The following is a 121,896-nucleotide window of genomic DNA, read 5'->3' on the forward strand; positions in this document are numbered from 1 at the left end:
AAGTCATTGGCTGAGAATACATGTGGATCGTCGATTAATCGATACATTCAACTTGTTCACCTGCATGTATTGAATCTAACTCATATTTACCAGCACAGTTTTGAGGCTCTGATTTTGTATGTGTTTACTTCTATTTTATGCCCCTTGTTCTTCTCCTCTACAGTTATCTGACAGGTTAAATTTATTGATACTTTAAATTGTAACTCGTTCCATTGTGTCCAAACTGGAGGAACCTTTCTTGCCTAAAAACAACTAAAATTTGGTCAAATATATGTTTTTTGTCAATAATGGTATCGTTATCCAAACTCTACCTCCAATATTTATCCCCATTTATGAAATACTGCCCTATGCAAATGGTGTATTTGAATACGTTTTTGTGAATTCTATGGGGAATCTGGATGACTATGAGGATCCTGGCAGTATACAGTATTTTCTTTGACTATGAGCCTAGGAGCAGACAAATTAGTGCATTGATAAATCAGAATAAACATTCATCCATTCATCCATCCATCCACCGACCAACCCATCCATGCATCCATCCGACAGAGTTGGTTAGAGCTCAACCTGCCCCACTCGTATATTTACGGTAACTTCCGACGAAAGACGCTCAAGGCTGCCTCTAGCGGCTGCATTAAAGAATACACCAACTCCACAGTTGCTGGAAAGTTTTTAGTTCGAGTTTGAACAATCAGCTCAAAACGAGACAATAGGATTAATTTAATAACAAATAAAAACTACTGGTCGCAGATGTAGAAATGAAGAAAGAGAATGACAGTTCCATAATATCCTGAAACGGGAGGAGGAAACTTTGGAGAACTCTCTCTTTCTTCACCAAAACTTTTTCCATAGTCCCTCCCCCTCCTCCTCCTCCTCCTCCTCCTCCAGCTGTGTCTCCTCTCCGGACGGGTTGTCTCGGGGGCCATGGCGCAGCTCTCTGTCCCTCTCTCTGTATACGTGGCGTTTCATTTAGTTCTCGGGGCATCCCTCCATGTCTCCGCTGTGGCTCCGGCCGCGGGCAGCGCCACCCTCCCGGCTCTCCTGCAGCCTTATGACCGCATGTACTACAGCGGGGTCCGGGCGTACTTCGGTGAGGAGTGGGCGAAGGCTGCGGAGCTGCTGGAGAAATCCATCCTGACCAAGCAGTCTCTGCACAGGGTGCGCAGGCAGTGCCATGCGGAGTGTGAGGCAGCAGGGACACAGGGGCTGTCTGAACTGGGTAAGTGCGAGATGTGAGTCCCGTTCAACACTTCTTCATTTGTCGTTTGATTAAATTCACATTAAAGGTTCAGTGTGTAGAATTTAGTGACATCTAGTGGTGGCGTTTCATGTTCATGTTCATGTTCAGAATTCTTTATAATTGGCAAGTATATTTACACCTACAGGAAATTGCCTTGGTGTGGTTGGTGCATTGGACATAAAACAACAATATATACAGTTAGAACAATAAGTTATGGGCACGTGCAGTGCTAAGGTGCAGTGATTGGTTTCGGGATAGTGCCAATAATATATAAATTATGTGCGGGGGGGGGCAGAGTCAGTGGGATGCAGGGGGCTTGTTTGTGAGCCCCACTGCCATGGGTGAAAAAACTGTTCAGGTGGCGCAAGGTTGTTTTTTTTTTGCAGCTGAATACCCATCACCTCACCCTCCCCTTCCAAACATGTGGTAGCTTCAGTTGTCATAAAAACTCAAAAGCTTTTGTAGTAGTTGTGTTTAAAAGTGAACCAATATGAAGTATATCTTAAGAACATTTTCTTTTTCATTTTTTCATTTGATATAAAAATGCCAATAGCAATGGTTACTAAGTTACAGTCACTGCTTTGGGGCAGCTTTGATTTATAGTCAGAAGTAATTATAGTCTATCTGTAGCTTGGTGGGTAAACTATCCTGCTAAATTAGTATATTTCTCAATAAGTGACAGACGAAACAGAGAAAACCAAAGGGTTTAATAAAAAAATTCAGAGAATCAGTTCAGAATTCAAAGATTCAGATTCAGAGTCATCCCAAACAAGGGCAGGAGTATCACCATAATGGTTGATAAGATTCATTCAAACGTTGAAACCTCCTCAAGAGGGTTGACAGAAGCAGAACAATGGGGATTGTTAGGTTTGGGCAACTCGATGAAGACACAAAAGTTACGCTGCAGAGCTGCTTTTAAACTTGATGTCAACCCTTTTCACAGTTTTGATAAGACATGTGAAACACAGAGTTAGAGAGTCGAGGAGGAACAGTCTCCCATGGTTCTGCTGAGGATCTGCACGTTCCACCTGCCGAGCAGTCGTTCCACTGACAACAACATATTTAATGTGAGAGAGGTTGCAGTGAGTCTCAGGGCTTCCCTCTCAAGCTGCTCGCAAGAAACCTATTTCACACTCTCAACGACTATTATTATCATTCTTATTAGACATTATCATCCTGAGCAATGGTATATTTCACCTTTGAAAATGATGCATGTGTTTCTTGTGTTAGACTCTGCGGAGGGGAGTCTGTGGGACCTTGGGACCTTGGATTGGGTGCAGCAGAGGGCTGAGTGTTTGAGGTTCTGTGTCGGACGCTCCGTCAGCCCTGCAGCGCAGCTCCCGGTTTCCTCAGACATAGAATATGAATTCGGCACTCGCAACCCTTACAATTATCTGCAGGTCACATACTACAAGGTAAGCGGTTCTCCAGGCCCTCATACAGTTCTGTGACGTTCTAATAACTGGTCGTATCTCATCGCCCCTGATAGACGTGCAAGTGGGCTTATCTGAAAGTGGCATAACCAGCTTCAACTCTCCCATTCACACTCTCCTCTTCATCCACATCAGTTGGATAAGTTGCAGAAGGCAGCGTCAGCAGCTCACACGTACTTTGTGGCCAATCCCAGTCACCTGGAGATGAGGAACAACATTGAGAAGTACAGGCGGATGGAAGGAGTTACCGAAGAAGCCTTCCAGGACAGAGAGCTCGAGAACGAGAAGCACTGGGTGAGTGAGGAAGAAAAAAGGCACTAAGACTTTATATATTGAACATCTGCAGTGGGTTATTTATCCAGAAAGTCAAAGTCAAATTAAGGAATATTTGTATAATAGTTTAATATTTGAAATTTTGATTTGAATTAATAAATGTACACTCTTACCAACATGTCAGGAGTTCAGATTTTCTTTTGGCAAATGGACTTTGACGTTATCAAAGTGTATTCGAAGAGAAATATTCTGAATTTTTAACTAGGGGAGCCAACTATAGCCTGAGGGATGGCATTTCTCTCTCTCTCTCGCTCTCTCTCTCTCTCTCACCGTCACTCTCACTCTCACATTCACTTTGTGGAATTCAGCAATGCTCACAGAAGGCCTCTGTCTCAGCCACTGATTTACTCTCCTCAGACTCACTTGTTATAACATGACCCAGCTTGTCTGAAATAAGTTCCAATCCTCCATGTATTAGTATCTCCTAACGTCTCACAATTCATCCACCTCTTACCTTTAAATCAACTGAACTTCTTTATGTTCTAAAGTTTATATTATTCTAACAAACGCTACTGAGGAAGTATCTCCATCTTTAATAGAAAACATATTCTTCTCGAACCCATTAACCCCAGGTCCTTTATGATGCTGCAGTCCAGTATGAGGCCTCCTCTGACTGGAGGCAAGCGTCAGAGCAATGGAAGGCGTGTGTGAATGAAACCCTGCGGCAGACGGAGGAGTGCAGGGTGCAGTGTGAGGTGGCCGCCCAGCTGCTGCCCGAGGACAGGGGAGTGGGCAGTGTGGACGGTGTGTTCCAGAAGGCTGCAGGTAAAAGAGAGAGAGAAAAGACTAAATCTTTATCTGTGACACAAACATAGAGAAAAGACATGGCGGCCATTTTTGCTTTTGTTTTCTTTCCCCTCCAGCTCTGTCTCTCTCCCTGTTCTCGTGCCGGCAGTTCTGTGTGACTCAGGTCGCCACACGACCCGGAAGGATTTCTGCTCAGGAGGACTACCTGCCCACACAGCTGGAACATCTGCACATTGCACAGTTTAAAGGTCGGGGGTTTAAAGTTGATTAATTTATGATGCTTTTGTGGGCAGATGCCAACACTGATATTAAGAATTAAACCATTTCTGATACTGATATATTGATTGATATAAATATATATATCATAAAAAAGGCTATGATTATTTTTGGCTTGATGCGTCATCTTCCTCCAAATTTTCTTCATCTTAATATGGTAACACATTCATTTTGAATCTACAAGTGTGGCTGTCGCTCAGGAGGTAAAACAGGTCGTCCACTAGCTAGACGGTGGTTCGATCCCCAGCTCCTTCAGTCTGCAGATTGGGCCTGGTGGCCATGCCGGCAGTGTGTGAATGTGCATCTACTGTGAAGCACTTTGAGAGGTCGATAAAACTAGAAAAGTGTTATATAAATACTGTCTGTTGACTTTTATTCATTTTTCCATGCACGCTTCCCAACAGCTGGTGATATTAGTGGAGCCGTGCAGACGCTGCGTTCTCTTCTCCTGTTTTACCCCACGGATAAGGACTCATTAAACAACCTGCAGTTCTACTATGAGACACTAGGAGGTGACACAGAGTCACAAGGCACACCGCCTGCGCAGGTACAGCTCCATGTCCTTTTATATTGAAATCACAACTGTAGTGATCATAATTATGTCAGTGATTGATTTATTCTCTTAATTCATAAATATACTCAGCTGGAAGGTTCATAAGTGAACTGGGAGCCAACAATTCTTGGTGCCAAATGTTTTTGTCCTTTCTTTATCCATGAGAGAATGTGTGGAATCGCTGTGAGTCATTTCATACATGTACACAAGACCTGTTAATTTTTGACCAAACGTTTGTATGTGTATTATACAGGAAATTGTCCGATACATCAGTCGCTCTTTGCAGGAGAAGAAGCTCCTGTATTTCGGGATGGAGAGCCTCGACCTCAGTTTTACCGACCCAGTAAGTATCCATGCCAAATAAACAATGCTTCTGATGCACGTGCGTGAGAATTTTTAAACTTGAATAATTGTTTCTCATGTAGGATCTTTGGACTCCTGAGGATGTTGTACCTGAATCGCTGAGGGAGGCTTGGAGGTGAGAAATTAAGATAAGGAAATATGAGCTGGAGCTTTTGTTTATACAATGTTGACAGATTGTTTTGTTTTTTACTGTCAGAGCTGAAAAAGAGAAAATAAACGAGAAAATAAATAAGGGCGATCAGGAGGAGGAAGTGGATGACAGTGGCTTTTTCGCAGGTGAGAGAGTCATTCCAACTCTTTTCTGGTAGCGGTTTATAATTCACGACTTTCCTCTCTCAACCTTTCTTACTCGACCTCTCTCCAGGTGGTTCGGTCCCTCGGGTGGGCGTGACCATCACCATGGACGACCAGATCTTGAAGGGGACCAATCGTGTAGCATTAGACGGAGTCATGACTGAGAAGGAGTGTGACAGAATACTGCAGCTAGCAGCGGTAAGTTCACGATGTATGAGTGTCAGACATCGATCAGAAAGAATCAGGAACACTCGCTTTTCATTTCCTCTCGTCTCCGATAGGCTGCGGCATCAGTTGGTGATGGTTACCGAGGACGACGGTCTCCGCACACACCGCATGAGACGTTTGAGGGCCTGACTGTGCTCAGGGCTTTAAAGGTAATAACCTCATGAACTAAATGTGATCACAGTATAAGGCGGTGCAGTGTATTCATTGTAATTTTTACCTTTTTTTACAGCTGGCTCAGGACGGCCTGGTCAACCAATCCGATGCCAGACTGTTACACGAGCTGGGCGAGCGAGCCAGAGACCTGCTGCATTCCTACTTCAGGAGCCCCTCGGGACTCTTCGTGTCGTTCACACACCTGGTCTGCCGCAGTGCCATCGCAGGTAACTACCAAACCAAACGAAAACGACTGCAGCGTTTCCCCTGTCGTCTGATTACTTGAATTTAATGTGTCCTGTTGTTTTGGGCCAGTGATACATTGAGTTTGTTTGATTTTCTGTGCTCTCAGGGCACCAGGAGGGCAGATTGGACCTGTCCCACCCCGTCCACGTCGACAACTGCCTCCTTGAGCCGGAGACAAAACAGTGCTGGAAAGAGCCGCCAGCGTTCATACACAGAGACCTGAGGTACACACAAATACCTTCACTCAGTAATTTATGATTCATGTGGTCACAAACTTCTCATATTTATAATTAAATCTTCAGACAAAATGAGAAAATGTAGTTTTATTCGAATTAACATTTCTGAATCAAGTGATAATACAAAGATATTTTGGTATTTGACTCATTCACATAGAAGAAGGGAGAGAAAATAGTTCTGTTTGTTTGTTTGTCTGGTAGTTAGCATGATTATGCAAAAACTACTGGACGGATTATGCTAAGGATGTGGTATGGGTCAAGAAGGAAGTTCATTTTTCAACTTTCTCCTTGATTTCTTAGAGAATAATCATTTGGATCTTGATGAAAACATTCTGGCATGTTAAGGATATGTATGAGTATGCGGAATTTAGTGCAGATTCAAAAAAAATATCTAGATCTAGTGAATTTAAGGGGACTGGATTTATGAACTCTGTTAGGGTTATTATAGTTTTGCTGTCACGCACTTCATACCTGTTTCTATCACAGTGCTATTCTCTACCTGAACGACAACTTTGATGGCGGAGAGCTGTTTTTCACGAACAGGGATGCCAAGACAGTAACTGTAAGTCACTTTTCAACATTTCCTATTAGAAAATCATTTAAAAATCAAGTTAATAATTTTCCTCTCCATGCCTCCAGGCTCAAGTCAAACCAAGCTGTGGTCGACTGGTGGGCTTCTCCTCAGGTCCAGTGAATCCCCATGGTGTCACTGCGGTGACCAGGGGCCGGAGGTGCTCGCTCGCCCTGTGGTTTACAAAGGAGAAGCTCTACAGGGATATGGTGAGCATGACGATGACACTCGGCAGTGACCTCCTCCTCCTGCAGTCGTGAGAGAGTTGAGGTTGTGAGATCAGCTGGAGAGCAATGCAAATCCAGTGGTTGTTTACATGTTCTGTCAAAGACACTTTGGTCACACCATGTCAGGGGCCTTTTGGTTCAGCGTGGTGTTTATTCTCCTGGGGAAAATGATTTATCAATTTGTAAACTACTGATATTTAAGCTTCATAATTTGGTTTGAATTCAGGAAATCAATTTTGAGTGTAGTGCAGTGTCCTTATCTGGAAAAATACCAGATGCTCCTCTAATAAGTTTCATAGCTGAGTCAAAAGGTGATCTTGAAATAGTCCCAGTAGCTCTCCCAGTTCCATGCTCTGTCATGTTGAGCATCATCAGGCCTGTTTCATATTACCACAGGGGCCGTCAGGAAAAGTTCCAGAAAGTGTCGGGTTGATCATACTCTGACATTCGCGTTCTCGCTATTCCAGAAAATTCCAGGAAAACATTGGGAGTTCAGTTAGACTCATCTTTACTTTTAAAAGAAGAAAAAATACATTCTCCTTCTTGAAGATAAAAAGTCAAATTCACAAGCCAGAAAACAAACTCTCACTCAGATCAGTGCCCTCAGACAGATTGTTTTGTTTTTTACTGTCAGAGCTGAAAAAGAGAAAATAAACGAGAAAATAAATTAGGGCGATCAGGAGGAGGAAGTGGATGACAGTGGCTTTTGAGAGGTGAGAGAGTCATTCCAACTTTTTTCTGGTAGCGGTTATAATTCACGCCTTTCCTCTCTCAACCTTTCTTATTCGTCCTCTCTCCAGGTGGTTCGGTCCCTCGGGTGGGTGTGACCATCACCATGAACGACCAGATTTTGTTTATTCCCCTGGGGAAAATGATTTATCAATTTGTAAACTACTGATATTTAAGCTTCATAATTTGGTTTGAATTCAGGCAATCAATTTTGAGTGTAGTGCAGTGTCCTCATCTGGAAAAATACCAGATGCTCCTCTAATAAGTTTCATAGCTGAGTCAAAAGGTGATCTTGAAATAGTCCCAGTAGCTCTCCCAGTTCCATGCTTTGTCACGTTGAGCATCATCAGGCCTGTTAAAAGAAGAAAAAACACTTTCTCCTTCTTGAAGATAAAATGTCAAATTCAGAAGCCAGAAAACAAACCCTCACTCAGATCAGTGCCCTCAGAGGTTTTTGCTGCTGTGGCCTTATTTGGTCTGCTAGGACCAGGAGCTTAAGGTGGCTAATATTAGCCAATGTTAGTGAGGTTTATGGAAGTATTGGTGTGTAACAGGCATTAGTGAGTCCGTTTTCTGACCTTATGAGACTCGTCCATCAGTGGTACTGTTCCTCCAGACCTTCTTTTTCATGCCCCAGGAAAACAATCCTTGATCTTTCATCCCTGTATTTCTGTTTCTCTCCCTCAGGAGCGAGAGGAGGCCGAGGCCTTGTGGGCCGCAGACGGGCAGAGTGTGGTGAAGAAGGACGAGGAAGGCGGGAAGGGCGGCAGCACCACTGCCACCAGGAACGCTCGGAGCCAAGCATCAAGTGAGAGGAGCCGAGGGAGAGGCAGGGTGACCGGGGCCAAAGACGAGCTGTGAGAGACCGAACTAACATGAAGAGACTAAAACTGGAACACATTCTCATTTGCTGCCATTCCAGTGGAAAATACATCATCCCATAAACAGAACCAAAACACCAAAAACATTTCCACTCATCTGATTTTAAAACATGTTTTTTTCATTTTTTTAACATTCACTCTCTTCATCTTGCTGCGTTTTTCATGTGAAGCTGGCATGTATATACTGTATCTATATTGTATATGATGAAGGTAAGGGAGGGAAAATGAAGAGAATAAAAGAGGAAATGAATGTGACTTTTTTTGCATAAGTGAGCCGTATCCAGTGAAGTGAGGTGCAGAAAGAGCAAGAGAGAACAAAAACAATTGGCAAAGGGAAAGCAAAGTTGTGTAAACTGTTAAGCGATGACCTGAGGTCTTTCTGCGGCTGCCGGCTGATTAAACATGAAAAATGGAAGAATTAAGGTTCATCTCAGTTTTCGGATGAGAGTTGAAACGTGATCAGACAGCAACACCACAGCAGGTGACTGAAAGTAATTACATCGGTAACTAGAGTTCAAGGCAGTAGAAGGGAGAGGAGGGAACATAGAGAGAGAGAGAAAGAGGTGCACAGGGGGGAGGATAGAAATAGAGAGATTACTGTTAATCCCTCATAAATGAGTGCATTTGTTTATGAAGCTTAAAAAATCTCCCATTTAGAATATGGAATAGTAATCCAGCAAGAGATCATTTAATCATTCACGTCTAGTGGAGTGACACTCAACCACCCACTTCCATCTTATCCCTCCCATTACAACCAGTGTCCTCCTGTCGGGCCCCCTCCTCTGCCACCGTCTCGTGCATTAGGTACAGAGCCAAGTACTGTTTATGGCCCATATTAACACTCTCTCTCCCCCCTGTGTTATAATCCCCCCGCCGCTGCAGAATTGGGTCGGCAAGACTGTTTAATGGAGCCTTGGCTTTAACCTTTTCCCTCCCTCACATGCTGAAACCCCGCGGCACCCTTAAAAGTCTGCATTAATCTCTGCGTAAGTAGGTGTTATTTCTGTATAATGCATCTAAGTTGTAACCCCCTAACCCCTACCCCTGTCCTCGCACTCAGCGCCCTCACACCCCAGCCGGCTACTGTTCCAATTACACACTGGTCAGAAAAACATAAAGTTTATAGTGGCGTGATGGGACGTGACGTCATACTTTGCATCTTTTTTATCATTAGCAGAAATTATGTAAGGACTAACAGCGCGGTTATTAAACTGAAATAGCAACATCCTGCCATCATTAGACCTGAGTGCTGTGTGTAGTGAGCAGTCGACAGGATCACTCATCCCTTGTGGTGCACTTCCACTATCCCACTATTTTAGGCCGACACCATTATCGAGTGGTTTCTGACGTCACTGGATGATGCCTTACACCACTTTGAGGTGTAATAATGACATAGAGTTTCGATAATATGAGTATGAAGAGGAGCATTCCTGTCACAATGTGTAATTTAATTCCAGTGGCCACACCCCTCTATCACACTCACTTCCTGCAAATCATTCATTCAAAACAAGGTCAAAGGTCTGAGCCTTTATGGACCAAACCAAGTCTACTCTCCTAACAATGAGAAGGCTTTGTTGTAACCCTCTTATCGTCTCACTTTAAAAATAAAGCCACAAATAGTGAAATAACAGATGTTATAGAAATAACCCGACTGGTCTTTTAATAGTAACTGAAAGTAACTCTGTGTGTCTTTATCCTGGTGTGTGTCTGTGCGTCTGCTCCCAAATCTATTTCTTCTGTTTTTGGTTTAATCTCGATCTTCCTCTCCGTCTCTGAATCCAGAGTCGGCTCAGTCAGAGTGGTCCGACTGTCTCTGTCAACACCTCAAGGGTCAACACTTCTTAACTGAATTCATCCAAACTGAATCATAGAATAAACTCAGGAAGCAGCCGAAACACACACGTACACACACTCGTGCACGTGTCCATGACTTCAGAGGACATTACACAGACTTAATCTAACCTTAACCATAGTAACTATTTCCCTAACTCTAATTTTAACCTTAAACTTAACTTACACAAACATTAAAACTTGTCAACACCTTCAAATGTTATGATTTGCATTATAAAGATGTGCTTCTTGTTCCCATAAGGAAGACAGGTCCACACAATGTGAATGTAAACATATTTAGGTCCCCAAAACAGCAGTAGAACCTGAGCCACACACACTTCAAGCCTTTGTCTTCCACAGAAATGAATGCAAGTGCGCAAACATACAAAGACTCCTAATCTTCGGTATCAGTGGAACTATGAGGCTGGATAATCGTCTGAATCTTTTGCCTCCAGGGTTTTGCACAGAAAGTAATTATGTGATATTTGTTCCTCGCAAGAAACTTTACTTTCTGAGGTCAAAGGTCACGATCAGCTACAGCAGCCTCCTGGGGTACGTGGATTGTTTTTCCAACCCAGTTTAAATTAAATGACGCCAACTTGGTTATGACGAAAACCTATAGCGACCAAATATCTTACTGATATTCTTCTGTACCTCTGCATGGACGTATTACTTGTTACATCATGTTGTCGTCAAAGCAAACAAGCTATGTATTCTAGACACGGTAGACATTATGCAAAAAAGTAAACATAGCTGCTGACTCACTAGGCTCAGTGTCACCGGAGCATCGCAAAGGTCTTCAGTGGACGCACACTTCCAACACTGAGACCCTCCTCTTGCTCACCGGCACTTCAGCTGATTCCAGGGGCTGAGACCACATGGATTTGCTATCTCATGACAGTGAGCACAAGCTGTGCTGTTTCATAACTAATTCAGGTGATTTACTGTGTTGGATGATGTGCAGCAGCAGTATGGGACACACTCTCTAATGGGCAAGGGGCAAACATCTAAAAGAGGGAGGTCTGAGTTCAGGGGATTGTTTTGTACTCAGGTTCCACCGGAGCAGAACTCCAGGCCGCCTTGTGTGGCATTTGGTTAAATCGCTAAAAATGACACTCAAAACAAAGAGGTCAGAGACGGGTGAAAAAGAAGTTAGTAGGACTGAGCATGAATTGAGCAGAAAGACGCCTCTCCTCTATCCTGCAGCCATTTCTTTTATTATCATCGTGCCCTGTCTGATTTCCCTCTCTGCCCCTAAATGTTCTAATATTAACTTAACTCCAGGTTTACCCAACACAAACCCCTCTGCCAGAACCAGATCTTAGAAACACCAGCTCAGCACCATAAAAAGCCATGTTCCCGACTCCTCTACTTATCATCCTTCCCCTCCCCTCCATGGTTTCCATCTCTTGGTTTCTGATTCGGATTCACCCAGGCCCTGCGTGTCTTGTGACCCTATAACCGTGCTCTGCACCTTGTTTGGTTTCCCCCCACCGTCTCCTCTCCCTTTCTGTATCTTTCAACCCCCCACCCCACCCCACTCCACTAACCCCCTCCCACCCATCTTTCTGTCCATCCCAGGGTTTATCCCCTCATCACTGATCTCCCTTCATCCCTCCAATCCTCATCTGTTCCTCATAGGAGCGGTGGAGAGAGTGAGTGACGGAGGAATATCCCGCTGTGTGCGACGCCAAAGGTGAACAAAGAGGTAGAAAGTGTGGTGAACTTATGACAACGAGCAGAGGGAGACCGCTGGAGGAAGAGTGACTGAAGATCCACCGCCGCACCTTGAGAGGAGGCTCCTCATTGGTGAGTGGATGGTGCGACTGGATGCTGCTGTGTACACACTCTGTTCTTGGCAGTTGTGTTAATGTGTGTGTGTGTGTGTGTGTTTGTGTATGTGTGCAGGTCCTTCATGCTGCTAAGATGATGGATCATATCAAAATTGAGCTTGAATCTGAAAACATGTTTATCAATCGCATCCTCAACAATTTGGCCAAATCCTTCAGCTTTATGGTGTTTTTTTGACTGTCATGATCATAAATCTTCAAATGATACGATCCAAAACGGTTCCAAAAAGTTGAGGATCTTTAAAAATTCAACAACGTCATAGACTTGTGATCTTGCAGCGTAGGCCGTTCAAAATAATGTTGACCCACACTTTATGAACTTGTGTGTTTTTTCGTGGCAGACACAGCAGAGGGATTTACATGGGATCAACATACAATGCTGGTTTTGTCGTGTCGACTGATAATCTGAGTAAAAAAAAAACAAATTCCTCTTCCTAATACTGTCAGACATAATCTGCATAATAAAACACTGTGGTAAATTGTTTTCGTGGATGTAGGATATATGGGGGTAAAATGTATAAGCTGTGGGGGAACATCTATCTGAATCAGAAGTGTATTCAGCAGAGAGAAAATTATTTAGTCATATAGGTTAAAATGATATGGTTATATAGATAAAATCTTCTATTACATGTGATAATTATAATGTATTATTATGTGATTCGATGTTATGATACTGATCATATGATATAATGAAGCTTTTGAAACTGGATGCAAATAACCAGACTGATATGTTAAATTGTTGCTACGACACTAAAAAAAACCCTGAAAAACAAGGTACTTTATCACATTTAAGGCAAAGTCATGTAAATCCAAATTTACTAGAAAGCATCATTGACTGCAACAGTCTTATACACCCAGAGATACGTCACTCTTAGCTACCAAAGAGCAAACAACGTGTGTTGGTAGACAAATATGATTTATCTCTTGTGGCACGCATGTTTATACCATCATGTTCTCCAACAATAGAACAACCCAATGTTTATCTTTGCAAATATTGCAAATATAAACCGCTCCAACAATAGAGGGTTGAACTCTATGTTCTTTTATAATCAAACAAACAAGAGACATATTTAAATGTTTACACATGAAACTGGACTTGTTTGTGTCGTCCAGTGGCCGATGTACAACTCACGACCATGACCTGGATTCAGAGACGTGATTTTGACCGGTCGGGCCTGAGCTCTCAAACTGAACAGTATCGGTGTCGATGGTCAAACTCAAGTTCGTAGGCCCAGCGGCCCTGAAAACCCTCCTCACAACTCTCTCCGCCTCCTCCATACGCCCCCTCCCTCATTCTCATCCTGCTCTCTGCTCCCCCACCCCCCGCCCGCCCCGCCATCCTCTCCTCCAGCTCTTATCCAGATGCAAAGAGCAGTCAGTAATCGGATGAGAGCAGATTTGATTCAAAAGGCTTCCCTTAAAATCTCAGCCAGTCGGATTTAAAACTCACTCTCCTGCCTCGCCCCTTACCCTCCCTCCCTCCCTCCCTCCACCCTCCCTCCCTCCACTTTTCTCTGGCTGTGTTAATGCACTTCACCATCCAGCAACCCCCAGCAGTCATTTAATCACACAGAACAATGGCAGGTTCCCAGGGACAGAATGGCAAAAGGGTAATAGCACGACTAAAACACTCAAGCATTCATCACAACCCTCATTATTGAAGCAATTTCCCATCTGGAACAAAGGCCTACAACAATCCCTTGTTCCCAACTTCAGATACAATGCAGTCATCATCAGTCTCAGACAGGACACCCACACATTATATGTTTTGTATCGCGCCGCAATAAAAGTCCACACATCAGCTCTGTAACTTCATTTCACCATGTTTTTATGCCATCTTCCATTGAACACAGTGTGGAACAATTAAAGCAAATCTCTTTCTTTTCCCGAGGCTCTCCCACCTTCGCTCCCTTCCTCTCCTTTTCGCTTCAAACAAATTAGAGGCAAATCAACTAGGTCATGTGTTTTGACAGGGACTCTCATTCAAATAGTGAGAGAGAGAGCGAGAGAGCGAGAGAGAGAGAGAGAGAGATATTGCTGTAGGACCGCAAACGATAAGATCAACACCAGTATCCCCTCTTCCGATCAGTACTCAAGGTAAGACGGAGGAAATGTCAGCGTGGCGGTTTATTGCGTCACAAGAAAAGAGGAGTCGGTTCTGCCTGTGTTCAGGAGGAAGAGGAGGAGGAGGAGGAAGGTGGTTTTATTTCTGTTGATGTTGGTTATATTGTGCCGCCTCACCGTGAACTCAGAGTCATTTCCGTGCACCTGTAAAGTCAGATGGTGACTCGGCCTTTCCTCTCAGGCCTCGATTACATTTGTCACACTGTATGAGTTTGTCCATTAGGTGATTGCTCCACTCATTTAATCATGACATTACCAAATTCAATAGTCATCAACATAAGTCGACGAGTGCACTGAAGTGTTAAGTGGCACAGACTCCCCCCCCCCATCAGTGTTGCGAGCTGCGTATTACAGGACATACTGGTTTGTGTGTACATTCAGGGTGAGGATGTGTGCTCACAACTTCATCTGAAGAACAAATACTTTCACTGTTAATGTCATGCTCGAATATTCATACTCTCCCCGTGTATTTGTGTGCGTGCTAGTGTGTGTGTGTAGGCGTGTTTTGTGGGTTTCTGTGTGCTCCTGCGTGTTTATTAAGTTTGCAAAGTAGACAAGGGCCAGTTTGACTTGCAAAGCAGCGCTTACTTGGAATCGTTCAGGTAGGTGCAGGTCAAACTCCAGCATGAAGCATTAGTGCAGGCACAGCTGCTACTGCAGGATAAAGGTATGATGACAACGATTTTCTGGAACTAATTTCTCGTGAACTGATGTCTGTTTTGTTTTTTTCTTCTGGTTACTTTCAGGGTTATCTGCTTTCCTGACATCTCTCCCCGTGTCCATTAGCGACCGAACCTAACAACCATCGTCATGGGTGAAATGGAGCAATTGCGAAAGGAGGCGGACAGTCTCAAAGACCAGATCACTGTGAGTAGGCTCATCCCGTTTCTTTGTAATTAACCAAGAAAACAACATGGTCGTCCATGATATCAAGTGACTTCTGTTTCTCGCTGTGACCTGAAGTCCTGTTAAAACAAGTTCTGCTATTATCCTGCTATTACTGCTCTGTGGATTAACACTGGAAGTGACCCGATCCCCTTGTGTTTGCGTCTGCGCCCCAGGCCGCTCGTAAGGCCGGGCAGGACACCTCGCTGCAGGAGGCGGTGGCTGGGATCACCGTGGTGGGCCGTGTCCAGTTGAAGACCAGGAAAACACTAAGGGGTCACCTTGCCAAGATCTACGCTATGCACTGGGGCACTGACACCGTGTAAATACCCAACATGTTGTGCATAAGTTGACAGAACACCTGCTGTTTTATTTAATAGCCAAGCTCAGATGGTTTCATATTGAATTTGAACTAACTTAGAGTGAATAGAAAACTAAGTTAGATTTGTTACATACACATATTGCTTTAAAATGGACGAACTAGCAGGAGCACGGTGTACACCTTATGGTAATTCTTTCAGCTGACAAATTCAATGTTTGCTTCTCTCTCAACCTCTGTTAATGTGACCCCCCCCCGCAGGCTGTGTGTCAGCGCTTCGCAAGATGGAAAACTCATAGTGTGGGACACCATCACCACCAACAAGGTGAGAAAGAGTAAAAGAGACATAGTGTCATAGTGACTGTTGGAAACAGGCAGATAGACATGATATTTAGCCATGAATGATCTCTAAGCTCCAAGTAACTGTGGAAACAACCCCGCAGCATGTTTTTACCCTCAAATGCACCAAAATATACATGAAAGCTAATTTCTTAAAAGATATGAACGTTTCAAATCCAAAGCATTTTTCCATAACATTACATATTTTTAACTAAACCAGCAATATGCGTTTGTTCGTGCCGATCTGCTTCTTTACAATTGTGCTGAAGTAATTTAAGATCAAGTCGACAGTGACAATAACAACATACCATAAACATCAGATTCTGATTTGCGTGTTGCTGAAGCCTGATTGGTTCAGAGAAGCAGGTGACATCTCACCACAAACCAGTGAGAGAGGTGCAGACAATAACAATCGAAAAACAGAGATCTCGAATTTCATATACGAAAAAACATTTCTAATGTTGGCAAAAATTTAGAGAGTATTTAAAAATGTAAGAACAATGATTAATAATAATAAAAAACAGTTTAGAGGGTTAAATGTTTGTAGCTTCCATCCAGATAAAGGGGTTTGAGTTTGTGGTGTTTTGATGGGAAAGAGTTCAAACAGCCCTCTGTGTGTCCTCAGGTGAACGCCATCCCCCTCAAGTCATCGTGGGTGATGACGTGCGCCTACGCACCCTCGGGGAACATGGTGGCTTGTGGTGGTCTGGACAACATGTGCTCCATCTACAATCTCAAGGGCAAGGACGGGAACGTCAAGGTCATGCGTGAGCTGGCGGCGCACACAGGTTCGGACATCACAGCTCGGAAATTAAATCTCTTGAGATCACTCTGCCGTCGGGTCCTTGTTGCGTTGGCTATTATTTCCTCTCCCTTTCGTTTGTAGTTTATCCTAATGCATTTCTTTGGTTGCCCAGGTTACCTGTCCTGCTGTCGTTTCATTAGCGACAGTGAGATCATCACCAGTTCTGGCGACTGCACTTGGTAAGAATATCGTACGAGTAATTGAATTAAAAAGAATTTTGCAATCTTAATTTCTGACGTTAAAATTGAAATGCGTGGCGCTTTTCACAGCGTACTATGGGACATTGAGACAGGAACCCAAAAGACGGTCTTTGCAGGACACCAGGGAGACTGCATGTCCCTGGCTGTGTCCCCAGACTTCAAGTTTTTCATCTCAGGGGCGTGCGACTTCACCGCCAAGCTCTGGGACATCAGGGAGGACGCCTGCAGGCAGACCTTCTCGGGCCATGAGAGTGACATCAACGCAATTGGGGTGAGAATGAAGAAGATTCCCAGCTCCATTTTCTGAAAAGTGATTGTCTCAAAGGAGACCGACTTTCTGATAACTTCTCTTGTCTTTCACAGTTCTTCCCAAACGGTAACGCAGTAATAACCGGGTCTGATGACGCTACCTGCAAGTTGTACGACCTGCGAGCAGACCAGGAGCTCATCACCTACCAGGACTCCAGCATCATGTGTGGGGTGACCTCCCTGGCGCCCTCCGTGTCCGGACGCCTGATACTGGCTGGCTATGACGACTTCAACGTCAACATCTGGGACACGCTGAAAGCTGAGAGAGTCGGTGAGTTCAGAGGGAAAATATATAGTTAAATTACCAACAGGAAGCATATGATGTGGCAGGGAAAAAAGGGGAAGTTCTGATTTAATCTCAAGTGATTGATACATGACTTCTCTTCTGTGTGGTGGCCCAGGAGTGCTGGCAGGTCACGACAACAGAGTGAGCTGCATCGGAGTGTCCACCGATGGAATGGCGTGTTGCACGGGGTCCTGGGACAGCTTCCTCAAGATATGGAACTGAGGCCGTTCCTCACCAGTGAGCAGAGAGAGAGCAGTTAGACATCTGCCGGGAGAGAAATTGGAGAAGATAAAAAATAAGAAATTGGAGTTTGAGGGAGGGAGGTGGCGCCCCGAGATGAGAAGAGGGTATTTTAATTGTGCCAAGTCCTATCTGATGTTGGAGAGGGGTTGTAATGTGGAAAAAAAAAAGATAAAAAGTGTCCTCTCTCTCTGTCACATTGCACTCTCACCTGTTTTCTCACGATATGGGTGAATTTGCTGTGGGATATTGGGTGTGGGGTTTCGTAAAAGACCATTCCTCTCATTAGTGAATTCTATTGTGGTTCAAATTAATAACACATGCACATTTACTGCAGCAATTCAATTGTCATCTGCTGAGGTCAGTTGCCAAATGGAAATGGTAGCACACTGGACGAGATAGAACTGAATACGTGTCAAGTTACAGCCTGTGTAGTTTTACACCCGCTCTGCTAATATGCTGTATCAGAGCCTAAGTTAAGTCATATGAAGAATATGAGCATTTTGTTTTGTTTCAGACTGTTGTTTGTTCTTAGTTTTGGTAGATTCCCTCCACGCTTAAGTTTAAATTCTTTACACTTTCTAATTTTAAATGAATTCTAGTTTGCAGATGTCTACATTAGTGTTTGAGTTGTTTTGTATGTGATTGATGGACAATATTCACCAGGATGTGTGGGCTCTAACCAGCGGGTTAGGCCTGAAAGTGCTTTGTGTAAACTGTTGAACTGACAGATGGGATAATAAAATGATTTCACGGTTCATTAAGCACTAACAAAAAAAAAAAAAAAAGCGAGATGACCCATTTGTCTCAGGACAGGACTTTTTATAGGAGTGTTGTTTTTTTCCCCTGGATAAATGCTATTGTGTGGTTGTGTGAGCAATACATCTGAATCTGTATATATGAGCTTGACATTTCCTCTGCATGAGAACGGATTATCTTGAAGGAACGTTTGTGTAAATACAGAAAAAGGATCTGCACGCTGTGACTTGGATTTGGACCTCTCTTTACACTGTTGAGTAAAATCAATATGACCTTTCTGAAAGACTGTCTAATAAACCTGGGATTCTGCATTATACAAGTATATGCTGTTCACTTCTTTTACACGCCGACTGCAGTTCTAACATTGTGTTTAACACGATTATTTTAAAATCCCACTGGATTTGGATTGAGCCGTTAAATAATATGGCATCATGCTGCTGAAACACCATTTAAAAAAAACTTCAGTATATTGAAGTAATTTAGTTTGATAAAAATAAAGCAAGTTCCTGTTTTATTTACTGACAGTTATGCAGCTTCATTGTTATTTTTGACTCCAAAACAGAGACAAATAATTGTTCCAAAGCCTGGAGCTGTGAGACTCAGATAGCACCTGGCCATGAAATGAAAAAAGTAATTGTTACAAATGAAGAAATATTTATTTTGTTTGTTCAAGAAATTTTACATTTTTGCCACAGGGGAAAAAATAACACAAGAAAAAAGGACAATAGAAACAATAGAAAGGGAAATAATCCTTAAAAAAATAAAGATTAAAAGCTGAAGTATGAATGCAAATAATTTTCTTTATATTTACAAAAACCATAAAATAGCAGTTAAAAATAATTACACAAAAGGACAGAAATCCGCTTTAGAAAACTGTACACATAAAAGAATGTTTTAAGAGATATAAAAGTAGCAGAAATCTGTACATGGCTGCATTGAATCATCTGTTCTCCTTGTCCAGAGCCACTGCCAGCACTCTGCGGTCCATCGGCCCCTGTCTCTGCTTATCTGGGGTGGAGGCCTTCAGCTTCATCTGGAAGGTTAGCGCAGAGATTGATTTACTTTGTGTTCAGATGCACTTTTGAACGATTAAATAACCAAGTATCGATGTAAATTTAGTTTGAGTGAATATGGATCAATAGTAGCATGTGCTTTCTTGACTACAATACCTGAGAACGGTCTCTGGGCGAGTTGCTCTCCTTGAGGATCTGCAGGGGGGAGCGGCCTTCAGTACCTGGAGAAGAATAACAAAATGTCAGTCAACAATATCTTATTTAAGATCACGCAAAGACACAAGCAATTTACGCACCTTTCTGCTTCAGTTTTCCAGTCAGTCCCTTATTTTCCTTGGTTGCGTTCTTGACGGTCACGCGGACGGCGAGGGGGGAGGAGCCTCTCTTGCCAGCCTTCACCGCTCGGACTCTCAGCCCCGAGGCACCGAAGCCTTTTCCCAACCACTGCGGTTTGAACACCACCTGACTGGGACTCTTTGGGTCGAAGGTGGGGCAGCGGATGCCAGTGCAGACCTGCTGCAGCTGCTCTGGGCTGGGGGTGACTGGTGGCGGCTCTGATGAAACAGATGCAGGAGGCAAAGAACCTGCTTCAACTAGCTCTTTGGTTTCTTCAGAGGGGGGTGGTTGCTCTGCTTCCTCTGGCTGTGCAGGGGTCGTCTCCACTGGTGAATCAGCTTCAGCGGTGGTTGGTGAAGGCTCAACAACGGACTCTGGCTCAACTGGGCTGCTAGGAAGCGCATAAGCGTGATCAGAGCCAGCGCTGAGAGGCTCCACCCCCACAGTAGAAAGAGGAGAAGCAAAGTCTTGGTGCACGTCAGCAAAGATCTGTGATGAGGTGGCTCCCTCGTGGTAGGTGATCAGGCTCATGCTCAGTCGCTTGTGAAGAGGAGTCTCCCTCGCCTCTTCCGCCTCCTCCAGGGTGGCTTCTGTATCTATCTCCACCTCCGCCTGGGGCTCGTTGAGAACAACAAAGGGGCTGGAGTCGACCGCGCCCTGGAGGGGGCGTGGCACAGGGGTGGCAAGGAGGTCGGCATGCTCGGCCAGGGAGCTGAGAATTTCGGATGACTGAGAAGTGGGAAGGGGCTGGATGGAAGCCGGCTCCTCTGGCTTGTAGATCTCTTCCTCGACTATACTGAAGCGTTTCTCGGGGGTCTCAGAGACTCTGCCGTCAGCCTCGTTGTGGAGCAGCAGGCCCAGGCGGCGAGCGAAGGACCCGACTTTCGCTGTGGGGACAAGCGGGAGAACGTCACATCACAAGTTGCTTCTGAGGTGAGAAATCTCAAGCTGCAGCTTCTCAATACGTACCTCTCATGACATCTCTGACAGGGGTGCGGCTGATATCAATGGAAGGTGAGCGGGGATCGGTGAACGCCAGGGGACACTCCCCTTTCCCCATAGCAGAAGGTTTGGTCACAGGCCCACCAACCTGGAAGAAACATGTGTTATGATTAGGGTTGCAAAGGGGCGGAAAGTTTCCGGTAAATTTCCGGAAACTTAAAATATATTAGCATGCTGATTGAGGATTGTTCATCTAGCCTATTTCCATTAATTTATCCATCAATTGTAAAATATTTTTACAGACTATTCCAATTGTTTGGCTAACTGTTTATATCTCTGGCATTGCATTAGTGTTTTTTTACAAACTTTTTTCTCATCTTATTCTACAGAACAATGCCACGTGCACTCATGTGTAAAGGCATTTCACCCCATCCAATGTAGAAGGAAAGGCTGTCTACATTTGCAAATACTGTGCAAAGACCTATGTTAAGAATGACAAAAAGATGCAGAAGCATATAGAATACAGTTAGTATAAATTACCCACGACATTTCCAGTTTATTCCCGTTAATTCCCATGGAAAGTTTCCAACTTTGAATATTCCCCGAATTTTGCAACCCTAGTTATGATCAGTTTAAAAAATGCTTCCCACAGCTCACAGAATGACGACTCCTGGGAGGAAACATGGCCACCTACCTGAATGGGAGTACGGTCGACTCCTACTGACGGAGAGCGTGGATCTGCCAGGTCACCGAGGTGATGGTTTTTGATGGCAGGCTCTGGTTTGACTGGTGCAGGCTCTGGTTTGACTGGTGCAGACACGGGCATCTTGCTCTCACTGGATCCCATGATGCTTATCGACGGTTAACTGAATCACAGGTAAACAGAAGAGAATCTTTACTCCACTGAAACCATAAACAACAGTATCACATCAGATTCAACACACACAGTAAGGGCTGGGTGATATCGCCAAAGATTATAAAAACAAACATTTTCATTATCAGTCAATATTGAAAATGATCAAAAGAAGCATCTCATTATTATTTCTTTTAAATTTCAAGATTGATTTTTGCTCCAGACTGAACCTGGTGGTTTTTAACAATTAGCAGCAAAACATTTTACAAGTCTGAGGTTGAATATTTCGGTGTTATAGCTCCTCACTGTGTTAGAACAATGCATAAGCAATACATCGATTTATATATTGGACTTAAATTGCTATCGATGAAAATGATATCGTGATAGCAATTGATAAGAGTTTTATTTTCCAGTCCTAACACACGATGCAGGATTTGTTGAAAATGTCTAAATTCACACGAGTAACACATTTATATACAGTGGAGAAACTTGCCCTCGTGGCTGCTACACACTCACATGTATACAAAACGTGTTTCATACAAACAGGAAACTACAAAAAGACGTTAAACAAGGGGACGTTAGTTTTGAGTCTTTTTATAAACTTAATCTACAGATCGCACAATATCAACACACACAACACGAACCCACGACAACACAACATTGTAGTTTTAACAAATATCATGTGACGATGAAGTCACAGAAACGTGCAGAAAGCTAACAACAAGCTAGCACAGCCAACGTCAGTTTGCTCGTTTCCTTATCCCGTTCTTAATTTAAAGGTAACAGCTCTAACAGGTAAAGGTTTAGCACGGTAGAAAGTGTTAACCCGGGATAACTGAGACTTTTCCTCTTTACGTGAGTCGTGTGTTTCTTTACTCACCTCGAGGAGAAGGAGGAAGTGTTGTGCGGCTCAAAGAATCGTCTCTGACTCCACAGCAGAAACACAGCGAGTTAAAACACACGAGTTCGAATCACAAGTCTTTAAGGTTTGAATCGTAGACATTTAAATGGCGGGTGTCGTGCGTGTTATTTTTGAACGGACCAATCAGCTCGCACGTCCTCTCCGCTGATTGGTCGCTCAGAGGGAAGGCGTTCTAGAGACTGGGCGTGGCGTTGTGCTGATAACACATTTGAAAGTTGCAATAATCGAGAGCTTTGTTTTTCTCATCTGGAGAAAAGTGGAACGTTACATTGGAACAGGCGTGACCCGGAGTCATGTGATGCTTCAACACGGAACTCAGGGAAAACAAGGCTCAATAAATAATCTTCTACTTTAAATACTGTGGAATATGAAAGATGCAGCTTCTCCATTTAAATCAATCCATTTGAAACAATGCAATTTAGCAGATATTTACTGGAAAGCAGTTATTCACTTCTGTGTAAAGTGCCTTGAAATAATGTTTAAAATAAAATGTATTCAAATAAAATTGAATTGAAATTGAATTTCCATCTGAACAGTTCTATAGAGCTATAATCAGTACTTTGATACGTTTCAAAAAATATTTCAATTTAAATAAAAAATAATACATTAAAGTAAAAAAATTAAAAAAGATTGTCAAAAGATTATTCTAATTTTCAATCAATTCATTTGCTCTTCATGTCTTGGCAGGATGAATGAACAAGTTACATTCATCCTTTAAAATTGTACATTGCTTTTTTATTCAATTTATTAATCTCAGTTTCATCTTCACAATCTACTCTGATCCACTTGTGATCACTTCAGTTTAAAAAATGTTCTCTGGAGCTTCAATAATGGGAAATTTAAAACCTAAAGTCAAAATTTTGCAGGCCACATGAGAAACTAAACATATCAAGAAGATGGACAAATTATTTTGTGTGTGTCATTCTATGCTGCTTTTGATTCACATTTCAGAGAAAACCATTGTATTTTCTACTTTACTACATATATTTGACAACCTTACTTAAAAGTTACTTTTACATTTTTGGATTTTAGATACTGGATGATTTAACATGCTTTAAAAACCTATTGTTGAAAATAACCCAGTAGTTTACAACCTTGGCTTCTGAAGCCTTACAAGAATCACAGTGTGGGACACATTTCATTTAATATAATTCTGAAAAGTCATGCAAAACCTTCTAGTTCAAATTGAACCTGGTTTGGTTCTCCATGCTACAGACACACTACCTGAAAAGACTAGCTTCTTTCTATTTATTTTACAGGTAAAAACTCCACTTTTCAAATCTGTAAACAATTTTTCTTCTCTTATATAATATTCACTCTTACACTGTAAATGTTCCAAAGTGAAAGCAGTCCTAACTTTGAAACTCTTCCTTTATCTACTGCTTGAATCTGATATTTATTAAATAGTTCTCTTTTTCTGCTTACCACACCTTCCTGTGACATTTGGACAGTTTGTCCAATACCGGTTACTGCAGAAACAACAAAAACATGTTCTGGAATCAAAGCTTTATTGCTGAATATTATATTAAACATTGCAGTCAGGATAGAAGTAGCCTGAAAACAATTATAGTGCAACAATTATTTTACAATACACAATATGGCATATAGCATTATTTTACAATGAAGCAAATTGTTTTACAAGAGCGATATGAAAAAGAGCAGGAAATCATCCTCAACGATATTACAATTATATGTTCTTATCATCCAATGCAGGATTAATATCACCCACCCAAGCCCGAACACACAAACATCCTGTACACACACATACACACACCGTTATCATTACAGTAACAGTCCTGCTGGTTGTCAGTTCATTGTCCCGGCTGATAAATGATTACTAAAAAATTAAATAAGATAGAGGTAAATAAAGAAACAAGCCATTATAGCACTTCTGACTACTGTTTGTTATCGGCAGCTTTCTCTTGAGAGCACTTTTGATAAAAGCAGTGCTCTATTCAATGTCACTGAAATACTGTACCTTTAATTTACATAACCGTAGAGACTAACAGTTCAATCTACAATCTGTTGTTGTTAAAGAATATGAGAGGGCATGAAAAACATAACTAACTGTCCATACAGCTGGTTACTGAGTACAGAGGGAAGTCACTCATTCTTCTTCAAGAACAAATTTCAGATGGAGCCCAGTTCCCCAGATCAAGGCAATGAAGAAAATCCCGAACATTTAAAAATACAGTGACATGTCTGTAGTACTGCTGACTGGTTCTCTTCTCAGGTACAGACTGCAATGTTTGATACAAGTCACTTAAACATACACAAGCACAGGATGATGCCTCTGGGACGGTGGATAATTCACAGTGTCTCCATTTCCCTCGAACTGTTACCACTCGGATTCCTCTCTGCTTCATTCAGTCACCCAAACATTTCCCTCCCAGCAAAACACATTCACACTCAATAAGCGCCCCCCTGGCTGGTTTTCATTCAGTCCCACCCTCCACCTCTCTCTGGCAGAAGTGAGCCAACAATGTGTCCAAGTCCCGGCGATCGGCGGCGGTGTACAGAGAGCTCTCGCCCATCATGCTGAGAGCCATGCGCAAGGTGGACCAGATGTTGTCGGACATCATGGTGGCTGCAGCTCCTCCAGGGCCCCGGGCAGCTCTCGCCCCATCGCTGGCCGCCTGGCGCTGTAGAGACAGAGCTTCGAGGAAATGCTCCACTGCCTCTCTGAGGATATCAAAGAAGGAAAGCAGGGCAGAGTGACGAGAAGATTTCAAGTAGTTTATCTTTTACATTAGCTGTACTATTCTGTTATAAATCAAATTAAGAACGCCTTGGTCATAGGCAGGCTGGGAACCGAGTGAACACAAGGATGAGTCAACACCACACACAGATTTAAGCTGTGTTTTTATGGTCTTTTGAACAATGTGATAAGAAACATCTGTATAACCAGCCTGATTGAATTTAGTCATATTATAACAAAAACTCTTCAAAGCTAAAACTGGACAAATAAGCTTTCTATGGCTTTGTTCATACTTGGTATTAACATCGTCGATCTTTGCATGTCAAACGCCACCTGGCATAGAAATATATCTCTGCATGTGTCCCAGGAGGCCACTTGTGATTAGATCTCATTTCTCCACTCAATATATACGACATTTCTGTTTGCAAAAATCCAATTATGTTGCTTGTTCCCAGATGGGTCCATTGTTTTCAGTGTGCGTGAGAGAGCTGGGCACACTGGGGCTGAGTGAATCAAAGCTCTACAATAAATAAGATTTTACTTATTTGAAATTATTTTTAAAAAAAATCAATATGTGGCCACGAGTCCCAGTCCAGCTCTGAATGTGGTCTGTCATGTCTAATCATCCGTGATGGATGTAAATACCAGGTATTGGGTTTCTCTTTTAGTTTTTTTGTATTTAAAAATTGCCTCTTCACCTGTGTACTCCCAAATTGACACAACTAATCCCCAAGTTGTAGCGACTACGGATGAAACCTGGCTGCAGCTCCAGAGCTCTCCTGTAGGCGGCCACTGCCTCCTCTGAGCGGCTTCCATTAGCCAGCGTGGCACCCAACTTGTTCCACAGCAGATAGTCCTGATGGAGAGAGAGAAGAGAAGAAGGAGAGGTCATAAAAAAACCAGAGTGAAAACAGACGTTAAGACCTCCACAGTGGCTTCTACACTAACCTGTGGTGTGACAGACAGAGCAGCACTGAAACAGTCCACCGCCTTGTCATACTCTCCGCTGAGGTTGAAGAGAACTCCGAGACCACACTGCAGCTGGGGGTCCACCTGGGCGGGGTCCGCGTTGGCTGCAAGCAGGAAAAGGGACTGGACGTCTGAAAACAAAGATCTGTGCAAAAGCAAGAAAAAAAGAGTCGGAAAGATCAGGTTATTACACATTACTACAAATATATGGGTATCCTCTCTATCTTGTGTTTTAAAGCTGGAATCCTACTCACTCTGGCAGCAGTGACCCGAACCTCTCCCGCTCCTTCTCCCGATCTCTGGCACCGTCCTTTTGGCGTTCAAGCTCGTTCTGGTCCCAGACAGAGCGGTAGTCTGGATTGTGTTTGAGCCAATCCCGAAGAGTCTCACAGGCCTGCCTGTGCAGCGACTCGTTCGTGAAACTGACAGCCAACGCCATTAGAGCAATCAGATTGTCGTTCTTCAGCTCTATACATCTAATGGAGGAAACATGATTATGAAAAAACACTAATGAATAAAATACTTAATAAATAAATTCAGGATAGGATAAATATGACTTTAAGTTAATCATAGAACTAGATCCAGTCTCTAAAATAACCTTGATCATCGCTCACTGCATGTCTTACTGCATATCAGTCATTATTTAAAAATGTCAAACATGGAAAACTGTTGTCACTATATTTAATTATTTATAATACACATAATGCCTCCTGACATCCAGAGGAGCAGCATGTATGTTTACGGTTTCCTATTGCTACTGAAGCCAGTGTATGAACTTGCACCACTACACTCATTTTGCAATTCTGGTTTCTGACCTGCGGAGTGCGCTGATTGCAGCAAATTCCTGCTCGTTCTCAGCCTGACAGGTTCCCAGATATTGCCAAGCCTGCAATTAAGAGAAAACAGATGCAGCCACAACAGAGAATCATTACAATTGCTTTCAGTCGGCGGCATAAATCCAAGTAACTTACAAGCAAAGAGATTTATTGGGCTGTTTTCGTGAGGGATTGAAGAATTAAAAAAAAAGGAAAATGCAAATTCGTTTTTAAGGGTCTCACCAGCTGGTTGCCAGGTTCTGACTGTACGGCACTTTCAAAGAAGCGCACGGCACCAGGGATGTCCCCCGCCTCCATCCTCGTCACTCCCTCGGACAAAGGGTCCGGGTGAGATAAGTAGGGGTTGTCCTCTTCAAACTGATAACCCTGCGATAAACACAAGAATAACACACGGTCTATTTCTGTGTGTAGTGTTGAAACAGAGGAGCCTGCAGAGTCACGTACGCAAACAGCAGTCACGTATTGAACACAGAAACCAAGGAGAGATTTATGAGCAAAAGCTGAAATCCTCAAACACAATAACTCTCTAAACAGATGGCTACCTTGTCGTAAGAAGTGCTGAGCAGCTGATCGAAGTCAGACAGCCAGGGATGGCTCTCTGCGTCCCTCTTCGCCATCTCCTCCCACTCCGTTTGCAGCTTCTCCCAGAAATCCACATCACTCTGAGAAAATGACAGAGATACACATCATTACCTCACTCCTCTTATCACACCTCATCCTGTGTTATAGACCCGTTTGACCTCTACTTCTCCGAGTGAGAAACGACTGTGCACAGAACTGAGTCCAAAGAGAGAGACGGTGGTTTGTTTGTTTTTCTCTGATGGGATTAAGTGACTTTATCAAAGGCACCTTGATCCTGAGAGTTTCCATTTCAAACCCCAGCCTCCCAGGACACATCGAGCTGTAACCTCTCCCTTCTCACTGCTCCCAATTAACACACAGCGTCTTAAGCTTTGGTTTCAGGGTGTGTGTTTTCAGTAATTCTCGTCTCACCTCCACTGCAGCCTTGGCTTGTTGGAAATCTGGTCCTGCCGTGGCGAACTCATCAACCCAGGCTTCGGCCGACTCCTCCGACACCTGAATAGCAATGAGGAGCATCGACAGGGGTTGACTGAAGTCTGCATGCACTGGCTACGCAAACTGTTATTTGAAGTCAGGATGGTTACAGCAAAACAGGAAAAAATATAGAGGGAAGTGAATGGAGAAGAGGAAAAGAGCAAACGAAGAGACAGCACAGCACAGAAGAAGCTAGTTTTCTCCTACTGCTTCCTTGGATTTGGTCCAAATTAAATGTTTTTAAAATCAGATCGAAAATGCACTCAACAGCAAAGGAATTTAATGCTGAGTGTATCCTTTTTCTTCTTTGTAGAAAACAACTTCCATATAGCCTTTCATATTACTGCAGCTACAAATCGTAACACCTATCACTGCTGAGACCACAGAGGTCCTACCTGCTGGACGACCTGGGCCCACTGCTCTGCCTGTTTAGCTTTAGTTTTCGAAATCTTCTCATTCCGCTCTGGGGTTTCCAGGGGAAGACTCCCTCCCCCCGTCTTCGTCAGGAACTATGGCGGAAGGCGAGGAGGCAGGTGGCGGGATGGCGGCAGGGAATGGGGCAATGTTTTGAGGAGGAGGGAGCAGTTGGTGAGGAGGGTTTTTTTGGAAGGGGGTCGGGCGGAGTAGAAGTTATTTTAAGTAGTAGGAGGAGTAATTGAATGGCGGTTGTTAATTGAGGGAATGGGAAGCCAAGAGTTCGAAGGCAGGTAAAAAAAATGGGAAAAGTAAATGTCAAAGTTAGAGGGCAACGGATTACAATGGAGCCAGGTTGCAGCACATGCACAGTAAAATATGGAAGCCATTTTCTGCCAGCAGAAAAAAAAACACTAGATGAAAGTTAGGAAAGATAAAAATAAAATGTTGACACACTACTCCAAAGATTTGACATATTGAGTAAATTGTCAAAAGATTTTAAGTATGATATCCAAAATTATTACAGATAAAAATGTTGAATTCATTATCGGACAATAAGTCACAATTTAATAGCCAGTCAGATTTTTTAAGTTAATAATTTAGACTTTTATCTTTTTAAGAGTATTTGCATTAGATCATATCTAACTTTTGATCTATTGCTTTCTTTTCTTGGTGGAAAGGGGCCTCCACAGAATTGTGTCTTTTGGATGAATGTAGCTAGAATTTAAAACCTGGCAATAGCCTTTTTCTGACAGAACTGATTGTTATGGCGAAGTCATAGAGAACAAGATTTAGATCACTTAATTTGGAGTTTGACTGCGTGTCTTAAAAACTGAATGCATAAGAAGAGAAGCAGACAGTCATAGGAGGCCTCTCTTTGCCAAACAGATTCCATCTGCACTGCTGCTCAGCACTGAGCTTCATATTACAGGCCGTGTAGTGGCTGTTTTTGGTTACATTTCTGGAAAATGTTACTCTGCATCAGATACTGGGCTGATGAGTCACGAGTCAGAGCCTATACTGTGTAGAAGTGAGCAGAAGTGCTTTCCCCGGTGTATCCCCTGGTGCAACCATCCCCTCTCCTCAGTGGGCAGAGACTCGTACCTGGTTGAGGTTGGAGGCCCAGTTCTGAGCCTCCTGGGCCTGAGCTTTATCTGTGAGCTGTCTGTCTGTTTTGCTCTCCACTGTGACACTGCCCTCGCCAATCTGCCTAACGAATCGCAGGAACTACACAACATCGGAAAAAAAGGAAAAAAAACATTTACTATTACCATTGCTAAGTGGTCAGGTTTTTACTAATACACTGCGGGTTTCTTTCCACACAAAGACAACAACCTTGAAAAACCTTCAGGGGATAAACATTAGCAATGTACTGTGCTCCCAAGAAACTATACACTAAGAAGGTGTTGAAGAAAAAGAGAGAGGATATGGTGATAGATACAAAACAACAAATGACATATGGTATTAACAGGATCCAATGACAATGTCAGACAGAAACGCACACACTGCTCACCTCTGTGTTTTGTAACTTAGGGTCATCGACCTTTGCGACAAGTTCATTGGCCGTCTCCCTCAGCTCCTCCCCTGGTTCATACTCTTTTGTCCTGTAAAGTTAAAAACACACGTCATAAAATGATAAGATCAGAAGAGACAGCACATTGGTTTATTCTATATATATATATAGTTTGGAGCAAGTCAATTCAAGCTGTAGAATGTGCTTTGCATTGTTGTAAAAGTCAGTTCTTGAGGTCAGTGCATGTCGATGATTAGACATCTAGGCAGTATAATTTACACCAGCTCTCACGGACTGCTTCATTGCCTTTTGACACCACTCACAGTTGGATAAGTTCCACATCATCAGACAAGATTAAAAGTATAAAAGAATCAAATCCTTGAGCCGTACAGACAAGAACATTATCAAAGTGTAGACATATTTTAAAATCTACCATCTTTGTCCCTTTTACACAGATGTCTTGTCTATGCTCCACATTTATTGCAGTGTCCCTAAAGTTTGCCATTCATACAAGCCATTTTTCTTCTGCATACTTTCAACACTCTCAATCCATTTCCCCAGCCGCTTTTCTAACCATTCGTTTTCCTTGTCTCCGAGGTCTCCGAGCCACAACTTCTCCTCTGACTGCTCCAGATACTCCTCTGCCCAGCGTCCAGGATCTGGATTTAAAGAAAATACAAAGAAAGAAAAAACACACACAGCAGGAGACACATTGTGAAAAGGACAAACTTGGCAAAAAATTACAGGCTTTTTACAAAGCAGCTGTTAGATGTCAGCTAAACTTCATGATAAATGACAGACTGATGACGACTCCAGAAACTTGAAGAACACAGCCTGTTTCTAGAGTGAAAGAAAGAGGAAGTCTACCTGCAGCCTCAGCGATAAACTCCCTCGTCCAATCAGCGTCTGCTGCATCGCCGAGAGCGATGAGTCCCGGGGGGGCGGCGGGGTCCGAACTCGAGACGAACTCGGACGCCCAGTCACCGGAGAGGGCCAACGCTGCCACATCTGGAGCTGTGACATCCATGGATACAGTGTATTAAACATTAAAAACTGTTTGAAATACCTGAACCTGGTAAACACAATAACTATAATAATATTGATAATATTAATAAGGTGGTATACCTCTCTGTGGTGCTTGTCTGTAGCTCTGCTGGTCAATCTGCTGCATTTCCTCAAGCAGTTGACCCATGTCAAATGTGTGTGGCGCCCGTGGGGGGGCCTGAAGGAACTCATTCACCAGCTGAGACAAAATTAAAATGATAAAACTTACTATAGTTTTTTTAGATCAAACATTATCCTGCATACAGAGAGGAACATGATCACTAACCTCTTCTTCAGTTGATATTTCAATAGGAGTCGGGGGAATCTGAGAAAAACAATAAAATATCAAGCGTCATGACTTGGCTGAATTATTCATGTTTTGTATAAACTTATTTTTTATGCAAACTAAACTACCAACTTGTATCTACAAATCACTCACTGTAGGTGTTGAGCGGTGCCGCCATGCCCCCCCTTCCTTGGTCATGTGACTGGTCAGCTTCATGAGGGGATTGGCTCCCCCACATTCTGCCTCCACCAACTCCCGCATCGCCATGGCAACACAAGGATGAGGCAAACCCAATCAGACCACCTGAGAACTGAAGAGGTTGAATCGATGCATTATTCGTTTTTTGTGGAGTTTGTTTTGGACAATTGCACACGATTCAATCTCAATTCGAGAAAGTTAATGGAATCGTATTTTTAGCCACTTCCCAGTCGCACTGAGGCACAGCACATGCATCACTTGGTTTTGTCTGATCCCTGTAGGGACTGACAGGTCAGAGGAGTTGAAAACCTCGAGGGGCGTCCACACACGCACGGCACAGTTAGGCCCATGGCACATTACAAAATTCAAGCTTCATGCCTCCATCTGCTGTTTTCCATGTCATCCCCTGGCTTTGGATGAACCATAAATAATGTGGATGTGATGGTTCGGCAGGCACAGATATTCACTGCACATTTCACCCGGCTCGTGCAGTAAGTTTAGCAGATTTTACCTCTTGATTTTACTGTTCATACAGTAAGAAAAAGACAAGATTTAAAGCTAGATTATGATCTTGTTAAAACCATAATAACAGACTATAATTAGTGCCACAGAGGTCAGGTGCTGAAACTAAATACTTCTTTGGGACTGACTGAAATATGTACTACTTGACTGAAGATCAGAAACTGTAGTGAAATTAAAAGAAATAGTTTACTTTTCTTTGATCAAATATTTTGCAAAGTATATCATTTGGCTAAAGTTCTTTTACACTTTGACTTTGTAAAAAGAAATCAAGGGTTTTGTATTAAAACCTGGTTAAACATCCAGACAAGGTACTGGACAAGTAGCCAGACGTTCTGGTGTCATACCAGGGCTAAAATGAAAGATAATAACATAATAATACAAAGCCTTCGTATCACAGCCTCAACTTTGACATCAGGTCCCATTTGTTTCCTCTTTGTCTGATGATCGCTCACTCACCTAATCCTCAGACAGCAAAGCAGTAAAAACAGGAAAACCTCCTTCAGAGACAGATTTAGAGCCTAAATTCAATCCCGGGAAATATTTTGTCCATGAGAAAACCATCCTGCTCGACTCACTGGCCCATATCCAGTCCCAGAGATGAACAGATGACAGATCTGTTATGTATGCTGGCCTACTCAACTTCTCTAGCCCCCCCGGAGGGATTCGCGATGGTTACACTTTTCATAACGAGCTGTCAGGAATAGAAATGTAACTCCCCGTCTACTCTCCATAGCAGGGTTCAGCTGAACATGAGAAGAAAAGGACCCACTAGTCTACAGGTGGACTCGGATAGATTTAAAGATGTTTTATTCCCAAACAGCTGCTGAGTGATGATTAGGGTCAAATGTAAAGAGGATTAAACTAAGATATTAATACAGACAGTGTCACAGACTTCTTACATGACTCAGTGCAGGAAGGTTGTGTTTGTGTCCTGCACACACACACACACGTTATATTTTGAAATACGGTTCATATAGACTTGCATGCAAAGACTCGTTGTCCTCCTCCTGGTGCAGACAGACTGGTTTGAAGTCAAACACTGTGGGACCAGTTCACTGTTGAACTGGGAACACCACAGCTCTGTTTGCCTGATGCTAACTGTAGCTCCACTCACAAACTGCAACATTAGCTCAGTCCACGTTGTTTCTCTCCACCCGCCGACATGTGGCTAATTAAAAAGCAAGTTTAAAAAGAGAGATGTGGTAATAATGAACGAGCAGTTTGTCTTTTCTCTGCAGCTCCAGCAGCTAGCAGAGGCTAACGGTGGCTAGCTCCAGCAGGGCCAGCAGGGCCAGTGCAGTGTGCGGCCACAGAGGCATGAAGACCCGGGTAGCACGGTGCTCACCTCGCCTCACAGCCGACGGACCGACCCTCCTCTCCGGCTGACTTCAACCACCGTGTCGGGCCAGAAGCTGCCGGGAAAACGTGTCCAAGCTCCCGGGGAAACGTGCGAGTGCAGCCGCCGTGTGTAACCAGCGCGTCTCCTTTATTTACCTTCCTCCTCCATGACCCACAAAACACTCCACCACCGCCGATCCTCCGAGCGTAAGATGCGGAGGTTTCAGGATTCTCCAACGGGGTTTACGTAAGAGCACGTCAGCTCGAGGGGGGAAAGGAACGGTGACCGACCTCAAGGGCTTTACGTAAAAAAAGCTATTGTTAAATGTGCTGTCTATGATTTGTATGAACAGAGGCAACAAATTATATAAAATACTTTCACTTAAAATACAATAAAATTATATAAAATAAAATAAAATTGTACTAAGGTTAGTTTTTCATCTTCTTTTCTAATTCATTAATATGAATAATATTTGTATATTACTTTAATTCCATGCATACTTTGTTCAAAGCTCGCTCAGAGCTTCATCTTTTTCACTGGCGTTATTACAATGACACTTCAAGTTGTATCATTTTTGTCATTTGTTACTATTTTACCGCTACAATGTTTTACTTTAACTTGTAATGGAGTATTTTTGATTATACAGGGGGTAGATTCTACTTAATAAACTATACTTTCACTACTGACTGTGTACTGTAATACTTGATTGTTATAATGCTGCATTAATATGCAGCATTTGACTTTTGACGCTGTTGGAGTTTGTCTTAATTACATTTTTATAGTGTTGTTTTGTTAAAACTATTCTGCTTCATGTAATATGTTTTGCCTTGTACGTAACAACTGGAAAGTAACTAGAAAGTACTTTTTGATAAAAATAGAAGTATCACAATGAAATAAACTTTAAAGTACATATATCTTAGATTTATAGTCGAGTTATGATATTTTGTTACCCCAACTATTGGAGTCATATAAACAGTAGTAATATTATATGACTTCACTCAGTGTGAACTCTATTCTTCCAAGAAATCTTTCCCATGGAGACGTCATATAGTGTTTTTATTATGAATTTGGTAATGTTTTCTGACAGTTCTCAATAACAATTAGTCAGCATATTCCATGTCATCATTGTATCAATAATTACAGGTAATGTTCCAATAGTAACATAGTAATAATATAAGTTATTAATCGATGCAATGTTTATTCCTTCTTAACATCACACTCAAAAACAACAGGCTTTATTTACTGACAGGTTTAGCACTGCACATTGATAGGCTACACAGACAGACAGCAAGAGACGCACAGGGGGGAGGGGCAGGTGAGGAGAAGCACACAGTTGTTCATTTGTTGAACCAAAAGATATCAGATGTGGAAAGTAAATAGAATTTCTTTTTAAAAGTTTCGGAATGTCATGTGAAAAAAATCACAGAGAGGTGGCAAAGATAAAATGAGTGAGACGTATTTAAGTATCACAACGATGTGCCCTCCTTTTTTTTGTGATTGAGATATTGACAAATTCTTAAATTACAACAATATTACACACAAATTAAGAGACACTCATCAAGCCAGGGATTTTCATCCTTATCACTACTACTATTATTATTATTACACGGGTTTTCTGATGCTGTAAAGGTGACGACTCAAATAAAGTGAAAAAAGAAACAGACAATCATAATCTGCTCCCTCTCAGAGTGTGCAGAAGAACAGAAAGAGTGGCTGCAATAATAATAGTAATAACAATAATATTGTATTATTCATCACTGTATGTACAGAAAAATTTATTACAATCAATACAATCAAAACTGCCCAAGCTGAGCTGACATTCTGGAGACAGCAGGGGTAGCGTTATGGAGTGTGTGCATGTGTGTGTGTGTGTGTGTTTGCACGTGTTGTGTTGCAGTTATTGAAAGAGCAGTGTGCAGTGAGTGAAACAGTTCAGTGAGTCATTTAGAGACATTCCAGTGGTCACTAGGAGACAGGGGGGTCAGAGGTCATGTTACACCATAGTCATTTAGTGGCACAAGTTGAAACTTTGCAAAGTGAAACCAGAATCCGTACAGACAACAACGCCGTGGACTCAACACCAAGACGATGCTATTCAGGGTGGTTTGAATATTGCAAGAGAACCAACTTGTGCCGAGGGCGAGGTTTATTAGCTCATATACCTCAAATATTATCATCAGCCCCAGATAAAGTATATAGTTACGACCTGGAGCACTGAAGATGTCACAATATTGAAAGTAAAATACCTGCAAAGCGTATCATCTTTTCATATTTTCTGAAGTTGGAGAGTGATGGTAATGTGTGACCTCACTGTCTTCACTCTGCGGGTGAAGGAATGTGTCGAGAGAGGACACAAAAGAGGGAGAGAAGAGCTTGTGCACAGACTTCTGGAGTCAGTCTAACGAGGGAGCGAGGCGACGAGTCGGGATCAAGGCTTGTGTCGTTGTCTACAGATCTACTCAAGGCCTGCATGTTGTGGAGTTGTAAAGAGTCCATTCTGTGTTCTATAGCAAAGACAGAATACAATCGGTTTTTTTTTCTTCTTCCAAACAAACGAACAAAGAAACCTCATTCAGCCGGTGTAACACTAAACATCACATGACCGTCGTGGGATTCGGAACTGGGGCACCACGTACAATTTGGTGGGGTTTGCTCAGGCGGTTAAATTACATTAACTGTATACATTGTGCCATTGAACATTTAGGTGAAGAACAACAGCCTGTTGTTGGCTATAGGTCACATATGGTGTCGAGTGTCAAGAGTATTACAGTGACTGTGTTGTGCGTCGTGTTTGTAAGCATACATTCCTTATACTAGTGGTGTCAGCAGTCGTTGATATTAAAAGTATGTGTGTGTGTGAGACTGGTGAGCCGGTTTGTGGTTTCCATGAGAACTGGTGTAGATATACATTGTGGCTCAGTAGCGACGGGCGGTGCCGTCTCTCCCCTCTTTCTTGATGATGATTCGCTGGTCGTCGCTGGCGTCGTCAGGTGACTCCGCCCCCTCCTCTTCCTCCTCCACCTCCCCTTCGTTGTCGGTGCAGATTCCCATGCGAGACTCGTAGGTCTGTGGAAAAAAGAAAAGACCAACGTGTGGATGAAAACAAGAGCCGAGCAGGAATCATCAGTCAACTATCAATTACTGATCTGGATCTTACCTCCATCGGGTTGACGATGATGGTGAGGGCAGAGTCGTCCCATTGGCTGCTACCTTCCTTAGCCCCGCCCCTGGCGCCTTCACCACGCCGATGGATGGAGCGAATTCGGAAAACGCCCAGGATTACCATGACAACCAGGAAACCCACGCACACCATTATGATGACGGTAGCTGCTCCTGGTACAACTGTGAATAACGTATAGAGATAATTATACATTGAAAATAAACCACATTTAAAAGACATTTTTTTAATAAATGAACAATGTGTGTATCCAAAGACGTTCTACTATTATATATATTATTATCCCAAAACTAATCCATAACATAAAAAATAATCCACACTGTTGCTCTGGGCCACACATTCTATCATTACAGTGAAAACTGCACCTTTACACATCCCCCTCATTTTACAAATGCTCACTGGAACGTGAACTAATCCATGATTTGAAAATAGAACCCACTGATGCACCATTTATCTATTTTTGTAGAATTGAAGTAAATATTTCTCATCACTATTTAAAGCGTTATGTTTGAGTGGGAAAAAATGGGCTTCAGGCTTAGTACCAAAGAAAATTAAGTTTTCGCAAAATGCTTCTAAATTTAAAGTGTCTTTAATACAACCACACCTTTTGGTCTCCGCATAATGTATTAATTGAAAGCCTGTAGGTTAATAAGAATCTCTTTTTCCCCACTTTGGATACAAAAGTATAAAAACTGACCATTTCCCTAAAGGCAGAATTTAAATTCTAGGCTGTTAAGTCTGTGTGGGCACCACCATGACTCAACCTGATCATTTTATCATCCTGAAGTGATTGCAGAGCTGAAACACCAGGCGTCTGCTACGCTGTGCACACACTGTTTGTTCAAATTCAGAATTTAATCTTGTAATTGCTTTTAGAGCTCTGCATGGTCAGACAACTGCACCAACATTAAACAATCTGCTGCCGCCTGGAGGGTGTCTGGGGTCGTTTGATAAGGATCTGTTAGTTCCTTTCTCCTGGATTAAAACTAAAGATAACTGTTTCTTTAAAGTGAATCCGAGACTTTGGAACCCTCACCCTTTAGATGTAAGATTTGTGAACACAATGGAAACCTTTCTTTTGTCTTTTATTTGAAGCATTTTGTGGCATCTGTTCCAGAAAGGAGCTGAATGAATAAGTGTTTTTTCATTGAGCGCCAGTAAGAGGGAAATGTCACCTGAGTTGCGGTGTGGATTGGGAAGGGTGTGTCCACTCAGCTCCCCAGCATGGTGGGACGGATGAAGAAACTGCTGCTGGGAGGCCAGCAGGTGGGACGGGTGGTACAGACTGTCCAGAGAGTGGAGGAAGTTCACCTGAGGAGGGAAGGAGGAGAACTATGTTTGAAGTTCTTGTACAAAACACATCTTTTTCCTCACACTGTCCACTGCAGCAGCATACACAACATATACTACCAACACAAAACACTTTATTAGACACAGGAGAAAAAGAAACACTTAAAAGGCATCTGCTGTCTCAACCAGCTGCTGTTGTGTGAGTTATGTTTTCCCTCACCTCCAGAGTCAACTCGTTGCTGGTGTATCTTCCATTCATCTCGGAGCAGGACAGGCGGAACCGCCTCTCAAAGCGGGCTGAGCCTTTGGCCAGTCGGTAGCGGACCGAGCGAAGGACGTCCTCGTACACAGAGATGGATTCGGCACCTGAGAGAAGTGAAGGACAAAAGGAGAGGAGCATAAAAAGAAGACAGGGAGTCGATACTGAGACGATAAGGAGGAGGAGAGAAAAGTGGTCTGCAGCTGCTTATTGACAGCTGGGGGAGGCTTTCATTGGATGGATGACTTTAACTTTTAAGGTCATTATGACTATTACATCGAATTTCAAAGAAGTAAATGAAAAAGTTTGGAAGGCCCTGAAAAATTATTTTATAGATTTTTATAAAAACCAGGTTTGGGATTATTTCAAGTTAGTGTTTTATGTATCTTTTGTTTTCTTTTTTAATATCTTTTAAAGATAGAATTTTGCCTTACCTGTGATGGCAATATAAGCTGTGGTATTGATGATTTCCAGTCCCCTCTCTCGCACCACATCCATGTCCACCAGAAGCTCCTCCCTCTCTGGGTTGAGCTCCTCCCCCAGTGGTTGCACCTCACAGCCGTCCAAGGTGTGAGCCACAGCGTCGGACATCAGAGCTGAGAGTCGACGGATATGGAGGAAGACAAAAGACAACGTCATTCAGAATGCACCGTGGCTCTTCTGGAATCCGTTAATTTCTATAAATATAAAAAATATCCTCGTACGATTCATGACTGACTGACCTCCACCCTCCATCCCCTGTGCAGCCGTGTTGACAGCGTGCGACAGGGAGCAGACGATGCGGAGCTCTGGGAACAGTGGGACACCGCGGGGGGCCTCGAACTCAGGGGCAGGACGAGCCAGATGAGGGCCGACGCCAGACAGAGAGATCTGCGGGGCGTCGGGCTGGAGGACCACCAGGTATCCCTCCAGCTGTTTGAGCGACAGGCAGCTCTCCTCGTTGAAACATCTGGCAGGCAGAGAGGAAGAGAGTGCTGGAGTGAATGTCAATGGAACAAGTGGCAGCACTACAGCATCATTAGATAACCTGACTGTCTATCACAAGCCGGTGTTTTAATCTATGGAGCTCAGTCACATTGGTCTTGAACTGAAATAACTCTTCAGTAATTTGCAGGGGTGTTTTAACATGGTAGGCAAAGAAGCCAATTGCCTAGGGCACAAGACAATGGCTAAATACGTTTTTCCACAAGTAGGACGATTCTGTGAGGACCACCTTAAATCAAATGATTGTCTTCATACAGGACACTGCAACGACACCATGGTCAGAAACCCCCCCATGCTATTAACTTTCTGCCAAAGGCATGGCGATTGTTTGTTAGAAGACCAGAACGTCTAAATGCTTGTGTGCACACGTGGTGTATAATTTTGGCCCCTTGAAACACTCCTTATTATTGGATGGATCGTTATGAGGAGAAATTCTTCAGATAATAATTAACGGCACACCAAGGGGACAATGCCAGGCAGCGGAAACAACAGGCAGCCAAACCCATGAGGGATTGTTGAAGTAAAACAGAGAACAGACCGGTATAAAACCAGGAGGACACAAAGAGGGAGTGTGCGAGACAGACATATAGGGTGAGTCTATAGGTGAACCATCAGGTCAACATCAGTTTTTCTTGACGCATTGCCATGACAATCCAGGATATACATGAACAACACTCTCAGGGTGAATTACAACTTCGGTCACTGTGATCATGTGACTCAACTCAAAACACCAAGAGCTTGGCTGCAGACTCTTCTTAATTTAGCATCAATGCGACCGAGGGATGTTGCTAAAGATGGCCCAGGGATCCGCTACAAAAAGGTCAAAATCCAGTCCAGAGTTTTCACGATCCACTTCCCTAATTCCACCGGGACTGCGGCAAACTTTTGTCTGTTGTGACAAATGTCAAACCGTAGTAGCCATGCTGTTACAAAACTGAATTTTCCTGCCAAAAAAAGGAGAGCGAATCAGATTGATGACAGGCTGCTTACATATACTTATTCATCTGCACTATAACTCAGCGTCATATTTGAAAGGGGATTAAGCTGAGCGACAGAGTGCATTTGTGTGTGTGTGTGTGTTTGTGACACATTTCCACTATCAGAGTGAGCAGCTGCTTATATCGTCCTCTCCAGAAGGGCCTGCTGTTCAGCCATCTGGGTAACTCCTGGCCTCAAATCAGTCTAATCTTTACACACGCAATAAAAGATGCTGAAGAAAAAAAGAGGGGGAAAAAACCTCTGGTGCACTTGAGCAGAGACCAAGAGAAAAAAAAAATCGGTCTTTGACCTTGAATCACTGCAATCTTACAAACAGTCGGTAGGGGAAAAAAGCAGCTTAATCACTTTAATCTTATAAACAAGTGACAAAAACAACTGTCCCCAAAGACAGTGATAACAAGATGTGCACAGTCTGATGCCATCCAACTGGTCAGCAAGCTGCTGGTATTAGAACAACACAATGTACCACATATGTACGCCATGGACTGTTCTTCCCAAGGTGAATGAATATTTCATCAGCTAAAAGTGACTGCTAAAGCCAGCGAGCCGGTTCACAGTTGTTAAGCATGACTGAGCACTGACCCGGAAACAGAGTTAGTGCGCTTTTTATTTCACGGCCCGGTGATTCGGTGCGATGATGCACAGGGAAGCAGCATGGGATAGTTGTCAGGGTCCGTGCAGGAGCTGAACAGTTGTGTGTTAGTCATAGCCACCCACCACATTAAAGGTAACAATCTAAGATACAGACTGGGTTTAATCCTACAAAGACAACAGCTAAACACGTCCAACCATCCATTATCTATACCGCTCATCCTGTAAGGGTTGTGTGTGTGTGTGTGTGTGTGTGTGTATGTGTGTGTGTGCTTGAGACAATCCCAGCGGAATTGGGCGAGAAGCGCGGTACGTCCTGGACATTTAGAGACGAAAATGCATTAACGGTCATATTCACCTTAGAGTCTCCAATCAACCTAACCGTGCTAAAAACATGCAAATGATAACAAAGTATGGTTCTACACTCATTGCACTACACCATAGACTGCGTTTAAGATGGACGGCATGCCAGCTCTGCAAAAGTGGAGCTGAAACGTCTTGATCGCCACCTGGTGGCTGGCTGCAGTAGAGATAAAACCCTGCCTCCTCCATGTAAATAAAAGGGACATGAACCAAACTAAAAGGATCACGTTAAAGAGGATTTCTTTCATCTACAGTTGTCCTTATCACACTGATGTTTGTTCATGTAATCATGTGTCTGATAAGTTTGGTTTCGATTGGTAATTTGATGCTATAGAAATAGGGTGGAACGTCATGAGCAAACACGTGTCCCAGTGGGACTTTGACGGCTCCATCCCATAATCACTACTGCACAGAATCTGACAGTAAAATGCTCAAGTTGACGCTGTTAGTATCCAGGATGGATGGAGACGTGTCATCCATTTTGAAATACTGACAATGCTCTAAAGGGAACGAGCAGTGAAACAGTCACTTCATCCTTTAACAACTTCAGTTCCTGTAAAACCAGGCTAACGGAATTCGGTGCCTGCAGTTTATTCTATTGAAGCCAAAGTTTCTTGGTTTGTGAAAGTACAAAGAGATAAGACATTCCCTGTTATCTCTCGCTTTGACACATTCTCCATACAATCATTTTTCTTTCAGGCCACACCAGTCCTTATCACAGCCGAGGCACAAGGTCCATGTTTGATGAGTTCAATGTCAAAGACGTCAGCAGCAGCAGAGACCGGAGAGTGATTCTTCATCTGTCAACTGCAAACTGCTGCAGGACGACTGCCAGGCGCACAGAAGACTGTCTGATGTAACATCTGTGATGCTGAGAATGTTTCCGTTTAGCTTGTGTGGTGTCGCCGTGGTTGCATCATCGTCTTCTACTGATGAAGTTCATCTCGAGGATTTTACAGGATTACTTGATATGAATAAATTGTAGGAAATTTAAATACTAATTTATGCTTTGGTTGCAGTCTTGGGTTTGCATTTTCATTATCTACAGACGGTGGTGAATCAGTAACTCCACCTCCTGTATGATTATTGATTTTTATCTGTGTGGTTGTTGAAAAGAGCCCTTATCCATCTGTGTGCATGTGTGTGCTTGTGTGTGTGTTTGTGTGTGTTTGTGCGTGTGTGTGCGTGTGTGTATGTGTACCTGAGTGAGGTGCTCAGTTTGAGGGGTCGGACTCCAGGGGTGGCGAAGCGGAGAGAGTTTCTGTAGGTGACCTGCTGCACGGCCCGGTTAAAGCTCTCGATGTCGTCTCCTTCCAGCACCAACACCGACTGACTGGGGTTCACGTGAACCTGCAAGGTCAAAGTTCACACGTTCATTTGCACATTCAGACTTTATGTCCTTAAATCCAGTTCAACAAACAAAAGGTAAGGAAATAATGGTATTAAGAGACTTTTCAACATCTCGTACACACAGTATTGACATGATCAGATGAACAATACAGAACAGAAATGGATTTTAAAAAGTATCTCAAACACACACATATCTGATCACAGAAAACACCAGCAATAGTTTAAAAAAACACAATGGCCAACAATACCCCATAAACACAGAGTATGTAAACAAGACTAAACTTGCAAAAACAAGTGAAACCAGGAAGTGTGATGAATACATTAAACACAAAGGAAATGGTTTCAGCCCTTCTGGCAAAACTGTCATGTGCTTGATATCCAACAGGTTCTTAAAAAAAAAATCCCACTCGACAGCTCATCCATAAACATGGCAGAGTTTGCCTCAAGTTAGAGATGATCCGACAGTAAAGTAAAAATACATAAAAAAAACTATTACCATAAAGCTACTTACTGAACAGGGAACAAGTGAAGGTGTGTTTAATGATAATGTTACCAGTTGACATTTGAAGAGTAAAGAATTTATTGCACTGACAAACGATTCAATTACTTTATTTAGCTTTAATAATTAATGGGATATTTTCTTTGTTAACAGTATTTCTAAAAGCCGGTTGTTATGTCATGTACTTTGAATTTGCAGTCATTACCATTGTCAAAGTGATAATTATTTTGTTATCAGGATTGTGCAAAAACTACTGAACTGATTTCCATAAAACTATACACTCTACTGGGTGTAATTCTGGTTCTGGTCTTAGATGTGAGTGTATATTAAACATCTAGGATATGTGTATATATTGGGGATTTGTGTTAATTCCAGATGTAAACTGGATCTTCTGAGCATCCTCTCTTTACTGTGGTATAGTCCATCTCTCTGAGGTGTGTTACCTTCATGCCAGAGCCCAGAGTCTCCAGGTCTCCAAAGTCCAGCCCCTCCCTGCAGGCGTACAGACACTCCACCACGCTGTGAGGCTCCACGCTGCCAGGACGCACCGTCACCCCCGACAACAGGCCGTGGTAACCGCCCACATACTTCACTAAACACCAGAGAAAATCAAGTGATAATCCAATTCACAGATGATGAAGCAACACCGCCATGCCAACAAGAGAGTGAAAACAAGGAGGTCACCTGAGTCTTTCCCCTCTGGGATGGTGTTGTTCAGTATTTCCTTCTGCTTCTCCTCGAGCTCTGCAGAGGGAATAACAAACAGAAGAGAAAACACAATGAGAGAGGCACTTAAATGGGCAATAAGGTAGTAACAGGAAGTGAGAGGAAGAGTGGAGGTGTCAGAGATTGACAGGCAGAGTGAAAAATAAAAAGTCATAAATAAAGTTAGCAGGCTTGAGTGAGACAATAAAGACAAAGGAGCTGCAGACGATAGTTTAAAAATGCACCAACTCCTCATTATCGAGTAGCAGCTGCTGCCATGCAGGCAGCGAGGAGACTTCCACTGTGGATGTGAGAGCGTGAACGCATGTATTTGTGCGTGTGTGTGTGTGTCAGTGTGTTCGTGTGTGTTTTTCAGTGCTAATTGGCAGCCAGAGTTTCCCATTTTAACCAGTGGTTGGGCTGATAGCTGTCTGGCCCTAGTGTTGCTCTGCCGTCCTGAATAATTGATATGACACTCATATTATTAGCCCTTCAAGACAAAATGCATCAGCTAAATTATAACTGAGTGAAATGAGGGAGTGAGATGTGGAGGCGGAAAACGTCTCGGCATATTGTCTCATGGTTCCTCATGAGGGTCTGTAACTTCCCCACCGCTCCTGCAGAAGATGGAGATCGGCTGTCTTCGGTGATGTGTGATGTAAACAACATTTTGGTGATGGAGGAATGCAGAGAAAGCAACACACAATTGCTGCTCGTAGATTCGTAAAAAAAAAATCGGGATTCCTCGCTCGCCTCTGTTTGCAGTCGTTTCTGTCAAAATCCTTCATTAAGCTGGAATGAAATGTGTGTCAGTCTTGAATTCACTCTGCATAAATTTCCCTTTCACTTCTTACCCCAGCAAGCGCCGATGGACATCCTCTGGCGGGGGGCGGGGTTGGGGATGGCACCGTTGTCATGGATGAGAGCGGGGTCGAAGGTCACGCCGTCCACATACAGGGTCACAGAGGGGAACTGGACGCTGAGCGAGAGGTGATGCCACTCGCTGTCGCACACCTGTCGGACGGAGTTGACATGAGTGTGAACAAAGGAAACTGGTAAAATATATTTTATCATTCACAGGTTCATAAACATCAGGGGAAATAATTTTTACACCTTAACATGAGTAAAATTTGCGATAAAACAAAAAATACTCATAAATGTTATTCAATAAAAGCAAGTAGGTATTAGCAGTAAATTGTATTTGAATATTAACAATACAAATACTCATTCAGCAAACAAATGGTTCCTGGAAATGATATATTATCGTATTTATCATTATATACAGTATATTAACCATAAATTGTACATTAAGATGGACGATATGACAGCTGCCTTCCAGTGAAGCCAAAGAGCCTTGATCGCCACCTGGTGGATGGCTGCAGTATAAGTCTTAAATCCTGCCTCCTCCATGTTAATAGATGAGCAAAAACAACGTAAAAGTTCAAGTCAAAAACAAATTCATAATTTTTTTCACTTTGATGTTTGTTCAAGTGTTTCAATAAGGACGCTTTAAAAAAGGGGGGGAAACATCATGGTTGACAGCTGACACTGCAGCTCTGAATCGCTACTACGCAGAAGTGGAGACGTCCATCTTTATTTACAGTCTATGATATTAACATAGTTCTTAGCTAGTTTGTTTTAATTTATGTGCAGTTGGATAATTGAGCACAGGGTTTAATATTAGTATTTGAGTAAATATATTAAGTTGTTTTCCACCATAAATTAATGTTTGATGAGTGTAGATTCCTGCAGACATTTGTTTTATCTTTTTTTAAGTACAGTGGAAAGCAACGGAATCCGAAAAGAAAACACAGGAGCATTACACTGACAGGAGGGGGCAGAAAAGAGAGACCGGGATAATAAGATCCTGTGGTTCAGACAGAAGGATTTAACAAATCTTCTCTATATCAGCTCATCCTCCTTTAATCCAGGCTGCTTCAATCTGTCTGGGACCAGTAGCTTCAGTCAAAACAAACCCCCGTCAGCCGCCAGCCTCCTCAACAAACCTCATTATACTCCCATGCAGGCAGGTATGCACATGATCAATATTCAAGACTTTCTAGGACACAGTCTCTCCTCTATTTCATGCATTCTGATGCATGTGCCACTGTGAAGCATATATGCATGTCTGGCATAATCATATGTAAATGTGGTGGAAAATTCTGTTGTATCTAACTCATCTTAGAAACTGTATTCTACCAGGTAATATTGAAAGTCTGAAAATGAGTTATATTTGCTGAATCCTGCAAAAAGGCTGATTCAGCTGTTGACATATAAATTAGTTGTATGAGCTTGTGACCTGGAGAAATAGAGGGAGTAGAGAGAGTTATCCCTTTATCGCTGTAAACCTATTCAGTAGAAATGTTTCCACATAAACATGTTATTTGAAAGTAGATAGAATCACTTTTAATGTTATAAGTGATGTTCTCATTTTTATGTTAAGCTTATAGCTCTGTTCTGATTTAATGTTGTATTTCATTTTATTTCACTTTATATTCCTTTGTGTTTTTATGTTGTATTTTATGACGTGTATGTGGATGAATGACAATAAAAGTAGATCTGACTTTTTGTTTGTCTATTACCAGAAGATGCATGTTTTAAAAAAAAGAGCAGTGACAGATGGACAAGACGACACAAAGATAATAAATAACCGACTATTGTGTTTCCTCTGTTTCAGTTTGACTTCAAGGTACAAACACAAAGGAAACGGTGCGGGTGAGCACATCAAAGCTGAGTGTTGCCGTTCCCCCAGTACCTGCTCCAGTTTCCACAAGAACTTGACGGGCCGTGCAGCCGAGACGTCGGGCCAGTAGAAGAGAGAGAGGCGACATCCGTGGACGGAGAGGGAGTAGTGGGAGAAGGAGTCGTCTGTAGCGCAGGAGACCAGGAGAGAAACACAAGATAACTGGAGGTCAGTGTCATCTAGTCAAAACATCTGGACACTACCAGGCCTTTTAAACACAGTAGGAGACAAAAAAACATGCAGTGACTTTATTATAGATTTGAATCTGTGGTATTTCTTCTTTTCATTCCAGTTTTTGTTGAACATGATGCACACAACATTCTGCCTGGCACCGTTACAGCTCTTTCCGTCGTCCACTCGGCTGCCTGAGTGGGGCAGCTGGGGGTTAAGTGCTTCTCTCAAGAGCACCTTAAATGTAGTGGTCGAGGCAATAAACAGTTTAGAGTATTTTTTCAGGGCGTGATTTTCCCTGCAGCTCTGGGGATTTGAATGGGTGACCTTCAGGCTGTGAGAAGATAAAGCAACAGTTCTTCAGCCCTATTTTGAAAAAGTGCCCATTGTAAACTACACACATTTGAAAGCACTATTAAAATGTTATTAGACCCCCGACACTGTGATATAACGCACCGTTCTTGACAGTGCTGCACACGATGGTCTCCTCGTCTTTGCGACTTCCTCTGGTCGGAGTGGTCGAGGGCTGGATGTTGGCGCCGCCCCTTCGAATCCACAGCTGCAAGGTGAAGTGGTCGCCTGACAACGCTGAGACAACCGAGTCCGGCACCACGGCAACGTGGTTGGATCCGTTGAAGGAGAAGACCAGTGACGAGTCGGAGGAGGGCAGAGTGGGCAGAGCTGAGGTCCAGTTGGCAGCAGGAGATGGAGGCGGGAGGAGGTCGACTTCACCCCTGACGGCACCTGGTACCAGAAACATTTAATAAAGATATTAATAAAATAGATTCTTACTCCCTGGTTAGTCATACGTTTGATGACATATAAAGCAGAACTCACCACACAGTCTGCGCACGGATCTGTCCGAGTAGCTGTCTCTGTCACAGCCCTTCCCGATGTGGCCGGTCTGGAGGTCTACGGTGGCCTGGATGTTCCACACGGTCTCTTCGCACGTCTCCAAATGCAAACTGGGAAACAGGGGGATGCTACCTGACCCGGGTGTGTACTCCACACGCTTGGTCCATCCTGAAAACAGTGAGACACACTGAGATCGTTAAAAACTGATCATCTCATCTCAAAATGTAAAAAGTAGGAATCTATTGAGAAGGAGGGAATAATATTTGTAGGTGGCCGAGACGTCACTAAGAGAAAACAGGAAACACGATCTAAACGGAAATGATACGGAAATTGACAATCAAACAAGCTGCTGCTGGGGTGAGCCAGTAACCACTTCAAAATTGATGGCTTGACTGGGATTTAACCATAGACTGTGCAAACCACAGCTCACTTGACTGCAGAAAGAGAAGAAATTGACGATAAAAGTAACTCTGCCCATTTCTTTGTCAACATCCGTTGTCGCCTGCTTCCGTTGTGATTGTGTTTCGGACCTGTCGTCTTGGTAACTAGCTACGGTCCTGTTTATGTGAATTATTCAACCCTTATTCACTTGCTGCTTCTAAACAATTACAAATATTTGATACATAATGTACTTCGAGCTACAAAATGTCAAGTTAGTCAGAAACAGAAACACATTCTGTTTTCAATGACGAAGACCCATCGCAGTACAATTAATAGACCACTGTTGTGAATGATGCTATAAATATTTTGTAACACTTAAATTAATTACCTCCCCTTCATATTACTCATTATTCAGCACAGCCTCTTTGAAACTCAGCTCTTTATATAACACACGCACAAAGGTGATTCATCCAAGCAGCCTCCCACACACACTCCAACTCAAACAGTTTTAACCACAAAGCAACAGATCAAATCGACACAACACATCCACGCAGCCTCAAGAGACCAAAACCCAGGATCATAACCAGGGCAGAAACCAGGGATGACCCACCGATCCATCCCGGTTTGCAGGACGGCTTCACCGTGACCACGACCTGAGCGTCGGCCTGGGCGCGGTTCTTTCCACAGTCGAAGGCGGTCACCCAGAAGGTGTGGACGCGCTGATGCTTGGAATCCAAGGGCTCAGTGTTCTTAATGTTACCTAGAATCGAGAGACAAGGAGAGAACACAAGGAGAGAACAGAAGGGAAACAGAAATAGAAGAATTAGTCATCAAACGCCCGGCACAAACAAATGAAGCACTCATTGATAAAGCTCTGATCAGGACACGTACACATAAACAGACCTACTGTCATGTTCAGGGCCCGGGGATCACAAATAACAGCACAGGACAGGTTCCAGTAAACAGAATGAAAGCTGAAGGGGTTTCCTGTTCGCTGAGATAAAGGTAACAGCGAGTGTCTGTGATAGGCTGACAGCGCTCAGCACGCCAGCTGACAAACAACAGGTGAGAGAGGAGACGCTGTGACATGGTGAGCGGAGCAGCGGAGGGATGAAAGAGAGAGTGGTGGAACCAGAGAAGAAACAAAGTAAACGGGGAAAAGGAAAACAGACGGTGACAAGCCTGCAGCTTCGGAAAACAAGGTTGGAACAAAAGGTCTCTGTGCTGAGATACCGATCTGATCCCAAATCATGAAAGCAGCCTTCAAAAAAATAACACCTCGGAGTCAATTCTGCAGCGTCATCCTAATTCAGTCTGCTGTGTCATGTTATAAAATGGCCACGATTGATCTCCCAGTCGATGAACAACTCGTGACACTAATTCGCTTCCTGAGGAGGAATTTGGGGAATCTACGAGCAGCCGGGGAACAAAAGGATGTTATATCAAACAGCTGCTGCGGTGTTTATGCAGAGACAGAACAATCGTCCTCCCACACAAACTCTATTTTAACATCTTTTGGTTTCTACCTGGGAGAGAAATCAGGTACCTGCCGGTCTTTTTTCTCTGTCGCTACGCAGGCAGCACTATCGCTGCAGCGTCTGGTGTGTTTCTCATCTACTGGAGTTTAGCTGAATACTGAACTGCAGATGGAATCCTTGTGATTTTCATGCTCGCCACCAAGGCCAAAGAGAAGAAAGGACTCATAGAGCAAATAAGCAGAGTAACCTGGTGACTGGTGGGAGGATTGTGTTTCTGTCGCAGGCAATGACGACAATAACGTGTCCATGATTCCTGCAGCTTCTGATAAAAACATGTCTCACCGTCGTTGTCAATGGCGAAGGGCACATTGGGAGTGATGATGTCATAGAAGCAGATCTGGCTGTACTGGGGGGAGCAGTCGGCGTCCAGGGCCTCCACACGCACGATCCGATCAAACAGACGGCCCTCTGGGACGGACGCCTCGTAGCGGCGCTCCACGAACACGGGGGAGAACTCATTGACGTCATTAACACGGACGTGCACGGTGGCCCTGAGAGAAGCAGAGAGAGAGAGACAGACAATGAGAGGGAGGCGGATTATTGTAACAACAGGAAGCATCAATGGCTGCATAGTCGTCACAGCAAACAGCCAGAGGAAAACTGAGACAGTGACTGTAATCGTTGTTAAAAACATGAAATCTCTTCTATTTAGATTGAATGTGAGGAGAAGGAGGCGTGTGCTCGGACTTGTGGGATTTCTTGCTGTTGACTCCATCAGGTCCCTCGCCGCAGTCGTAGGCCTGGATGGTGAAGCTGTGCTCGCGCTGGCTCTCGCAGTCCAGCGGCTCCTTGGAGCGGACCAGGCCCTCGCCGGTGGAGCGGTCCAGGACCACGGCTTCAAACTGGACAGACCCCGAACCGGAGGGACCATTGTGGACCCGGAAGCCACAGATCTCACCTGGGAGAGGGAGGGAGGAAGATATTAGATCGGATCAGGGCTGGTCAATAAGCTGAAGAATTTCAATAAATAAATCTGAATCTGAATCATACTTAAATATATGTACGTTTTTTTAATCTTTCTCTGGCTTTAATAAAATTAAAAATCTCATACAAAATGCTGCAGAGAACAAACATAAGTCAAATTTGGACCTTTAGGATTTACTATTAAAAATCTCCACCGTCAGGCTCCCGCATTCATTTATGAGCTTTTGTGCCTTTATATACAGTTACATCACATAGGGCATTTAAACTAAAGATTTTTTGTCAATTACCCAAAGTCTGGACCAGGCTAACTCTTGAATGTTGTCTTAATGGCTCAGGCCTTTCCTACAAATTCTCTGCATTAAATAGTCCTTCATCTCTGTTATTCCCATTCAATATTCATATTTCTGTAAAGCAGTCTCAACTTGAGAGGTTATAATTATAGCCACATAATAAAGCAGAGATAAGCCTCTGTGAGAAGAGAACTATCATGCATGGATGCCTTCAGACGATTCTTAGGTCACATCCACGAACCTTATATCTGAAGAAAGCACAGATATATCTGGAGGTTCCTTTAAACACCATTTTATCTTACAGGATCAGCCATCAAAAGAATTGGAGAGACCAGTCTGCAGCTGGTGCTCAAAATAAAACCCCCCAGAACAGCAGTTAATCTCGGCTGCCTGACACCAGTCGAAGGTGTGGAAGGTTTGTGCTCAAAGAGCTCATTTTCTCCTCCTGCTTGACACGAGCCCAATAAATATCAGGGAGGCCCGGAGTAATTTAAGTTGATCTGCTGTAATTGGACTGAAGACGGTTATTTCCAGGACTCTGAGTGCAAACACGATAACCTTATTCCACGAGGCTGCAGAGGCAGGAGTGCTGCCGAGTGCTCTCGCCGTGACGGGTTGAATTACACTATGATGGCCTAAAAATAGTGGAGTACGTTGCCTTTAATATTCAGACTATTTGGAAATGTGGCTGCCAACTGCTCCAAACCTCTTTCTATAATAATAATAGTAATAAGAGTCATGTTTACTATCAATAAATCATATCCTGGAATTGGTCTCACAGCTGCAGTGTCATTCCAGTCAAAGTTTTTCATTTTTGGCCCGGTGGCACGACTTTCAATTTGTCCCTGCAAACACCCAGTTTGACCTATTTTCCACTGGAGCCAGATCATTCATGCACTAGTTTAAATATCTGAGAGCAGTTTTTTTATGAGGGGGGGGGGGGCATCTCTCTCTCCCCCTTTATTCCTTCATGTGGCTCATTCCCGTTGGTGTTACCAGCATAGTGAAGTGGAGCATCTTTGTCCAGGGCAAAGAGGGGGGGGTTGAGCAGCACGGTGTTGTCGTTCTCCATCACAATCCCCTGGTACTCCGTCTCGATCCATGGCTTGTGCTTATTGGCTGAACGGCACAGAGAGGGGACCAAAGAGGCTTTGGGTTAAATGGAGCAATTAGAAGGAACCAACGTGTCTATTTTTAACACTCCATTATGGACAAGGACATGGTGAGAGTGTGCATGAGTGGGGAAATACACAATATCTACTTGTGTGTGACCGGGAAGACACAGTTTAATCACGTTCACACTCTCCCACATTCCCTTTTTTTCCCTTCGCCCTTCCTCCGTATGGATAATCTCCTCTCGTCCACACCGAGTGCCAATGCACGCCGTCCAGGTTGGCAGTGTAATTAAAGCCAGTCAGCTTTCACCTTATCACACACCGAGGGGGATATTGCTTGAATCAATCAGACCAACCGGGCCTTCCACAGGCACGACAACAATGGCTCCTCCGCAGAACAGAGTCCAAATCCAATGCCCGAGGTTTACTGTGAATTTAACCTTTAATTGTGAATTAATTATTCATCAGCGTGTCGGGTGTTCTGCGCCGAATGATCAAAAAGCAAGTTAATGAGGCAGAAGGATGACGATTTTACACTCCGGCAAAGAGCAACAACAGAAGCCGGCGTGCCTTCCCTCTGTTTTCCTCAATCTCCCGACGCCGCAGCTACAGAGTCTGAAATCAGACGGAGGCACAAGACTTGTGTTCAGCAGCTGCTTTGTTGTTTTCACAGTGAATTTACCAGAAAATCTGACTGGAACTAATTCTGCTGTCTTGTTGGTGGGAGGAGAGTCGACTGAGGGAATTGCTGCTGGTTCTGGATCTGATTAAACCACTCGCTCTGCACACATCCGGCTGGGAACTCAGCTGTAGAGAATACAGAGTATTTGTAGATAACTGGGTTTAGATACCAAAACCAAACTTTTTATCTGTATCTTACTGACAAATATAAATATGCCCTTCTCAATCTGTGTGAGGTACTTCACTTGGTATTTCTATTTTGTAGTAAATTATACTCCAACTGTTTTTCATATTTATGTACTTTTTACTCAATATAACATTAAAATGCTGCTTCAAACCTTTTTTGAGCAAGATTATGCAAAAACTACAGGACAGATTACCACAAACCTTAGTGGCATGAGGCAGTGTGGGTAAGGAAAGAATCCATTTAATATTGGTGTTTATCCAAGAAATGTTTTCATCACCTTCATTTTCACTGATTTCCCATTGGGACTAAGGAAATGCGGACAATATTTTTACTTGCATAAAATGTTGAATTACGGTCTTTTACTGTTAATTGAGTATTTTATAATGAGATATTGATACAGAAACAATTAGAAGATGATTCATTTCATGTTTTCAAAAGAAAATAAACAATTAGCAACTAGTTTGATAATTGCTTGGTGAATTTTTGATGTCAAACACTCAGTTGGGATTATTTGCTGATTTCCTGTTTCATGTGATAATCAAGGGAATTGTCTTTGGCTTTTGTAAAATGTTTGTGTTCTTCACTTTTGAATTTCAGGCAATTAATCAAGAATTTCACAAGCAGAATAATCACTAGCTGCTGCCTTGATGTTTTTACTTGTGAAGAACATTTAATTAGTTCCTTAATCACGATTTTCTTTTCTACAAATAGAACAATTTTGTTTTTATTCTATAATATCTCATTTGTTTTCAAATACAAGAAAACTGCCTGAATCTTATTGTCTAATACATTTTTGATGCAAAATTATTATTTGAATGAGAGAATCTGACATAAGTGTAACTGTGACTGAGTTTTTCATACCAGACAGTTTATGCTACTATTCTATTCACACTAATATTGATTGGTACCAAAAAAAAGTATTGCGGCTCAATATCCTGCGCTGATCCCAGATATTCATCGTCTCCTCTCAAGGTCCAACCCGACACTGTCTCCTCCTACTCTCTTCCACAGTCTCCGTCGTCTCTCTTTTTTGGTCGTTTATCTCCCGCCCTCTGTCCCCTCTGCTGATCTCCTCCCTCCCTCCGCTGCTATATAGCATTAATCTGAGCATCAGGCCTGTGGATTACATACGGGATTACAGATTGAGAGGCATCCCGTTCTATCTCTCTCTGTCTCCCCTGGCACTCCTCCACTCTCTGTCACTCTATCGCCCCACAACACACACACATGCTCGTGTATCACACTCCTCACATCCCTCCTCTCTCTCTCCCTCTCCCTCCTTATCGGCCTGCGTTTTTTTTCCCGGCCACGTCCTCACCTGTCACTGCTTCTTCTCCTCCTCCATTTCTCCCAACATCCCCACCCTCCCCCCTCTCTCTTTTTCTCTCTCCGTGTTTCTCTGACACTCCATCTCTCCCTCCATCTATTCGTGTTCCCTGCACCGCTCTCCTCTACCTCCTCCTCTGACACTCTCACTCTCTCCCTCCACGCTGTCTGTTTCGCTCGCCTTCGCCCAGCGTGACAATCACTGGAACAATGATGTTGAATCAGAGTCATGGTTATCAAGGATGATAAATCTGCTAAAGACAGGGAGACAGATTTATCATCTCGGCTCGGAGTCACAGCACACAGGCGGAGTAGTCCCACCGGGTCATGGAGATGAGACACAGGACGTTTGAACGTGGATGTGTGCTGTCGCAGATGCACTGTTTATGTAACGAGGAAACGTGACAGGTTATGATGAAGACATATGAGGTATTTCAGAGCAAAGAAATGGAAATTGAACGGCGTGTGCTCCTGTGGCAATAAATGAAAACCATTAACCCAACACTTCACAATTAACAGTCAAAAAAGGATGAGGAACTGACCTTTGTTGCCATTGGCAACCGAAGTCAAGCAAAGGAGTAGTAAGGAGAGAATACTCATTCTGTCCATCTGAGGGAGGAGAGGAAAGGTAGAGGTGGGTAACAGGGTGGGGTGAGGAGAGAGAGAGAGGGGAGGAGAGGGGAGAGAGGAGGGGGGGGTACAGTACATGCATCAACAACTGATCAGCAGTGGAGGAAATAACCAGACGGACCGAGGCCCGTATCAGATGCTGCAGAGACATCACCAGCAGAGTGTCGTGCATGTAACCTCTGGAGGAGGAGGAGGCCTGCCGCCACATGATGCTCTTAAATCAGAGCTGCATGTTGAATCAGCATTAAAATGAGCAAATAATCCATAATGTCCTGTCCCCACCCCACCCCCCCCCCCCCCCCTCCCACAAACACACACACATGAACACACAGGACAGTTTTCCTCAGGATGACACTGACATGCACATGAGCATATGGAGCAGGGACATGTCAACCTGCTACTGAGTGGGATTATGTGTGTGTTGCTGTTTTGTATAGATTCTCTATGTGGCCTTGTGGGTGTTTTCCCTGCGTTTTAATTGCGGTCAGTCAGGTTAAAGAAGCCGCTGCTGTCTCGTAGCAGTGGCCACAGCTGAAGAACGAGTCCTTGGGGGGGGTTCTCAGCTCTCATTGACATAACAAGCCTCTACGTTTTTTCCATTGCTGCAGTGCTTGGTGAGGCTCCACTGCACAGGAGGTGGAGATATATAAAAAAAAAAAAGCGAGGGGACGCAGACATCTGGTCACAGGTTGTTCAGGCTACACATCATCATCACAGCCGGGGACAGGAAAAATAATGCGACAGTAGTCATGCTGCTGCTGACACACACATGAAGAGCCCGGGCTACAGGGCTGCATCGCTCTGGTGACACACAGGAAACATGTCGCTCGACCCGGAGAGGAGAGGCAGAAAGCGGACGTTACCGTGCTGAGTGCGGTGATGCTCCTGGTTGGTACCCAGCCTCTTACGCGCGCAGCATCCGCCTCTCACGCCCCTGCCGCTCGGCTCGGCTCGGCTCGGCTCGGCACGGCAGTTCCCCCCCCCCACAGTCGCTCTGGCCCCGGAAAACAAACCCGACACTTCCAGGTGGAGGAGTAAGAAGGACACACGCACACAGAGATGGAGCTCAGACGAGGAGATGTCAGGCGTGTGTGAGTGAGTGTGTGTGTGTGTGTGTGTTGGACTGAGGATGAGGAGGTGTGAGGAAGGTTGAGACGCCGATGGATGCCCTTGTTTTTCGGCTGCACGGAGGAGGAGAGGAGAGAGAGGGGGAGAGAGAGAGCCAGAGAGAGAGAGAGAGAGAGAGAGAGAGAGAGAGAGAGAGAGCGGTGCTATACGCTGGCGTCCCCTCCCTCTCGGCGTTTCTTAACCCGCCCACACTGCGTCCTTCTCCCTCTCTCCATCCCTCTCTCCATCCCTCTCTCCGCCCCCCCCCTCCACCAGCTGGAGACCAGACTGCTGCTCTGGCTCTTTTTCTGCTGTGGAAACGCACATTAGCAGTGACTCAGAAGAAGCAATTCATCTCACCACCTTTAAGGTTGTTTTTTTTCTTTATCTGGGCCAGACGCCTCCATTTTTTAAAAATAATAATCCCTCCCAGCTCCCTCCTCATCTCAAACTGCTCTTAACCAGACTGCAAAATGACGTCACATCACCCCTTATTGCCCTGTGCTCCCGTACAAATGAAGGCAATGGTGACACACGATTTTACTTCTATCTCACTGAGGACACTCATTTGTATAATGCAGTCACTACAGCCCCTTAATCTAATCCTAACCATCACAACTTAATGTTTAACTCTAAACCTAGTTCTAACCCTAGCCCTAAAACCAAGGCTTAACCCTCAAACAGCCCTTTAAAAAGTGGGCCCGAAAGTGAGGATAGGCCAAATGTCCTCACTCCATAGGTTCTAGACTCAACATGGTCCTCACAAGGTGATCTGTATAAGCACAAGCACACACCAATTGTACTTAATGACTTATTGGCATAATGCCCTCCCTACAGCCCCTTACTCTGACCTTAACACAACCAAATGCCAACAACGTGATTTATGTCCCCGCAACATCAGTAACACTTGCACCATAATTCTTCACTCCCATATCCCTCTTATACTGATTTCATTATATTCTTTTATCCTTTTAACTTTTAAATGTTTGAGATTTGGGACTCACTTTCTAATCTTGATGCTATTTTACTTTTCGTAATTGGTTTATTATCATATTTTTGGCCCGATAACCATAACCTTATTAAAATCCTCAAACAGGCTTTTTAAAAAGTAAAGACCATCCAAAAGGTCCTAGTTCCATCAGGTCTATGCTCAAAAGGGTCCTCACAGCGATATACACTAAGTACAAGTTCACACACACAATTTTAAACAGCTATCCCTACACATGCACACACATGCACGTATGCACACACCAACCAGAGTCCTTGCTTGAAATGCAGCATTTTAATGAAGTTATAAAAGCGTATTTGAAAAAAATCACTCCCCCCCCCCCCCCCTTTTATCAATTCCAAGTTTTCTTTTCCTGTGTACATTTGGTAGGAATAAGGCAAAGAAGTAGTCTCTTGAAATAGCAGTTCACATTAATTAATCATCACCATGTCATGTATAAATATTACTAAAATCTGGGCTGTAGCTACAGCGAGGTTCATCCTCCCTGTGCGTCAGCATCAGTGAAGGGACGGCGGCGGCAGCAGGGCCGGCTGCTCTCCAGCTCGCTTCCAGACAATCCAGCCCCCCCCCCCCCCCCCCCCATCCCAAACAAGACAGCATTCCCACAGAGGGACGGGATGCTTCTACTTCACTTGCTTTTTTGTTGTTCATCCCCTGTTGTCAGAAGCAGAGGAACAGGTGAAACTGTGGAATTCAAATATAAACGTCGTTTTTATTTCCCCTCCCCCCCAATATTTTTTTTTTCTTTTCATTTTGCTTCCAGTTAGAAATGAGACAATTCCTCAACTCAAAACACAACCTATGCCTCTCCTTTATAAAAACCAGGGTGAGGGTCTGGACATTAAACTGTAGTGAATCCATGTTTGGGCAGTGAGTAAGTCTTTTTATGAAATGATTAACAACTGTGCATCTCAGAGCTGAGGGCCTGATTGAAATCGAGGCGGAGACACGAGAGGAGAGGCATAGTCGGAAGTGAGGGAGAGGAAGATGTATGGCAAGAAAAACAACCACAACATCACATGAGGAAAGGCAGGAGAACGATGCAGATCCAGTTCAGGAAATCTTATCCAAAGATAAAAAAATGTTCTTTTTCATAAAAGCTGTTAAAACTCTATAAAATCAATTCTTTTTTTTTTCTTCTCATCACAAATCAAATTAAAACCCGGACATATGTACTGTAAAAACATTCATTATTACAAGGCCATTTTGAGTCGGTGTTAGTGTAAAGTGTGTGTGAGATTTACAGTGCTTGTATAACCACTGGCAGCCATTTTCAAAAAATAACCCCCCTGATTATTGTTATTATTATCATCATCATCATCATGTTGCTTTTTCAGAAAAGCTCTATGCACGTTGTATTATTCCAAGAGAGAGCGCCGCACACGCGGGCGCTGTGCTCAAACCTCCTGCCGAGGCTGAATGCTGCTGCTAAATGCAGGTGCTAGACGAAAGACAGGGAAATGAAACATAAAACACAGCGGAGTCAGTGACGGACTCTGAACCCGTGACTGGTGAGTGCAATTCTGTGTCGACAGCATGTAAGTCTCTCAGGTTCTACAAGTCCCACATGTCTTAAAATGAACAACAAGAGAGAACAATAAACAAACAGGAAATCACCCCTGATTGGCTCACAATTACCCCACGTGGCACGATGGTAATTTCCTGTAAACATTTCTTCGAATGTTTATAAAAACACCCTTCCCATTTAAAACACAAAAATATATAGAAATTTATTTTTACATGGACATATATATTACTAAAGGCCTTAAAATATTTTCCGTTCTTCTCCTTGAAAAGTCACAGTTCCCTTCAGTGGATATTTAGCCTCAGACGGACCTGGAAGGAGAAACAGACGTGGGTTCACAGCTTGTCACGAGACACAACAGAACGAACTGAAGGCTTGCACTTGCTTACCATGCCAAGTCTTAGTACCGAGTTTTATTCCTGCTTCTTCTCGCTCCGTTCTTTCCTAGGCACCAGTGCCTTGCGGAGGTATGGCATGAGTAAATAGGCTACAAGGAAGAATACATGACCACAGAAATAGATGGACGAATACACCTGTGAAAACACAGAGAAGATCAAATGAATGTCAATTACACAGTCAGATGAACTGTAATTTACATTCGTTCTAAGTAAATGTGTGCGATTGCTACAATCTGCAGCTGCTGCTGAAGCTGCAAAATGAAGGCAGTAACCAGTCCACACACTAGTGTCAGCATAAATTACATCAGTGAACCAGATAAACAATTATAACAGAGGCAGCTGGTAATGATCAATATTAATCAGCACTCACCTTTCACCTTTTATGAAAGCTGGAAATTGAGCAGTGGTGGCACACAGTGTTGGGGAGTAACGGAATACATGTAACGGCGTTACGTATTTAGAATACAAATTATGAGTAACTGTATTCCGTTACAGTTACAAAATAAATAGATGGTATTCAGAATACAGTTACATTGTTGAAATCAGTGGATTACATGACGGTACTTCTCGAGTTTATTCACTCTCTCGTAAATCCACCGGCGGCAAAGCCCCCAGGAAGCAGCTGGAGACCAGGGCTGCCGTAAGAGAGCCCGGACCCCGGCGGCGTGAAGAAGCCTCACCGCTACAGGCCCGGGACCGAGGCTCTGAGAGAGTTCCGTCGCTACCAGAAATCTACGGAGCTGCTGATCCGCAAGCTGCCCGACCTGCGCTTCCAGAGCTCCGCTGTCATGGCTCTGCAGGAGACCAGCGAGGCACGCCGGGTTCACACCGGACGCTGAAGCGCCGGACGCTGAATAATATCACCCGTTGACCCAGTAGTATAAAAGCATAAAGTCACTTGTTGCTCCAACATTAACTGCAACAGCGTCCCAATTTAATGTCATCTATCTTCAAGAACTTCTCCGCTGTTTGCTCCGTTCAATGTCGGGTGTCGAGGGTAAATTACGTATTCTCCGCCCCCCCCCCCCCTCTCTTTTTATCTTTATGACTGCTTGTGTGTCTGTAGTGGATGGGCAGAAGGGGGCATTTAATAATGTGATCGGTAAAATTGGTAAAATTAAAACTCCAGGACAACAGAAGGTGAATACAAACTATTGGATGCATGCTTTTTCATTCATTTATATCATATATATGCCATATATAAAATGTCATCAATATCGTTTAAAATAATTTTTCAGTGTGTTTCCTGGAGCGATACGCTCGCGTCAAGCGCAAAAAAAATAGAATCGACGCCGAAACGATCGCTGCACTGCAAGGCAGCCTTGGCTCAGGGGGGGGGTGTCCTTCAGCGTCCGGTGGGGCCGGCACAGAGATGGGAGTGGATGGGAGCCGGACATCCAGCTGCCCCGCCGCATCGGCGGAGAGAGAGTTTAAACTGCTGCTGCTCCACTGACTATAACGACGCCGCAATCATGCACTTAAAAAATGCAATACAAACCGGAAGTATTCCAAGTATTCAGAATACGTTACTCAGATTAGTTAATGTAATGGAATACGTTACAGATTACATTTTTGGGCATGTATTCTGTATTCTGTAACGGAATACGTTTTGAAAGTATCCTTCCCAACACTGGTGGCACATGTGTCGTCCACTAGACTACAAGAACTACTTCACATCACATGGTTAAAAGGGATGTTTTCCTGAGAGATGAAGCTCATTGGCAGCAGCAGTGATATTTTCAGCTTGACCTTGAGAAGCTGAGCGTGACGGTAGCATGTTACCACGCTCCAAACACAAAGTAAGAGAGAGCAGGCTCGAGGAACGGGAGTCTGAGCCAGTCAGTCACCACTTTCTAATCTATAAGAGCTTGATGGTGGCTCATCTTTCAATTAGGTTTGAAAGTCCTAAACAGCAAACATTTAATCAGTAAGTTGATCCCATTCACAGACACAAGAGACTCGTGGCTCCAACTTGATGCCAGTAATGTGCATATTCAAATAATTACGTACACTCAGGAACTGTTTAGAATTTTCTTTTGGTCTCAAGAAAGCACTGCTCCACACTGTGGGTGGTCACATGACACACTGAGGAAAGCTCTACAAAGCTATAAAACCCTTGACTTTAGTGGCAAATAGCTAATTAACTAAACACACACAGTCTGAAGCCTGTAGCATGTCAAACAGATTATTAAGCTTTGAAAGTCAAGTGGGATCCTAGGATCCCATTCATTTGTAAAATCATTACCATGAATCATTTAAAAGATGTTATCAATAAATGTCATGGTAATCATCCCCAAAGAACTAATAGAAGAAAATAGAGGTTAAAAAATGTCCTGCTGAAAATGAAGGGTGAATACTGAGTTAGCAAGTGAGTCGTGGCAGTTCGGGTAGATGTGTTTTGGGGCGTAGCTTTAACGAGCGGGGCAATTTCCAGGGATTACCAACCCCAGCTTTAATGATACAAGTGAAAATTACAGTATTTTTCCTGTGACTTTACTTATTGAGTTGTGAGTTACCTTGAGCCATTTGTCATAGGTGAAGAGGCAGAATGGCACTAGGGGGTAGCCCATGAAGAGCCAGTGTAAAAACTGCTGGACTACATAGATGAGAGGGTAGAGCGCGCTGTTGGCCAGCTTCGTCAGCAGGGGACTGTCCCTCACCAGAGCCAGGGCCTGTCACACACACACACACACATAATAATAATTATATGAAAGCAAGAAAATGATGCCAAATTGTGACCGCAGTCAATATTTAATTAGTGCATTCAACAGTAAAGTACATTGGATCCATAGTGTTATGATGTTTAATAACAAGAGAGTGTCTCTTGTTAAATCACAAATATCCTGCTGAGATAAATACCAATAAATATAATGAGGTCACTCATCTCCGTACCTGTCTCTCTACAGTGATGATGAAGAATTCCATGGAGAAGCACAAGATGTATCCGGAGTGGAGGCCGTGCCAAATCGTCAGGAACAAGAGTGTGGCCACATGAGACAGGGTCTTATTTCCCAGGAACTTTAACCGCTTGAAGACATGTCTTAAAAAAAAGAGAAAAGAGGAATAAAATTTTGTTATTTGGAACATTTCCTTCAATTAAATATCTGGACATGGGGGAAAACGCTCAATGAATCAACTACCACTGTCACGACAAGCAGTCACTTACCTGAATGTTGTTGTTGCATAGCAACTGAGGTTCTATTAAAACAGCTCAACTTTACATGTCTAAAAGGGTGCTCATTAATTCAACAGTGGTCCAGGCTACAGGAGCACAGTGTGTTTTCACCAGCGTTTCCTTTTTTTTATAAAAACATCTAAACCTGCTCCGTGTACGATCACTACGTCAGAATGTGAAGGTTACATCAGGATTTTTCTCTTTTACCAAATATCTGACAGGGCACTCTCTCTTAAAACAAGACCGGTGTTTTGGAAATACACAGGGATATACAGATACTTATGTGGTAATACAAATATTCTCATGTACTCTGGTTCCTCTCATCACCCAGACGGCCTTCACCCCGGGGACAATAACAGGGTGAGAGGTTGTGCCAGGAACATTTCAGGAATGTGTTCATTAGCAGGGGAAGATGGGAAAGCTCTCAACTTGCAGGGTCAAGTTGAACCAAGATTATTATTATAATCATTATTATTCATAGAGATTGAGATTGTCCTGTTGATTACTAAGAAAATCCCTTTAGAATTCAGACTCCTGTAAACCTCTAAGCTATTCAGAAGGTTTTTGAGGTTTTAGGAGAGCTAATGACGTAAGTAAGTGTGCATCAAGGAATATGTTAGTGAGCTGCGATCTGCCCTCTTCCTTTAAGGCGACCACTGCTTTATGCTCCTCACTGGTTAATGCACAACCACAGGAAAAGCACGCCTGCCTCCTGTCCAGCACTGTAACACTGGGGCCTAAGTTTCCTCTATAAATGGTTTCACGCTTCTCGACTAATTGAGTTAATGGTGAACACTGGCTGTCTGTCCCTTTGTGTTTTCTGGTTCACTTAATTCCATCACCATTTGCTGGTTGATGGTAGTTGTAGGTGACATGCCAATGCTGTTGCTTAGACTGGCAAGCAATCACAGAAACTGAGTCATTTCCCGCGCCTGAACATCAAATAGATTAAGTAAAGATAACTAAGAGCTTAGAAAGTAGGGATTTATTTCTTGTCTTTTATTCACACTACTTCTGTCAGCTTTTCCTGAAGCTGTTTATTACTAAACTGCTTAAATGTCTGCCAAGAGAATTGTAACTCAGAAGTGGCACACATGTGACTATAAATAGACTTTTCTTCTCGGGTCAAACATTGAGAAGGTTTTAGTATCCGCCTCAGGCCAGACAGCTCTCCTGTGACCAGCATACTGTTTAATATCATCCTTAAGTAAAGTCTAATATCCTGTTGTAGTTACCTGTTGAGATTCTACATCTTAGCTACTTTTATTATTATTTTAAAACCAATTCCCACTCTGTCATCCTCTGTGTCTCATGCAGTTATACAGAGTAGAAAGTAAAAGTGAGCTTAAGTAGCTAATGCATTCAAAAGAAATGGACCATGTAATAAACTGTGTGTTAAATAAATTGCTTTGCTCACTGCGGTAACCATAAAACTCTGCCACATATGCAAAGAATTTCAAGCATGAAGCTGCTGCTGGAAAACTGTCAAGAGACTGTAAGCGTCTGAAAGCAGCTAAACTTTTACACCCCACCCAGGGCGTGCACATCCTCACTGTGATGATTGAACCGTCCTGCTTTCTCGCTCATTGTTCCCGTCCAGATAAATATTTCACTTAAACATCAACGCTTTGGGTAAGAGAACCTCAGGGATTTCAGGCTCCACACTGACCTGGCAGCCCACGCGTTCGTGTTGATGTTGAAGGAGGAGATGGTTCCTCCGAAAAGCGGCGTGGTTTCAAAGAGCCACACCTTCATGTTGGCACAGGCGTCCCACCGGTGCTGGCCCTCCACAACGCCATTGTAGCCGAGGCCAGAGAGGATACATATACCCTCCTGAAACATACAAATTACATACTTTCATAATTTGCTCGAGTCTTATCAGACCACGAAGCAGATAAACTGTGACTGTACATGTTGCGGATGTGGGTGTGACAAAAAATGTAATCATCAGCACATATGTAAAAATATGTAACGGGTGGTAGTTTTAGTGTTATTGCTGTATTTACACTATAAACATAGATATAAATGCAGTTTCATAAAAATAAGGCTAATTTCAGGCACCAAATCAATAGCTTTTAGCCGTTTGCCATCAAGCCACAACTTTTTCAAACACATTTCATGCACAAGTTTGCATTTTACGAGACGACTTACCGCTATGACCCAGCAACTGACGTATTTGTACAAGATGACTTTAGCCCAAATCAGAAGAAACACACAGCGATACCAGAACGGCTGAGCCTGTGGACACGACATCATTTTATATTTTAGACAAAGAGGAAAAAAGATACGCTGATGCTTTGACTTGTTGTGCATTGAAAGATGTACGACAACTCAGTGATTATTTGTCTTTCTCACCTCATATTCTTCCGTTAGAAAGTAGCTCTCTGCGTAATAGGGACTAAATATTGTATATATAACCAAGCAGACGAAACCCAGACCAAACCTCTTCATAGCCGGAATAACGCTGAAAGATAAAGAAAGAGATGGATGAGGTTGGGAGTAGAGCAGGTAATAATGGTGATGTTCACTGCAACATAAAGATATGTTTTCAGCTCATTTTTCTTTACATCGCCCATAATCTTCCGGCTCTTTTACCTGTTGGGGGGCTTTCCGGGGCAGTCGGTGAGCTCCCCCGCCACCAGCCTCTGGTAGCTCCGCAGCGTGAACTGGGGACCCACCAGGAAGCCTCCATAGAAGTAGGAAAAGCCGCACACCTCGAGCAGCGAGGGCACAGCCGGCAGGGCTGCTTTCTTCTGCTCTGCACTCAGCTGGGACTGGGATTTGGGGAAGTGAGAGGAGAAAGACGATGAAACACAGAGAAGATCAGAAGAAGAGGAGGGACGGCAAGGTGGGATGACAGTCGGGAGGGAACAGACACTGGAGAAGGGAAGACATTTTAAGAGCACACTGACGGGCTCAATGTGGATCTAGTTACAGAACGTTTGACCACTATGTACAGTTGGCTGCAAACTAAACATGACTGAACTAAATACTCTTTAGCTGGTATGTCAATGCAGGCTGTAACCTGTGTACTGACGAGTGACCTATGGCCTTCATTACCTCCGCCAAGGACATTATGTTTTCATTTGTGTTTGTTTGTTTGTTTTTCTATCTGTTATTTAGCAGGATTACACAAAAACTCCTCGACAGATTACCAGGAAACTTGGTGGAAGGATCCGGTATGGGTCAGAGAAGAACCCATTAGATTTTGGTGCAGATCCAGATCAGGGAGCAGATCCAGGAATTGTAGGGCGCTTTTCAACATTTCCATTGATTTCTCAAAAAGTAATTCATGGATCTTGATTTAAAAAAAACAATGAGGCATGTTAAGGGGACAGATTTACGAATATGTGCAATTTGGGGCAGATCCAAATAAAAATTTAGATGTGGTTTCAAAAGGGTGTCTGCTGTTTTCAGACACTGAATGGTAAAACAAAGGGGCGAGAAATCTGTAACTACCACCATAGCTGAGAACTGCAATGTGGCCTTAGCTATGAGGGTGGTTTTCATTTAAGGGGAATGTTAGGCCTTGGTGTAGGTTTGTGCCAAGAATGAAAGGAGAATGAAAAACACAGAATAATACTGATTAAAATGAGAACGAAATAAAGCAACAGAAGTGGAATTTCACAGCTGCCAAGGATGTGTTGAAACAAATAAAGAAACCGAACTACGGCTGGAAACCAAAGCAAACTGGGTGAAAGAAGAGCACATCATTGAAAGACCTTAATAGAGCTGATACAAAGTTTATAATGGGATGAGGTAGTGATGCTATTCTGTTTACACTGACCTAGCTATCTTTATGTCACCTTTGGTCGATTTCTATCGCTGTGGGTTATGTTACAAATGAACAAGCCAGCCTGTGTGGTATCTGGTGACAGTTTCTCCGTTTTATTTCCATTAAAATGTACTGTATCACGATGTTGTGATACATAATTGTACATATTGTGAGAGATGATTTTATCCTTGCCACCCATTATGTTATACCTTCGCTAGCATGTCCTTGTCCTTTGTTTTGCCCCATTTCTCTTCCCTGCTGTTCTAAATCATGTCGACTTCTCCTCTCTTGGGCTTTTAGCAGACAAACACAAAGAGCCTGAACGGACTGTGAAAAAAGAGAAGATCGCTGCAGCTCCTCTCTCGCAGAAAGCCCTTTTGTTCGGTTGCTGCTATATCAATGCTGCTTTGGATTCCATAGTGGTCTGGCTTTCAGTTAGTTGTGATGTGCCTAGATGTCCAGTTCTTCTTTTGAGCTTCCCTGCTGTATTCATTTACTCTCTCCTGAGCTGTGAGTCGCTTTTGTTTCCTTTACGACCAGGCATTTGCTTGTTTGAGTGACCTTGTGGTGACATATACACAATAGTTTGTGTTTGAGTCGTAGCAAACAAAAAGCTGCTTTATGGTAAAAGCTTTTCTTTAAATTCTATGGTGAGTGAACTTAATATTGTTGAGTTATGAATTAGTGATCGCACAAAAACAAAGAAACTGTACCACTGTACCCTTCAATTTTTTGGAAATTGTAACAAGTAATTTCTTCTATTCTGATAATTTATTGATTGTACAATTTTGTTTAGAATACAGAATTTTGTGGGGAAATAATTGGTTCATTCTTAGATAGTGATAACAATGTTTTGGCACAGCCCTGCATCCTTGTTTGTATTGAGTCACTGACTGTAGCCGCCTCGTGCAGCTCATAGTGATCATTAATTGATTGAATGTTCTTTCTATCAAAACCCATCTACCCATCTTTAACATACGACAGGATAAAAAAAGAGCCCAGAAATAACAAACAGAGATTAGTTGAGTAAAACTCAAACCCAGACAGACAACATCGATAAATTCACCAACATTAGAGCAAGCAAAAGCAAGAAAGATCAACCAACTCACTGGTTCCTTTCCGCCGTCATAGTAATCAAATGACAACCCTGTAATCAGAAAATGCAAGGGGTGTCAGAAACTATGTTAGGGTGACTAATGCTGCCATGATCATTTCAATAAACACTAACAGCATGCAGATGTCCTGTCGGCAGTTTATCAATGTGTTAATCATTCACTGGTGAACAGGGGGAGGTGACAACAAAACAATAGAAAGATTCAAAAATTCAATACAATGAGAAAATATCTACTTTTAAGAAAACAATTTGTTTTGACAAGCAGAGCGGTGCAAGGAGAACTAGAGTCAACTCACCGACGAGCTTCAGCATGAGGACACAATGAGGCATAGTCCACTTGATGTCATACTCCTCTGTTGCTGTGTAGTAATAACCTGCAAGCAGGTAGACCTACAGGAGGAGGAGAAGGGGAAAACCACAAACAACGATAAACATTAAAAACATCCGGATGGAAAAGATCAGCCTCCTTAAATATAAGTAGAAGTTTATCACTGCTATAAGTAACAGAAAAGAATGAAAACCGAAAATCATCATGATAATTCCCAGGAAGTGTGAAGAGGTTTTTTAAGGTGATCTAGAGTGTGCACATTTCTGTGTAAACACTTGGTTTCATTACCATGTTCCTCAAAGTATGAGGGTACAAAAAAGCAAGCAGGGCAATTTCTGCGGGAAGCATGTGACTACTACGTCATACAATTATTGGCCTTAGCTGTGACTGGCCATTTTAATCAGCAGTGTTTAGGCATTAACAAGAAAATCAAAGAAACCTACAGACACAGAAATAAGACTGTGCAGACGATCTGGCTGGCGGTACCTGAGCCACTGCGGCAAAAGTCTAGCAGTGCACAATCAGGGAGCCATTGCTACAGAGTAAGCCTGTGTACCGTACATGGAGATGGAGAGAGAAAAAAGAGACACCAGGCCACCTCACCATTTGAAAGGTAAAGCTGCTCAGGACAGCTGTTACTGTTCTTCCCATAAGCCTCAGCATCAGGAATTGGACAAGGATGCATACTGCGGAGTGATAGATCTGAGCGCCTGGGAAAGAGATGGACAGAGAAGGGGGTAAGGGGCTGAGGAAGAAGGTGAGTGCAGTCAAGTGTGACCTGTGGGACTGAAAAGGACAACAGCCCTTTTCCTCCGCCTTCACAGTTCAGAATTGGCAGACACGGTGACACGAAGGCAAAGCAGAGACATGATAAACATCCGACTTGAATTGAGCGTTCAAAAGACGGCCGGAGCAAACAGAATTCCACAAGGAGAAAGATAAAGCAACAGACCTGCTGTAAAATCCAAGTGCAGCCACAACATAATAAAGAAAAGAGAAAGAAGTCAATGTTAGCAGTTAGCGTTCCAGCCTGCCACCATGACGAAGCTCCATCCATTCATCCTCTCATCCTTACCACTGCTGCCACGGCGACAAATAAACTATTCATGTTACATGAGGAGACAAAAAGTAAAATAGAAACTATTCCGATAATCAGTATCATGTTATAAGAAAAAACACCCACAATTCAATGGTTGCTCTTTGTTGGTTTCATATCGTTGTGTGACAGTAAATTGAACTAGGACTGCAACTAATAACTAGTTTGATCATTTATTAACTTTGAAAAGTAATTGACAAATTAATTGATTCAACCTTTTTCTTATGAAATAACAGATAATAAAAAAGACTTGGAATATATCAAAGCCCAAGGAAGTCTATAAAGAATTTCAGTTTTATTTGAAACTAAATCCAAACAGATGTTGAGTTTACCATCAGAGACGGGAAAGAACAGCGTCATACTCACATTGAATGAGTTGGAACAGGAAAAAGTTATGTTATTTTCTATCAAATAATCTCCTGTAGTCAAACCTGTCTGCCCACCTGCTTAAGAGCAACACATTTACTTCCTCACCCACCAAGAAATGTCCCAACAACAGTTGATGATTCATCCACATGCAAATTATAAATCTTGATCTACAACAACACACCCCTTAGCCACCGTGTTTCAAACTAAATGGAGTGAATGTGCTTTCTGTTAGAGCAGACACATGCAATTATATATTAGTTCTTTAAAGAGGCTGACGACGTAATACATTTGAAGAAATGCTAAACAGTCATCTCTTCATTTTCTTTAACAAAGTTACTCTTGATCAGTTTGACAACAGCCAAACATATTCTGACAGCACTAAGGGTATGGCAGGCGTATTTGACAGTTACAGATATGATATATATTTTATCTTTTAAGTCTTACGTGTTTCTTTAATAGAACATATAGACACAGTTAACATTTTAAAAGTCATTCTATTTAGTGAAGCAGCACATGAAATATTTTTTTTAGGATTCTAAACTAAAAGTTAAGGCCTTGGATTGACTCAGAAAGGCCAAGAATTGCGACTAGGATTTTATCTCACCTCTTGTGGGTGAAACCACTGGGCTTGGATTTAATTGCTTCAGAGTTTGTAGCTGCTGCTGACACACAATGTAAGCAGTGTATGACCTGTACATTTTAAGGTGCCCTATGGTTGTTCTGAGCACTGAGAGCACTATGAAGAAGCTTTTTTTTGTATGAGCAGCTCCCCATATAGTTCTGCACATACATCAGAAAAACAGCAATGCATCATTAAGGGCTGGGGAGGAGAAGACAAAAATGGCTATGCAACTGTTTTAGGAAGAAGGACCTGTATTTACTGCATTTGATGACCTGCATTTTAAATTATCACCTCTTTGGAAGAAACCCCCCATGGCAGCTTTAAAGAAGCCCTGACACATATATTAACCCAACTATTTAAATGTGGTTGAGTGTACGAAAACAAAGATAAATAATGGTGTAATTGTTTTTGAGGTGAACAATACTTGCAGTCTTTCCACCAGCACAACACAAATCATCTCCTTTATCTCACCGAAGTTGAAAGCTGCTAGAGCCAGTCCAGAGAGCGTGTTGAATAAATGAATAACTGTGGAAGACTGGTAGAACAAGAACCGCCGGTAGACCAGGGCACAGGGATACCCTGCAGGAGAAACAGACAGAGGGGGGGAAAACACGCCGTTACAGTATGTGCATTCATATGAGCGAACTGAGCTTCTGTTGACACCTCAGCGTATTAATGACTCCGACCTTGTGGTAAAAACACATGGCGGACACACATTAGACCCACTGGTGCGCATGTGTGGTGTGTGTTGGGTGCAAGTCTGGCCTCTCAAGGAGGAATATAATGTCTGTGTAACGACAGGAAGAATAAACTCAGTGCCCAAACCATTATTCTTAAATAAAAGAGAATCGTTTTGTTCAGTATGACTCTCATATTAACTTTATTGTGATTGACCAGTGAGCCAGTAAAGAGACTGAAGGGCCAGTAAAAAAAATTGTTAACAGTCCACAAACAATCAGTTGTTTTGTAATCAGTGCATTATGGCCTGCCTACTTTTTTTCTAGCGTGCAGTGTGTAGCTACACAACTTTTGTTTGTCACAACCACTTACATTCTCCATCTCAAGGTTTCATGCAGCCATCGTGCCTCTCTCACAGAACCGGCCGCTGGCATTAACACTGCTGGGATCGTGGGCCACATGTCCAGTGAGACTTGTGACTTGATTCTGTTTTAGCTCCTCACCTGCTTCTCACGTATCACTGTTTTGTTGTGTAGCACCAACCTCCTATTTAGATCAGAGTGCAACTTATTTTAATGTTACATTTTTTGCTAAAACTCTTTTAAGTAGAACAAGATTGATTTCTTTCTATTTTTTGGCTAGCTCACATGAGTAGGATTTCAAGCATAATATAGAATTTTTAAAGGCTAGCTTTATGGGTTTGTTTATGCTACTAAGGTTTTCTGCTACATTAATTTTGTGTTTTTATTTATTGTTTTGATAAATATGAAATGATAAAATCAACCAATGGTTTAATGGTTAAATGGTACTTTGTGCATAATATTTGTGCATTATGGACATACGTTTAAAATGCATTTGCTGTGTGGTTAATAAATATGCCTGAATCAAAATAATGATAATCTAAAGTAAACTCTTTGCAGGGATGTTATTCATCAGGCCTCTCTAGGGTTGCCTCTGGTGCAAACTCAGCTCTCAGGTGAGCTCCACCGTTGGGATACTCACAAACAGGAGGCAGAGCTTGTTGATTAGTATTTGTAGTAAACACCTGAAACATAAAGTCCTCCTTCAAAATGCTTCATTATGAAAAACATTTGTCAGAACTGTGACGCAAGAGTTGACAGCTGTGATTATTTCGGGTGAGCGTGTGAACTTGATAATAAAATCACGGAGGAGTAAGACAGTCCAACCTTTGAATCAGCTGTTTCTGACTGAATGAGCAAGACCTTTCAACTTTGTACTTCCACTAACAAACAAGGAACTAAAGGTTAGTGGATATCAGGGTTTGCATCTTCTCAGGAAACACAGCAACTTAGACGTGGCTTAATATGTTGTAAAGTCACACACAGTTCCCCAGGTGCTCCTGTTGTTTTACTTAAGAAGATAAATAGATAATGAATTGATCTTAATAAGAAGTATTGTAGCTGTAGTAAAAGAGAGATTCAGTTTATTACTCCGAGCCAGAGATCTCCATTGTTGTCCAAATACTCACGACCAATCAATGAGCCACATTATTGAAAGTTGCCTTATCAGGTTGGTCAAGGGACACTGGAGTTTGTGTTGAGTCAACCCCACATACAATACCCTACAGGTGCCACAAATATTCTCTGGTGCAATAACATTAAACCAGTTAAACAGATGTTTTTTTTAAATGTTCCATTGAGGATTGTATGACATAATTCCTTTAATAGGAACTCTTGGATGTGTGGATCTTCTCCTCATTTCAAAAGATGTTTAAGGTCAAAATTATTGGGGTACAGATTAATGACCCTTCTGTACAATAAAAAGATGTCGAACAAAATAAAGCTTCTCAGACACAGAATCTGAGTCACTGGGATGTAGACACTTGCAGGCTTCTTGTGAAACTGCATTGTGGCTGATATGGCCCAATTATTGAATTTGTTTTGAAAATACGAATGTAGCCAGGTCCCACCCAGTACGTTTCCATGTTACTGCTCTTGCAAATCAGCTGGCTAACCAAATCCAGCTTATGAAAATCTGTGTATACCAGAGGAAACGATGGCGCAATCTGTTTTGTCGTCCTTGGCTTTAGACAGTTACTATACGGTTGCAATATTACGCAAAAGCGCATCTACAGTGGGACAAAGAGCGGGCAGCAGGCTGAGTGGAGCGCTGAAGGCTGCGACACAAACCAAAGTCTGATCTGAATGGCCTTGTTCAGTCCATTGTGTTGTGCTGTGTGGGTCTGCACAGAGAGAAAAAATAGACATGGCCATGTGTCAGAGCAAAGTTCAGAGAGGACAGCGTGGAGGACACCCCCCCCTCCACCCCCCTCCACATCCACACACTCAACCCTGACATTCCCACCCTGGAGTCGTGCAACGTGTTGCAGCCTGATGTGGTGAAGCAGCAGAACATTCAATTAAAAACAAAGCTCTGTGAGGAAAGACCCCAGAGAACTCCTAATATCTCCCCTCTAGTCAAATGAATGGAGGGGGGGGGGGCATAGTTTGACAGCATGAGCTCATTCTGCAACATGTCAAAGCTTTGTCCTCAGCCAACAACAGGAGGACGATTAACCAGCACCACTCTCATGTTGTTTAGCTAATCCTGCAGCTACTGACCCTGTCCCCACACTGGTAGCACTTTGCTAACACACATTTGTATCACACTAGCTAACTTGGTTGACTCGTTAGCTAGCTGGTCCAACAAGTGGGAAGACGATGAGAAACACGGCAGACCCGTTCTGTGTGGATCTGACAGCGACACCTCACTGAGAACTAGCCGAGCAGCAGCAGCTTCCCCCCCGGCTCGCCAGCCTCACTTCAGCCGCTGCTGGAGCTTCTCACACAGGAGAACTTCACCGAGGAGGCTGAGAGGCAAATGTTCACCCGCGGTTTGCGAATCGATCAGTAGCTTCCTGCAAAAACAAGTCTGCTCCTGTTCGGAACAGCAGCAGCAACACAGCAGCTCCTCAGCCTGATGCTACAGCTCTCACTCGGTACCTGACCCAGCGTCATGTTAGCGGTGACAGTGGCGCTCGGCAGTGGGAGCTGTGGGACCAGTGACCCGGCCCGGAGTCCCCTCGGCGGCCCAACATCACACCCGACCCCCGGGAAGGAGAGACTCACCGATTAAAATAGATAAAATGAGTCGAACCGCTGGCTCCGGGGAACCTAGGGAGTCCGCCAGCTTCTCCATCAAGGGAGCCGCCATCTTTCTTGTGGGCGGAAACGTCTCCGCGCGACGGTTTAGTGAACTCTACTGACTCACGGGCACGCTCGCACGCACGCACACGCAGGCGCACGCTCTCTCTCTCTCTCTCTCTCTCTCTCTCTCTCTCTCTCTCTCTCTCTCTCGCTCTCTCTCTCTCTCTCTCTCTCTCACACACACACACACGTAATCCTTGTTTGCATGTACTTCCCTTCACTCTGTACAGTCTGTCCATAAGCTCATCTCTACCTTTAAACATAACCACTTCATACTTAACCATAACCTTGACCATAAACATTGATAACTTCAACTAGCTCAGAAAATATGTTTTGTCGAATTTAAACCAGGTTTAGATCCCTTGATTTTTAATGATCCTTTAATCCTTTAATGATTTTTCTGTTTCCAAAAAGGCAACAGAAACGAGCACACACACACACGCGCACACACACACACACACACTGCGGTCAAAACCCCGGCAAAATTAAACTGTCATTTATTATTATATGTGATTTTATTTTATTTGTATGTTTTCCCTGCTTGTGGCACATATGGGCTGACACGTATCTGCAGCAACGCCTCCAGAACTATGACGAAGAGTTGCAGACTCCATGAAGTTTAACCATCAACCCCTCGGTGTCTGGAAGCAGACCCACACACCTGACCGTGTGGGGGGAGTTTGCCCCCGTATGGTGACATGCAGGTATAACACTTCGTTGGTGTCCCTTTCTATAATAAACTTCATAATTTAAATTCACGTGAACATGTCAAAACCAGTCTATGGTCAAAACAAGTCTAGTAGAAATAACCTGTTTTAAAAAGCAACAACCACATTTTAGTACAGACAGAAATTATTTTACTTAAGTACAATATATCTGTTGTGACAATATACACTATTATTCAAGTAGCATCCTAAATTCACCCTTTTTTATACAAAAGAATCAAAAACCACTGTAACTACCTTTCTAACTCTACATTTATTTGACGTTCCTATTCATTCCCTCGCCTCATCTGTCTATTGTGTTCCTGTCTACCCCTTCATATTCTCAATGTTAAACATATAATATTTGTACACATATAAACAATTAGTCAAAAAAGTATTTATAATGGAAATCATTTTACCTTACAGAAACCATGCGCTGATGTATTATTTAAAAATATGTGACATTGTTTATTTACTGTATTCCCTTGCACTTGTGTTAATATTCCTTGTACTGTGACTTCACATCTCCACCAAATGAATAAAATCTACTTTTCACACAACTGCATGTAGTTGTAAACTATAGTGATGCTTACCTTGTTGCAAGATGTGATTTTACAAATAAACCTTATTATCATCCTATGATTATTATTATTATTGAAGGACTACCTTGTCTTGTATGAATCTGCAGCAGTTACCTCATCTACAAGTAGTACTATTAATCTATTTAATGTTAATTCAGGGAAAGTCTTACAAAATCTTTACACATAGATTCATGTTTTGAGAGTAAGTTTTAGATAGTTGAGCCAAAACAATTACAACGAGTGGTATGTTCAACCATTTGTGGTGAACTGACGTCAGTTGTATCTGTGAATTTTGTTTTTAGACATGAAGTGCGGGCTTCTCTTTAAGAGAAACCTTCTAGAAAAATAGCAAAAGAGCAAATTTATCCTGCGGACTTGTCGTCAGCCGTGCATGACAGTACTGTCACCACCTACATTTGTGTTACGGTGCAACAATGTCGAAATGTGGAATTAAGGAAAGCAAAAGGGAATAACAAAAGATAACAAAACAGCAATGTTAATATATGAAGAACTTGACTCTACAGCTTTACAACTTCATCACGTTAAAACAAACTTGTATCTTTCCCAGTGCATGCAGGGTATTCAAAATGAGACTGAATATCATCCAATCAAAGAGCTCCTTACTCATCCAGACAGCACAAAGAGAGGCCGGGCTTCTGCCGTCTCAGCCAATCAAACTCAGCTTCAGAAACAGGTCTCAGTCACATTGGGCGAAATCAACCTTTACCGACAAATGTGTTAAAACGTTTCTTATTCTTGTTGTCGCCAGTGCAATTTAAGAAATGAATGTAAGGCAAAACGTTCATATTCAAACTGACCCTCTTTTGTTGTATGTTTTATTATAGTGAATGTAATTGAATCAATTCAAGATCAGTTAACAATGAATGAATTGCACAATATATCTGTTATTTTGACCTTCACAGAGAAGGTTCTGTTTGTTTATGTGTCCATGCCCATTTAGATCACTGGAAAACAAAAGTCATGGGCCAAACAGTTCACAATAAAGTAACAAACAATAGAGTAATATATATTTTGTAAATCTTTCGGATGGTTCAAAGGTAAACAGATATAATAATATCTATAATAGTAATATAATAGTTTTTCACACCAAATAAACACAGTAATACCTACAAGCTTTAGCCAGATTTGAATGGAACAAAGATTTTAGAGCAGTAGCAAGTTCTACAAGATGATTTAAAAGTATTCATGGAATTGTTTACTGTACTTTTAGAGTCTAAAATAGTTGCACAGTGCCACATATAAGTGGACCTGGAAGCCTGGATCCTCATGCAGTCTGAAATCCAAGGTTTTACATATAGTTAGTTGTTTATTTCCATAAAGATAAAGCTACTCAGATTGTATGATATTGTAGATAGGAACCAAAGTGATAGAACCAAAGGATTCACGCATGTTTAGGGGACTTATGTGTGTGTACTTTGGTGCAGATCCAAACAAAAATCTGGATGGAGTGAATATAAATGTGGTTTCATTAGGGATCTGTTGGGCCCTGGTGTCCATATGTGCTCTTCCAAAAGCCCTTTTACTTTCAATTTGAGACATTTTATTTGATTTTGCTTATGTGACTAGTGGTGGAGACATTTCAAAATGACATTACTTTGAACCTTTTTAAATATTGCACATTTAAAAGAAACGACAGTGTCTCTACTTTAATTTTATGTAGTTATTCTATTATCATAAGTATTTTTACTCTTACTACATTTTCCCCTTCCTTGTGCTGTGTCGATTGTGAATTTTTTTTTCATCTTACCTTATCCTAACTTAATTGAACTTATCTTGACTCAACTCAACTCATCCTATCTTATCTCATCTAATCTTGTCTCTAAAGAAAATATACAGTTCTGCCAGTGCACGTCCATGGCACACACCGGCCTCTGCAGTAACAACATGTCTTTGAACGCAGCACGCCATTTCGCTCGCTCCCCTTCCTCACATGGGGAGATGCGTTCACGGGCGTTCCGCTACGAGCCAATCGAGCTGAATGAGAGGAGGGGTCAACTTCTCCGTGTTCATAAAAGCCCTCAGCTGCTCTCTCACGGCCGCTGTTCTCTCCCCTTGTCGAAGCATCACCCGGTGAACCGTCGCTACCGTTTTTAATTCTCCAGCTTTGTCAAAGAAAAACACAACAACCGCAAACATGGGCAGGAAGTTCTTCGTCGGTGGAAACTGGAAGCTGAATGGCGACAAGAAGAGCCTGGGCGATCTGATCGACAGCATGAACAAAGCCAAGGTGGACGCCAATGTCGGTACGTGGATCCAGAACATACTACACCGACTTAACACTAACACCTCCTGATTTATCAATATCGCTATATGCATGTGTTAGCTTCCTTTAGCCTCTTTCATTAGCCTGACATTCAAAAGGCCGACGACACCGTCAGCGTCATCCTCCTGCATTTAACCTCATTAAAGGCTACATCCATTGTGAAGTGACACTAGAACACAGATACGCAGGATTTCGTGAATACGGATGATATGATTTTCGCTCATGTCTGCGGTGAAGCTGCGTTCTCTTCTGCACGTAGACCAGCCAGGATGCGTTCAAGTGTCCGCTCATCCCTCCAACGTGGGCCTGGTGTGAGTCGTTTTTCAATTCATGTTGTGGAGACAGTGTGTCAGTTGACTTCTGGTGGTAAAAAACCCAGCAGCCAAAGAGGTTTGAAACACAGGTTTTCCTCTGCAGTCCTCTCCTCTTCCATTTATCCGACGCTACTTGAATGCAGCAGCCGACATTTACCCTGTTGCTGTCTGCTTCCTGCAGCCTGGACACACACACACACCCACACAGACACACGCCCACACAGACACACACATGCACGATCCTGCAGCAGTTTTAACACACTTCTGGTATTTTCCATTGCATGCTACTGTGCACGCACACACACGCACAGGGAGACGTTCAATGCGTCCGGGCCGTTTCCTTAGTGATCAGACCAGTTGTGCTTCTGCAAATTGGTGTTATGCAACTCCAGTGTTGTGCACAAGGCCTCAACACAACAGGCCCGAGCTGCAGAAAGACTATCTTTCTGCTCGGCCAATCCTTGGACCTTGCCCCCCCACCCCCACCCCACCCAACAGTGTATGGCTGAAACCAAATTAGGATTTTTTTTCCCCCCCCTGAGCTTTAAAGTCAAAGATCTCATGGAAGGTATTTAAACTCTGGGACTTGGCCTTCTGGACACTGGCTCATGACTTTTGCTTGACTTCTGTAGAATGCAGCCATGTCGTTGACCTTTGAGAGGCTGAACTAGGACCTTTAATGCAGAGGGGTCCGAGCCCGGCCAAGGGGGAGATGACCTTTACCAAACCAATAATACCGAGGAGTGTTTAATATAGACTCACCTAACCCCAAAGATATGGTTACATTGTGAATGTCAGTGTCTTAACTTTGCTTTTCTGTGCTTGACCCCTGCAAACTTGGCTGGTGTTGAGTTTGTTAATATCATATTTGCACATGCAGTGTACCCACCGTATTCACACACAGTGCAACATGAATCTATTTTAAAAGCTACAGCAGGAGTTTCTTAATATCTGCCAGTTGGCGTGGAAGCAGCAGTAGGGAATCAGGTTCATTGACACATTTGGTTGCCTGTGTTTGGATTTTAGTGTTGCTGCAATGTCTGTTACTGATGGGAAGAAGCAGTTTGGGATCAATACCAGTTTCCTGTTTCCCTTGTTCATGTTCGGCCCTCAGCATTCAGTTCGATTTACAATTCTCCCTGTAAATATCACAAGAGGAAAGTCTGGACTGAATTAATCACTCAGTGTTTAAGCACACATGTTGGCATCCTGCTGAAATGTCTGTAAGCAAGGCCTGGAACCCCACCCACCTTTTGATATCATTCAGCAGCTGAACATGTGGTTTCACATTTATGGAAATTTGACGACCAAAAACATTATTTCAGGAAAAATATTTGAAATGAAGAATCCTATTCAGCCTTCACACATTGATTACTACTGGCTACTTTGAATTCTTCAGTATGTATAGTTAATATCTTCACATTTATATCATTGATGTGAAGGAAGCCAGTCCAATAGGTCTTGTAAAATGTGGCTAAAGCTTTTCTCTGTTCTTCTGGGTTAATAGACGTGGTCTGCGGCGCTCCTTCCATCTACCTGGACTTCGCCAGGACCAAGCTGGATGCCAAGTTTTTCGTGGCAGCCCAGAACTGCTACAAGGTTTCCAAGGGGGCCTTCACTGGGGAGATCAGGTATGCCATATCTACGATAGAAGGAAATTAAAGATGGTTGAATGAAAAGGACTTAAAAGTAGCTAAAAATGCAAAAAAGTCTCTGTCCAATCACTTGTAAATCCACTGGTATATTCAATCATATCATGAAAATCTAAATCTTGTTTCTAGATGGAGTAGATTAGATTATTATGTGTTTATTGTACGATTATTATTTGTTTCAGCCCTGCGATGATCAAGGACTGTGGCGTGAACTGGGTGATCCTGGGACACTCCGAGAGGCGCCACGTGTTCGGAGAGAGCGACGAGGTAACACTGGAGGATTTTATCTTGTACATTCACTTTGAATTCTCTTCAAGAGACAGCAGGTGCTACATTGTGAGAGTTGAATCCTTACATGAGTAAGATTTCTCACTGCATCCTTTGTTCTGCAGCTCATTGGTCAGAAGACCGCCCACGCTCTGGAGAGTGGACTCTGTGTGATCGCCTGCATCGGAGAGAAGCTCGACGAACGCGAGGCCGGCATCACCGAGAAGGTCGTCTTTGCTCAGACCAAGGTCATCGCAGGTACGTGAGTCCTGACAACCCCACCCTAGAGTGTCATATGCACGGGAGATTCCCCTGAATGTTGCTACACATATTTCAGGGGAAGTTTGTACAAGCTGGAGCACGTTGGAAATTCTTAAACTATCTAATTCATGTCTTATCACACGTCTCTTCCACAGACAATGTAAAGGACTGGTCTAAGGTCGTGCTTGCTTATGAGCCTGTGTGGGCCATCGGCACCGGCAAGACCGCCTCCCCACAGCAGGTACATACTGGAGTCCACTGAATATTTCCTCATTTCAGATTACTGCGGTCTCTTTTTCCTGAACCTATCATAAAGTGTCTGTTTCCTGTGTTACACCTCAGGCTCAGGAGGTTCATGATAAACTGAGGGGGTGGCTGAAGACCAATGTTTCTGAGGATGTAGCCAACTCTGTGAGGATCATCTATGGAGGTCAGTCAGAGGGACGAGATGAACATAATCATGTTAACCTTTTTTTGTATTTTCGGTGTTCTCACGAGGCTGTGCTCTTCTTCTCAGGTTCTGTGACCGGTGGTACCTGCAAAGAACTTGCCTCCCAAAAGGACGTGGACGGTTTCCTCGTCGGCGGAGCCTCCCTCAAGCCCGAGTTCATCGAAATCATCAACGCCAAGGCATAAGAAATCTGGAAGCTGCAGTGTGACCATGTCCAGATCAGAGGCCAGCTCCATTCAGATGATCCAGTTCCATCATCCCTCACTCTCAGCACTTAGTCATGTTCCCCCTCTTTATTCAAAGTATTATGTGTAACAGTGTCATTCCCTCCCTTTGTTTTTATCTGGTTTGGGTAAATCTTGTCCTGGAGAAAAAGGACATGTTGACACATACACTGTATTGCACTGAAATGAGTTAAGACCACTGAGAATAGCCTGTGTGCGCTTACTAACTTCCACACCAAGTGCTCAAGCTGTATAGAGTGACACTTGCACCTTGAGGTGGATGAGCGGTCCACGCCTTTACTTGAAAAGTTTACCAACTTCTTTTGTGTAAACGGTGTCACAGCTCTTGTCAATCAGATTTATTATTGTCTTAAAAATTAGTTGCGTCTCTTTTGTGTAATTATGATGTTCTTCTGTGGCTTTTACCTCCCTGTAGACACGCATGATCCACTCTCTCATTGGCTGTTTCGCCAAGAGGGAGGTTTCCATTACATGTAATCATATTGTGTCATGGCCGATAGGTTTGAGGGTGGGATGGTTGTAAGGAAACGTTATAATAAATGGTTGAGAGACTGTTTTAGTGTGTTGGCTCTTGTTTTTCTTCTTCTGTATCCTATCACTTTCCCATAAACCCTTTAATTATTCCTTACATTTCACAGAATATATGCTAACACTTATAACAGTCAATTTCCCAACCTGCCCTTCAGGCTGCTGTGTGTTCGTACAGACACGATAAGTAATCCCGGTGGTACTCTCAGGACGGCAGACAGAGTATCTCATTACAAGACAATGCCATGCAGAGAAACATTTCACTGCTATTTTTATCCCGGCGCTGAGCTAAAACAGACACAAAGCCGTCATAAGATTCATGTGTCAGGGGAGAGTTCTGCAGCCTTTTCCAATTATACACCTGTACAGACAGTCATGTGTACTGGACTGTAAAAGAACAGCTAAAGCACACTGGGAATTATAATCTGTGTGTGTTCTCATTAAAGCATGTTTTGGAATTTCTCTGAATTATTTAGCAGCGACACACACTGTAAACCGATATCCTTTTCAGACCTGGTACCCGGGGGGGGGCGGCAAACTTCAACAGGCCGAAGCAAAGCAGAGATGTTAACCACCAACATGAAACATTCCTTGATTAGTATGTTCTAAATGGGTAATAAGAATAGTCATGATAAAGGGATAGTTCACCCTACAATGAAAAGTCACCATGCTTTTAGCCTTAATGTCCCCTGTTATCCGCCTCCTGCTTAGATACAAAAACATGGTGTAAATGTACTCGCTTCGAATTTGAATGCCGGGGCTTAAAGACACAGATTTGTTTGCCATTTACCTAAATTGGATTGGATTTGGCTAAAATTTCTAAAGTGTTTTGTGGACCCGAACACTTCATCCACCCCTCCATACCAGTTGTGAGTATGATGACGAGTGATTGTTCATTTTTGGGTGAACTATCCCTTTAAACAATAAATTCAATAGATAATTCGACCAATGTCAGGTGGGACTGGATTGATAGATAGACAGACAGACTGATTGATTGATTGATTGATAGATAGATAGATAGATAGATAGATAGATAGATAGATAGATAGATAGATAGATAGATAGATAGATAGATAGATAGATAGATAGATAGATAGATAGATAGATGGATGGATGGATGGATGGATGGATGGATGGATGGATGGATGGATGGATGGATGGATGGATGGATGGATGGATGGATGGATGGAAGATAGATAGATAGATAGATAGATAGATAGATAGATAGATAGATAGATAGATAGATAGATAGATAGATAGATAGATAGATAGATAGATAGATAGATAGATAGATAGATAGATAGATAGTAGTGTAAAGCATATGTTTGACATACTACTTTTTTTTTCTTGCATTATTCTTATGTATGCTATATATATATATTTATTCTTCACATTCTTCTTATATTCTTGGTCTGAGCAATCGTCTAAAAATAATTTCCGACGGTGATCTATAAATATTCCTTGTTCTGATTCTGGCCTTTCCCCCTCCAGTCCAGCAGGGGGCGGGTGTTCCCGGTCACCGTGGCTCAGACAGTGGCCCAGACTCATGTCCGTGTTTACAAGCGAAGCGTGACGTCCGCGGACCCGCACGATCACGTCCCGACTCGGGTTTAAAAGCTGTGAATTCCCCTCAGACAATGTCCTTGATGATGTCCCTGAAAGTTTTCCTCGGCGAGCGGCTGGCGGCGGCCGCGGACGAGATCTTCGGAGCTGTGGAGAAAACAATATTCGAGTACAAAGAGGAGATTTCTCGCTCGAAAGATCTGGAGATCAGTCGCCTGAGGATGCAGCTGAAGCTTCTCAAGTCAGGTTGGTCTCCACAGGATTGTAGCTCCACCTCCTGCAGGTTTCCAGTCTGGTTCATGTTCGTGATGTGGTTCTCTGTGTTTCTCTCTCTCCTCAGAGCCTGTGGAGGACAGATGCCTCTCAGCCCAGCTGCAGCAGCACACCCATCACCTCCATCCATCAACCTCTCCTCCTCCTCCTCCTGAGCAGCACCATCACTCACCCCCTGCAGAGGAGGCCCCCGAGGCCCATCCCTGCGAGGAGGAGGAGGACGGGGGCCGCAGCCCGGGGGAGCAGGAGCACCCAGAGCCCTCTCAGGTGAAGAAGGAGCAGCACAGGGGCCACAGAGATTTCTGGATCGCTCACGACGAGGAGCAGCTGGACGGCCTGGAGTCAGACATTAAAGATTTCATCTCGTCCCCTGCCAGCCTCAAAGCCGGCCTGCAGGACCACGCCTTGCCCTTCCACCCCTACCACCACCTGCACCTCCACCACCACCTGCACAACAACGGCAGCGGGGACGAGAGCAAAGACAAACCCTACTGCTGCTCCGTGTGCGAGAAACGCTTCAGCAACTGCTCGCACCTGGCGGCTCACATCCGGACGCACACGGGCGAGAGGCCGTACAGGTGTGAGATCTGCAGGAAGACCTTCATCACCACGAGCGCCCTGAACAGACACCAGACCATCCACACCGAGGGGAAGCAGTTTGTGTGCAACTTCTGCGGGAAATCCTTCAAGTGGATGGAGTCTCTGGGCAGACACACAAGGAGCGTTCACAAGAGGGACAATGTGCCTGTTTGACCCCGTGCAGCTGGACAATGGAAGCACACTTGTCCAACAGATTAGATACATTGTCTTTGTGTCATTGTGTCATTGTTCATCCACCATTCTAGTGTCAAACTCCCAATAGATGCAAAGAAAGAATGAAATGTCTGTTTTCTATGTTAGTTTGTGAATTATGTTCTGAAATGTGCATGGACCTCATGAAGCCTTGAGCTACTGACCATTAAATTATCTGTGAATAAATTGAGTGGACTCAATTATATGATGGTTTTTTTAAAATAATGGTCAATTTATAATAAATAATGTATTGCTACTTTAATATATGGTAGAGTATTTGTGTTATTGTATTCTGCTTTCTACTGCAGGGGTGTTAGGAAGTGGTACTTTTCACCAGTAGGTGGCAGTAACAGAATTTTCATTCATAATTTCTCATCAATCAGAATTAGGAGTTCACATCCTAGTGTCCAAGGAACTGAGCTGCTGCTTCTTCAGCCTGAAGCCTCGGAACAATGAAAATAATACAGAACATGAAAGTGATGTCACCACATGAACACTAATTCCTTCATTTGAATAGTAATAAGAATAGATTATTAAATGAAAGACCAGCTTCCAGGATACAACCAGAGATTATTTGAAATTTAATATTTAATTTAGATTTAAATATTTAAATGGTGTGTGGATTTCTTTATTTCTTGTGTGAGGAGAGTTCATTTTCTGTCTTTGTTCCCTTCTTATTTACATGAAATTATACATTTCACTTAAACCTCTGGTATTTCCAGAACGGCTGGATATTATTTTATTATGTTAAGCACTTGGTCTTTGGTTGTGTTTGTATGAAAAGTGTCATAAACTAATCTCCATAACAATTCAGCTTCACATATTTGGGGCCTTTGGAAACTTTGGGACCACCACTAGAATTTTAAATGAAGCCCCTTGGGTATGAATCACTATATTTAGCTGCACAGTTTAAGTTTGTGATGATCCACTGATGAGTCTGTGGCATTTAAGAGTTTTAACCTCAGAGTGTTTTTTACATAACATTCTCCTCAAAGAGAATTGAAACCACATTTGACTAGTATTTTGTTGTTTTTTTCTTTTTTGATTTATTGTGGGAGAAAAACCTTAGCGCCCTAATACTACTGACTATAATAATAATACTCTGCTTTGCTAGCACTGGAAGTTCAGGGTTTATGAGTAAGATGGCGATGGAAACATGTGGTTGAAGGAGCAAAGAGCCAAAACCAGACGTCGAACAAATCACTATGAATTATTTTAACTTTGATAACTGGGTTGGTCATAAGCTGTTTGTGCTCTTGACTGTAGTTTACAGACCAAAGCCCAAAAGTATGTGGACGGAAGATATTTTGACTTGTTCATGGTAAAAGTTCATGAATATAACTGACTTTTATTTAGCTGCTTTACTGAGCATAGTGCAACACTAGAAAACAATAGAGCCCTCATTAAAACAAACTGTTAAATTACTTATATCAGTGATTTTCCTTTGGTGACAACTCAATATATCATCTGTGAAATGGGAATATTAGCACTGTGTACAATGATACTTTAGACTGTGTTTGCAAATTCACGGTCAGTGGAAGCAGATTAATGCCCATGAATTTGGACTGAGGCTTTCAACAAGAACTTGTTGCAGGTGTCCACATACTTTTGGTCACATGGTGCATTCAGCACAGAAGAAACACACACTGCGTCCTCCTCCTTCCTCAGGGTGGAATTAGACAGGCTCCCCCCCCTCTGCCCTCCCTATGCGCTGCCATTACGAAGCGTTACTTTATATTCAGGGCTGACACTGGGATCTGTACTTCAGGGGAAGCTGTGAACGTACAGCTGAATGTTAGTGTTATGAATCATACAGCACACACCATGTATTGTGGTCACACCTGTATCATTGACTTGACTTCCTGATAACGACTGAGCGTTAGTGTCTGGAACCTCCACTTGATTCGCTCCTCGTAACTCTGTGGAACATCTTGTTGAACTGTGTTATTGTTTCAGGCTGCTCTCACTCACTGGAGAGATTCTCTGAGAGCACTCGTGTAGGTGGTGTTGCTCCGTGCGGTAGAACACTTCGGGTCAAATGTGCAGAGCAGACAATTAACTGCATCACACAATATCTCTTTGAAATCTAATGTGTGGATTAAAATAAAGCTGAGTAATGTGCAGGGGCTTAGAACCACATCATGTGTGTAAACTGAAGCAGTGGTGCTCTGACTAAACAACGCACTGAACAAAGAAGGTTTGTAGAGACACAATGTAACTTTACAAATGACACTGCACCGTCCCTGTTGTTTCCAAAGGTTTCCAATTCTCCCAAAATAGCAATGTGCTTCCCATTAAGTCAGTGGCTCAAGGCCTCTCTCCCTCTTTCTTCTCATTAAATGGATACCCAGTGTTTCAGGTATCTGTGTAAACAAGAATTACAAATGTTTGCTAACTCAAATCCTGGCATTATTTGAAATTAGTGAAGATGGCTTGAATTTGTGTCATTTGGTTTTTTCATGTCACTACAGCACTAAATCATAATATCATAAATCAGCTGATTCCAAACTCTGTGCTGACCTGAAGGTTTATGAAGTGAGCAGGACCCTCATTGACTCGATCTTTTCAACCAACATCACCTCTGAATTGGTCTGTATTTATTTATTGGGCCTTCCTAGTCTTACAGTACAGTTTCACACTGTTGGCACAGATGGGGTTTAGTTTCTTGACCCGAGGACATTTCCGCATGTGGAATAGAGACTGGGATCAAACCACCGGTCTTCTAGTGAGAGACACCTTGATCTCCTTTTCAACGTTGTTTAACAGACAATAAATTGGTTTAAATGCGAGACACAGGGTGAAGTCCTACAGACCAGTTTTACCATAATCCGGGTTTTGGGGTCAAACTGAGCAGCACTGACCCTGGTCTGTAGCCTGTTGGAAGGTCGAGCTCCTGCTCCTGTCACCCCACACGTCGTCCACATCCACTTGAAGATGCTCAAAGACGTCTCAAGTTGATCCTCTGGGATCCTCGTCTCCCGTCTGGAGCGGAAAGAGAGCCAGAGGTCAGAGGAGATTGATCGTCTGGGTGACGGCAGGTGAAAAAGGTGAAAACTCTCAGTCGTGCACATGTGCCACTCTGCAGTTTACCTGTTGGTCCCACTGAGGGCCTGGATGGGCTGCCTGCAGCTGAATGACATGTTGAAGCAGAGTAGAGTTTCCCTTTGTGAAGCTCCAATGTGGAAATACTCAAGCTAAGAACGATGGAGACGTAAAAGTAATCTGTGTCTATAAAGGAAGCTTCAACGCGAGATTGTAAACAGTAAAACTGGAGATGATCTACAGGCCTGATGGGAGTGTAAAGTGGAAACCCCCCCACCAAGGCCCAACAGTCCTCTTATTAAACCACATTTAAATTCACTAGATCCAGATTTTTTATTTGGATCTACACCAAACGAGTCCCCTAAAAAAAGAATAATTCTCTGAGAAATCAACGAAAATGTTGAAAACACCACATCTAACAATGATAAAGAAAGTGGCAAAATTCCTCGATCCGACCTCTGATCGGGAACTGTGCTGAAATTTAATTGTTTTTTTTCTCGACAATCCTGCATCATTCACAAGTTTTGTAGTAATCCTTTTATGTAGTTTTGCATAATCCTGCAAACATACAATTATAGTTCTTCTTGTCGTGCTGCTGCCAGATTTGTATTACTGACAGTGCAGGTAATTATAAGAAAAGCCACAAAGATCAACATAAAAATTGTGATTTAAATGTTACCTGACACTGTTCATGAATCGAATGCACGAAAGCGTTCATATCTGATATCAGAAAGTAGGTCAGTGTGAAAGATCGAGACTTATTTGCAGATAACTTTTATTTTCATCAGCTATGGGGATAATAATACCAGGTCTACACGTTCATAATGAAGTCCTTCATCTCTCATATCGTCCTCGTCCACCCTGAGAGACGACTGATGAAGTGCTAAGAATATCACCCAGATGTGATGTCACCGGCGGGGAGAATCAGATTTGTCCTGCTGGATGATACTTTACATTATGTTGACATACTTACTCAAGGTGACTTTTAATGACACCCAACCTGCATAGCAACCCACAAGCATGGCCGTGCACAGTCTATATTTCACACCCTGTGGCGTGCCTCACATCCAATATCACTATCCTGTCTGCGATGGTTGTTACGGATACGGCCATCCATCAACGTCACATCTGGATGAGGAGGTTTTTTTTTTTTATCGTATTAAAAGGAAAGAGATGTAGGCTTGAGATACCGAGAGGCATAGTGTGAGGAAATATAAAAGGACAGAGAGGATCATTACAAAAAATAAAGTTTGTTCAACCACATCTACACGTTTCCCCAAATCTGAGAGGCAGCAGTGAATCTGTCTTTCAACGCGAGGGTCGGATTCACTGATCCGCGTCGGTTTGAAGGAGATTCCTGCAGCTGGACACGGTGAGAACACACAGCACCCTGAGCCTTCAGCAGCGTCCGTAAATCACACTCTCACCGCTCCGGCTTTCTCTCTCTCTCCTTTTCATTCTCTCTTTATATAGATTTTTTTTCTCCCCCTTCTCATTTTTACAGTGCAGCAAGGAATGCTCGCTCTACAGGGTGGCTGGTGTTCACTGGAGCAACTCATCTCCCATATCTCACACTCATCCCATGTGTCTCCCATTAGCTACACTCGCCGAGAGAGGGAAGGAGAGACCAATGGGGAGAAGGACGGGGAGAGAGAAAGAGAGAGGGAGACAGAGGGAGACTGAGGGGGGGTGGGGTGGGGGAGAGGAATTTGATATGCTTTGTGCATGAGTGACTTGTATAAAACAAAGACAGGGGAAATAGTCTGAATGTATGGGGCAGAGGTGGTGGTGGGGAACAGCGCACGCATGAATACGCAAGAGACTAGAAAAAAAAAGATTATAATTTATTTCCAGATTTTTTTGCCTTCATTTGCATCTTGTTTCACAAGGTAAATCCAAAATAAAAAATAAAAATAAAAACTGCCTGCCATACCATGAAAATGTAAAAAAATAATACAAATAATATGTACTGTATATATAATTATATCATTATCAACAAACAGGCGACATTAATCATAATAACAATACTATTGATCATAAACATAACACTAAATTGCTGGTCTCATGCATATAGAACGCCCCTCGGGTACAAAAGAGGGGGTGATTACTAAAAATAGAACCAAAAGTTCCACCAGGTCAGAATAAGCGCTATAGCTACATGCAATGACATAAAAGAGACTCATGTACACATTCCTTCTGGCAAAAGTATTTTACACATACGGTACTTCACTATAGCTGCCCCCATCTAATATACTGTACGGAGCACGATACAAAACAGGACTGGAGTTCAAGAACATAATGAAGGGAAGTAGTGGAGTCTGGATCTTCATCCCGGTGCACGTTTTTACACCCTCCTCCTCCTCCTCCTTTTGTCAATCCTTCAAAGTCTTCTTGATTTCTCGAGTGAATTCCCCGTCCTTCAGTCCAGCTTTTCTTTTGAGTCTTTATTCCTTCACTGTGTCCGGTGCTTCGCCTTAGCTTTATGCGTTTCAGTTTGCGCGTGCACGCACGCACGCACACACACACTGTCCCTCGGTTTTCTCCATGCTGCTCTCTGTTGCGTCCCTCCCTCACAGGGTCTTGTCGCTTTCTTTCTTCAGGTGACTAAAAGGTCAAAGAGGAACCGTGTTAGATTGCAAATTGGAGGTCAGAGCTCAGGTTGGGTTCAGATACGGGATTCAGATGGTGATGGATATTTTTAAACCACTAAAGGACGAGAAATGACCTCCTAAGGCCACAAAGCTGAGCTCCTTGTCACACCTAAGATGCAACAGAATGTTTTAAGCTTTTTTGCTAGAAAACAGACAAATGTAAGTATAACGACAGTATAACTAACCTACATTCTTGTTCCACCACCCTCATCTACAAAAACACCATCACTGAGTTAATTTACTCGTGTTGTGTGTTTAGTCAACCTACAATCAAGGCTTATTTAGAGTTTGTCGTAACCAAACAATGTCTACACACGTCATTTATATTGTAAATGCCATTTTGCTGTTTGTCAAATTCGGTTCGGTTATTTTCAAAAGTAATTTTATGGAGAAATGTATTTCTTTTCAATGTATCCATGCAAGTTAACTGTTAGCATGCCGTCAATAAATGATGAAACATACAGTAGGTACACAGGGAATATAGCTCTGGGTCTCAGGTCATGTTTGGGTCTCAAATTTGGCAGAACCCCATTGGTTTAGATCTTTAAAACGCTGGATTTAAGTCTCACTTTTATTGCTACAGCAACAGCGCCCAGAACATTAAATCTGAAATTAGTAATCAATTAATCCCAGAAAAAATATCTATATTTTGCATTTTACTTTTTTAGTTTGTTCTCAAATCTGAGGATTTTCTGCTTTTTCGTGTCCTACATGATGTTTATTCAGATCCACAAAGCCTCCTCACCTGTAGTACTCGTCCTGGGTGAGGGAGTGGTGGTGGTGGTGATGGATCCACTGTTGTTCCAGGGCCAGTCTCTGGATTTGCAGCTCGGCACTCTGGGCCTGCTGCATGGCCTGGAGCTGGTGGGCTGCTGACATGGGTCCAGTGAGGGAGGACGGCTGGGGCAAGTCACGGAAAGGAGCACCTGTGGAGGTGGGAAGGGTGGAAAGGAGGAGGAGGAGGAGGAGGAGGAGGAGGAGGAGGAGGAGGAGGAGGAGGAGGAGGAGGAGGAGGAGGAGGAGGAGAAGCATGTGGGAACACAACAGGGAAAAAGGAGAAAGAAAGAGCACTCAATCATCATTGTCGTTTGTATAAACTTTGTGCACTGTGGAGTTTTTAGAGAAAGAAATTGAACGAGTACATGGACGAGGAGCCTTCTCCTCACCGAACAGCTGTTGGCGGAGCACCTCGCTGTCAGTGAGGGGGTGAGCCAGGATGGGAGTGCCTAGCGTGGCTCCTTGGTATGGGAGGCGTGCCAAAGGAGACCCCGACGCCAACGGGTCCATCAGGGGGTGAACCCCGCCCGCCGCTGGATGCCAATGATGTAATAAGAAATACAGGAGATATTTAATATGAGTCAAAGCGTCAAAAAAATGTATTTAAAAAGACGACAGACATGTTAGACAATGGTTATATTCCAGTTACTAAAGGTTGTTGGGATATATTTTGTTAATATGAACATAATAGCTTTTTCATGAGTGGTCAATCAATACAAGGCGTAAGCAGTCAAATATTTCCTATATGTGTATATTTATATATATATTGGAAAATGTTTATCCTCTATGCATTTTGGCTGAAACAAATTTGATCAGATGACTTAAAGGGGACATATTATGAAAATTCCACTTTTGAAGTGCTTCTACACGTTAATTTAGGTATCTAGCATGTCTACTGTCACAAAAACTCTGGAAAAAAACAACTCCTGCTATTTGTTGTGGTTCCTCTTTGTCAGAAACAATACGCTAGATGGCGTCGAATGGGATTACGACCCGAAAATACGTCATAGTCTCGCTACACGGCCCAGCTCCACCGGCCCGGTTAGCTCGCGAGCTAACGCTAGCCGGGGAGCCCGGACTCCCCCTGGCTAGGGGAGCTAACCTCAAAACAGGTCAATCTGAGGAGGGCTGCTTTAGAGGGGTGCTGTTTTAAATGATCCTTGTGGTATTTTGACCAAAATATGTTTCAGACATTTGATTAAGACCCCAATGAACCATATCAACTGCGGTAAAATGGGCATAATATGTCTCCTTTAAATAAATCTATGAACCTGAAATCACAGAGTATTGGCTGCTGCTATTCTAAATTTTAATTTCACCAGACTTGTAGTTCACAAATCTGGCATGTGTCAAAAGTTTATTGTTAACTATGAAAGTCCGATAGTAACACATCAGTATAATCTCAAGGCAGTTGTTAGTGACAATGACAGCATTATTTGTAGCAGTGGGTACCTGTGTCTTGCTGGTGTAGGTGAAGATGTGAGTGGATGTGTGAATGCTGGTGATGATGAGGCGTCACGTTTAGCATCTGATGACGTCCCGGATTATCTCCTCCACCTCCTCCACCTGTTCCTCCTCCTCCACTTCCCCCTCCTGATCCTCCTCCTCCACCACTTCCTCCCCTTTCTCTCTCCCTCTCTCTTTCTCGCTCTCTGTCCCCAAATGGCGGCAAAGCTGCTCGGTCTCGCTCCCTGTCCCGCTCTCTCTCCTCACTCCTGTCTCGCTCATAAGCGGCGGGTGAGCGAGTGGGAGTGGGGTAGGCCTCGGGGGGAGCGGCTGGAGCAGGGGCTGGTGGCAGATGAGAGGACAGAGGGCTGGGAAAAGAAGAATGAGGGACTGGGTGATGAAGTGAGGCGGCATTGGAGGTCGGTGGAGCAGGTGGAGGAGGAGCTGGCGGAGGAGCAGCAGGGGTGGCCGGGGTTGTGGGGGCAGTGGGTGCCACGGATGAAGGGTGAGAGGGGAGTGAGGGTGGGCGGAGAGATGGGGGGGGTGGATTGGACAGAGACTGAGGGGGCGGAGGGTTGGGAGGTCGAGTTACTGGGGCCAGGCTTGGGTTCTGGAGGTGTGGAGGGCCAGGGGGAGCCGGGGGAGGAGGAGTGCCATAGACTGACACCTCATTAGATCCCGCAGATCCTCCTCCAAGGAGAAGGGAATGCGCATGCGCATGCACATGGGCGTTGGCATGGGCATGTGAATGTGAGTGGGCAAGTGCGAGAGCTGCATGATCGGGTAAGGACCCCGGATGGTAAACCCGCTCATCGCTCTTAAATTCAAACCCCTGCTTCATTCGATCTCGATGTGCCGCCATCGCATGAGGGAAGCCAACTCCTCCGAATCCTGCTCCCCCAAACCCTCCAGGTATCTGGCCTCCAGCCATTCCTGGGTGGCCACCAACAACTGGACCACCTTCAAGGCTGCCCCCATACAAAAAACCCAAGATGGCTGCTGCTGTAGCTGCATCAGCAGGCATATGGTGGGGGTGGGCTAAAGCATGATTTTGGAACTGAGGAAGGAAAAATGACGGGTGGACATGGGGATGACCATGGTGCATTTGTTGGTGGTGAGCCTGGGCACGGCTTGCTGCTCCGAGAGGAGACATAGCATGAGGGCGAGCGTACTCGCTCAGGGTTCTCAGTGCGGGGGTGTCTGGGCCCAGGTACGGACCCCCTAAACCCATTCCCAGGCCTCCCTGTTGGCCTCCAACCATGGCTGATGCCCCACCCATGGATGGCAGGAGTAGGGAGTGGGGGATAGAGTGAGAGAGGGAGGGGTGAAGATGATGTGCTTGAGAAAGGTGAACATGTGGATGTTGATGATGCTGATGCTGGGGGTGAGGGGACTGATGGGAGACAGGGTTGCCTGAGGAGGAAGATGAAGGGTCAAGGATGATAGAGGACGAGGAGGGAAAGAAGAGTGAGGAGCCCTGGCGACACACTCCAGCGGCGTTGACATCCTTCTGCTGCTGCAGAGAAAACAGGAGGAGACAGTAAATTTCATCTGCTTTACTCCCCTCCCATTCAAGTAATCAATTTAATCTACATCAAATCCATTAAATATGACACATTACATAATTATCACGCTCCAATGTGCACACCTGTAGATGTCGATCCAGTTCCCTCTCACGCTCCCGCTCCCGCTCTCTTTCCCTCTCTTTTTCTCTCAGGTCTCTGGCCCGCTGTTCCACCTCCCTCCGGGCCCTTTCAATCATCTCATTTCTCTTCTTCCACAGTTTGGAACCATCCAACGGGACAAAGAGGACATCGCTGCGGGCACAGGAGTTCCCATTGCCACGGTCAAGGACCTTGTGAAACCTAGAAACAGGAGACACAGCAATGTAGCACAGCATTATTACAACTATCATTATTACAAACATCATATAACTATAATTACTGTTAATTACTTTTGTTCAAATAAAGAGGGACTGAAAAGGGGGATATATTGGTAATCTCAGTTAAGATAATAATGTTTTTTGGACTTTACCGTGCTGATTGACTGGCGTGGATAGGGATGTCTACAGGTTTGGGTTCAGGAGAAGGGCTTCTCAACACCAAAGGTGGGCTTTCATTCTCTTCCCTCTCTTCTATTGGTTCTTCCTTGATGATGACAGGTGCGGGAGGCGGGCCCGAATCTGAATGTCCGTCTCCACTGGGGAGTGAAGAACTGGAGGCGGGAGCCGAGACGCTGTTGTTGTTGGCAGAGTTACTAAGAGGCGGGGGTCCTTTGGACATATTTTGAGGCGAGAGAGACTGTGAGTTGGTATTGCTGCTATTGGGTGCGCTATTGTTGCTATTGCTGTTGGCCATGTTACTGCCACTGTTCCCATTGGAGTGGTACGTTCCACTGAATGGAGGGTGGTTGTTCAAAGTGCCATGGAAAGGGGAGGGGCGACATCCAGGTGAACAGCTGGATGGCACACCTGGTCCAGCAAGTGGCATGTTGGGTGCAGAGGAGGAGCCAGGGGGAAAAGATGAGAAGCCTCCCATCTGATTGGTGGATGGGCTGGGTAAGGGAGAAAGAGGGGTTGGAGGAGTCTGGGACAAGGACTGGTAGTGCTGGGGGCGTACATTGGGTGTCATACCCGATGGGGGTGGCTGGGCATGGGAGGTTTGGGGTGGGGCTAGAGGGGGCTGAGGTGGCGGTGGGAAAGGAGGATTTGGAGGGTGTACGTGATGGGTGGACGAGGAGGAAGGAGAGAGTGCAGGAGGTTGGCTTGGGCCTCCACGGTTTTGGTACAAAGCTGGCTCTCGCAGGTTTGAGTCCCTTTCTCTGTCTCTGGGAGCAGACTGGTAGTGGGGGTGAGGTGGGTGGGGATGTTGGGTTCCTCCAGGCCCTGAATACTCTCGTCCAAGGTTTGGAGTCACCCCAGGGGAGCTGAGGTACTCTCGATTTGTGCCAGCAGAAGGGAGCGCCCCGGCAGGAAAGTCTTTTCCTCCAGTGGGGGGGTACTCTCTGTGAAAGTGGTCGGCTCCCGAGGAGGGAGTTTGTGCCTGGTCCATTGAAGGAGGAAAGTCTCGGTTGGATGAGTTTGGGGGATGTGGGTGGGGGTGTGGCGGCGGCAGGGAGGAATGAGGGGGGTGGCTAGGATTGTTTTGGGGTGATGCAGGTGGGTCTCGGTTCAGCATTGGGGTGACAGGTAAACCACTAGTGGAACTTGGAGGGTTACCCTGAGGGATGGAGCTGTTGTTTGGGTTACTGTTTCCAACAACCTCTCTTGCCTGGCCCCCAAACTCACCCCATCTGCCTCCATCTTTGTCTCTGGGATGTCCCCCTCCAGCTCCATTGGGGCCAAAGTCTCTACCCTGATTTTGGTTTGGCAGAGGGAACTCCCTTCCTCCTTCACGTTCCCTTTCCCTTTCTCGCTCCCTGTCTCTGAAAGCTGGACCGAAGTCTCTTCTTTCAGGAGCTAAGCTAGGTCCATCTCTCCCAGAACTTTGGAACTCCCGGTTCTGACCCGCTGACACACCCCCAAACTCCCTGCCTTGGATGCTGTTGGGTGCACCTATTCCACCACAAGCACTATTACTATTACCCCCACTACTATTGTTGCTACTGTTGCCAATGGGAGCAGAGAACTCCCTGTTCATCTCTCTCCCCCCAGACTCCCCCCTCACTCCCCTCTCCCTCTCTCCTGCAGCCCCCCTCTCTCTTTCCCCTCCCCCTCCGGCGTACCTGGGAAGGTACTCCCTGTGGGGGTGAGGATGAGGATGGGGGAGGTAAGAGGGGTGGGAGGAGGAGTGGCGAGAGGACGGAGGGTTGTAAACTGAGGGAAGTTGCTGCTGCTGCACTGGAGGTTGGTGCTGTGGTTGGTGTGGGTGGTGGTTGCTAGGGTAACGGGTGTAGCCCCAGCTCCCCTGGCAACCAGTTGCCGTGCCACCCTGCCAGCTGGTGGAGCTGTAGTGATGAGGGTGGGTGGAAGTCTGGGTCTGAGGCTGGGACTGTGGCTGGGGGCCGGTCTGTGGCAGCAGCGAGGGAGGAGTGGACTGAGCCTTGTCCAGGAGTTTGTCTGCTTTTTCTATTTTTTCTCTTTCTGTCTTAACCTCAGCAGGCAGGTTTTGTCCCCCGAGCTCCAAGGGCTTCAAGGCAGGTGGAGGTGGTAGAGGAGGGGGTAAGGAGTGTGGAATGTTGGGGCTGTTGTGGGAAAAGTCTCCCGAGATAGTAGTCTTGGTCAAGCACTGTGTGCTGGCTTTGGAATTCATTCGGTTGCCACTAAGTGCACCATCGACACCCACTGGTCCACCATACTCAACTTTACACATCAATTTGGAGTCCAGGGAGAAGTAGGACTTCCTCCCGCTATTGCTATCGTTCGTTGTATCCCCTGCTCCCCGGAGGGAGGGAGTCAGACCAGAGGAAGAGCACGGAGTGGAGGGGGGCTTAAGAGAAGGACAATCTTCAATTCTTGCATCCACATCTCGCTTTTCTCCATCTCCACAGGAGTCCTCTCCTCTCCCCTCTCGCAGCGCTCTCCTCTCCTCGCCTGACACCTTCCCCGCCCCCCCTTCCTTGCCTTTCTCTCGTTCCCTCTCTCCTTGCTTTGGTGAGTCTGGGCCATCGGAATCAGAGTCCAGGCTACCCAGAGGGGAGGCAGAGAGACTCGGAGAGGAGGAACGATTGTCCTGGTCTATATCCCGCCCGCTGCTCAGACTGCTGCTGCTATTGGCCAGGCTCCCAACAACCGAGCTCCTGCTGCCCTGGGATTGGCCATCTTCGTTGTCACTCTCACGAGATTGGCTGGCAACCGAGGTTGGAGGTGGGACAGTGGAAGGAGCCGAGCTGTCAGTCGAGTGTGTTGATGTTGGAGGGTTTGGGGTAGAGACTGAATCCTGACAAGAAAAGATCATTTGTGGATGAGGTGGAATCCTACATCTTAAGAATGTAGTAAAAGATATAAATATGTATACATATGCAGAAGGAAAACTCTTACTGGCTTAGATGTTGCCTTTTAAATGATTTAGCTGAATCAAAGCTTTATACTTGGTCTTTACATAACAGGGGGATGAAATGTAACACAAACCTGAACTTTCTGCCTCTTTGGAGGAGACACAAGTTCCTCCCCCTCACTCTCTGATGAATCATGCCCTTGTGATCTGCGACTGAAGCGATTTCCAGCCAATTCCTCAACGGCACCTCTTTGCTAAAACAACACAAGACTTTAAATTCCATAGTGATGCTTTTGAATCCCTAATAGGCCTGTGTCTGTTTTTAGAACAAAGTCACACTCGGACGCACGCACGCACACATGCACACAGACATAAAACATCAATGTCAAACATGAAACATCAAAGATTTGAGAGTAGTAGTAAGCCGTAAACCACGATATCGAACAATAGTGACACTGCAAGGGTCTGTGGCAAACATACTGATGACTCATACAGTGACACACACACACACACACACACACACACACACACACACACACACACACAATTCAATTCAAGGAGGTCTTTATTGGTATTAACATTGCTGCTCGCATGCACACACAGAAACTTATAGTGAAAACGACAGGATAGAAAGGGAGACAAAAGAGGTAGAGCTCTAACCGTCTGTCTATCGTTGCGTTCAGGGCGAGTGGGGCTGGAGTGCGGGCGTCTGCCCCTTCTCTCCTCACTCGCCCCCCGCCGCCGCCCACTGCGCATGGGCATCTGCACAGCCCCAAAGTCCAAGGAAAGAGGGGAAACGTGGAAGGCAGAGGAAAGCATGAATGGTTAAAAACAAGGTTAGAGATGTACAGAGAGGAATACAGAGATGTGTTGGTTGAGGATAATATAGAGTTAACACAAGTTTGTGCCATTCAAGGGCAACGACACATTGAGAATTAAGAGAAGAGGGAGGTGAACAGAAGAACAGGGCACAGCAAAGTGAAGGGAGGACACAGAGAGGAGGGAGAGAATGACGACAGAATAAAGTATAAACAAGTAATCTGCTTTTTTTAGACCACATTACTGCATCTCACTACCAAATCAATTATTTACATGTTAGTCAGCTCGGCTGTTTGACATATTATCACACACTGAACTAATTATAGTTTTACTTTCGAATGTGCCACACGCAAGAATCAGACAAGTACACAATCCCTGAAGTCACTGTGAAAAAAATATATAAAAGAAATATGTAGGCCTCGTGCATACCGATTCTTTGTGTGTCCTTGTTTTCATTGTTTCTTCTTTATAACGTCCATTTTACAACACATGCCATTGCTGGGACTGAATTGGCTGCTGTTGCTTACTGACTGGGATGAGTGTTACACCATGAGAGCTACCAAAACCTGCAAAGAAGCATAAACAAAGAAGGTATTATTCAGTATTTATCTGTATGGAAAATCCTACAGTGAATTGCCAAAAAACTATTGCTTCACGTCAGGATGCAGTCCTGAGCAATGTCGTTTGCATGGAGTGTGGAGTTACGGAATTTGTGACATCATGAAAACATCTGAGTTTACAAAAGCAAGAAGCCCAGATGCAACATTTAAATTCCCAGCATGCCTCACACTGTATCGGCACAACTGCTAGTCTCCCCTCATTCTTCTGTTTTCACCACAGTAGCCAGGAAGCATTGAAGCACAGCAGTTCAACCGAGCAGAATGCTTTGTTTTGGGTGCAGCAGAACTGGGAGCCTCCACAGATAATAGATGCAGAACAGAGAAGGTGTGGATTGGTAGCCTGCATTTTGGATGGCAGTCTGCAGAAGACAGTGAACTCCAATGAACGCCTGGCGAACATTGGGGCCACACCCCCCTTCTTCCACCTTCACCCCACAACAGCCCAAGCCCACAGCCACTTGTGGTTAACCCACATGCCCTGGTTATGGCCAGCAGAATCACATGCCTATCTGTCCAGCCGGCCGGCCATTAAGGGAAATGCAAAACGTCAAGCAGGATCCTCCATCCGTTTGGGTGTGCCTGACAACATAGGTGCACTACTCTGCCAGGGCTTGTCTGATCCATTCATTCATGTACCACGATGACGAAAAATTGTCTCATGCATATTGAATGAGGATATAAATAGTGCACGCCGCTGTAAGACAAAAAATAAGCTATTTGGCTACACACTTAGCACAGCTGATATAGGCTACATGCACACTCCAGTGTATACGTGCGTGTGTGTGCGTTGATGAGGCAGGTCGGCTCCTGTAAATACTGTAGCTGCTCCACTACACATGGCTATGCATTAATTACAAGAGCATGCTGCAGTGACTGATCCGGACCTGGGAGCAATATTTTGGTGCCATCCCTGCACAATGGAGAACGGAGGCACCTCGAGGCCTGTCTGACAATGCAGTGCATGCACAATGACCCCAATTAACATAGGAACGACTCCAAGTTCAAACCATCAGTGACCAGTAGGTGTGTGTGTGTGTGTGTGTGTGTGTGTGTGTGTGTGTGTGTGTGTGTGTGTGTGTGTGTACATAATACGTCTCGGTTACAGGTGGCAGCCACCGGCCTCTCCGTGCTCCACTGACCATGGTCCCACCAACACAGCACCAATATGCACCAGCGTTGACACCACTGCATGCTGTCCCACACGCATGCATTATCAACAAATTGCACTGCATGGGATGCAAAGCGGCAGCATGCAGCTTGCTTACATCACCAGCGAGCTTGGGCACTGCAACGACTCTTTTCTTCTCTCTCTCTCTCTCTCTCTCTTTCTCTTTCTCTCCCTCTCTCTGCGATATCGTGGAGGAGACCGGCCGAGGCTGCTGCTGCACAGACCCGCACGTCCAGCCCTCACCGCCCGGTCCGGCTATAAGACGACTGGGGTGGGTGGAGGGGGGAGAGAGTCACACACACACACACTCAGGCTCACAATCAGAATGGATGCCAGTGCAGTGCTGCTTCTAGACGCCGCTGCACATCTCAGAAAGAAAGATGATAGGCTCTGGAATGGCGAATCCTGGCTCTACGCACCGGCTCTTCCCTTCCTTCTCCCTCTCTCTCTCTCTCCCTCTCCTCGCTGGAATGTGGCTGCGCGTCGTGCACACTCTCTCCACATTCACGCACCGGGGACACAATATTAGCCACAAACGCAGGAGCATAGGTGATGATGGTAATTAGCGCACAAAGGAGAGGAAAAGGGAAAACAGGGAGGGAGGGCACCGACGTGGCCAGCGATGGAAGGAGGTCTCTCCAATATGCACAAGAATAAAAGCATCCATGTTTTTTTCCTCCTTCTTCTTACCTATGATATCCAGCGATGCGTGCTCCCACTCTCTCACTCTCCCTTCCTTTCTCTCCCTCTGTTTGGTCGGGGGGCTTTTTATGGTGCACGCTGACACGCACGCCTCGCAGCCCAGGCGTCTGTCAACACGGGCTCGTGCTGGCTCATGTTGCATCGGGCTCCGATCATAACAATAAATGCACAAGAAGAAAATCTCCTTCTATTCGTTGCTGGGGGAGGAAGAAAAAAAAAACCAGGGGTGCCAACTGGAGACTGTACAAATTGATGCGTCCCCTCCTCGCCTCTTCCCCACCCCCTTTCTCCCCCTTTTTTTTCTTCTTATACCCCCTCCACCTCTCTCCCACCCTTCCTACTCCCCCTCTTCCTCTAAGACGACTTGCACTTTTTTTTCCTCCTTCTTTCTTTCCCCAAATACCCCTTCTCCTCCTCCTCCTCCTCTCCGGTTCTTACAGTCAAAATTTTTTTAAAAAGCAAAGAGGGGAGAGAGGGATGGGATGCACGTCGGGAGAAAGGGAGAGAGAGAGAGAGGGCGTGATTTGCATAAGGAGAGAGAGAGAGAAGAGGAGGAGGAGGACAGGGCCAAACTCTGAAGAGGGAGGGAGGGGATCAAGAGGGAGGGTCTCTCTCTCTCTCTCTTGTGTTGCCGAGTCCCTCCACAGTCACCTTTACTGTATGTGAGCAGCCTCGACCACCACATGTTTGTCTTCATCTCGATGAAGAGGCAGAGACGAGGCCTTTGTTCTCAGAGGTGAGAGAATGTGGAGAGAAGAAGAGACGGACACACACACACAGGTTTTATTATAGGAGTCTTTCAATGACAGTGTGTTATCAAAGAAAACACAACTGGTTTGTTATATCCAACAATTTATAAATGGACAATAAAAGCATGTACTGTGTGTGTGTGTCTGTGTGTGTGTGTGTGTGTGTGTGCTTGCAGCGGTGTGTCCAGTCAAGCGGCTCTGCAGACCTCCTCCTCCTCCTCCTCCTCCCTTCTCTCTCTCCCCCTTCACGCAGCCCCCTGTCCCGTCTCCTATTGTGTGGTAACCATGGAAACCCGGCCGGAGACTGTGTCCGCTGTGCGCCTGCGCGGCTCCAGTCAGCCTTCTTCTTCATCATCATCATCGTCATCTTCGTCACCCACCGACAGGAAACGCACGGACCGACACCACCGTCGCCTCGCGCTCCCCCTGCTGGACGGTGTGTGTAACACCGGAGGAGCGCGTGAGGATTGATCGTTGCAGCGGAAGTCACGCGACAGCTGCCGGCACGTGACGTGACCGGGGCCAGATGTGAGCTCGAGACTCACAGACAGATGTGCTGGAGGCGAAACTGAATCTGTCACATCTTTAAATGTCTCAATACTAGTGTTAGTTTCACCTTTAGTAACTGATGTCATCAATGTTACATTTGTTTTCTTCTCTTGTTTTCATGCTCTGCATGGTAATGTTAGGTAGCCTTTAGTATGTATTGTTATGTTTTTTAAAATTATTACTTAGACATATAATGAATGTAACGTTTTAGGAAAACCATGAAAATACATTTAGAGATACGGTGGCTGATGTCATCATGATTTCATTTATTCACTTCTTTCATTTTATTTAATCAGACTTCGCTTGTCTCGCTACTCTGCATTGTCATTTTGTCTCTATGTAGCCTTTAGTATTTATTCTTATGTTTTTAAATTATTACTAAGACATATAATGAATATCACGTTTTAGGAAAGTCATTAAAATACATTTAGATATATTGTGGCTGATGTCATCATGTTTTCATGTATTTTCTTCTCTCATTTTATGTCATCAGACTTCGCTTGTCTTGCTACTCTGCATTGTCATTTTGTTTCTATGTAGCCTTTAGTATTTATTCCTATGTTTTTAAATTATTACTAAGACGTATAATGAATATAACGTTTTAGGAAAATAATGAAAATCCATTTAGAGATATTGTGGCTGATGTCATCATGTTTTCATTTATTCTCTTATTTCATTTTATTTAATCAGACTTTGCTTGTCCTGCTACTCTGCATTGTCATTTTGTTTTTATGTAGCCTATAGTATTTATTTTTATTTTTTAAACTCTCCCTCAGGCCTCTTTTCAGGTCATGAATTTTGAGACAGGCAGACAACAAACATGTCGACTTGTGTAAAAAGGCACATAAGCGTATATAAAAACACAAATGCTTGGCCAATGACAGACTATACGACACATGCAAACATGGAATAAAGCACATTAACAGCACGAATATCAAAATGATTAGCAAATGATGATTAGCGTAAAGCATGCAGTATACAACAGTTAGTAAAAATGAGACAATTAAAAGGAAGAAAATAAGGGAATTAAAATGACAATGACAAAACTGTTGTATGATGACTTGTTTGAGTATCCAGTAACCACTGTTTAACAGAACTGGAGAATGAGTTTATGTTGCAGGTGCTGCTCAACTGGAAAAGGCCAACTGTGAAAAGGTGTTTTTTTGTAGATGGTGTTCTATACAATCTCCTCTGGTGGTAGTTTCTTATTGTTTGTAAGTTGTCTATAGATCAAATTTTACTACTACTACTAATAACGATGAAAGCTTTAGGGCTGCGCTCGTCTACATGGACATAAATTACACATTGTACTCCTCATTTCAGCCAGATAAACAGTTGTGTTTAACAGCTGCTAAGAGCCTTTTTGTGAGTATTTATAAACTATATAGTAAACTTGCTGATATATATAAAGATGTATCGTCCATGCATGAGCGCTGTTTATTCTTTTACTCAGCTGAATGCTTGAAATGCTAAAGCTAATTCCTGCAGGATGAATTCCTTCTGAATTTGTGTGGTAGGTTCAAAGCAGCACCGCAGGACTCCTCCTCAGTTCCTGCAGGATTTGTGCACGATCGTCATGCAGAGTGAAAGTCATACAGAAAAACAATCACTGTAAATCCTGCAGGATGCTATTCCAGCAGAATGGTGCCTGCAGGATTGACATTGAGGTTTTTTTCTGCAGGATGCTGTTAGGACGCCTGACACCCGCTGTGATGAGAATATATATGTTTCCACTTTTTTAAAGAGCAGGACTGCAGAAGTCGTTTTCTGCTTTTCATCCATGATTGAGTCATAAATTACCAACAAAGAGAAGAGAGAAATGACAGATTCACAGAAAGCTTTGGTTTGAGGTAACATTTATCCATTTCTGTAGTGAGCTTCACCTTAAGACAGACGAAGCAACACACACACACACAATCGTGAAGCACAAGCTGCTTAGTATTCACATCAGAAACAACACAAGGAAGAGGAGGGAGAGGAAACAACACGGCACACAGATCAAAACTTTTCTGCAGTGAGTCATGAGGAGATACAGGGATCAGCGAAGAGAAAGAAACTAACAAGTGCAATAAGGTTAGTGCGAGTCGGTGCTGTGAGGCAAGACGCTGGGTTTTTACCCAACAGGCTTTGCTGCAACTGGCTGTGATCATTAACACCAGTCGCTTGCTAAATCTATGTGTTTCAGTTAGTTGAGTTTAGTGTTAGTGAGTTTAAACAGGTGAGTCATTATCTCTTCATTATACCTGCAAGGGAAATATAATATATATATATTTGATTTGTATGTCATTTTATATTTCTTGTGCTGCACCCATCTACAGCTCTGGCACTCAGAGGGCACTGGGGTTACGGAAGTTGTGCCCAGCAAAGCGAGCCTGGTCACCCAACTCTTCCTCGATCCTGAGGGGAGGAAGAACAGGGAGAGAAGATGAAGGAATGACGAAAAGAGAAGAGAAAAGCAGAAGGAAAATTAAGTTGCATACGTGCTATAAGTCATATTACATTTTTTTTATAATCATGTAAATACAGTTAATTGTATATACTCCCACCTCATGAGCTGGTTGTATTTGGCCAAACGTTCTGATCGACAGGGAGCTCCGGTCTTGATCTGAAGGGAGACAGAGATATTAAGAACCACCGAGTGAAACAGATACAGCTGCTTTGTGACTAATGTATTATATAATAATAATAGTAATTGATGAGTATTAGGACTGATGCAACAGTTATTTTCACAATCAAGTAAAATTTCTTAAGCTTTTTCAATTATAAATTATATTTAATAATGGTGACAAAACCTGAAGTTGGAAAAACACAATCATTTTATTTGATGATTTATTATTATTTTTTTAATCAACAGATATTATGCAAGCTTCTGAAATAAATAAATATTCATATAAATAATCATCTTTCTTTTTATTCAGTCAAGAATATAACAGCTCTTGTGATTTGTGAACTATAATTAACATTCTACTGTTTTAGTATTTTGTAATTTAATAATATTGCTTACATTGTTATACATGTTACACATATTACTTATATCACTTGAGCTACCACTGCACACTGTGCTATTGTTTCAGAATTGTTTGTTTCCATACTTCTATTGCACTGGGAATTTGCTGCATTGTCTAATTTTAGATTGTGTCATTTATGCACTGTCATCGCAGGACAGTCAATGCAAGGTGTTATGGTGTGTGTGTGTGTGTGTGTTACCTGTCCAGTGCAGAGACCAACCACCAGGTCAGCTATAAAAGTGTCCTCTGTTTCTCCGGAGCGATGGCTCACCATCACACCCCAGCCGTTCTCCTGGGCCAGCTTACACCTGAGGACGCAGCGTAACTAACAAGCTCACACATGCAGACAAGTGCATTCACACGTGTTACTGCATCAAACACGCAGAATCAACTCACGCCTTGATGGACTCTGTGACAGAGCCGATCTGGTTGACTTTGAGCAGCAGGCAGTTGCAGGCTTTATCCTCCACGGCTCGCTGTATCCTGCGCGGGTTAGTGACCGTGAGATCGTCTCCAACCACCTGCAAACACACCAGATGTTACTGAGTTTTCTCACAGCGAGAGAAAGGAAGTATTAACGTTTGTGATTAACCTACTTTCTGTAAATCTATTTCTGTTCTTCTCCAAATAATATCAAAATGGGAACGCCACTGGATTTACACACAAATCTCAGATTGTATTACAAACTCAGGCCATGGAGTCTGGTGTCATGAAATACACTCTTGAATGTCACTACACATTCTGCAATCACTTACCTGGATGCCCACTGAGGCTGTGAACTGGGACCAAGCGGGCCAGTCGTCCTGATCGAACGGATCCTCAATAGACACAACTGAAGGAGGAGGGAGGATAGGTGAGACTATTTATTGTGAAATAATGTAAAATGATGGCGTAATGGCTCAGCTACTGAATGGGATTCATCCACATCATGTTCTCCAGATGACCATAAAAGCACACATCACAATACCCACCTGGATAGTTGTTGATGAAGCCCTGGTAGATGCTGGCCAGCTCTTCACCGCTGATGTTGCGGGCGGCGTTGGGCGGAGACTTGAAGTCCAGGTCGTACTTGCCCTCCATGAAAAACTCTGAGGCGGCGACATCCATCCCAATCACCACTTTGTCCGTGAAGCCGGCTTTCTCTATGGCTGTCTTTATCAGCTCCAGGGCTGGCGCAGGGATACATGAATAAGTAAGACCAACACCTCAGGCTATGAGAAGAAGAATCAGATTTTTGTTTCTGTGTGGTAGTTGTTCTTACCTTCACTGTTCTCCTGTATGTTTGGGGCAAACCCTCCCTCATCGCCCACATTTGTAGCATCCTGGCCGTACTTCTCCTTGATCACTTCTCTCAGAGTCTGGTAGAGCTCCGCCCCGACACGCAGAGCATCACGGAAAGACTCCGCCCCTACAGGAAGTACCATGAACTCCTGCATAGCCAGTCTGTTACCAGCATGGGAGCCCCCGTTGATCACATTAAATGCCTGAATATGGGGCCGTTAAGGAAGGAAAATGAATTTGAATATGATGTTTGGAAGAATTTGTGCACAAAATAAATCAATAAATACAGGACTCACAGGAACTGGTAGGACCAGCTCTGCGTTTCCTGCCAGATCAGCGATGTGGCGGTACAAGGGGACACCTTTCTCTGCAGCACCAGCTTTGCATATGGCCAGTGATACTCCCAGAATAGCATTGGCCCCGAACTTAGCTGTAGGGGACACAGATGAGTCACAGCATGTATGCACCGGGCACTCACTGGATGTCATTACACGTACATGCATAAGATATGACAGGAAGGACGAGACTTACATTTGTTATCAGTGCCGTCCAATTCAATCATCATGTTGTCCAGTTTCTCCTGCTCCAGCACACTGACCCCCTGAAACAGAGGAGCCAGATTTCACCGATTTACTCCTCCTCTTCCTCCCACTCTCCTTTAGATTTGTTCTCATACTCACCGACTGGACGAGGGCAGGTCCAAGGCTGTCGTTGATGTGACCAACAGCCTTTGTTACACCTGAGACAGCAGGACAGAGGAGGATAAATATGTCAATTTTCAGACAGTGGCAGGCCAAAAACCGGAGAGCATGAAACTGGAAAGAGGAGACATCTTGTTTTCAGTCCTTACCTTTGCCCTTGTAGCGAGTCTTGTCTCCATCTCGGAGCTCCAGAGCCTCGTAGATGCCGGTGGACGCACCGCTGGGCACAGCAGCCCTGAACAGACCTGGAGGGCCGAGGATTGGCAGGTGGAGGGAGGGGTAGAAGGGTAGAGGGTGAAAGGTTGATGAGGAGCAGGAGGAGGAGGAGGAGGAGGAGGAGGAGGAGGAGGAGGAGGGAGAAGTAGAATAAGGGAAAGCCAGAATTGTCAAACCCATAAACTAGCACAAATCCAACTGGCAATCCGACAAAAAGACGAGTAATATTGTTTTTGATGCATTTATTGTTTAACCTTTGCCTGTATGCAGATCTACTTCCACAGTGGGGTTTCCTCTGGAGTCCAGGATCTCCCTGGCAACAATACTAACTATAGACATCCTGCACAAAAAAGAGGAAACATATTTATACTCCATAACAGTTCAGTACATATTATTATACACTCCAAGTGGTGTACAAAGAGGGAAAATTATCCTTTCACATTAGTCACAATGACTTCACACTCTCTCCCTCACTGATGCTAGTGACGCAGCCTTAGGGATGTAAAGCTGTGGAAAAGATGCTCCCTGGGAAGATGCTGGCACGCACACGCAACCCCCCCACAAACACACACACATACACACACACGTAAAGAGAAGGTAACATAAATCAAAAGCTAATAACCAATACCTATTTATGAATCTACCGTCAACCTGTTCCGGACCACAAGCCACCTCAATTTCTGTGCTCTTTCAGTCAGTGACTGAGACAGTGGACCAATGGAGAGAGGAGATGGTGAGAAAACACAAGACAGGAGGAGGTGAGGAGAAGAGGGAGGAGGTGCAGAGTGATGGAGGGAATGGAGGAACAGATCAATCCTTTTAAGCATTACCTGCAGCGTGTTTTGAAGCCTGCTGGAGAGAAGTGAGCGACTGTGGGCGAATGAGAGGGAGAGGTAGAGGGACTGGGGGGAGAGGTGGGAGGGGAGAGATGGGGTGAAAAAAAAACGTATGACACGCCGGGGGGAGGGGGAGCGGTTGAGTCATTGGGAGATGCAGGGAGGAGGGAACAATGCTGGAGAGGAGAGAGGATGGAGGAACAGGGCAGAATAGCAATGGTCACATTTACCCAGTGATGACTTAGGAAATCAAAATGTGGTGAAAAAGGGCTCAGCTTCCACATCTGAGTCCAACATGGTCTTTTGTATGGACATCACCTGATATACAGTATAGTATATAGTATATATACAATACTCTGACAAATACTGTCCCAGAAAATTGCCAATACGAAGAGGTAATTATGTGGTTGCTCTGAAATGCAGGCAGTGCTGTCGTGCCTCTGAAGTGGGGGTTTGTTGTAGGAATGAAAAACGAACATCTGTACACTTCAGATGTGGATGACAGGTAGAAGATATCAAAAAAGAAAAGAGCAGGATACATCTCCCCAAAGGCAAGGCGCTACAAACCGAGCCACCTTGTCGGGGACTGCAAAGATCTAATGGCGAGGATTAAAGCAGACGAGACGACAGGTAGACAGGTGTGAGGAGCAGTGCATGCTGGGGGTTGGTGAGGGTGGATGTGGATTTAAAAATAGCGTTTGGATGTAATTAAAGAAGCAGCGAGCACAGGAGGAGGCAGGCAGGGGGAGGGATTTGTCAAAAGAGCATTTTGGGCCTGCTCCACTTGTGTGCTCCATCCGGGTGTCACATGACCTGCAGACGTGGTGTCACAGGGAAGAGGCGGAATACAGATACATGTATAAAAGGCAGAGCTTCACTGAGGACTCACAAAATTACACTCAAATAACCGACAAGTGTTGATACATTTTATGAGGCTTAAAAAAAAGCATAGATTTACAGGTTTTGATGCGTATTCATGACATTGAAGCTCTTGATATTTGTTTTTATGAAACACGTCAATATAGAAGACATGCGATCGTCAAACACAACCACAACAGACACACATTTTGCAATTATCTAACAATGTTTAATGAACTTTTATTTAGTTAGATTAATTAGTTAACAGTATACAATTCAATTCACCGACACACTAGTGTCTTCACAAACATAAAATGGACTGTACAGCAGATGTACTGTATACTGTAGCACTTACGTGCAGTGGGCAAAAACACATGGAAAGTTTTGAGGACGAGTATAATATAAAGTGAGTGTAGTTATTCCCAATTTGCACAAGAGATCCACTTTGTGATTTTTTGAATGTCACAGTAGAGAAGTTGAACTGTAAATGTAACTATCAAGTGTGTGTAGGGGGGTTGTTGTTGTTGTGTGTGTGTGTGTGTGTGTGTGTGTGTGTGTGTGTGTGTGTATGTATGTATGTGTGTGTGTGTGTGTGTGTGTGTAATATGAGGTTTATATATAGACAGTCCAGTCATATCAAACATTTACGACAGCCAGTTGTGACAATCATCAACTTCCGTCTTCAACTTGGTTCACAGCATCGGGGAAATCTTCCCTCAACTCCATTTGTGGTCGCCTCGTAAATTGTGACACCTGCAGGGACGACAACACAGTGTGTGTTAGAAAATATGGAAATTACAAAATAAGAAAAGGCATCTTCAAACAACCGAGGCCTCTGTTGTATGACACGAATCACGGTGGTCAGTCTAAAATACTGCTCCTACACAAAATACTATATATAAACATTAATGACCTGGTTCCGCTTTCTCCCGATATCTAGAAATTAAAAATATCCCAGATATGAACGCTGCCATCTTGTACATTTGGAGCCAGAGTGTGCTGTTATCTTACATTGTATTAAAAAATCCTATTATTTCATGTGCTAATTTTCAGGGTTAAAACAGACAAATATAAACCTGTGGAGCATTAGTGATGATTTCTGTACTGACATATGTTATTATTCATGAGGTACATATATACGTGATGAGCTCAACTTGTCCTTTTTTTCTTACCTTCTCACCAGTCGTAGCGTGGGCGGGTTTGGGGCTGACGGTGTCGGGGGGACTCGTGCCGAGGACCTGGGGGGGGTGACGAGCTAGGAGGGGCAGGAAGAGCCAGCTGCTGGCCTACTGCCCGTCGTTCTCGGCCGTACTCGAGCGCCCGGGCGTTCGGAGGGACGTACCTTCCTGCCTCCCTCCTCCACTCATCATCAAACGCTCCAGCCTCACCTAGTAGGAATGTAGGGGAGGCTGGTTAGTATCACAGGAAACACATATCTCATGTGATTGTAGCTGTATTGACTCTAATATAAGACATCACTTTGGTTTTTGGTTAAGCTTGACAAATTCTTGTACTTCTGCTGAGTTTGCTACCAAAAACATAAAATTCCCTCTTTGGTATTCCAAGTTGAGCTGACAAAAGCAATCACCAACAATCATAAAACAATCTTTTCCACCTGAAAGACTCACTTTCGTCAAGGTTAATGAAGTCTTGCCGTTCCTCGCGGTCTCCAGTGCGGCGATTTCGCGAGCGCTCCATTATGTGTGCACGAGGGCCGATGTGGTGGCCGATGGCGCAGCGCTCCAAGCCGCTCTCGCTGTCCCTCACCGACTGCCGCGTTTCACGGATCTGAGACGAAAGGGGGGGGGGGGGGGGGCTCAGTTTACTAAAACAAGCAGGACACTCTGCACTGTGTGTGAACTCACTCTGAAATGATGTTTATACTGTACATGATCTGTTTACTGTCACTACAAGTTCTGATAATTTGATGTGTTACTGGAGCTAGAAAGTCAAAGTCTTGCCTGGACTAACAAAGCACAACAGTTCACCTACACATGCTGTTAGGATTTTAACTCTCATAAGTTACTGAAGTTAATCTCACCCCTCCAGGGCCTGTTCTCGTTGCCTGGGTCTGCTGATAAACTTTAGGAGCCCCTATATCTGTCGAGGAGTAGGAGATCACTGTTGACGAGGAAAATGTCTGACAGTTTGGTGTACTGGTCATTCTCTCCTAGAAGAAAATAAAAAACCAAACAACAAGGTGAGACGGAGTACTGGGGAAAGACAGGCTTCAGTCATGAGGGTAATTACGTCTGTTTATCTGAAGAAAACTCACTCACCACGTTTTCCATCATTTCTCCCATCATGCCAAACATATCCATGAATCCACCGCCCTGAAAACATTAAACATTAAATGAGATCTGTTAATGGTTTTTCTGCAGTTTTTGAACAAGTAAGATTTAAGGTGAAGTCGCCTGGTGGAGAATAACTCCTGAAACAACAAGTTATCTGGCAAACTACAGGCAGAGACGTATCCATTGTCTTTCCCACAGCGGAGCTGAGTATTCTGTAATAAATACTGACCAAGGTATTATTACCTATATGTATTGTTGTATGAGAACTACAACACAAAGAGACCTTCCAAAATACTCTGACAAAACCTTTACAAAGTAAAATTAATGGGTCTTCTGTAATGAGGTAACAAACACAGATTATCTACTTCAGTGTTAAATGTCTGTAAATTCAGTTAAAAGCATCTTCATCTGAGCCCTTATCTAAAAATCTGAATTAGCCTCTATGTGATCCTCACTCTCGCCCTGTTAACCATAAACCAGAATAACAACAATAAAGCAGGAATAAAGATAAAATTGGTGAATTGGTCTTCATTTGTAGATAATCCTTGTTAAGCTTTGTTATCGGAAACATTTTGTAAACAGGCCTAGACTTCCTGCAGTGGTAGGAGGTCGACTACTCACCATTCCCATCATACCGAAGGGGGCCAGTGGACCGGCCTAGAAGGAAATGTAAAACAATTGTAAAATCATTTAACTAATTTGATTTATACACACACATCCCAGGAGTACAATCCAGCAACATAGCATCAGGTTACCTGTCTACGTGGTGCACGATGTGGCTGCATCTGGGGGGCGAGAGCGAAAGGGTCGATAGCAAAAGGTTGATACAGACTCATCTGCTGCCGGTGAGCCGCAAATGGATCCCTAGAAGAAATGAGAAATATTTATGATTTTACTGTTGACGTGAACGAGACTAACAAAGGTAAATGCATTCTGTAAATGATATATGAAGAGGAGTCATATCTATCAGGATGTGACAGATCACTTAGAGAAGAGGCTGAAAAGTCTTAGTTACCTCACTGTTAGAGAACGGGATACTTTCGACAATATATCCTTTCTGACCTCATTAGTATTTACTATTTAAAAATACAATTTGTGTCCCGGAGAACACTGACACAGCAACATCCTGTTTTCTACAGACTTTGAACTTCATAACTTAGCAGAGCTTTGCTTTTACGTTCACAAAAAAAAGTTCTAAGAAACACTTAATGAAATGGATAAAGCGACTCATCTCGTTTCAGTCTCTCTGTTTTCGTTCAGTTTGCTGCAGTTAGATTCCCCAGATCTTGGGAGATTGGTGACAACACAACAGGACCCACCAACAAAAGTGGATTAGAATTTCATGATTTAAATCTAATAACCCGTGTGTGTTAAAGCAAGTCTATAAATCGGATTGTCTTTTCCCATGTAATCGAGCTGTTATGAATAAAGGTACCATACATGTTTACATTGTTATCTATCAGGAGGGTGTCTGATGGATCCCAAACTCATTCTGCATCACAACAATGACCCCAAACATACAGTTAGTGTCATTAAGAACCATCTTTAATGAGAAGAACAACAAGGAGTCTTATAATGTGTGGCCAGGTCTCCACAGAGCCCGGATCTCTACATCGAGTCAATCTGGGAAAACATGAAGAGAGACACTGAAACTAAACCCACGGAGAGGACACGTGGCCCTGAGTACAGCAGGTTCCATTACAAACTGTGCACAGGTGTAGCTGAGGGCATTGTTGCTTTTAAGGTAAGTGGCGGTTTGGCTGGGCAATAAAACAATATCAATAATTATCACAACATAATTTTAATCGCAATAGCAAAAAAAATTGTCTTGATGGCCATATCGTGAGTGATGGTCTCATCAAATAATGATATGATTTAGTTTTATTCTGTTTATTTTACTTTGAATGAAGTTAACTGATAAATACAAATGATTTGATGCATTATTTATAAAACTTCCACAACCTCTGCTAAGTACTGTGCTTCATGTAGTATCTAGTAAAGCATAGGTTGATCTGCAGCAATTTAAACGTGCATGCATTTGCAATATAAAGGGATAAGCATTGTGTAAATGTGTTATAGCAGAATAAAGCTGTCATTTGATCTGGAAAACAGCTTGAAATGGCTGCAGCAGGCATACAACGAGCTGGAGCTGCATTCGGTGCAACAAGGTTAAATTACACACATGAGGATCATTGAGTGTTTCAGCTGCTGATCTGTGAACCGAACACTGCTGAGCTGTGACAGCGTTGTTGTAGTTGTTGTCTATCCAATATGGTGGACCACCACCGTAGGCCCCCACAGCTGGCTGGAGTCAAGAGAGATACCTGCTGCAAGCCACCGGAGAAAAACACGTTCCACACAACCAGGAGGCTGCTGGTGCAAAACACACAGGGAGGCGACGCGGGTATAGCCCAGGGTGGGGGGTGTCAGTACTCACATCATGTAGGGGTCGTCATCAACGTCGTTCAAGAACCGAAACATGCTCAGATCTTTAACTCAGCTGGCTGATGCTAGCCAGCTAGCTAGGTAAACACTCGCGTTTCTCAAGGATGAAGCAGATTAATGAACGCGAAACTCTGGTGGGGCTGAAGCCGAGGAGCTTGGACTTTCTCTCGGCCACTGAGACACTGAACATCCGCTACAGCTTCCCGCAGAGACCGCTCACAGCGTCGGGACACAGCAAATTCCAGAAACCTGGACCCGACATGAAAACGGAAGTCAGTCCTCTGACAAAGAGAAGGAGCTGCGCTGTCAAGTTAGCATCACAGCTAGTAGCTGTGGGTTCCGGTGGGGTTATGTTTCAGAATAAAGCGTTTCCTGTTGTGAGGCTTTCACAATAATCAACAGTTTTATGGTGTCATAGCGGTTATATTATTTTATATTATATTATATTATATTATATTATATTATATTATATTATATTATATTATATTATATTATATTATATTATATTATATTATATTATATTATATTATATTTTACTATATTATATTATATATTTCAACATCCTAAATAATAATAATAGTAAAAATAAAAAAAATCACCTCCTGCGCGGTTCACTTCTGCGCAGGAGGTGTGCAGTCCACTTCTGAAATTTAAAAAAAAAAAATTAAATTTAAATAAATTAAATTAAATTAAAGGATTTAAAGGATAAAGGATATTATATTTTAGATATATAGATAGATATATAGATAGATAGATAGATAGATAGATAGATAGATAGATAGATAGATAGATAGATAGATAGATAGATAGATAGATAGATAGATAGATAGATAGATAGATAGATAGATAGATAGATAGATAGATAGATAGATAGATAGATAGATAGATAGATAGATAGATAGATAGATAGATAGATAGATAGATAGATAGATAGATAGATAGATAGATAAATAGATGTATAAATAGATAGACAGGCAGATAGACACATATGGATAGACAGACGTGTGCACTCTGTCCAGCAGGGGGCGGTGTTTCCATTCCTCATCAGGGACTGGGGCTCGTCCTGTCTGCGGCTGCGCTCACTCAGCGACCCTCAAACCCGGATGTAACCAACGCCTAGGCTGCCAGAAGAAAAGCGGTGAGTAGAATCAGAGAAACTGTGTGAAGATGATAATTTAGACCAAACTAAACCTCCGGACACACGAAGCGGAGTCTCCCGGGTAGAGTGAAGCCTCCGCGGGGAGGAAGGGCGTGGTGGTCGGGTTTATAGATCCGCGGTACGGGGCTGAAACTTCCTGCCATAGAGAAGGGCTGAGAGTTGGCTAACGTGGCTGTGGTTGTTGAAGTTGTCACAGCTGCTGGTCGAGACTTTAATTTCTTCCGGTTCTGGTTCTAAACCCACCTGTGTGGATTGAGATAGACGAGCTAGCTGACATGTGAGCTTGACAGATGACAGACTCTTTCCTCACGTCACCGATCTGAGCTAACACAGAAACTGAAGAATCACAACCTGGCTCTGCGCCTTCGTCTCCGTCTCTCTTCTGTGTTCTCAATGTTTGTTTGTTTTGTTTTTTGCTGAAGGTTTTAATCAGTTTTCGGTAGCCCACGTTTTCCCCGAAGAAATGTGTTTATTTAGCGGAAGCGTTGGGCAGTATCCGTTTCTAAATGACACCGGGCGTATAGGCCCTGGTTTCCTCCAACATCTGTGGTATGTAGCACCCAGTATGCGGAAGTGATTCACTGTCATCAATAAACCTTTGCTCGCACATGTTACAACAGGCCTGACGTTCAGATCGCTCTCATTTTTCAATCAGCAGCCAGGGCTGGCCATTAAATCCACAAAGACCATAATCGAGTAACACACGCAACGTCAGGAAGACCAGGCACAACATTAAATCACTTCCTCTATTTCTTTAATGCTCAACAAGGCTTTGATGGCTGATATGACTAAGTATGTGTCATATGTAACACATTAGGAACTTTACACCACTTTATTAGGTACATTTAGCTAAAACAGATACAACAGTGCTGCTGTTAATAGGACTGGGGATTAAAACAACAATATCATCGCAAAATCATTTTCATTTATAGCAATATAAGTGTACAATACCATATCTAAGAAAAGTTCAACACATATTTTGTATGCTTTATGCAAGGATGTTGAGGAGCTATAATACACAATTGGATTTCATTTTGAATTAGAATTGTAAGATTTGTAAAATCTCTCATTCTTTGCTCACAAAGAGTTTAAAACCACAACCGTCCAAAATCTGTGTTTATTCTAAGCTGAAACAATAATGTGACATTTATTATGATAGTTTGATATTGACTTATTAACAGATTTATCTTGGGCTTGCCATATAGCCCAGCCCTAGCAGTAAATCTTTTATATCCTTTTCTGTTTTATACAGAGAGGTGTTTCTCTTATTCAGCTTAAACTACTTTATACTTAAAAGTTTACAATATTTTTATGCTGCTTGACTGTACTTTTGTGCTTTTTTATCTCTATAATGTACAAAAACTATAGGAATATTGTTAATGATCCTTAAATGTGAAGTAGATATTTAACTGTTAGAGATGGTTTAGGATAAACTAATTTTAACTTCTTTATACATGTATTATTGCGGAGTTCAATCTTTAACAAATGCGTCATACTCGCATCGTGCTTACCTTTTATTTAAATGTTCTTAAACTTGATTAAATGTACTTTCCACCACTTCCCCTAAAACACATTATAGATTAATAGCCCAACACACTTCCCGGTCTGTTGCTGTTTATATTGCCTGCTCGGTTCTTCATGTTGAGTCACTCGCTGTATAAAAAGCCATCCGTGACCCTACTAAGCATTTCTTGTCTGTTACTTCCCCTCTGCATCTGGCTGACTGTCCAGTCTGCTGCAGTTCACGTTGACACACATGTGATGTTTCCTATTTCCTATTTTCCCCACTGTAGATGCAGACTATAAAATGTGTAGTGGTAGGAGACGGTGCAGTAGGAAAGACCTGCCTACTGATCTCCTACACAACCAACAAGTTCCCCTCAGAATATGTGCCCACGGTAAGAACATGTTTAAAAGAACTGCACACGGTTAACAGATTGACCCAGAAGCACAGTTTAATTAGACGTGTTGGATTTGACAAATAATCTTTTCTGTTTTCTCAAAGGTATTTGACAATTATGCTGTGACGGTGATGATCGGGGGGGAGCCCTACACACTCGGCCTTTTTGACACAGCAGGTAACACCAGGGTCTTCGAAACTCCCTTCTTTTCTGTCTCATTTCTGCCACCCTGAAACTAAACCAAAAACTTCCCCTGCTCTTTCTATCTTGTGACTGCCGCCCTCAGGTCAGGAGGATTATGACAGGCTGCGTCCTCTCAGTTACCCACAGACAGACGTGTTCCTCGTATGTTTCTCTGTCGTCTCCCCCTCATCTTTTGAAAATGTCAAAGAAAAGGTCAGTTTCTAATAATTTGTCTTTCATTGGGGAAAAAAAACATGACCTTGATTTTTGACTCAAACAAACTGCTGAAAAAATCTGTCACTTTGGGTTTAATTTCCCTATTTATTGTTTTCTTACATTTTCTTTGTCTATAACTTGTCCCATTTTCCCCAAGTTGACGTCATCATTGTATTATATTGTTTGACCAACAGCCCTGAACCCAAACATAAACATTTTACTGTCACTTGACACAGAAAAGTGACAAATCCTCACATTTAAGTTGTTAGAACAAGAGATAGTTTTGCTTAAAAAATCTACTTATCCAATTACCTGAATATTGTTATTTTCTCTAAATTGATGGATGATTAATAACCTAATCATTTAAGCTCTAATGACGTTATGGGCTGAGGGTTGAATATAATTTTTTTAATATTTGAACAGATTTTGTTCACACAGTAAAATACTGATATTAAAACAATAAATGTAACGGCTCGATACATTAAGAAAAACACTTTTCTCTGTAACAAGCCAAAGTACTCAAATTGAATATTGTTGAAACATAAACTGTGTAAGAACTACCTTTACAAAATTACATAGTGTAAAATTAGCTGAATTCTGATATAAATCTTGACCTTTCTGTTTACTAAAGAAACAACGTTACAAATCCGACCAGATGTTTAATACCAGATCTCTGTTTTGGATATATTTTGTTCTACAAACAAATTTAGTTCAATAACAATATAAATTAAGTTTTAATAATCTTTATATCACTTTCTTTTTTTCAGTGGGTTCCTGAGATTTCTCACCACTGCCCACGCACACCCTTCCTGTTAGTGGGCACACAGATGGACCTGCGGGAAGACAGCAACACAATTGAGAAGCTGGCAAAGAACAAACAGCGGCCCCTCTATCCTGAGATGGGAGAGAAGCTGGCACGTGAGCTCAAGGCCGTCAAATACGTGGAGTGCTCTGCTCTGACACAGGTGTGTGGCAAATTCTCACCACAAAGTCAAGCATTTATTTGTAAATTTCTCTTTTTAACTTGTGTTTTCTCTCTTCTTCTTCTTCTTCTTCTTCTTCTTCTTCTTCTTCGAGCAGCGAGGGCTTAAGAATGTGTTTGACGAGGCGATCCTGGCAGCATTGGAGCCTCCAGAGACCAAAACCAAGAGAAAGTGCATTCTGCTATAGACGAACAACCACATTGAGAGACGTGATAGCGTAAGAGATAGCTGGGGTGAATCGAAACACCGGAGCAATCAATGGCCATTATGAATAAAAGGACAAAACAAAAGGGGAAGGGAGGTACAATGCCATTGAGACTTATTCTAATACACGCGTACACTGATTGTGCCTTCAATATAAACATTGAAAGAGGCTGAGCAGCGAAACTTCAGCAGTAAATCCAGCAAGTGTCACCTATCTCCTTTTCTGAAAGCTTTTCCAAACTGCAGTGTTGTCTCTACAAACATTCAGGTGGGGCGGGCCCCCCCTGCCTGTCACTGTTGCTCCATTTTTTATTTTTTTAAAGAAAGATTCATTTCTATAGTTGCCTTTAGCTTCCTCTGAGTTTTACCTCTTGCAGTCATTTGGGGCTTTTAAACACTCGAGTTACATTTAACATTAAGTTTTTAGTGAACTTTAGTTAGTACATTTAAGGGGGCAACTTAATGTTAAATGGTGTTTGCTTTATTTTCGGACCCTTGTGGATTGAATAATGAAAGCATGAGAGATTTATTGTCACTCCAAACAAAGGTAGCTCTCTGAAATGATTTCTCTCTTCCAAACTTTGGTGAGAGGCCAAGTGCATTTTCACCAATTCCTCTTCTGTAGATTACTTTTATTATTTTATTCTCCTTTTGTTTATACTGTGTTAATTCTGTGACTTTGTTTTGGGATTTATTTTGTTGCATTTATTCATTTGAAACTTGACTTTTTATTTTATCCAGATTTTTTTTCTATTGCTAGACTACCAACCTTGAGTCAACGATAATATAACAAATTAAGTTGTGATATTTTCAATAGATCTCAACCTCGACTGAGAATGAGATGATAACATTTGATAGTAAATTTCTGGGTGTTTGTAATCACAGGATATTTTTAATAAAAATGGTTCAATGATATTCAAAGTAGCCCTTTCTTATTATGTTTGAGGGAAAATATGTTTACCACATTCTCTTCTATATAAAAGAAAGACAATCTTTTACTGTTACTTCCACTGAACAACATGTGGTGATTAGTTCTATCGGGTTCTGTGTCCAAGCAATTAAGTGGTTTTCATTTAGAGAACAAACAAAGCCTGTCATTGTGTTGACCGGAGCGCTGGCTGCCTAGTCCCACTCACTGAACTGAAACACAACTGAACGCTGGATATTACCCAGGATCCCCAGCTTCATGAACCAGATGAGCTGCTGCTGTAACAAATACTCCAAACTCGGTTTGGAATTCTTCATATTTGAAGTTTCCTCGCTGAGTAGTGGAGATAAAAGCAGCTTTTTAATGACTTTTAAGTCTTTTTTAACTGATCTACAGTTTGGAGTCACTCTTGGAATTGCTGGGCGATTTAGCTGCGACTATCACAGATCATACTCGCTCACTAAAGTTAAATAGAGCACGAACAGACGTTCTGGTTGAGGAGTGGGAAGGAAAAAGGGTTCTATTCTCCATATACCAAGTCCGTGAACCATCAAACTAATTTTGAAAAAGCTATTCTAAATTTTTGCATAGCTTTGCTTTGATAATTTGAAACCTGCATTCTTTTACGTATTTTCTTCTTTGCCTTCTGCTGGTAAATTAAATGATGTGGTTTTTTTTGCAACAACAGTCACTGCGTTTCACATCTTGCACGTACCACACATTCACACGACCCTTTGTAGTCGGCAGCAATGTATGTAACACCAGTGTATGTAGTCACTGTTTGTGATCGGGCCTGTACAGCAAGATATACAAAGAACCGCTCGCCAGCGATTCACATCAACACCCTTGTGTGTCTATGCAGAGAAACACAAGAGAAAGAAATGTAACACAAGAGAAAGAAACGGCCTCAAGAGTGTATCTCGAGCTGCATTCGGACATATTCCCGCTTGCGTGCCCTGGAAAAGTTTTCTACGGCTTTAAAACAACCTGCTCATTAAAACATTTCTCCTTGTGCTAGTGGTCAAAAATCCACAGGTCACCTTTAACTTTACAGCTAACCCATGTGCTTTAGTCAGGAATATCAAGGTCTTTGTCAATAAGAAACTTAAGAAGCATCTGTTGGATAAAACTACTGTTTATTAGATTTATTGATCAAACCAAAAAGCACTGCTCCTGCAGGAGCGCACAGAAGAGATAATGGAGAGGGACAACACACAAGACAGACACTGGTGTAAGTAGATGTTCTAGTCCTGCTGTCTGTTACATCACTGTCGGAGGCTGACGTGAAGATCAACAAATAAATAAACCAGGGCAGAGAAGAAGACATAGATACAGTAAATGTTCAACGACCTGCTAGTCTATGATACAATGCAAAGAGTTTGCATGAAACAAAATAGTGTCTCTGTGTTAGTTCTGTTATGTTCAGCTTTTGTAGCCTTGTCGTGTTGTCAGATGTGAGAGGAGCTGTGTGTGTGTCTGTGTGTGTCATAGACGACTTGTCCGTCTCAGAGTTAGTGTTGAGTAAGTTCAAGGGAAAAGAAGGTGATTTTACTTTCTGCCTTATTCACTGTTCATACTTTTTGTTATTTTTCAAGGTCTTTGCATTAACTTTGCAGCTTTTATAACAGAATCGTCAAACTTCACTCTACAGCTGCGGTGGAGGTTAGTTACACTGAGGCTACCAGCGGATAATTTGCCGTCTCTGTCGTCTTTAATTCGTCTAGCGTGCAGAAGAGTCTGTCTAGTGGTTTTGCTCGTGTCTTTCTGTCAGCTTGACCTTGTGTGGGCTGTCTTACACTCGGCAGGTGTGAATGGTGACTGTGTTCTTGCACTGCTGGCAGCGGACTGAGCAGCACCAGGAGAACTTGCAGGAGCAGCGCTGCACCACCTCCGCCCGACCTGCTCTGTATCCCGGGCCGCAACACACCAGCTCGCAGCCATCTGGTGCCAGCCGAGAGGTTCCTGCGGTTTTTTTAAAGGACAGCAGAATCAATACCCGTAATTTATCAAGTATGTTTTTATTCTGGATCGTGTTCAACTTGCCGTTCATCTTACCGTTACATCTCCTACCAGCAGTCCCAGGGATACCGTTCTCAGGGTCAAGGTGGCAGAAATCTGGAGAGGGCGCAAGGTACAAAAGGTCTCTGGCAGCAGGGGGTTTGACCTGGGGGTCACGGGGGAGCAGGGCGGTCCTGGATCCTATACGAGTCAGACGGACCTAAGAGGAGGACCATGTCAGATTGGGGACATTATTAAGGTTTCAGAGGAGCATAAAGGGTCTTAAACAAACAGAAGTTGTTTGCTGATACCTCCGTGGCTCCATCAAAGCGTTCCTTGAGCCCAACGCCGACACGCCTGAATGGAGGCATGACCTTCCAGCAGGTCCTCAACTCGCAGGAGCCGGAGACGCCGTGACACTTACACTCCACCTGCATGTTGTGAAGGATGGCCTGAGAGGGACAGGGTGGTGAATTTTAAGAGGAGCTGATTGTCATCCTATTCTCACAGATCACAGTGCTTGGGAATGAACAGAACCAACCTTTCGACCGGCCTCGTTGTTATGGAGATTCATGAGTGGTCGTCCGGCTGACACACCCTTGGCTCGCTCTGGTTCGTCCACAAACGTCTGGGAGAAAGCCACGCCGTAGGACAGGTTGTCGCTGCAGCCGGACCACTGGAAACCTGTGGTGGGACATAGGAAGATTGTTGTGTGGACCATTGGATCCTCAGAACTCGTTCTCTTTATGTCTTAAAGTTGACAATGGAAAAAAATGTTTTAAATGGGATCACATAAGGCAGAAACTATTGCTTCACTGCTGTCTGCGGTTGCAACATTTCATACATCTGGCCCCTATGGTCCTTGTGACTCACCAGGATGTAGACGTATATGCCGTACGTTTCGACAAGCAGAAAACTCGAGAGCAGTTTTATGCTCTGTGTGGATTTACCAGCTCCATTTTAATGCAACAGAATCCAAGCTCACCCTCAGGACTGACCCCCCTGACCTTCCTGTCACAGCCACACCTCTCCAGCTCCCCCCGGGTGCAGGCCCGGGTCACAGCCACTGCCACGGCAGCGGAGGACAACGCGTGCACGAAGGCCGCCTCACGAGTGCCTGAATGCAGAATAGAAAACAGGATGCAGGAATAAAAGTTGCTCAATGTGTCAGCAGGAAATTCTGCGTGAGAATGCGCTATGACAATAATGGTCGTACCTTGGTTCATAACTCTGCCAAATACGTTGATCCCACGTGGGGTGGTGGAACAGTTCCAACGGCGATTCCTGAACTGGTGCTGGCACTGGGTTGGACAGTAATATGCATCAAAGACAAACACATTATCACAAAACTACTGGGAGTGCATGCAAGTCATGACCCTTTATGTTGCTCTCTGGTTGTACCTCTTCTATGACCATCTCTGCTGCCTTGCGCACGGACTCCATGACCTCCCCCCGCGCCCTGCACACCCCCACCTGCCCGGGGGTCAGCCCCCTCAGCCGTGCACATGGGGCAGAACCAGACACAGGCCTGGAGCGAGGCAGCCTCGCCAGGGAGCTGGGACAGAGAAATGTGGTGATTGGTGGTGTGACTCAGAGCAGACGTGAAGGGTAAGAAAGGAAGGTGCATAATTAAGGAGAGGGAGGGAGTGAAAGAAGAAAACAGGATGAAGAGGTAACGACCGGGCAGAGTTTTAGAGAGGACGGAAACAAGGGCAACACAGGCGAAGAAGACAGAGACGACACAGTGAAGGCGGAGAGAAAGAAAAGAGAAAAGGTCACCAGCAGAGAGACAAAGAAAGAGAGGCGAGCAACTGAAAGAGATTTAGAGACATGTCACCATCTTTTAAAAGTTACAGCATGACAAACAAACTCCCTCTTTCCATTCCTCCCTCGCACGCTAGACTTACAGCCAGTTGGTTGCCATGGTGGGGTTGGTTGCCCATAGCAACAGGAGGAGGAGTGGTGCCGAGAGATTGACAGTGGAGACAGTTGGCATCAGACTGTCCGTCTGTCTGTCCGTCTCCGTGCGTCAGGCTGGGTCTCTGGACAGCACGCTGCCCGTCTCCACAGTTGAAGCTGATCTGCCCGTCTGCGTGTTGTCTGCTGTGGTTTTGGTTTATGGATCAGATCCTCGGTCAGGGGGTGATCCCCACATATCTGCACAAATGACAAGATGACAGAATAGTAACATCCACCACTGACATTTCTAATCATCCTGTTCAATGTCATTTCTAATAAACTTCAAGGAAAACTCATATTATCAGTGTTTCAGAGTTTAGTTCACATGCAGTTGTAGCTTCAAAAGTTCACAGTTTACTATAGAGATGTTGTATTAATCCAAAACCAGACCTAATGCTTTGAACATGCATTCATCAAAAAGTATTTTTACGAGTTAAAATCTCATTTGCAAAAGTAACACTGATTCTTACCAGTTCATAGTATTGTGATATCCAGTGATTCCTCCGTTTGGTTGGACCAAAGTTTCTCCAAATTTCAA

At 43.5% G+C, this 121,896-nt stretch overlaps 13 protein-coding genes and 1 non-coding gene across 16 annotated transcripts; 5 read left to right on the plus strand and 9 right to left on the minus strand.

Moving 5' to 3' along the window:
• The first annotated feature begins 903 nt into the window (after positions 1 to 903).
• On the plus strand, positions 904 to 8,757 carry p3h3 (prolyl 3-hydroxylase 3). The gene is made up of 16 exons (XM_061080708.1): positions 904 to 1,216; positions 2,468 to 2,652; positions 2,806 to 2,964; positions 3,576 to 3,768; positions 3,867 to 3,998; positions 4,431 to 4,573; positions 4,833 to 4,922; positions 5,005 to 5,057; positions 5,139 to 5,218; positions 5,307 to 5,434; positions 5,518 to 5,613; positions 5,694 to 5,844; positions 5,970 to 6,087; positions 6,586 to 6,661; positions 6,739 to 6,879; positions 8,314 to 8,757. Exons 1-16 carry the CDS (start codon positions 922 to 924, stop codon positions 8,485 to 8,487), a joined length of 2,214 nt encoding a protein of 737 aa, XP_060936691.1. The 5' UTR covers positions 904 to 921; the 3' UTR covers positions 8,488 to 8,757.
• A 6,364-nt stretch (positions 8,758 to 15,121) lies between these two features.
• Positions 15,122 to 17,738, plus strand: gnb3a (guanine nucleotide binding protein (G protein), beta polypeptide 3a). The gene is made up of 8 exons (XM_061080758.1): positions 15,122 to 15,178; positions 15,373 to 15,518; positions 15,777 to 15,840; positions 16,480 to 16,642; positions 16,772 to 16,838; positions 16,929 to 17,130; positions 17,223 to 17,439; positions 17,570 to 17,738. Exons 1-8 carry the CDS (start codon positions 15,122 to 15,124, stop codon positions 17,674 to 17,676), a joined length of 1,023 nt encoding a protein of 340 aa, XP_060936741.1. The 3' UTR covers positions 17,677 to 17,738.
• Positions 17,739 to 19,284: 1,546 nt separating this feature from the next.
• On the minus strand, positions 19,285 to 22,536 carry cdca3 (cell division cycle associated 3). Its single transcript, XM_061080742.1, has 6 exons — positions 22,478 to 22,536; positions 21,439 to 21,610; positions 20,772 to 20,892; positions 19,763 to 20,689; positions 19,623 to 19,687; positions 19,285 to 19,486 (listed from the first exon to the last, which is right to left on the minus strand). Exons 2-6 carry the CDS (start codon positions 21,589 to 21,591, stop codon positions 19,394 to 19,396), a joined length of 1,359 nt encoding a protein of 452 aa, XP_060936725.1. The 5' UTR covers positions 21,592 to 21,610; positions 22,478 to 22,536; the 3' UTR covers positions 19,285 to 19,393.
• A 1,474-nt stretch (positions 22,537 to 24,010) lies between these two features.
• Positions 24,011 to 33,587, minus strand: pex5 (peroxisomal biogenesis factor 5). Of its 3 annotated transcripts, XM_061080717.1 has the most exons (17): positions 33,401 to 33,587; positions 31,489 to 31,645; positions 31,336 to 31,374; positions 31,131 to 31,248; positions 30,873 to 31,019; positions 30,580 to 30,664; positions 30,006 to 30,096; positions 29,597 to 29,719; positions 28,474 to 28,587; positions 28,016 to 28,099; positions 27,565 to 27,684; positions 27,245 to 27,388; positions 27,002 to 27,072; positions 26,441 to 26,662; positions 26,166 to 26,331; positions 25,916 to 26,073; positions 24,011 to 25,201 (listed from the first exon to the last, which is right to left on the minus strand). In XM_061080717.1, exons 2-17 carry the CDS (start codon positions 31,600 to 31,602, stop codon positions 24,955 to 24,957), a joined length of 2,043 nt encoding a protein of 680 aa, XP_060936700.1. In that variant the 5' UTR covers positions 31,603 to 31,645; positions 33,401 to 33,587; the 3' UTR covers positions 24,011 to 24,954. The 3 variants fall into 3 exon arrangements, with proteins under 3 accessions (XP_060936700.1, XP_060936698.1, XP_060936699.1); XM_061080715.1 differs by lacking the exon at positions 28,474 to 28,587; XM_061080716.1 differs by lacking the exons at positions 28,474 to 28,587; positions 29,597 to 29,719.
• Positions 33,588 to 36,310: 2,723 nt separating this feature from the next.
• Positions 36,311 to 54,432, minus strand: clstn3 (calsyntenin 3). Its single transcript, XM_061080698.1, has 18 exons — positions 54,366 to 54,432; positions 51,511 to 51,633; positions 49,988 to 50,198; positions 49,583 to 49,791; positions 48,373 to 48,522; positions 47,364 to 47,549; positions 46,983 to 47,270; positions 46,368 to 46,480; positions 44,467 to 44,626; positions 43,592 to 43,651; positions 43,351 to 43,499; positions 42,260 to 42,408; positions 38,844 to 39,070; positions 38,556 to 38,717; positions 38,083 to 38,228; positions 37,748 to 37,883; positions 36,552 to 36,736; positions 36,311 to 36,460 (listed from the first exon to the last, which is right to left on the minus strand). The coding sequence occupies exons 1-18, from the start codon at positions 54,430 to 54,432 to the stop codon at positions 36,311 to 36,313; spliced, it is 2,871 nt and encodes a 956-aa protein (XP_060936681.1).
• A 3,251-nt stretch (positions 54,433 to 57,683) lies between these two features.
• Positions 57,684 to 72,839, minus strand: lpcat3 (lysophosphatidylcholine acyltransferase 3). Its single transcript, XM_061080741.1, has 13 exons — positions 72,739 to 72,839; positions 69,443 to 69,550; positions 67,488 to 67,594; positions 66,853 to 66,946; positions 66,552 to 66,589; positions 64,263 to 64,441; positions 64,023 to 64,131; positions 63,819 to 63,905; positions 63,337 to 63,500; positions 61,385 to 61,532; positions 61,009 to 61,164; positions 58,484 to 58,627; positions 57,684 to 58,405 (listed from the first exon to the last, which is right to left on the minus strand). Exons 1-12 carry the CDS (start codon positions 72,821 to 72,823, stop codon positions 58,508 to 58,510), a joined length of 1,395 nt encoding a protein of 464 aa, XP_060936724.1. The 5' UTR covers positions 72,824 to 72,839; the 3' UTR covers positions 57,684 to 58,405; positions 58,484 to 58,507.
• A 1,573-nt stretch (positions 72,840 to 74,412) lies between these two features.
• LOC133014818 (U7 small nuclear RNA) lies at positions 74,413 to 74,466 on the minus strand. The gene has a single exon (XR_009681493.1). It is a non-coding gene; the product is annotated as a U7 small nuclear RNA (small nuclear RNA).
• Positions 74,467 to 76,147: 1,681 nt separating this feature from the next.
• tpi1b (triosephosphate isomerase 1b) lies at positions 76,148 to 80,127 on the plus strand. Its single transcript, XM_061080772.1, has 7 exons — positions 76,148 to 76,365; positions 78,207 to 78,330; positions 78,534 to 78,618; positions 78,744 to 78,876; positions 79,035 to 79,120; positions 79,222 to 79,309; positions 79,397 to 80,127. Exons 1-7 carry the CDS (start codon positions 76,257 to 76,259, stop codon positions 79,513 to 79,515), a joined length of 744 nt encoding a protein of 247 aa, XP_060936755.1. The 5' UTR covers positions 76,148 to 76,256; the 3' UTR covers positions 79,516 to 80,127.
• Positions 80,128 to 81,689: 1,562 nt separating this feature from the next.
• LOC133013728 (transcriptional repressor RHIT-like) lies at positions 81,690 to 82,917 on the plus strand. Its single transcript, XM_061080766.1, has 2 exons — positions 81,690 to 81,912; positions 82,007 to 82,917. Exons 1-2 carry the CDS (start codon positions 81,741 to 81,743, stop codon positions 82,690 to 82,692), a joined length of 858 nt encoding a protein of 285 aa, XP_060936749.1. The 5' UTR covers positions 81,690 to 81,740; the 3' UTR covers positions 82,693 to 82,917.
• A 5,400-nt stretch (positions 82,918 to 88,317) lies between these two features.
• Positions 88,318 to 96,856, minus strand: atn1 (atrophin 1). The gene is made up of 9 exons (XM_061080690.1): positions 96,830 to 96,856; positions 96,242 to 96,343; positions 95,716 to 95,835; positions 92,682 to 95,524; positions 92,296 to 92,512; positions 90,654 to 92,163; positions 89,591 to 89,734; positions 89,170 to 89,350; positions 88,318 to 88,377 (listed from the first exon to the last, which is right to left on the minus strand). Exons 1-9 carry the CDS (start codon positions 96,854 to 96,856, stop codon positions 88,344 to 88,346), a joined length of 5,178 nt encoding a protein of 1,725 aa, XP_060936673.1. The 3' UTR covers positions 88,318 to 88,343.
• A 5,659-nt stretch (positions 96,857 to 102,515) lies between these two features.
• Positions 102,516 to 105,733, minus strand: LOC133013718 (gamma-enolase-like). Its single transcript, XM_061080755.1, has 12 exons — positions 105,649 to 105,733; positions 105,328 to 105,423; positions 105,158 to 105,216; positions 105,009 to 105,078; positions 104,774 to 104,907; positions 104,458 to 104,680; positions 104,168 to 104,365; positions 103,952 to 104,028; positions 103,593 to 103,717; positions 103,396 to 103,504; positions 102,735 to 102,793; positions 102,516 to 102,585 (listed from the first exon to the last, which is right to left on the minus strand). Exons 1-12 carry the CDS (start codon positions 105,731 to 105,733, stop codon positions 102,516 to 102,518), a joined length of 1,305 nt encoding a protein of 434 aa, XP_060936738.1.
• A 1,562-nt stretch (positions 105,734 to 107,295) lies between these two features.
• Positions 107,296 to 112,116, minus strand: mlf2 (myeloid leukemia factor 2). The gene is made up of 8 exons (XM_061080774.1): positions 111,820 to 112,116; positions 110,138 to 110,246; positions 110,004 to 110,039; positions 109,368 to 109,421; positions 109,130 to 109,258; positions 108,717 to 108,876; positions 108,261 to 108,476; positions 107,296 to 107,841 (listed from the first exon to the last, which is right to left on the minus strand). Exons 1-7 carry the CDS (start codon positions 111,861 to 111,863, stop codon positions 108,265 to 108,267), a joined length of 744 nt encoding a protein of 247 aa, XP_060936757.1. The 5' UTR covers positions 111,864 to 112,116; the 3' UTR covers positions 107,296 to 107,841; positions 108,261 to 108,264.
• A 793-nt stretch (positions 112,117 to 112,909) lies between these two features.
• Positions 112,910 to 117,394, plus strand: cdc42l (cell division cycle 42, like). The gene is made up of 6 exons (XM_061080786.1): positions 112,910 to 112,965; positions 114,780 to 114,884; positions 114,992 to 115,064; positions 115,174 to 115,283; positions 116,054 to 116,251; positions 116,367 to 117,394. The coding sequence occupies exons 2-6, from the start codon at positions 114,780 to 114,782 to the stop codon at positions 116,454 to 116,456; spliced, it is 576 nt and encodes a 191-aa protein (XP_060936769.1). The 5' UTR covers positions 112,910 to 112,965; the 3' UTR covers positions 116,457 to 117,394.
• Positions 117,395 to 119,193: 1,799 nt separating this feature from the next.
• Positions 119,194 to 121,395, minus strand: wnt4b (wingless-type MMTV integration site family, member 4b). Its single transcript, XM_061080764.1, has 8 exons — positions 121,307 to 121,395; positions 120,801 to 120,954; positions 120,616 to 120,700; positions 120,385 to 120,516; positions 119,941 to 120,083; positions 119,711 to 119,851; positions 119,457 to 119,619; positions 119,194 to 119,363 (listed from the first exon to the last, which is right to left on the minus strand). Exons 1-8 carry the CDS (start codon positions 121,393 to 121,395, stop codon positions 119,194 to 119,196), a joined length of 1,077 nt encoding a protein of 358 aa, XP_060936747.1.
• Between the last annotated feature and the right edge of the window lie 501 nt (positions 121,396 to 121,896).

This window comes from Limanda limanda, chromosome 11 (assembly GCF_963576545.1).
Source record: "Limanda limanda chromosome 11, fLimLim1.1, whole genome shotgun sequence".
Lineage (NCBI taxonomy): Eukaryota > Metazoa > Chordata > Actinopteri > Pleuronectiformes > Pleuronectidae > Limanda > Limanda limanda.

Excerpts from the sequence above, each read along its gene's own strand:
- p3h3 (XM_061080708.1), top strand. The coding sequence starts at position 922 with ATGGCGCAGCTCTCTGTCCCTCTCTCTGTATACGTGGCGTTTCATTTA. Across the intron at positions 2,653-2,805 it reads TGCAGGTCACATACTACAAG|TTGGATAAGTTGCAGAAGGC; the intron begins GTAAGCGGTTCT and ends CATCCACATCAG. Across the intron at positions 6,088-6,585 it reads TTCATACACAGAGACCTGAG|TGCTATTCTCTACCTGAACG; the intron begins GTACACACAAAT and ends TTTCTATCACAG.
- gnb3a (XM_061080758.1), top strand. The coding sequence starts at position 15,122 with ATGGGTGAAATGGAGCAATTGCGAAAGGAGGCGGACAGTCTCAAAGAC. Across the intron at positions 15,841-16,479 it reads ACACCATCACCACCAACAAG|GTGAACGCCATCCCCCTCAA; the intron begins GTGAGAAAGAGT and ends GTGTGTCCTCAG. Across the intron at positions 17,440-17,569 it reads GCTGAAAGCTGAGAGAGTCG|GAGTGCTGGCAGGTCACGAC; the intron begins GTGAGTTCAGAG and ends GTGGTGGCCCAG.
- cdca3 (XM_061080742.1), bottom strand. The coding sequence starts at position 21,591 with ATGGGATCCAGTGAGAGCAAGATGCCCGTGTCTGCACCAGTCAAACCA. Across the intron at positions 20,893-21,438 it reads TCGACCGTACTCCCATTCAG|GTTGGTGGGCCTGTGACCAA; the intron begins GTAGGTGGCCAT and ends TGTTTCTTCCAG. Across the intron at positions 19,487-19,622 it reads CGCCCAGAGACCGTTCTCAG|ATGAAGCTGAAGGCCTCCAC; the intron begins GTATTGTAGTCA and ends CTAACCTTCCAG.
- pex5 (XM_061080717.1), bottom strand. The coding sequence starts at position 31,602 with ATGGCGATGCGGGAGTTGGTGGAGGCAGAATGTGGGGGAGCCAATCCC. Across the intron at positions 31,375-31,488 it reads GGCACCGCTCAACACCTACA|ATTCCCCCGACTCCTATTGA; the intron begins GTGAGTGATTTG and ends TGTTTTTCTCAG. Across the intron at positions 29,720-30,005 it reads CTAAGTTACAAAACACAGAG|TTCCTGCGATTCGTTAGGCA; the intron begins GTGAGCAGTGTG and ends GATGTTGTGTAG.
- clstn3 (XM_061080698.1), bottom strand. The coding sequence starts at position 54,432 with ATGGACAGAATGAGTATTCTCTCCTTACTACTCCTTTGCTTGACTTCG. Across the intron at positions 47,550-48,372 it reads CTGCAAACCGGGATGGATCG|GATGGACCAAGCGTGTGGAG; the intron begins GTGGGTCATCCC and ends CACTGTTTTCAG. Across the intron at positions 37,884-38,082 it reads GCAACGAGTTGACTCTGGAG|GTGAACTTCCTCCACTCTCT; the intron begins GTGAGGGAAAAC and ends TTCCCTCCTCAG.
- lpcat3 (XM_061080741.1), bottom strand. The coding sequence starts at position 72,823 with ATGGCGGCTCCCTTGATGGAGAAGCTGGCGGACTCCCTAGGTTCCCCG. Across the intron at positions 64,442-66,551 it reads ATGACGGCGGAAAGGAACCA|TCCCAGCTGAGTGCAGAGCA; the intron begins GTGAGTTGGTTG and ends CCCAAATCCCAG. Across the intron at positions 58,628-61,008 it reads CCTATGACAAATGGCTCAAG|GTGTATTCGTCCATCTATTT; the intron begins GTAACTCACAAC and ends GTGTTTTCACAG.
- tpi1b (XM_061080772.1), top strand. The coding sequence starts at position 76,257 with ATGGGCAGGAAGTTCTTCGTCGGTGGAAACTGGAAGCTGAATGGCGAC. Across the intron at positions 78,619-78,743 it reads TGTTCGGAGAGAGCGACGAG|CTCATTGGTCAGAAGACCGC; the intron begins GTAACACTGGAG and ends TTTGTTCTGCAG. Across the intron at positions 78,877-79,034 it reads TCAGACCAAGGTCATCGCAG|ACAATGTAAAGGACTGGTCT; the intron begins GTACGTGAGTCC and ends TCTCTTCCACAG.
- LOC133013728 (XM_061080766.1), top strand. The coding sequence starts at position 81,741 with ATGTCCTTGATGATGTCCCTGAAAGTTTTCCTCGGCGAGCGGCTGGCG. Across the intron at positions 81,913-82,006 it reads GCTGAAGCTTCTCAAGTCAG|AGCCTGTGGAGGACAGATGC; the intron begins GTTGGTCTCCAC and ends CTCTCTCCTCAG.
- atn1 (XM_061080690.1), bottom strand. The coding sequence starts at position 96,856 with ATGAAAACAAGGACACACAAAGAATCG. Across the intron at positions 92,513-92,681 it reads CACGCCAGTCAATCAGCACG|GTTTCACAAGGTCCTTGACC; the intron begins GTAAAGTCCAAA and ends TCCTGTTTCTAG. Across the intron at positions 92,164-92,295 it reads AACTGGATCGACATCTACAG|CAGCAGAAGGATGTCAACGC; the intron begins GTGTGCACATTG and ends TTTTCTCTGCAG.
- LOC133013718 (XM_061080755.1), bottom strand. The coding sequence starts at position 105,733 with ATGTCTATAGTTAGTATTGTTGCCAGGGAGATCCTGGACTCCAGAGGA. Across the intron at positions 104,908-105,008 it reads GGACGGCACTGATAACAAAT|CTAAGTTCGGGGCCAATGCT; the intron begins GTAAGTCTCGTC and ends TGTCCCCTACAG. Across the intron at positions 103,718-103,951 it reads CAGCCTCAGTGGGCATCCAG|GTGGTTGGAGACGATCTCAC; the intron begins GTAAGTGATTGC and ends GTGTGTTTGCAG.
- mlf2 (XM_061080774.1), bottom strand. The coding sequence starts at position 111,863 with ATGTTTCGGTTCTTGAACGACGTTGATGACGACCCCTACATGAT. Across the intron at positions 110,040-110,137 it reads ATCGTGCACCACGTAGACAG|GCCGGTCCACTGGCCCCCTT; the intron begins GTAACCTGATGC and ends ATTTCCTTCTAG. Across the intron at positions 109,422-110,003 it reads CCTTCGGTATGATGGGAATG|GGCGGTGGATTCATGGATAT; the intron begins GTGAGTAGTCGA and ends TAATGTTTTCAG.
- cdc42l (XM_061080786.1), top strand. The coding sequence starts at position 114,780 with ATGCAGACTATAAAATGTGTAGTGGTAGGAGACGGTGCAGTAGGAAAG. Across the intron at positions 114,885-114,991 it reads CCTCAGAATATGTGCCCACG|GTATTTGACAATTATGCTGT; the intron begins GTAAGAACATGT and ends GTTTTCTCAAAG. Across the intron at positions 115,284-116,053 it reads TTGAAAATGTCAAAGAAAAG|TGGGTTCCTGAGATTTCTCA; the intron begins GTCAGTTTCTAA and ends TCTTTTTTTCAG.
- wnt4b (XM_061080764.1), bottom strand. The coding sequence starts at position 121,395 with ATGCCAACTGTCTCCACTGTCAATCTCTCGGCACCACTCCTCCTCCTG. Across the intron at positions 120,701-120,800 it reads CAGAGATGGTCATAGAAGAG|TGCCAGCACCAGTTCAGGAA; the intron begins GTACAACCAGAG and ends TGTCCAACCCAG. Across the intron at positions 119,852-119,940 it reads ACAACGAGGCCGGTCGAAAG|GCCATCCTTCACAACATGCA; the intron begins GTTGGTTCTGTT and ends TGTCCCTCTCAG.